The 123,366-nt window shown below is 40.0% G+C and overlaps 3 protein-coding genes across 6 annotated transcripts in view; all 3 read left to right on the top strand.

The window, feature by feature from the left end:
- Positions 1-20,091: 20,091 nt before the first annotated feature.
- gcgrb (glucagon receptor b) lies at positions 20,092-76,589 on the top strand. Its single transcript, XM_008424176.3, has 14 exons — positions 20,092-21,252; positions 60,848-60,988; positions 61,184-61,280; positions 61,387-61,494; positions 64,402-64,490; positions 64,694-64,812; positions 66,132-66,288; positions 67,387-67,546; positions 69,940-70,000; positions 70,265-70,334; positions 71,849-71,937; positions 72,361-72,505; positions 74,294-74,335; positions 74,608-76,589. The coding sequence occupies exons 2-14, from the start codon at positions 60,935-60,937 to the stop codon at positions 75,028-75,030; spliced, it is 1,614 nt and encodes a 537-aa protein (XP_008422398.1). The 5' UTR covers positions 20,092-21,252; positions 60,848-60,934; the 3' UTR covers positions 75,031-76,589.
- A 27,301-nt stretch (positions 76,590-103,890) lies between these two features.
- On the top strand, positions 103,891-109,059 carry LOC103474183 (tubulin beta-4B chain-like). Its single transcript, XM_008425355.3, has 5 exons — positions 103,891-104,153; positions 105,833-105,941; positions 106,024-106,134; positions 106,881-107,125; positions 107,199-109,059. The coding sequence occupies exons 1-5, from the start codon at positions 104,097-104,099 to the stop codon at positions 108,009-108,011; spliced, it is 1,335 nt and encodes a 444-aa protein (XP_008423577.1). The 5' UTR covers positions 103,891-104,096; the 3' UTR covers positions 108,012-109,059.
- A 318-nt stretch (positions 109,060-109,377) lies between these two features.
- The window catches only part of dennd1c (DENN domain containing 1C), a 14,960-nt gene continuing 971 nt past the window's right edge, over positions 109,378-123,366 (top strand). Inside the window, exons 1-23 of one of the 4 annotated variants that reach the window (XM_008426559.3) lie at positions 109,378-109,910; positions 110,345-110,409; positions 113,194-113,237; positions 113,673-113,722; positions 113,802-113,921; positions 114,602-114,671; positions 114,760-114,840; positions 114,936-114,992; positions 115,828-115,881; positions 116,261-116,371; positions 116,617-116,717; positions 117,031-117,076; positions 117,176-117,277; positions 117,403-117,528; positions 117,626-117,727; positions 118,938-119,028; positions 119,591-119,631; positions 119,709-119,759; positions 119,843-119,890; positions 119,976-120,083; positions 120,241-120,314; positions 121,451-121,679; positions 121,756-123,366. The exon at positions 121,756-123,366 is cut by the window's right edge and continues 971 nt beyond it. In XM_008426559.3, coding sequence (XP_008424781.2) covers positions 109,894-109,910; positions 110,345-110,409; positions 113,194-113,237; positions 113,673-113,722; positions 113,802-113,921; positions 114,602-114,671; positions 114,760-114,840; positions 114,936-114,992; positions 115,828-115,881; positions 116,261-116,371; positions 116,617-116,717; positions 117,031-117,076; positions 117,176-117,277; positions 117,403-117,528; positions 117,626-117,727; positions 118,938-119,028; positions 119,591-119,631; positions 119,709-119,759; positions 119,843-119,890; positions 119,976-120,083; positions 120,241-120,314; positions 121,451-121,679; positions 121,756-122,706 — 2,739 coding nt within the window. In that variant the 5' untranslated portion in view covers positions 109,378-109,893 and the 3' untranslated portion in view covers positions 122,707-123,366. Of the gene's footprint in view, positions 110,410-113,193; positions 113,238-113,672; positions 113,723-113,801; positions 113,922-114,601; positions 114,672-114,759; positions 114,841-114,935; positions 114,993-115,827; positions 115,882-116,260; positions 116,372-116,616; positions 116,718-117,030; positions 117,077-117,175; positions 117,278-117,402; positions 117,529-117,625; positions 117,728-118,937; positions 119,029-119,590; positions 119,632-119,708; positions 119,760-119,842; positions 119,891-119,975; positions 120,084-120,240; positions 120,315-121,450; positions 121,680-121,755 lie in introns of all 4 variants that reach the window. The other 3 variants (XM_081605590.1, XM_081605580.1, XM_081605605.1) reach the window with 3 other exon arrangements.

Genomic DNA, 123,366 nt, shown 5'->3' with positions numbered 1-123,366 from the left:
ATGGTGGAGAAACTACTTACCATTACAGGAAAACTGTCATCCTCTGTCATTGGTGGCCATGCTAACTAGCTTTAGCATTCACAGCAGACTGTGCTGTAGTGAAGCAGAGGGCAAGGCGGTTGTGAGCAGCGCATACACAAGCTTGATTTTTTTTCACACATCTGTATTATTTTGTCACAAGATGGTGGCAGTTCCAACATATATTTCTAATAAAAACACACATATATATATATATATATATATATATATATATATATATTGCAGCTTTATTTGTTTCCCACAAGTTAAGTCAGAGGTATGTTCATAAAGGTTGGCAGATTTACTTATTTACGGCACATAAATTTCAACATTGCAGTTGTTAAAAAAAAAAAAAAGTTAAAGATTTTTTTTCTAAATTGATACTTTTGATATTTTATATTTAAATACATGTATGGTTATATTAAAAAAATAATTTCCGATCTAAATCTGCCAGTTGTGAGAAAAATGTAAGGCTGAACTTTTATTTTCTGACTTATCGATATCAATACTCATCTGCATCAATTGAAAAACATGTTCTCTTATATTTCCAGTTTTGAAGATTACTTAAGAAAAATTCTTAGATACAGATCCACTTAAAAAATTTATATTTCTTTAAAAGTGGCTTTTATTTGTTTTAGGTAAAAAAAAAATGCAGTGAAACAATGTTTGCATTAGTTACAGTGAAAGACTCAGCTACCTCAGCAGAGATGAACTCATTTTTTTCCCCTTCTGTTTTATCCGTCTTTACCAGTGGCAGCAATAATAGATGCATTATTTTGTTCTCCTTTATATGCTTCCTTTTATTTTTCTGGCAACTGACATGTAGTTCAACATTTCAATATTTTTTGCTCATTTCTATTGATTATCTTCTAAGCTTTGGATCTAATATAACAATAAAAAACTCCAAACTCGATCACACAAACTCAGACAGGCGCGCCACGTTCCGTCCAACAGAGATGTCGTTTACGGATAAATGTATTTCATTCAAAGCCTGAAGGAAAATCCCGGAAATACAATATTTCATCATGTCACAAATACATTTGCTTATTGAGACAAGTGGATTAAAAGTGCGAATTATTGTAGCTGATCTATATGTCGTATCACTTTAAGATAAAATCAAACATTTTATCATTGCTACGACTTTTGCTGATGTCTGTTCTTATGAATCTCCTTAGCGTGTCATCCATCACCTTGGGAAGAGGAGAAACCTCAGGGAGAAAACTGGAGCAGTGGGTGGATTTCAGAATAAACGTTGTTGCCCGTAGGAAAACATCAAAACGCTGGATCGAGCCTCAACTCGGGGTGTGAGTCAAATATGAAACTGAAACCTGGTGAGAACATTTAGACAGATAATGTTGTAAAGGAAGCTATTTTTGTGCGTTTGTGGTTTTCTGCAGATGTGCGGCTCCCCATCGATACAGGAGACAGAACATTCTATGAAATCTTACTTTGTTGCTTTGGTGCAGAAAATACCAGGAACCAAAATCAAAATGAAATTTTATGTCAACCTGTTGAGTAATATTTCTGAAGGTAGGAAAAGTTGATTGCTTCATGACATATGAATTTATGAAGCAAATGTTTATTAATCAGCTGAGCATCCCTGCTGTGTTCTGTACATTTGTTTCTTTCATGACAAGTCGCACAGGTTTATGAATTTGACACGCCACCCTGGTCCACAAATCATTTTCACATGTCTTTTCAGGCACACCATTTGTGTCTGTAGGCAAAGAATATGTGCTGTAAATCATTTCAAAATATGTTTCTCTGTGACTTTGGTATTTGTAGAGTAATATGTAGTCTGCCTTTCACTGACTTGCACGTCTGTGAAACACTGGCACCATTTGTTCCTCTTACTGGTGGGGAAGCTCTGCTAATGGTTGCTATTGATCTTTGCTAAAAAAACAAAAAAAAAAACTGATTAATTAAACGTTGCTGTTCTATGTTCCCGAAAGCAGCTAGCTGTGCTGCAGAAAAACAAACAAGTAGAGATATGTTGGACTCTGTTTCTGTGCAATATATTTTGCTCCTGATTTATGTTTTAATAGGAAATATTCGGTGGACGGGCTGCTGTGCTCACATCGGTCCGCTGTTTGACATGTCAATGTGCCATCACACACTCCAACACAGCTAAAATAAAACACAGTTTTTGCTAATATTTGGTATGCTGAAAAAGAAAACTTATTTTAGTTTAGATGTGGAAATACATAGTCAGGAGTAACTCTCTACAGAGATGTGTTAAAGCAGGAACAATTGCAGAAAGAGCAATTCAATTCATGAAAAATATAAATAATCAAACACCAAAAGCAGGAAAGACTGGGGAGATTCATCTCTGAAAATGTGTTGTGGCAAAACCCAGCTTTCTAAAATATCCATGATAAAAATGATCACCTGGGTTTGTGTGCATGAGCTGAAGAAGCCAAGCAGCAGGCGCTCAGCGGTGACACTGTGGACCTTTTTACAGCTACAACTTTCATTTTCACTTACAAAGGATGATGGGAGCAAAAAGAAAACAAAGTGATCCAATTTTTACTTGTTTAAGTTGGGAATTATCTGATTGCGTATTGGAAAATTCACAGAGTAATGAGAGTAGCTGTAAAATTCGTTGACAAGTAGGTCATTGTGAAGGCTACATTCTTTGTTTTGTTCGGTTTAACGATGCAGAAGGTTTTTTTTACACATATTTTATGAAACTGTTACTATGTCCTGACAGTTTGATATTAGACTATCTGTAAAAGAAAAGCTATAAAAAAATAATAATAAAAAGAAACATTCTCATTTTATTGTGCCAGGACATAGTAAGAATTTTAACAAATACACAAAAACATATTTTTAATTAAAGTTGCCTACTTCTACTTTAGTATTTTAGGAATCTTGTCAGAAATGTTTCTTGCATCATTTTACTTTAATTTCACAATTGCACACTAGTTTGTGATGGTCTGTTAAAACACTGAGGTTTGTAGTTGTTGGATAGCAAAACGTAAACAACTTCAGGCGGTTTGAATACGTTCGTAAAACATATTCGAGGCTCTGCAGACAGATAAACCGGCTTATTCTTTGCTTTTTGCAGTAAATTGGTAGACAGATGTCTCCAATCTAGCGGCCTATCAAATTATCTCCTTTCAATGTCTGAATCTGTTTTTTGAAGATAATCTTTATCTCATAATGGGTTACTTGCTCTGCTGGAATATTGACAAACAAAAACAACGAACTGAGGTCACAGCGCCTACAATGGCTGCTGGAGAATGTCACAACATTCATTGTGGCAATGTCACTGCAAAATTTAACGTCACAGTGACATTGTGCAAAGAATCCCTGTTAGTCGTTTTCCAATTAGAAAAATGCCTCGGACACAATAAAACCAACATAATGTTCTAAAGTGTCATGAAGGAAATAAAGGAAATGGCCTTGCAATCATATTCTAGAAACGTGTTGACAAAACTCAACCTTGAAATAATGAATGTCTCAGAAGCAGGACGTCTTTATTCCTGCTCGACGACAACCTTGAGAGTAAAACGGCGAATTTTAAATAGGGACAAAGAGGATCTTTTTGGTTTGTTAAAGAAAATATTATAATAATTTTAATCACTGTGGCTTCATGACTCACACAGTATTTTCATGAACACCCATTTTTTCTATCAGTCTTATGAAAAGAACTGTCGCAGCCTGTGAGAGGGATTGTTGCAACCACTGGTTTTAGTTCATGAAATTTTCCTCATGCCCTGGTTGGGCTTAGATTTTATTTGTTTTATATGACAAACTTCTTACACCTCAACCCTGACAGCTGCATTTTTAATTTAATGTTTAAATCTTTTTTATTTATTTTTATTTTTATCTTCCCTGCTAAAAAACAATACAAAGATTTAAGCAAGTGAAGTGTAGTTGACTGATTGACGCCTCCACCTCCATCTGGAAAGCGAGTCTCCCTCGTCTCACCATGTGAGTTCTTTAGAAATTGATCTTTGAATCAGTTTCCCAGGAAACATGTTAAAAAAATAAAAAACGAGAATATTAAGTGTGCAAAGGACAAAACGTTTGAGTTTTCTTGGAATCTGACTGAGAAAATCAGGATTCGAAGCCATTGCTTACAGTAAGAACCTGCTTATGATTAGAATGTGACGACATTGGAAATATATCACAATTAGAAAATAAAGGAGCTTTAATTTTGCCAAAAAAAAGCTAAATAGTATATCTTCAATGTAAACATTTAACATATTATTGGCTTAAATTAACATAAAACATAGGATTTTCTTAGATTCTTTTAATGGAAGTAAGTATGTGTGGGAATAACTGAATTGATTAAAAAAATAAAAAAAAGCTACCATTGGGGTTTCTACAAATGCAGCCGGTCCCACACACATTCACTCATTGGCCTTTTCTTTTCTTGACATTCTCTATTATACACACCCACACACACACGCACACACACACACCATATCTCATCATCTTGCCTAAGGACACCTCGACATGTGGACTGAAAACACGACGGTTCTGCTTTGTAGTTCCACAGAAACCCACATTCCTACATGCAGCAGCAGGAGAACTAAATGTTGGAAATTACTTTTCATTTCTATGTTAACCCAGAACTGATGGCTCATACCGTTCACAAATCCAGTTTATCCAGGTTTTAAAGTGCTAAACCCTGGAGTCAATTTAAAATATATTCTATTTTTTAGCAGTTTTGCTGCGCTGGAAACAGGCGAGTCACTAAACAAGGGTCATTAATCGTCCCTTTGGGCTCTGGCAGCAACATGCCTTCTGGCAGCCTCTGTTACAAGCTGACAGCTTAACGCAGGAGCGTTCCCACCTGGTAGTAAAACCTGAGACACATCCTGTGGTCAAATGTTTTCTCTGCCTAAACAAACGCAAACCACGCCACAGGAGCACCTGAACAACAACAGCGCTCTCTCAAACTTTTATAAAATCACAAATTTGTTAATATATATCAGTCGAACTCTGGCGGAGATAAAGTCACACACTTTGCAGCTTACAGATTAAATATTTGACTTTATTTAGCTTCGATTTTAAACTCTCAAACCCACCGTGTGTTTTTTGACTGAATGCTTGCATGAACAGCGTTTTCAAAGTGAAGGCCAAAAAACACAACAGAGAAACAAATGTCGCCCCGGATCCTTGAGTTAATCTGGTAGAAGTATTCCCAACAAACCAGGATGTGTTCTTTATTTGCAATAAATCTATCTATTAAAAGATTGATTTGATCAATTAATGCTGTCCATGGATCAATATACCAGAGGATGCTGATGTTATGGGGGAGTGCCTCCAGGTTTTCATGGGCCTCACTGATTGTCCAAGGCTAACACATAAAAATCTAAATTATAGCAGAATTTCAGGATTCTTATTAGGTTTTCACCTTGAATTGAAGTTTTTTTTGTTGTTGTTGTTGTTTTGGCCTTGGAGGCAGCAATCCCTCCAAGGCCATCACCGCCTTGCTCTTCTATGAAAGAAGAGCAATCTTTCATAGCTCTTCAAAAATGAAGAGCTATGAAAGATATAAAATAAATAATGAACAAATAGTTACAACCTACCAAAGTTTGCTACACGGACAACTTCTCTTCTGCATGTTGAAATATAAAGCACTATTTTAAGCAATCACTTTGGATGACCAAAATGATTTTCATTTTCCGAAAGCCAGAAACAAGAATGTTTTGACATTTTCATTACTTACTTCAAAGTCAGAAGTTTACATACTCTAACTTTGCCATACTTTTAAACAATCTGTGTTGATTGCACACTCGTATAAATGATACCTTTTCCATTTTCTTGTGTTTTGAGCCTTTTGTTTGTGTTTGTTATTTAGAAGCACTTTGTTTGTGTTGATTTAGTTTTAATCATAGTTTCAGTCAGTGTGCCTGCTTGTATTGCTTTAATTGCTCTGTCACTGGCCAATTAGCTCCTCAGCTCCTAAAACTTTCTCCCCTCCCAACTTTTATTGGTTCTGTTGATTGGACTCACCTGTTTCTGGTCTCCACCAATCACCTTTCAGTTTTAATTACTGCTTTTCACATCCTTCCTACCAGTAACTTTGTTGTTTGTTGCATGGATAAGTCAGCTCTCTGCTTTTCCACTGGGTTTCACTTTGAGAAGGATTCGAAATGATTTACCACTAAAATGTTTGGGGGGCTGGAGGGGAGGGAAGTTTGCTAGAATCATATATTCGTTTTATAGCTGCGGACAAAACGAAGAACCAAAAAACTAAGCCATATGCACTCTGGAGCAATAAACACCACAATTGCCTCACTCTTCCAGCTGAGATGCCTGAATGTTACACATGAGATTGTTGAGTACTACAGTGTACAGGCAGGACCAGAAAAAATACTCGGCAGAAGTTGGGACTGGAGGATCTTTATACTTCATTTCTCTCTGCATGACGGTGCATCTGAATACAAGTTAGAGACTTTCTGTGGGAAAACATTCTCCCCTGCAGCTGAATGTGGTGCAAACATGGGGTCAGATGCAGAACGCCGGCATTTGTGGTTGGTGTTCAACGAGTGGGGTGTGTAGATACTAAAACAGTAATGAACTAACTGGGGATTCAGAGGAAATGCATCGTTATTTTGTGCTCTCTGACTGCTGACGAAGCTCCTGCTTACCCAGAGTCCTAATGCTCTGTGCTTTGTCCCCCATCAAAACCACTGACAAGTACTTTGAGACAAGAATGATCTGTTCGGCATCAGAACATGTGCCTGCATATCAGTGAGTGTGATGGAGGTTTGGGAGAGTGGGTGGGGATGGTTTGAAGTGATGAAGAGAAGACAAAAAAAACCCCACAAAAGCCCTGCAAATGTATTTCATTGTGGGTGGACTTAATAGTTTATTTGTGGGCATTTAGTTGCTTGAAAGGCTGTTTGGAAAACGTTGCTGTCAAACGGTTACGAACTTGAGCTGACGGTGAAATGATCTGTGTCTGTACAGCCGGAATATCCTGTTGGTGCTTCTGACTCTCTCCTTCACTGCACATTGCTGTTTTCTCCACAACACCTGCCAACGGTGCAGGGCTGTTTATCTAACGACAGAGTATAACGAGAGATGTGCTGGGAGAACTTTGGACTTGGATGTTACTTGAAAAAGTTGCTTTGAGGAACAAGAAGATGTTAGAAGTTGTGTGGATGGATGGTTTGAATAAGCATTGATGGTAAAGATGTCAGCATCTTGAACCACTGTATCCTGATGGTCCCCATGGGAACAGAGGACAGAGGGCCATGTCCAAAAGCTACTAAGCCCCTTCGTCAGTGGCGTGGTTTTAAACGGTTCTTTCTCAACCTTGGCCACTGCAGTCACCAGTTAAGCAACAAGCAATAAACATTACATTTTGTCAAATGCCATCGTCAAAATCAAAAAGAAAATATACATAAAATATGTTGAAAAATGTTCCACTCCTAACCTGTGCGGCTGTGAAACTGACTTAAAACGTGAGACCCGTTTCAGTTTTCCACTAAAGACGGACGGCTTTATAAATGCAGGAATTTGATTCGTGGGAAATCCAAAGCATGTGATCTCTGTGCTCTCTCCGGAACGACCCAGCTCTGCTGCTCCACAGGATCAATAGCGCTTTAGACTTTAGTCCGCTCCGGTCAACAAGGCAGACCTACAGAGGTGGATATTATTTACAATAATAAGCATGCCAGTTTAATGACTTCCTTAGTCTATGCGATGCTGCCCCATCAGGGTCAGACTCATCACTCCTACCTTTGCAAAGACGGCGTGAACATAATGACTGCGGTTCATTTGAAGGCCATACGGGCCTTTTAGTGGACTCTTTTCTAAAAGCTACATTTACAACATGTAGATCTTTAAATCCCAAGTGTCGTCGGTGAAGGAAATTAGTTTTTTTGTCTTTAATACATTTAATAGTATGAAAGCCGACTCTTATAATTCAAAGTCACATTTAAGAGGCTGATTGCGTGCATTTATAACCAGCTCCACTGAACGCTTGAACATCAAAGCCATTATTCACTGCATACGTGTGCATTATTTTCGAGCGGCTGTGCATTAGCAAAACGCCAAGCAGAGGCTGTGGAAAGTTTATTAGCTTTAAACGGAGCGTTTCTTGCCTTTATACAGATTTGTTCCATTTCTAAATAGCAGAAAGAGGGAGAAAAAGCAAAAATATTAACAATTGATAACTGTGAGGTCAGAAACACTAAGCTTTAAAACCACTTTAATTTGTTGCACCTTTAGGAAATCACAGTTAACGGCTTCCTTGGACCACAACAATATGGAGGAAAATCTGCTATTTAACACTGAGAGCAAGAAAACAACTAACAGGAAGTATTCTCCTGCATATGTGTTGTTGTTGTTGTTGTTGACTTTGCCCTGAAAAAATCTGATTTTATGGTATAAAAATGTGTGACTGATTAATGAGGCTCTTTGATTTATTTATTTATTTTTGCTTGATACAAACAACTGATCCAGTCTCAAGATTTCTCCCAGCATTGTCTGAAACCCGCTGATCTGGATACCATTTTAAATACTAAAACATACAGTAAATCTGCAGACATCCTGCAGGAGTTTGTGCAGTGTAAGTGTTAACAATTTATCACACGTGATGTTATTTTAATCGCTCTTTGATATTTTCTTTCCTTGTGCTTTTGGGACTCATTAAGTCTTTGTTTGCGATGAGTACTGAAGGACACTTGACTATATATATATATATATATATATATATATATATATATAAAGAAAAACTCACTGAAAGTATTTTCACATATTCATGAATAAATGCATTACCCCACAGAGAGATATGGCATAAAAAAGCATAACTGGCTGAGGTATGTACAAAGCAAGGAACAAAAACACATCAGCCTTAGTCATACTGTTATGTGCATCTGCTGTTGCCATCAGCTTAATGTATTTATATATAAAATTTATTGCCTACATTTGTGCTTCTAAACTAAAAACCTCTCTGTCTAATATGCTCCAATCAGCCTGTCTGACTATTCTCCATGGAAATGTTTTGTTCTGAAGTCTGTTGGAAATTCAAATGAATGCAAAAAAAAAAAAATGAAGTCAAGGTAAAGAAAAGAAATTAATTTAGAAATTAATTGGAAAACACAATACAGTAAAGTCAAGGCGTAAATTCAGGAGAGAAAAGTCTCTCTTCAACCTCACCTACGCCACCAAATCTTAGAATCGCGTGCTTTTGCTGCAGCCAATCAGCATCAGACCGCGCCTCGTGACAGCCAATCATCGAGCAAAGCTCCATCTATAACGCTCTCCATCCATCCTTCAGGCGTCCATCCTCTCGTCGGCCTTCACCGCCAGAGTTCTCTGATCCTCATCTTCAAGCTATTTGCAATTCACAACGTCGGGGTCCGAGCGCCAACATTTTAATTCGTTCACGTCAAATAAAACTTTGTAATCATGACCTTTCCTTTGTGTGAGTCTCTACGGGTTGAACTACCTACGGGGGGAGGGGGGGATGTGATTTTATACAAGAAATGTGCTTAAATGCAGCAAAGGCTGAAGTTGGTTTGACTAAATACACTAACATGTTTTCTCTGTATTCTTTAATGAGAAATGATTAGAAATCGATACAAAAAGAACTCGGGTTTTAACTGGAGAACAGATGACTGCATGATTGTCTAAATCCTTATAGAGAATCACATAACGCTGTAGTTATGGATCAGCCTGAAGGAAAAGCAGAAGTGGAAAATGTTTTCTTCGGCACTTCCAGAAAGAAAACCGTAACAATTTGATCTGCTGTTTGTGAAAATTGACAGAAGCTGCATGTAAGTACATAAATAGAGTCTTTATTACCAAATGTACTGGGTCTCATACCTAAACAACAAACACTTTAACAAGAACCCAGTATTATGGTCTTGACCCATGATATGCAACTGCAACACTAATCACACTAATCTGATCAGACACTGATGTTGGACAAGAAGACCTAACTCACGGTGTTCACTGTAATTTATTTCACTTCAGAAAAAAAAGTCTTCCAACACGCTAGAATTCAGATAGTGTGTGTTTTGCACCACTTTATTTGACACATAATGTCAAAAAAAACGAAATTTAATGATTTGGAGGAGTGACACAATACTGCTGACTATATAGAGTAATGTTCCAAGGTATTTGATGCCAAATGATTCCATTTTATGTTGCTAGATTTTATAGATTTAAAGAGTTTTATATCTTTTTATATGGTTTGTTCTTTCGCTGCGTTGAGTGTTACAATAAAAGAAGGAGCTCCATATCTGAATATTTGACCTCCGCAGTGGTTTAAATTATCCAGGGGCTCAAGCTGCTATGACGTGAATCTGGAGGGGATTTTTCTGCGATGGGCTGGTTACCCTTGTCGCCTCAAGAGGAAAGTGAATTTGAAAACGACGTGAATGATTTGCTGTGGCTTCAGTCACCATATCTTAATGAAACTGTTCACCCGCAGGTACTTTCTGGTTAACGTCTTCGAAAGCGTTCCCCCGCTGCCGTTATTAAACTACTCCAAGAAAAAAAAAAATGCAACAACCCGTAAACGTTTATAAATGTGGATTTTTATATAGATGCACACATATAATGCCCATGAAAATGTTGATTTGTTACCAAGCAAAGATGCCTCTGAAGCCGTGCAAGGTCAGAGGCCGTGCATGTAATAAACTGCGTATTTCATGAAGACCTGCGACACGGGAAACCGAAGGAAGGCAGATTAAAAAACAAAGTCAAGAACTGAAGCTGGTCTCCATCTAACTGGAGATCAGATCTCACCAGGCAATGCTGAGTCAGGCCTCAGATCATTGTCTTCCTCATTACATCTCCAGGTTGGTACAGACAAAAGAATCTGACAGCATTTGAAAGCTTTTCGCCATTCGTATTCAAAGCTTGTAGCAGGCGTTGTGACAGCAACGGACACTCTTCTCCAGGCTCAAGGTTTCGCTGCGTCGCCAGCCGATTTCTTTCCAGGAAGATAATCAGAGTGCTGAGTAAAGCATTTATGTTGATGTCTGACCAGCAGGATGAGCTTTGTGGTTTTAACTTTTCAATTCTATCAATGAAGTGTCAGTGTGTATATGTCAGGACTCTGGGTTTTTGGGTTTGGTTTTGCTTATTCATCTTAACTATCATTATGTTGTAGTTCACTTTATGTTAGCCCTTCGTGGTCATTTTAGTTTTATTATTTGAGTTTATATGTTGTGGTTAGAATTGTCTTGTCATTGCCTTCCTTGTTTTCAGCCCTTCACAGTGTTTCTAGTTAGGTCTATTCTTTAGTTACCTTAGGTTCTGTTATTCTTATTTGTCTGAGTCCATGTCTATCTTTCTTTAGTGATTATAGTTAATTTTTTTTCTTTAATCCTTCTAGTTATTCCTTATTTCAGCCTCCCTGTAGTGTTTCTAGTATTTCTTAGTTATTTCATCATCATGGGTTCAGGTATTCTTACATGTCTGAGTTTATGTATACCTTTCTTTAGTGGTTCCAGTTAAGTTACTAGGTCCTTCTAGCTTTCCCCTGTAGTGTTTCTAGCTTTTCTTATCTGGTTACTTTAGGTTGAGTTCTGTTATGTCTGCATCTACACACATCTCCCTTTAGTCCTTCTAGTTTGGTTATTTCTTTGTTTTGATCTTCTAGTTACTGTAGCTCCATGTTCCTTTTAGTTCTTATTACTGTTAGATCAGCCTTGTTTCTGTTTAGGTTTGTATGTTTTCCCTCATGTCTTTTCCTCTTCTCGTTTATCAGGTTCTCTTTTGCCCAGCAGATCCTCTTAGCTTCCCTGTGCCACCCTCTCCCCTGAGCTAGCTCCTGTCCCAACCACTCACACCTGCAATCAGTCATCTCATCTATCTATAGGCCCTTTGTTCCATTTACTACCTCCTAGTATTTAAGCTCCTGTATTCCAGTCACAACTGGCCAGTCTGTCTTGTTAACCTGCTCGTCTCTATGCTCTTCACTTCCCCTGTGCTCCTTAGAATCTCCTCGTGTCTCAGTCTTGGGTTGTTTTGTGTTCATTTTTTGTAAGTTGAATTCTGATTTCCACTGCGTTTTCACCTGCTGCTTTTGGCTCCGCCACATGACAGCATAGGCTTGAGTTACTTTTTCAAAAATGTGAACGCAGAGGAGCACAAAGTCAACCGTGCAAATGTTTCTGTGCAATTAGGAATAGATGAAGAAGATAATTCTACAAAAATGTGGCAGACGATAAGCATTAGGGTTAGTTGTACACATATTTTATCTTTTTAAATGAGTGGAGTTCTGTTATTATCGCACCTAAACCTGCATGATGATGATTCTGGGCTGCCACAGAGCCGCACCGCACCGCGCGCCCTTATGGATGGAGAGGTTCCCCCCCACCCCCTCTAACTCAGTGAGAAGTCTGAAAATGTCAGGCTTAATTACCAGGCTGACCTAGACGTCCTCATCTAACCCCGTTATTCTTTGTTCAGCCCTTCTCATGTCTCGGCTTTTAAAAGCTCTTTCATGTTACTCCGCAGCCCATCTCACTGTCAGCTGCTCTTCATCACCCACTATCTTCTGCAGTCTTAAACATTCAGCGAGCAGGTCACTCCGGAATGCCGTCAAACTCGTCTGATTATATATATATATATATATATATATATATATATATATATTTCCAACCAATTAAAGTAAAAAATAAAAAAAGACGCAGCCTTCCGGGAGTGACATTTTGTAATACAGGTTTTGTATCGTTATAAGAAAGTCATGCATCTCACAACCTGTAGAGCCTTTTGGTGATGGGTTTTGTGTTATTTGTGAGATGGCTCTCCACCCAGGGCACAATAAACCAAGGGCTACCATTAGCATTAAATATAAAAGAATACATCTGATCCATATTCAATTTGGTGTAATCTTCATTTTACTGTTTTTATTGAACACAGTTGAGAGGTTGCGGTCGTTTCGCACTACCTTCTATTATGTGTTTTTCTTTTTTTATTTGTCTTCTTTTCACCCCCATTTTTGGTGCAGCTGCCTATTTTGCATAAAAGCCCAACGTCTTTGCCAGAAATCCTGAACTTAAAGCTTTTTGCTATTGCTTTTTCATCTCTTATTCTCTTATCATCTTTATGTGCTGCTATACCGCTTTCCTCCCTTTAAACACAGTAACATTTAAAAACCACAGAGTTCGTTGGAGGGAATGCTTCCTGGCAGGAGTCATATGGTGTCGCTGGGTTTTCTTTTTGATGCTGAAAAAAAGCTCGGCGCGTTGATAACCTGACGTGAGATAACTTTTAACCTCCTTATCTGACGTTGCATACCAGCGATCCAGCTATCTAAGAGTGTCTTCAGTCTTTCCCCAAGTTCTGACTGTTTTTCTCGGTTCCGATGCCACATTGTTCTCCGTCTTGCCTGCAACCGCTGAAATATTCAATGCAACGTTGTGCCTACAAACTTAGGAGCGTATTTATGTGCATGATGAATAACCACAGCCTCCATGTTGATGTAGAAATTGAACAATATGCAAATAGGAAGAGCAAAGGGTTGCTTTAATGACCTTTAAAAGAGATCTGTCTAATTTATATATGTGAAACTGCGTGTAAATATATAGAGGGCGAAGAAAAATGACAGTCTGTTGGGCACTTTCTTTTTAATTTAATGTGGTGTTATTTTCCTTTTTTTCTTTACACAAACATCTGGAGATTAACATAAAAAAGAGGCTTTAGACTTTAAAATGCTTTTTTGACCTCTTTGGTATTACTATCGGTTGTGCACCGTTACGGCTGAATACTTTGGAAGTCTACGCAGCAAATCTTTGCACTGGTGCGCCTTTCTTTCGCCTCACTTCATATTCTTGAGCCAAACAAGCGACACGCTCGTTCTTCCCGTTGCTGCACCTTCGAGACGGAAACACCGAGCAGCAGGCATGATCGTGCAGCATGATCGGAGCCTTTTGAAAGGTGACCCCATCCTGCTCTTCCATATGGCTAACATCTGTTCCACCTGAATGACTGCACAAACTGCTGCGAGCTCTACGCTGCCAGGAGTTTTCAGAAAACGCAGCACAACACTGTGTGGAGCTTGTAGGAGTTTCTGTGGATCATGCTGATGCTTTTGTTTTGCTGATTCTGCCCACTGCGCCGCGACGACTGCAGCTTACACCCACCTGGGAGAAAGCAGTTCAAAGACGCCCTCCACCCACATTATCTCACCTTTTTTTTTTTTTTTTTAAATCACATTTTCTCATAGGGGACTCTATATAATCTCTTTCTTCACCATGAAGGAATGTCTTTCAGTATTATTAATCAAGGACCTAAGGTCAGTTTTTTTAGGACAGTTGGAACAAGCACAACATTACCTCTCTTGAGTCAAAAAGGAGAAAAAAGTGATTAATTTATATTCATTTGGAGTCAAACTCAGAGTTATGTGAAGCTTTCGGGTTTTAGGACCTTTACAGGAAGCTGAAGTCATCCATTTCACAAAAAAGAGACAAACTGGTAACATTTCCCGTCTTACAGCAGATTTTCCCAGCTGCAGGCTTTTCATCCTCACAATGAGTCAGTTTTCACAATTTCAGATCATTTTACAGAAAGAAACCTGAGGCGGGAAGGCGAGCAGCTTCAGGATGAATTGATTCACCACATAAATCTATACTTAGCTTTACATTAGTGTTAAGATGTAACGAGTATGCAAAATCAGCCAGAACCCAAAACGCAGCCAAGACCAGAGATCAGATCAAAAAGTTTATTACTAAATAAAGGGAAGGGGGTGGGTTCCACAGGGAGTGGTCACACTGGTGAGTGAGGAAGTGGGGGACCAGCGGGGTCGGGGAGCCAGCTTGGAGGGGGTAGGGTGAAAGGGCAGAGGGGGCCGCAGGGACTCAGGGATGAACTAGATGACAGGGACAAAATCCACAAACCAGAGGCTAGTCGTTAACAGTCCAGGGTCATGCACGGGGGTTTCTCAGGCAAGGTAATCCAATAGACGGCAACCAGGAGGCAGGGTCAGGACCAGGCAGGGTTCAGCAACAGGAGGGCACAATCTTCAGAGCAGAGGGAAAAGGCAAAATCAGTGGTCAAAAACAGGCAGGATCAGAAAACCAGTAGACTACTTGGAACATGGACAAGGCTTGAAAGCTGTGACAGTGGCAACAGACGATCTCGCACTGAGCTGGTGACGAGCAGCTGTTTAAATAGGGAGCAGCACAGAGCAGGTGAGGGTAATGAGTAATCAGCCCACTGAAGGTGGAGCTGAAGGGCTGAAATCATGACATCACCTCCCCCTTAAGGGGCGGCTCTTGACGCCCCTCTGGGCTGGTCCGGATGCTGGCGGTGGAACTTGCGGACAAGGTCCTTGTCCAGGACCAGGCGAGAAGGAACCCAGGACCTCTCCTCAGGGCCATAACCTTTCCAGTCCACAAGATATTGGATGCCACGGCCCCAACGTCGGGAACGCAGTAACCGCCTCACAGTAAAGGCAGGGGCCCCATCAATGAGTCGGGGGGGTGGAGGGGGTCTGGCTGGAGGGCACAACCTGGATGACATCAGTGGTTTGATCTTGGAGACATGGAAGGTGGGGTGTACCCGTAATGAAGGCGGTAGTTTGAGACGTACCGCTACTGGGTTAACAATCTTAGTAACAGGAAATGGGCCCACAAAACGGGGTGCCAACTTGCGGTTCTCTACCTTGATGGGCAGATCCTTTGTAGATAACCACACCCTCTGACCGACCAGGTATCTCGGGGCTTGGGATCTGTGGCGATTGGCATTCCTGGCATAAACCGCAGAAGTCTTGCAGAGAGTAGCTCTGGCCCTTCTCCAAACTCTGAGACAGCGACGTGCTGATAAATGGGCAGCAGGGACCTGGGTGGCTCCCTCCTGAACAGAGAGAATGGGCGGCTGATAGCCATAAACGACATGAAATGGTGACAGACCTGTGGAGCTCGATGGTAATCCATTAATGGCATATTCAACCCAAGTTAAGTTCTGGGACCAGCGACTAGGAGCGTCCATGCAAAGGATGCGCAACTTGGACTCTACTTCCTGATTTATCCTCTCTGTCTGGCCATCCGTCTGAGGGTGAAAACCTGAAGAAAGACTGACCTCAATGCCGAGAAGGGTGCAAAACTCACTCCAAAAACGGGAAATGAATTGTGGTCCTCTATCAGATACAATGTTGCGGGGAATGCCATGAAGTCTGAACACCTCTCGAGCCATCACACTAGCGAGATCAGGTGCTGAAGGTAACTTGTGTAAAGGAATGAGGTGGGTCATCTTGGAGAACCTGTCAACCACAGTGAGGAGTACCGTGTTACCTTGAGAGGGAGGCAGGCCGGTGACAAAATCCATAGAGATGTGGGACCATGGTCGATGAGGAATCGGCAGAGGCCTCAGAAGACCAGCTGGGGGCGTCTGGAGGGCTTAACTCTGGAACAGGTGACACATGCTAAAACAAACTCTCGTGTGTCCTTTCTCAGAGTGGGCCACCAGAATCCTGACTGGACCACAGCCAGAGTCTTTGTAATACCTGGATGACAGAAAAGTTTAGAGCCATGACAGAATTGAAGGACTTTAGGTACCATCTCTTCAGGAACAAACAGAAGACCCTCAGGACATTGAGCTGGAGGTGGTTGTTTTCGATGACTCCTCCTGAGCAAGGTCTCTATTCTGGTTAGAGCTAACCTGGTCTTGGAGGGAAGGATGTAGTCATGGTCAACAGAATCAGAAGAGCAGACAGAGGACAGATGAAGTCTTGAAAGGGCATCTGGTTTGACATTCTTGCTGCCAGGTCGGTAGGCCAGAGTGAAGTCAAATCTGCTAAAAAACAGTGCCCATCTAGCCTGTCGTGGGTTCAGTCTCCTGGCTGACTTGAGGTATTCCAAGTTCTTATGGTCTGTCCACACAGTAAAAGGAAGTGCCGACCCCTCCAGCCAGTGCCTCCATTCTTCCAATGCTAGTTTAATAGCTAACAACTCTCTGTCTCCTACGTCGTAGTTTCTCTCGGAGGCAGAGAGCCGGCGAGAAAAAAAGGCACAAGGATGTAGCCTGGCATCATCTGCAAACCGTTGCGACAGGACGGCTCCAACCCCAGTATCTGAAGCATCAACCTCCACAACAAAAGGGTTAGACGGATCAGGAAAACGCAGAATGGGAGCTGAAGTGAAAAGACTTTTCAGCTTACCAAAAACATGTTCTGCCTCTGAAGACCACTGGAACTGAGTCTTGGTGGAAGTGAGTTGATGAAGAGGGGCAGCCACTGAACTATAACCCTTGATAAAACGGCGATAAAAATTGGCAAATCCAAGAAACCGTTGAAGTTCCTTCCGACTGGATGGTTTGGGCCACTCCAAGACGGCTGCCACCTTTGATGGATCCATGGTAATCCTGCCAGGAGCAATGATAAAACCCAAGAAGGATACAGATGGCTGATGAAAAGCACATTTCTCCGCCTTCACAAATAGATTATTCTGGAGGAGCCTAAGAAGAACCTCACGAACATGCTTGATGTGGGTGGGGAGATCCTTGGAAAAAATCAAAATGTCATCGAGGTATACAAAAACAAATCTGTTTAACATATCCCTTAAGACATCGTTAACCAATGCCTGGAAAACGGCTGGGGCATTGGTGAGCCCAAAGGGCATGACCAGATATTCATAGTGCCCTGAAGGGGTGTTAAAAGCCGTCTTCCACTCATCTCCCTCCCTTATACGGACCAGATGGTAGGCATTGCGCAGATCCAGCTTAGTAAACACAGTACTTCCTTGAAGGAGCTCAAAGGCAGAAGTCATGAGAGGTAGAGGGTACCTGTTCTTGACAGTAATTTCGTTAAGACCTCGATAATCGATGCAGGGCCTAAGAGATCCATCCTTCTTGCCCACAAAAAAGAATCCTGCACCTGCTGGAGAGGAAGACTTTCTTATAAGACCTGCTTTGAGGGCATCGGAAAGGTATTTCTCCATAGCCTCTCTTTCAGGACCAGAAATGGAATACAATCTGCCCCTGGGTGGGGTGGTTCCAGGGCGGAGGTCAATGGCACAGTCGTACTCTCTATGGGGAGGCAGAGAAGTGGCCTTTGATTTGTTAAACACCTCACACAGATCATGGTAAACCTTAGGGACTTTAGACAAATCTGGATAGTCATGGTTGACCTCACAGGGGGAAGCCATGATGGGGGCTTCCTTTAAACAAGAAGTGGAGCAAGATGAACCCCAAGACTGAACCTCACCCGTGAGCCAATTGATGACTGGACTGTGCTTGATTAGCCATGGGCGTCCCAGAATCACGGGGATCTCAGGAGACCTGGTCAGCAGAAACGTGATCCTGTCGTGGTGATTTCCTGAAATCAGTACAGACACAGGCTTAGTGCAGTGGGTTATTTGATCAATCAGATGCCCATCAATAGCAAAAATCTCACGTGGTTTATCTAGAGGTTCCAACTCCAAGGCGAGCGCATGTGCTAGGCTAACATCAATAAAGTCAGCATCAGCCCCAGAATCAATGAAAACAGGAACCTCCCTGCCTTCAGGAGAGTCAGAAAATCTGATGGTGCACTGGTTGTGTGGAGGGTTCTGAGATCTGAGGATAGGGCTCAGCAAAGACCCCCCGGGCTTTACTGAGCCTGTCCTTTTGACGGACAGCAAAGAGCGCGATGGTTTCTCTCTCCACAGTAGAAACACAGGTGATTTCTGAACCTCCTCTCCCTCTCTTCAGCAGAGAGCCTGGTCCTACCCAACTGCATGGGCTCCTCAGTGCCAGCAGGGGGAGTTGTGGAGACCTGTGGCATGCTGCAGGGACTGACCTGGACAGTTGAAACCCTTCTTTGATAATTAGCTGAAGACCTCTCCCTCTTACGTTCACGAAGACGTTGATCAATCCGTGTGGCAAGCCTTTCTAAGGCCTCAAGGGTCCTCGGAGGGTCACGGGCAGCAATCTCATCCTTAATCTCATCTGACAGGCCCTGGTAAAAAACGTCAAACAGGGCTTCATTATTCCAAAGGCAACTGGACTTCAAGGCATGGAAATTGATTATGTAGTCAGTAACAGGTCGAGAGCCCTGTTTGAGAGAAAACAGTCTCCTGGCAGCCTCCCTCTCAGGACGGACTGGATCAAAAACCCTCTTCATTTCTTCAGAAAAATCAAAAAATGAGTCACAGCTGTCGGCATCATTCTCCCATTCAGAAGTTCCCCACTGTTTTGCCTTACCAGATAGTAGAGAGATGGTGTAGGCCACCTTGGCCCGCTCAGAAGGGAAGGCAGAGGGCTGGAGTTCAAAAAGGTCGGCACTGTTCGGGATCCCCATCAAAACGCTCTGGGGGGGGGATCTTAGGTTCATTGTTAGCGTTAGCTGAGGGAGTGACAGCTAGAGGACGTGGCGGTGTAATGGAGGGCCTAGCTTGAGTTTGGGAATCTTTTAGAGATGAAAGTCCCTGTAAAAGCTCCTGGACATTTCTTTCTAGGCCAGTAATGGCATTCTCCACACTAGAACACCAAACCGGATTAGGCTGTGGGTTCATACTGGCGAGATCGTACTGTAACGAGTATGCAAAATCAGCCAGAACCCAAAACGCAGCCAAGACCAGAGATCAGATCAAAAAGTTTATTACTAAATAAAGGGAAGGGGGTGGGTTCCACAGGGAGTGGTCACACTGGTGAGTGAGGAAGTGGGGGACCAGCGGGGTCGGGGAGCCAGCTTGGAGGGGGTAGGGTGAAAGGGCAGAGGGGGCCGCAGGGACTCAGGGATGAACTAGATGACAGGGACAAAATCCACAAACCAGAGGCTAGTCGTTAACAGTCCAGGGTCATGCACGGGGGTTTCTCAGGCAAGGTAATCCAATAGACGGCAACCAGGAGGCAGGGTCAGGACCAGGCAGGGTTCAGCAACAGGAGGGCACAATCTTCAGAGCAGAGGGAAAAGGCAAAATCAGTGGTCAAAAACAGGCAGGATCAGAAAACCAGTAGACTACTTGGAACATGGACAAGGCTTGAAAGCTGTGACAGTGGCAACAGACGATCTCGCACTGAGCTGGTGACGAGCAGCTGTTTAAATAGGGAGCAGCACAGAGCAGGTGAGGGTAATGAGTAATCAGCCCACTGAAGGTGGAGCTGAAGGGCTGAAATCATGACATAAGATGTTTATTATTGATTGATTATTTTCAGATTTTACTAAGAAACTGCTTTTTTTTGGTTATAGTTGTTGATATGAGTAAACATTTATTTTTCTTCAAAGCTTCTGCCCTTATTTCAGCTGGAAAGTAATGTGACTGTTAGTATTATTGGAAGCTAAACTTCAGCGTATTGAGAAATTTGCATCAGATGTTGACCTATTTAAGCATTTTATATGCAACTGTAGTATTATGAGGACTTTATTTACACTTTATGCCTTAATGTCAAACTCAAGCTTACTCTGCTGCCCCCAACCTCACACTGAATTATTTATTGACAGCATGTGAACCCATATTGCATACTATTATGTACAATATCTTGTGTCGCAAGTGGAACCGACCTCACATAAATTATGCATTTTGCATAATGTACGTTCTATTCATTTAGTGGTTTTCAGAGAAATTTAAATTTTTATGCTTTTGGTTTAATGTCATTTAATAATGACTGACTGCACCTTAATTTCATAGTAATTTGTATGACATAAGTCATGTTTGTTGACAGCAGTGCCTCTATTCTATTCTATTCTATTCTATTCTATTCTATTCTATTCTATTCTATTCTATTCTATTCTATTCTCCTGGCAGTAATCTATTCTATGAATGACCTCAAATATGTTTGCTGGTAAAAAAAAAAAAAAGTGAAATAAATAAACAAGTGTCCAAAAACAACGAAAATAATTCACATACTGTGAATTATGAACATTATTTATTTCATCCTACGGAGTCATTTAAGTGCATTATTTTGAAAGAGTAAACCGGAAGTGATCGTGCATCTTTTCAGCGGCTTTGTGCAGATGGTGGAAACACCGACACCTCAGCATTCAGGCGCTCTCAGTCCGACTCAGTCCACTCTCCGGGTCAGCAACAGGAGCGAGAATTAATTTAGAAACGCAAGTCTTAATTAATAAACAGAGCAACAAAACTAAAAATAAAAAATATATATACAATAAGAAGTTGGGCTTTATCTCGTTGGATCAGAGACTATCTGTATCATCACAAGACTTTTTCCTTTCTTTCTTTCTCTCATTCTTTCTTGTACTTGTTCATCCTGAACTGGGTTGGATGCGCTCTGGTTCTGCGGACTCTGCCTGCTGTGATGGACCGGCCCGGGAGCTGAACAGTGGGCTTGGTGGGGCTGCCAGGTGCGCACGACGAGGTCTAAACCCCAAAGGTAAAGAAACAAGCAGCTTTCTTTCTTTTTTTTTTTTTTTTTGTACCTGCTTATTGCGCTCCTAAAATCCGTTCATTCATTCGTCTTTGTCGAGACGCATCGTTTTTTCTGGAAACCTTCTTAAACTTTTGATTCTCTTGAGATGCTGAACTTTTTTTTTTTCACTTTTTTTTTGGCAGTGCTTTAAAAGCTTTTCATGTTTTCATGTAAACAGTACAAATATGAATCATATTTCTGCCTGTACTCTTGGCCCACTGTGGCTGACTCGCTTCTGTAATCGCTGCTGGATGGATGCGCGCATTCTTCTTACACTTTAAGTTCCAACTGGCCTCTTGACAAATATTTCGATAATTTATTGACATCTGAATGTTTAGGGGGTTTTTTTTCTTCCAAGTGATATTTATCTGCGTGCCTTAATGCTAAAGAGACAACCCTGCGTGTTGCAACCAAGCTGTTTTCTCAGATGTGATAACAAATGCTGGACTTTTAACGAGTCCATTGATGCTGTTACGGGTTGCTTGTTAAAACTTTTACTGCTAACATTTGTTTTCCTGCAGGACCTACAGACTTAAAATGAGCTTACAAACATTCATGTGTTTGTGCATGTTTTCAGCCGGCTAAGGTATTTATTTTTCAATTTTCAGCAAACACGAGCTCCTTCCTTTTTTTTTTTTTTTTTTTTTTTTTTCCCAGACGTAATGTCTTGTGACCCATAACTCATTCTTCATCTATCAAGGCAGGCAATCTCTGCCATGCTTCTTTTCTCATCTGAACCGTGCAGAGAAGAGCATGCATCTGTCAGTAGAGTCTGCAGTGTAGGTTATCTTCAGGTCCTCACAGCAGCAGCAGCCACCAACAGTAAAACAAATCAGAAATGTCCCCCTCAGCATCTTCTTAGTTAATCCACAGCCAATAAGAAATAAGGGTTTCCAGCAAGGCTTCTCTGGAGACTCATGAAACTTAAAAAAGGTTCAAAGCAGTCTGCCTTAAATTCTACAAAAAAATAATAATAATACGTTGAGCTGCTCAACAAAATTTTATTAAGTGCTTTGTACTTTTACATTTTTTTTAGCGTTTTCTAAGTAACACAAGCAAAGTCGTCATGTAAATATTACATGTAAAACATATTTAGAACGTTCCACATTTTACCATTTAGGGTATCTTACCCTCAAACAAATACAAAGCAGTACAGTTTTTTGTTTCTTGTCTATTCTTTTTAAATTTGTTGATATAAATCTACATTTGTTCATGTCTCTAAGCTGTGTTTGTGTCACTTGACAACGAAGGATAGAAATTCTCACACAACTGGCTGGATGTCTCAACCATTTTATTTTAAAATGCTACTCATGAAACTGATACATCTTGATGTGGCTTAAGTAAAGGAAGCATAACAACATTTTATTTAATGTGATTTTCATGTGTAAAATTTGGTAAACTTTGGTTTCCAAGCAAACCAAAGCATGCGAAACGTATGGCTGTGCATTCGTTTTTGAACTTTGGAATCACATTGATTTAAAACTTAATGAGCCTTAAAGAGCTGGGGACACATAGCTTTTTACACCAATTTAGCCTAAACTGACTTGTTGCTGGTGTATTCAGTTGACACCTTTTGTATTTAACCCTTTGATTATATGCACACGTTCCTAATTCGTCTCTACTTCCATATCTTCAAACATGCCGTTTACATCCTAGTGCTGGACAATATCATGATATAAGTATTTCATATCAGTTGATATCAGTAATTACTGATTAGTTTTTATTCTAAATATCTAAAGTACTAAAAAAGCTGGTGACATGCACTGTTCTGTTTTATCAATAGTTTTCTCTTGCACTGTTGGACTCATTTTCCTCTTTCTCTCCACCCTGTTGTTTTTTTATTTGTAAGCAATTAAGAGTCACAGTGGTGAAACCTCAAGCTGCTGCTGCTGCACAAGTTATTCAATAAGTTGTTGCTAGGTAACCAAAGAGTGAGCGAGCTAGTTGATGCTCCAGGCCTTGCTTCACTCTCAGTGAGAGGTCGAGTGGCTCAAGCCTTTCCTCTTCCTACATCCCCCAGAATGCTGTGCGGTTCTGGATTGGAGTATATAGAAAGTTCTGTATACTCCAAAGTTCTGTCTATATACATATATATATATACTATGGATTTATTGCTCAGCCCAGCCCAATGTGCTTAAATATACTGCTATTATAATAAATTATCATAGAAATGAAAAAAATCTCATGTATAATTTTAATTTACTGGAGACTTCACATTACCCCGCATATATACATATATGAAATATAGGAGATTATGACTCTAATCACACAAACAAACAAACACCCAATGACTTCTTGCTGGTATAATTTATCAGATTCTTTACTTTAGAGTAAACTTTTACTAGATTAAATGACTGTAAAATCATTGGCTGTCAAACGTTTGTGCAAGCCTCGTGCGGAAGATGACTTCTTTTCCCAAAAAATCTAGACACAGAAACACAAGAACTGCAAATAAACAGAAAGGCAACGGTGAGAAATGACCAGCACTCACGGTCTGTGTACATGTTCACTCTTGCTACCGAGAGTCTTCATCTCTAAGTTAATTTTCTCCTTCAAGCCAGGTACTTGTTCAAGGTCACTTAAAAGCAATCTGCTACGTCTTTCGGCCGTGAATAATTTGATCACCAAAAGTCTCCCTCCGTATTTGTGTTTTCCTTAAATGAAACTCTTCCCCTTCCCTTCAAATCTTCTCGTCTCTGTCTGCTTTCCTTCACAGTAAGCCAAACTCCTCTTCCCCCCCAGGCTCTTTGTTTTCCCTCCAGACATCAGACGTCTCTTTGTAATGGCGTGGGGTCCACGGGATTTTATTTATCTGGTCAGTATGGACCCGCTGAGGGAACATTTGCAAAAGGACAGATATTGATTCAAAGAGGCTGGTCTACAAACATGTAACAGGGTGAAATGAGATAATGACTTTTTTCCATTAACTTCTACCAACTGACCTAAAAGCACAAGGTTTCAGTGGAAGTTTTTCAGTCGATATGGACAACAACAACAGGCTGTTGTGAAATAAAGACAAGGCGAGTCTTAATCGGCTGTCTGACTTTTGATTTATATAATCTTACTTCTGAATGCAGGTTAAATAACTTTTCTGAGCATTTTCTGCCTTTGACTTGTGTCAGACCTGCTTAGTATTTCTCTCTTAATGCAATCCACTGATGAGCGTAATAAAAAAAATGTAATATGTATTCAGTCAAGGATAAAATTTGTCACTAAAACCTCATAAATCCTTTGACTATCTACTACAACCTTGATGTTTTACACAGATGCTCAGATCTTCTAAGGACTCTGGTCAGAATACCTGCTTTCTTTGGGTTGCCAGTTTGTAAAAATACACCAGCAATACTAAGAGCGGTGCCGGGATTTAATTGCGAAGATTAATAAATGTGCTTGTGCTCAAGGTTACTTAATCGGTTTATTCATAGAAATGTGTCCAAGGGGGAATACGAGTTTTACGTTTAGGTGGGGGAAACCTGATTACACCATAAAAAAAGCTATTATAAAGCCTCCTGATGTTACTGCTGCTGTTGACCAGACTGAGTAGGAAGCCTCAACGCATAAAAACAACAGCATGTCAGAATTATAAGAAAACAGCCATCAATTGCACGATAAAACCGTGGGATGACGGCTCTGCCTGACACCCTTCACGATCGGCTGCAGCTACAACAAACCTTAACTTCGCGCACACTTTTCCTTTCCATTTGAAACACCTTGGACTTTCTTATCACTGGAAAATCCGTGGACATGGGATGGTTTTTCATTTAGTACAAAACGAGGATGTTTGACATTGAACTGAACAACACAAGTGGCAAGTGGGGCGATTGTGGTAGGAGCTTGTCCTGTGATCGGTAGCTTACCTGCTTGTGGTGGTCATAGCGCCGGTGCATGGCAGCCTGGTTTGTTTCAGACTGCCCTGGGCAGATGTGGCTACAATGTAGCCTCCACCATCAGCGAGTGAATGAGTGAATGTAGTGTGAAATGCTTGGAGTCCTCTGGACTAGACAAAGCGCTCTACAAGAACCTATAGAAGGAAATTGATTTAACCTGATAGCTTCTTTCTGTCGGGGTAGGCTTAAACTACTCCGCTTGTAGAAATAAAGAAACAAAAACTATTTCCATAAAATCAATGACTGTGTGTGTCCGGGTAATAGGCTGTATTATTTCAGCCACAGAAGCGCAAGGACGGCACTTTGTTGCTTTTTTTCATTCATGCTTGACATTGTAAGCCACACTAGGAGGATGATGTAAACACCCACTGACACGACGGCGCTCACTTGAGCAGCCGGTTTCCGCCGAGTCCCACTGCGTGCTTCTGATCACAGAGCGGAAATAAAGCCGCTTGATAGGAGCGTAATTAATGAATGAAAGTCTTGCATGAAGATTGATATCTCAAACAGTCAGTACGTCGGCTTGCTACCGAAGTCTTTCATTCTCCTCTGCAGCCAGCATGCGCAGCAGAGCAAAGTCATTACTGAAATCCTGCTTCGAGAATAAATGAAGAATAATAAAAGAAAAATGCACACACACACACACACACACGCCCTCCCCCCCCACACACACACACACACCCACCCGCACACACACAACACATGCAATATTTGATAGGTTTGTGGGTAAAAAAATCACAAATTTGATCTTTGCAAAGTTGATCTGTGCTTCTTGCAGAAACTCCACGATTTCTAACAATGCGATGCCATCCCCATAAAAAATGGCATAAATCTAAAAGGCAGATGTGCATATTTAATGCCAATTTTCTTTTGTGGGCTCCTGCATTTGATCTGCTTGTTATTTATTTATTAGTGTTGGTTAAATTACAGGGTGAATGGAAAAAAAAGCCCATGGGCTTGTCTGTATCCTGCACATCCTCATGCATGTACAGTAACGAAGCAGCTGGATGACAGGGATTCCCTGCTGAAGCTCCTGCTTGCCAAAAGTCTCTAACATGAAATAAAGTTATGTACAGTGATGTAAAAAAAAAAGTATTTCCTCCTTTGCAAATGTCTTCTGCTTTGTTTTCTCTTCTTATCTTTTTTGCCCCTTATCAGCAAATTTTTATGTCAAACAAACATAGCCTAAGTAAACACACAACATGGTTTTTAAATAGAAAGAAGTGATTAAAAAGTGAACAACCATCACTTGGTATTAATCTTTTTACATTTGGATTATTTTCAATGTTGGGAATAAAAAGTGAAAGCAGATTAACAGCTTGTACTCTTTGTCTGTTTTTGGATTCATGTATCCATTTTGTTTGGACTCTGGACTTGCAGGCACTGACCAGTTTACTTTAAAAAAGTTATCCAGACCAACCTGGCTTTATGTTAAAAGTATTTACCCCCCTAAAGCTAGTAATAGTTGTGTCACCTTCACAAGTAACAGCTACCTTTATGTGCAGTTTATTAACCTGATCTATGGTTCCTTAATTGACGGAACCATATGGTCTTAAGGCAAACGTGGTTTGGTTCCTTTATTGAACCAAAACCTTTTATATCTACATTAAAGGCAGGTTGTGCAGGTGGTGAAGTGCCAAAGCATTTCCCTGCTTTCACACTATCACCACCAACTCTGACTCTGCCATATTAACATACAACTTCCAAAAACATCTACTTTTATCACATTTGTTCACAGTAATTTCTCAAAAGTCTGGGAGATCACCAAGATGCTTTTTTTTGTTGTTTTTTTCTGGCAGAAGTGATTGAGGCTCTTGTTTTGTTCTTGGTCAGCAGCGGTTTTCACCTTGCAACTCTTCCATGGGCGCCATTTTTGCCCAGTTTCTTAGTCTCTTCTTCTGGTCAGTGAACTTCTTAGATGTGCTAAGCAAAGTCTGCAGTGCTTCAGATATTCTTGGCCACTTTGCTACCTCCCGGAGGGTTTCCTTTAAGCTTCGTGGCCGCTCCATGTTTCGTCCATTGGCAGATTGTGGCTCTTACTGTGACCTTCTGGAGTTCAAAAACACTTAGGCTTTCTCTTTCCATCCTGAGAATTTGTTTCTGTGTTCTCTCTTGAACGTCCTGTGATTGAGGCTGGATTGTGTTGCTAGTTCACGTGTTCGGATAAGTTTTACTTGGTCAAAGCCGTCACTCTACGGATCAGGCATTAAGGAGGCCATTGTGCTGCTACTGAAACCGCCTGTCTGAAAAATGTTTTTAATCGCAAGTCATGACTTAGCAGTCGGTGGGGCATCTCTCCTTCACACGAGGTCCAGGTGGTCTGAAAGCTTTTTGTCTTAGTAAATTAACGCCGTGTTTGATTTTGAACATTCAAGTTTGCCAAAAAGGCAAAAACAGAAGAGTCTGCAAAGGGAGCAAAGACTTTTTCACTGTACGACATGTATGTAGCGGTTTCATATGGAGACTGGAGACTAAACACACACCGTTGTATGTTGAGAACAGGATGGTGTCAGTGTGTATATTTTTTATGCGGGCGTGCCAAAAGATGGTCTGCTCTATCAACACGCTACTTTATTTAATCAACACGAGCCGAGCCCGTTTCCCGACGCAGCCTTTGTTGAAAGAGCTGACTTGTTTTGCTAAAATAAAGTTTCCAAGCATGACATGAACAAACTGAAGGTCCGTGAAAATCCGATGGAAAAAAAAAAACAGCAGCTGCTAAATGGTTGTTGGACATGGTTTACTTTCATAAACTTTAGCTAAAGCTAATATTTTCTTTACAGTTTCTAATAAAAATGCATTAAGTGTGTTTTTCTTTTTCAATATGCTCTTTATCCACTGGGTCTGATTTTATCTAGCTTGTATTACAGACTCACTTGATTTAGATCTGCCGGCATTGTAGGTGGAGCGCCAATTGTACTTTGTTGTTACTTCACTGCCTTGGGGTTTTCTGATTAAGAGGAAGTTTTGATCTTAATAAAATCTTAATACATATGCTTTGCTCATGTTTGATAATTGGCCCAACCCAAGAGGGACAAGCCAAGTTTGCTTTGCCATTGTTTTCGTAAACCTCTGAGACTTTCCTGGAAAAAAAGAATTGGAACCCAATTGCCGAAAAATAAGCCATACACGCTCTGTAATTTTCCCATCAAGAATTATTGATTATATAATATAACTCTCTATATATAAGATAACTTTACATTTTCATCATCTTAAGACTCCTGCTTTGTTCTCTGTTACTTTGCTGTTGTTGCTTCTTTCAACACTGACATTAAAACTAGTATCTTTGAAAAAGTTGTTAGAGAAATGATAAAAGGCACTAAGTATAATTGCATACTCATGTCAGTGTTACAGTGTAGTGAACTGAACTTTATGACACCGATTTGCAGTGACCAGCCTGTCAACCTCCCAGGAACAGTCTGACTGCAAAAGTTCACGGATTATTATTTGCAAGAATTGCTTTTCTTTGACTGACAGTGAAATTGAAAGACCTGAATTAGGCAATCGGCGTCATTATCTGCTCGCGCCGTTTCTCCAGCTAGTCATCGGCTCCTGAATGATCGTTTTTATGTCACCCTGTTCGCTCACGGTAAAGGTTAAAAACCTCTTCTCGTTACTCCTTTATTGTTCTGCTGCATGTCTTACTTTATCCCTTTCCTTTTTGATTGCATTATCTCCTCACTCCACATTAGCCGTCTCTCCATCCTCTACTACACTCAGCCACTCGTCTTGCAAAGCCTCCTCTCAAATTACCTCAATCCTAAACTCCCCACATTTTCTCTGTCTCATCCTTGGAGCATATAATTGAACTTCTCCTTCCTCCGCCCGGTCCACAAAATTCAATAGATGCCGTATGCATATGTGTGTGTGTGTGCGTGTGTGTGAGAGAGTATGTATTCATCGTGTTCTGTATTTAAATATTATAGGCTCATCTCATTTTTTGTGTGCGTGTGTGACTTGGGTCTTAAATTTTATTTGATCATATCAGATTAGTGTTCATCATGTGCTTCAACATAAATGATGTGTGATGAGATTTAATATGACAATATTTGAAGCGTGAGGAGAAAGACTGCACAGAAAAAGAGATAGCCAAGTGCTGAGCAGAGAAACCAAAGTAAATGCTGAAAATGGCATTTTATCCTGATGTTTAACTCTGACTGTGAAGTGGGTTTTGCTATCAAAATGTTCCACAATCCACTAGATGTAAAACTATGGGAGCAAAGTCGTTAGAGAATTAAAGTATATTGCAAACTAAAATTGTACATTCAGGAGCAAACCTTAAAGCTAAAAATAAGCAAATGCTATCACATAATTTGCAGATATATATTCATGAGAAGAGCTGTGACTGTAGGCCAAATTGTGACTAAGCCAGCTTTTAAAAAGTAACTTCAAATCCACAGATCTTGCAGAAGATACATTTCAGCTTTCGTCTAGTTGTGTTTGACTGATAACCCAGTTTAGGTAATTTGATTACATCTGTGATGTTACAGAAGCGCAGTCCGCCTGCTGATTGCTCAGCTGACGGCCCACTTGTTGTTTGTTTGCATGTTAAGTGGATAATATGTGGCAGGTGTGACTTGTCGTTGCTAGGCTGGCCTGCTTGCAATCAAATTAGCCTGGCATATTGTGCTAATACCAGCTGTAAACAGGGCAGAGGAAACACAGGGGAAATAACTGAACTGGACGATAATAGAAAAGAACATGGGTGAGGTTAGCTTAGCGGGAAACCAAGCTAACCTCAGATGAGAAACACTTTCACTGCAAATCAATATTTCTGAACTCATACAGACAGTTTGGTGAATCATGGACGTTGATTTTGTATATTTGCACAAAACTCAATGTCAGTTTCTTTTTGTGTTTTTTTTGTCTTAAAGTTGCATAAACAGTTTATGATAAGTCAGGAGGTATCACACGTGTGATTTTGGCAATTACATCACTTGCAAAACCCTCCTCTGTTAGAAAAGTAGGAATTACTCTTCAATTGAATTTAACCCTTTCATGCATGAATTATGATCCTTTGTGTCAGGATTTTTTTCAATATTTTTAATTTTAAGTCGTAAAAATAAGTAGGAAAAAAAATCTTGTAATTTTTTTTTTTTAGGTGATCAATTGTAATTTTCTCCAAATACAAAGTTGTTATTTGAAAAATACATCAGTAGTATTGGTCTTTAGGGGTTATCTGATGTCACAATGTGTTTTTTTACCGTCTACAGTAGAAGGAGGGACCGGGTCGGTTGACGTGCTGTTTTGTCTGTCGCCCATATTGGATTTAACAAAAATAATTTCTTGCATTTGCAAGAAATTATTTTCCAGTAGTTGATGGTTTATCTTGTGATGCATTAGTGTCCTCTGCAGTAGTCTGTGTGCATTTATAACATAAAAATCCACAAGAAGCACAAGAAAATGGCTTTTAGACAGCTGTCCATTCTAGTGACCGCTATGCATGAAAGGGTTAATGGACCTCAAACAGTTAAAGGCAAACTTGTGGCCAAATAACGAGGAAACGCATATATGAGCGGATTGCATGTAGCGTCGCTGCAAAAGGTTGCATTGTCAAGTAAGCATGCAGACATCCTTTGAGGCAAAAGGAGCACTTTTCCTGCAGCTTGTCGTGTCCCTGTAAATGTTCTTCACTGAGTGCAGTCAATGGACCATTGGACTCAATGGGGGGAAAGCGATTTAAAGCTGGCGAGCAATCCACAGCCTCAGAGCTGATCCATTATACATGAGGAGCTAATTTATAATATGATCCACTGTGCTTTGCCCAAAGGAAACAAAAAAAAAAAAAAACGAAGACGGAAAGAGAGAAGAGTGGGAAGAATGATGAGTTCAGTTGGTACTGAACTCATCTGTACAAACTGATGAGCTTCAGCCTTACTTCTGAGGCTGAAGTGAGTCACCTTCTTCACGGCACAAAGACAACCTGCTCTTGGTTTGTCACGAAAAATCCCCGTCTTACAACCTGCTGTCTGCTGTGTTTTTCCACCTTTTTTTCCCCCCACTGTTATTTTCAGTGCCATCATTTTTAAATCAGATAAGCATATTAAAGAGTTATCTCACTAATTAGCTTGTCAAAATTATTCAAATCCAGCAACATCCAAGACAGAGCTGGACTCTTTAGGAGCATAAAATACAAGAGCAACCGAGGCCTGATAACGTTTGGCTTCCTGGCTTTTGTTGACACACTCGGGCGTTCTTTACCCCACAGAGGCCCGCCTGGAGGCAGACTGGATGTTGATGGCTGTCAGAAACATACGTTTTTACAACCGTGTAAGGCGTCTCACAGTAAACTGCTTTGTATCTGACACCGAGCTGATGAGGCGGAGAGTCGGCGCAGACAGTTGTGAGGACGAGCAAAGTTGTGTGGCAGCCGTCCTGGTGAAGAATATTTGTAGGATTTGTATGGTATCTTAAAAATATTTTCAATCAAGCACCAACTCCAGTGGGCTTATTTTATGTTTTCCACATTGGCGTTAGTGATTTTGTAAAACATACGTATGCCCCCTTAAGTAAAAACTCATGATTCCCATATTTATGAATTTTTGATTTTCCCCCGTAAAGTATTAAATATAACAATCAAATTTAACGCCAACTAACCTGGTACGCTCACACGTCATGAAATTTCTCATTGATTATCCATTTAAAAGTTTATTTCTTTCCTTTTTTGCCAATGAAAATGTCAGAAGGCACAGGAAGGACATATATTCTTTATTCATTATGAAAACATTTTTAGTCCTCAATTTTTTTTGTTTTGTTTTTGAAGTATGAGTCTAGTCAAAAATGGATGGAAAATCAATGACAACTTCAGTATGAATTCAATTTCATTAAAATCCAAAGAACAGGATGCGCCCTGCTCTGGACATCATTTAAAGTGGACGTTGCTTAAAGTCTTGCCAGCTGCACACGGATCATTTTGGTCAAAGCCGCCGGGTCGGCTGAGGGGTTACCCTTTTATCAAAATGCAATTGATAAAAGGGTTCTAAAGCTTTAAATTATACAAAGCTATTCACAGCGGATGCCATGATAAAATATAAACGTAGGAAGTAAGCAATTATACAATTTTATGTTTTAGCAATGCATGGTACTGACCACGAGTAATTGGTGATAAAATAACTCATCATTGAATGCTCATGCAGTCCTGTGTGTGGGCACATGAAGGATTTTTAATCGATTCCATCTTTCCGTGATGCACAAATGATTTCATCAGACGCAGGAAATGAGTGTTCAGCATCGAGATCTTTGAGGCACACTGGTGATGATCGTCTACGCTTTGATGAAATTTGTTTCGACTGGAAACTTGACTTGTGTGGCGCACCGGGTGTTCAGTTTGAACCATTATGCACAAGCCAGGTGAGATTAGGGTAGAATATTTATAATTTAACAGGTGAACAATTAACCTGTAGGGTTACACTTTGAGCTCTACGTTGTTTTTCAACTCCTTATGTTTTAGTCATGCTGTCCCAACCGGCTCCTCTGGTTGGGACAACCATTGCAGTTGTTCAAAGGAACAGCAATGTCCTCAGTCTGTTGCAAGTTTTGAAGGTATTTCAAAGTGATATAAAGCGTTGTTATCCTGGCAGCTGATTGGGTGACCTGTGGTGATGAAGGGACGGATGTAAGAAGCAACCAGAGAAGCAATTCTCGATTGTTGTGGACGGACTTTAAAAAGGTTCAAGAAAATATGACACTAAGAGCATTGTGGTGAACCAGGCAGGATGGATCCATTTTTTTTTTTTGCAGCTGGAAGTTATTTCCGTCAGATCAGGTGATGTTTCCTGGTGGTGACGTGATACCCGGTGTGATCTTCAGCTGCTGTAACTCCTCTGCTTTTCAAGAGTTTCATATGATTTGCTTTTAAATATGGTTTACTGCAAACCTGAATTTTAACGGTCATCCCTGTCGCTAAACCAGGCATTTGCGTCCACTTAGCTGACACTCCTGGGATGTTGTTGTCTTCTTTGAACCCTGTAAAGCTGAGAGATGAAATCCGGTAGAGGATTCTGTTGGGCTTGAACTCCTGATTATTGAGCTGCTTCCCTGTGATTGGCTGTTCCACCGTTTGTGTTGACAGGTGAATAATGTGTATGTGTGTGTGTGTGTGTGTGTGTGTGTGTGTGTGTGTGTGTGTGTGTGTGTGTGTGTGTGTGCGGGTGTGCGTGGGTGTGTGTGCGTGTGTGTGTGCGTGTGCGTGTGTGTGTGTGTGTGTGTGTGTGTGTGTGTGTGTGTGTGCGTGTGCGTGTGTGTGTGTTTTATGAAGCGTCTGTTGTGTGTTTCATTGAGCAATTTGCATATTTATGTACAGAATATCAATTTAATGGTTCAGAGCATCTTCAGACAATCTGTGAAGAAGTGTTACACAATGCCTCATACCTTTAATTTACTCAAAGGATGTTCTGAAGAGGTCATCACCAAAATGTCATTATGCATTAACAATTAGATTAAATTAATATTTTATTCAAAAACACTAAGGGTCTTTGGATATTTTCTCCTTCAGTCAACTGCATTTTTCTACCATTTTATTGGAAAGGTGATCAACTGAACGATGATGCACATTTCAGGTTGTGTTTTATTTTTATTTTTTATTATTCAGGCATAATCTTAAAAAACTGCTCATTATGTGCTTTAATTTTATAGCCTGACATTTTGTCCTTTGTTTCACTTGTGTGAAAAATAAGTATCCTATTCTTTATGCAGTAGGAATAATACTCTTATTCTGTCTTACCCGAGAATCTGAACAGAGTGTAAAGATGTCCAGTCAAGCTGCTTGTAGGATGAACAGTGAAAGCCTGAAACGGACAGATTAGGAATCCAAATCTTGCTGGAATGAGACATTTGCAGATGGTTTGAGACGAAAAAGCATCAGCCAAGTCTTTGTTGGCCTCCTGGCCTCTTGAATTACATTGTCTTGTGTTAGAATATTTCTGAATAATGTGAGAAATGGAAATCATTTATCATTGTGGCAGTCAGTTTCTTTCATTATTTTCTTCCAGTAGATTTACTTCGCTGTCTGTTTCGTGTTGACGGAAAGACATCGCATCTTTGATATAACAATAGTTTATATTTTTAATTCTGACACCAACAAGATGTGAGTACATAGGAACATTGCTTGGTAGCAAGTGTGTATTTTTATTTATTTATTTTTTTTATTTGATTCGTTTAGTTTAATGGGATAACGACAGAAACCAGTGGTCAGATCCCTGACAGGCAAAACAAAGTGCTCATGTTACACTGCCGGGAAACATTTGTCTTGTTTTGCTTTCTTTCTCCTCTAGCAATCTGTCAATATATCTGTCTTCTTATGTAGCAGCTGTTCATTTTGATGCGTGGCAGACAAAATAAATTCTTTCTAAACAAGATCTGGAAATGGAAAAAGGAAGAAGCAACAGTTACCGCCGACCGGGGAGAGAGGCGGGTTTTATTAGATATCTGTTGTGTTTGGGGGAAAAAAAAAAGAGAGAGAAATGTGACACAAATAACAAGGTGGAATATGTGTGAGATAATAACTGAACTAAATCTTTTGGGACTGCAGTCTGAGAGGGAGAGAGAGAAATATTATTTTGTCTCTTGTGCATTTAATCCATCCGGTCTGAGTGCCTGTAGGTATCTGCTGAAAGCCTGAATGTTTCTTTTTGTCTTTGTCACCAAAGTATGACAGAATTGAGGCGTCATCCCCACTCGAGCGGCCGACATGTCCTCAGGTCTGGCTCTCATTTTGTCTGAATTATGTTGCACTTCCAGGTCGGTGGCGAGTATTCAGGGACAGCAACGAGCCGTATTGATCTTAAATAACAAGAAGCGATCTGCTTGCAAACGTGAATTGCTTTGTGGGGTTTTTGTGCACTTGTGATGATTAGTTCACTCACTCAGTTGCATTTTCAACAAAAGTCTCCCCTGCAGCAAGAGAACATTTAACTCTAGGCGCGCAGCTCACTGCAGGCATTTTCCATCATTGCGCTCTGGACTCTAAGGTGGATTAAGAGATCGAATAAGATCTGGAGCTTGGAGGTCTAATTGTTTGTTTTTAACAGCTCAGTAAAACCCACTTATAACAAACGTATTGCTTTAAGTCTAACTTCCATAGTAAAGTTGCAGTTTTGATGCAAACATACAATGTCTTCAAAAGCGTTCGTAGTTTTTTTTTTTTTTTTTTTTAGATTTTGTCACCTTACAACCAAAACCTTTAATGTCTATTTTGGAATAATTCAAGCAAAAATGGTGCATGATTGTAAAGTGTAAGAGGAATGAATGGTTTTCAACATTATTTACAAATAAAACACATGGAAAATGTGGTCTGTATTGCATTCAGTCCCAGTGAGTCAATATTTTTGCAGTGATCACAGCTGTGGCTGTTTCAGGGTATGTTTCTGCCAGCTGTGCACATCTGGAGACTCCATTTCTAGTGCATTCTTTATAGCAGAAGCAACCCAAGATTTGTAGAATGGGATGAAGGGCGTCTTTGAATACTGGTTCTCAAAGTTGGTCAAATATTCTTCATCGGATTTAGTTTTTTTTTGTTGTTTTTTTTTATTATTCTAACACTTGAATTTGCTTTGATCCAGCCAGGTCGAAACCAGCACCTAGTCCTACATTTTGCTTCGTACTGAGGGTCTGGACTCTTAGCTTTTGAGAAACGACTGCCTGCTGTAGACGTGGACTCTGTTGAAGTCTTAAATTTTACCCCATTGCTAACGTTTGTCCATGATGTATGTGACGCGCCAGTTCAGTGCTATGAAGCTTACAATAAATTGCCTGCACCGTAAACAACCATCCTACACTGCAAAGAGAGAAGCGCGGAGATAAAAGGCGTGACTGTTGATGTTAATTCAATATTTGGAAACGTGACCTACACGGACTTCGACTGAACGCCGAAATTGCTAAAACTACAGACAGATTGAAATCTAAAACAATGCAAAAAAAAAAAAAGTGACGTCATCGTTCACAATTTCTCCTTCTGGCTCGGTTGAAAATTCTACCACAGAAATTAAATTCACTTCAATGGGAGAAAGGCCAGATGGAGCGCTGGAGGGAAATGAGAATCGAGCGTAGGGGAGACAGTGACCGGGCTAACTGTGATCCAAACCAAACCATTGTATGATTCATTCACCTTTATCATTTGAGTTCAGGCTAATTCAGAATAGTTTTCTTTTTTTTAATCTGATCTTGGATGTTTCTCTGCCAACAGGAGGCTGCTCAGTGTCAATATTTGCTCACAGCCACTGGTCTGGTCATAGATGCTGACTTTCTGTAGTACAAGGATCAAGATGAAGCTTTGACACGAGACACTGAGGTGTGCTCTGACGTTAAGGGGGAAAGAAGTCATTAAACATCTCACCTCTCGCTCTCGGGTTACTGCGCATGGAGGGTTTGTGTCGTTCCACGCAGAGCGTTAAGTGAAAATCCATTCACCCTTGACAACATGAGGAGAAAGAGACACTGGAGTTATTAAATTATTGTGAGGTCTTGCTGCCAACATTGTTAAGGCTTTCATTTAAAAGCACCTTCTACACCATTCAGATTTATTGGCCTTCCTGATAGAAATGTTCAAAAAGCCTTAAAATAAAATCATCTTTAAATGCAGTGGCATTTTTGTTTTCATTATATCTCTCAAATGCATTTCTCTATCAAAAAGGTTTAGATATTTTCATGCACGCTGGATAAATAACCTTTAATCCGTGCTTTACGGATATTAAGGAGAGTTGGATACTAGTATACTTTGCAGAGTTTCATCAGTTGCATGTATAATTTTTTCATCACTTTGCATTATTGCACCATTTTGTGTTATTTTATCCCATAAGTTTGAGAAAACATGGGGAAGTTTGTGGTTGCAACACAACTAAATGTTGTGAAAAGACATTTTGCAGGACACTCACTGCGTCTGGGATGAGTCGTGATTTATCGGTTTTAAAATGGTTTTTCATATTTTGAATTCTAAAAATATTAAATCATAGTTAAGTAACTCTGCATCATTACCAACACGATCATTATGGAGCCTTAAGACTATACAAGGCTATCCGACTCAAAAATGAGTCTGAAATCTCCGTGGCACAGTGAGGCTTGATAAAAGCTGAAAAGTTTTTTGTCTTTGATGATATGTTGGGTAGAATTAAAACCAATCTTCCACCAGATAAAAAACAAAAACCACCAGCCTCAACTGTACACTTGCTTTTGGAGACTTACTGTTTCCATGTTGGACAAACCTGAACCAGATCCTGAGCTAGTTCACCGTCCTGCAGCACAACTCTTATGACGACGAGCAGATACTTTTAAATGCTAAAGATGGATCGCACAATCGTCATTTGTGTTTAGCAAAATAAATATCTGTAGTCTTGATGCAGTAGAAGAAGCTGACTCTTTACTGGATGAATTTAAACCCGTGGAGGTTTCAGTCCTGATGGTTTTCCAGAGGTGTGTTTGCTGTCACAGTTTTATCTCTGAGCAAATCTGTGTGTCTGGCTCTGCTACACAGTGTCTGTGTGTGACTGCATGGCAGTAAGACAGATAATCATCCTGTGAAGTGGGTCAGCAACATGACTTCATGACCGCCACTGTCTTGTGACCCAGCAATTAACTGTACAGTAGAAATACAATTGAAAATCTAACACACTTACGTAACTGTATGCTTTATTTGGAGAATACGATGCTATTTGTTCAAACTGTAGTTGCAGCTGACTTCTTTCTGTAGGAGGTAAGACGAGGTTTTCTGCATTCAGTGTAGTTTTGAAGTCTTAATAAAATGCGATTGGTATGCAGAATAATTTTTATTCAGAAACTGAACTTGTTGCACAAAAATCTTCATCACATCTCCCATGATAGAGAGATGCAGGCAGGCAAATGTATGTTTTTGTTAGGAGCTGCAGGTACTTTTCAGTCAGAACAAACGTCTTTGGGATTTTTTCGGGTCCTTTCAAATTTCTGCTTTCAGCTGTTTTTTTTCTGTCAGTGCACCGCATCGATTAGCCTATGTGTGTTTATCCTCTTATCCATCTTCACCATAATTTCCTTTCTTTAATACTACATCACTCTTTCATCTTTCTCCAGAGGGAATCTGAGGCTGGCAGAATAGGGCTAAGCTGTCATGTTGATTTTTTTAATGAAACCACTCATCTTTTCTGTTTTCATACTGACATAAAAGCTAAAAGGAAAGTTAATTTTATATGAATTCATTATTTGTTAAGACAGAAAATGAGAACTTTAAGAATAAGACTCTTTGGTCGTAATAACGCAGTTGTAATTTGAAGATTAAATCTGTGTGGAATCAGATATTCTTTTCCCTGACTGAAAAAAGTCTGTCAGGCTACTGAAGAAAAAATGCCAGTTAAACTAAATCTTTTTGTTTGTTGTCACTATGCTTTATTTTTTTTAAGAGTTTCTCCTTATTTCCTTTTTTCTCAATTTCACATCAGCAGGAAGGAAAAGTACAACCAGTCACACCTGTCAGGTCTGTTTTAGTGCCATTAACACTTGTCTTTCCTTGGTCTGGGTTCCATCATCGCGTTTAAAAAAAACACACACTTGGACGAACAGAGACGGCGGCAGATTTGTCTCATCGTCAAGCGTCTGGGCAGGTTTGATCTGTCAGGATTGCTGCTGCCGGCAAAGCAATACTCCTGCTGAGCCCGTCTCCGCGAATCAGCCCTGAAATAAAAGTTCTCTCACACGGACACATCCTCACACATTTATACAGCTACACTATATCCTTGAAGCTGTTTGGTGTCAATATTTGCTTTGTCATGGCTGCCGCCTCTGTAGCACAGACAAAGCTTCATTAATTAAAGAGGGCGAGACTAAGCGTGGACTGGAGACGGTGAGCCAGCTGTGTGCAAACATTACAGAGGGATGAGGGGATTGGAGATCTTACTGTGCATGGAGAGTTGGTTCACAGTGACTGAGTGACTGCACACACACAGACTGTTAAGTGAAAATCCATCACCCTTAAAAACCGATCAGAGGGAGAACACTTAAGTTATTAAATTACTGTGAACTCGTGCTGGTAAAGGTGTTATGGTTGACACTCATGAGCACACGCAGCGACCTCCGTATGTGTTGACAACCCAGGTAATGATGTTTAAAAGGCCCTAAAATAAACTGATTTTCTGTTGCATTACAAACTCTCTTAATCTCTAAAACCACTGGCACGATTCTCTGAAAAAGAGGTTTGGAGGTTTTCCCTCTTCGTCCTTGGGTCGTCACTCAGTCTGGTTTGAATCAGGTCCAGTCGTTTTACACTTTTGAAACATTGTTTTGCAGTGAATAAGCAGATGATCGGTTGCAGGGTTTACATCTATCTTATGCCAGTTGTTTTGGATGGGCAGCAGGATTGTGTATTAAAAATTAAAGATGGATGGATGGGTCATTTTGGACAGATAATTATTTTCTTGCAGCCATTTTTTGACTTACCAAGCTATGAATTAAATTTTTTTCCCATCATAATCTTTTGCATTTTGAAGAGTGTGTTAGAGAGTCAAGCTTCTGTGTCACCTTATGCTTACATAGCAAGGTGTTCCTATTCATATTTTATTTAGCATCATGTGGATTGCTGGAAGCCTATGCTTGGTTCCTGGGGAACACGTGGCATCAGGGTGCTTGGTAGGAAAAAGGGAAGCTGGTGAAGGCAGTGTGAGGCTTTGGGCAATCTTCAGTTTAGAGTCATGGGTGCTGCCATGTGAATTTTCCTTCAACACTGACGCCTAGTTCACATGGTGAAGCTTTCAGGGCGATTCTTGTCCTGATTTCCACCTTCTGACAATCTTAAGAATACCCCCATTATCACATGAAGAGATATTCCTGCCGAGTTATTTGTTTCTTGAGATTTCCCGTCTAACATCTAAATGTTGGTGAGTGAAATCGGTTCAGGCGAGGCGAGTCGCTCCACACACCGTAGGACCAAACCTGCTACGGCTAAGAGTCTTTATCAACAATTTTAAAATCTTGCCTCTTGAACTAGGCATAACCTGAGCAACATTGTAGAAGACATACACATTTTATTTCCTGATGTCTAAATCATCCTTCTAATGCAATGCACATTTAAAGAAAGACCTAATGGTCCAAAATAACTTAAAGAGTGCAACAAAGTTAAGATGTTAACTTTGGCAAGAATTTCCCAAGATTTTCTCCCAGTTAAGCATCTGTGGGTCATTCTAGACAAAAGAGTCAGGTCTGCTGTATGTATGCCATGAGCTACATCTTTCAGAGGCTAAAGTTTAAAGCTTAATTACTCCAGCTTAACCTCTGGGGTTCAAGGGTCAGGCCAGCAAACTCTTATCAGGTGGTCTTAATATTATGCCTGATAAGGGGATATTAAGTTGGCCTATTCCAGCTTTGTGTAAATGTTTATTTGAAAATTTAAATGCGGTGTTTTAAATGTTTGCTCATTTTGTTCGTTTAGATTTAGCCACATTATACGTTTGTGTCTCTGAATGTTTAAGATCTCATTTAGATACCTTGTTGTTATTGATTTCTCTGCAGGGAAAACCCTCTTAGGAATGACTTTTTTAACTTCTGCAGTATTTTGGGTTCACAGCTTCATGAAATGAGGAAGTAATAATAACAAACATCACTTCCATTCTTTCCAAATGTTACACTCGGATCTTCCTGTCAGCTTTATGTCTCGTCTTTAATGAATTATTTAACCCTTTTATTTGTAAGTGCAAAGCACACCGCGCACCGTTTAGAAGCAACAAAGTCACTGCACAGATAATGCTGTGTTTTCATATTTCCTGTGTTACACACGTGGAAACTGTTGTCTGTTTATTGGTCAAGATGTTTATGCATAATGTATTAGTTAATAAATTAATTATTATGAATGAAATTAGCACATGTGAATGGCTGGAGAGACCAGATGATCCAGTTGTTTATCTGGCATTTCATCATCGCACGCGCCTTGCTGGCTTCTCCAAGAGCCTCTGCACACGGCAGCTAATCTCTCCACTGTACAGAAATGTACATTTGAATTTCTAATCGAGTCACTTGAGTCCAATTTTAGAGTAAAAGAGTACTGAAATACCAGCTGCTAGCACTACAGATGGCGTTTTATATATATATATATAATATATATATATATATATATATATATTTTTTTTTTTTTTTTTTTTTTTTTTCTGTTAAATTAGCTGCAATGTTCAAAATGGGATCCAGAGGAATTTAATTTTAGCTCTCTGCATAATAACATGGACAGAAAAAACATGAATTATGTTTTCCTTCTGTTTCCATTTGTCATTAGACAAACTTAGACAAGGAGTCTGTAAGCTTGATCAGATCTAATCTTCTTAGTTTATTTTTATTTCCTGAAGCAGTTTTTCCATCATTCATAAACCACCTCGCCACAGAGCTCATGCACTCAAAGAAGCATGACTTCTTATCACCGTATCACATGACGGGGGCGTGCTGCAAGTTAAAATTATCCTCCAAAAGGGGAGAAAGAAACTTTTCTTGTTCTGGCCACATTGTGTGGAGAATTACTGGACATGTAATGCATGCTTAGTTTCCAGGATCAAACCACCCCGTGTTGCTGGAAAAGATGAAATTGAGCTTAGATGTTGTATTTATATAGCAGAGCTATATAATTCTTCAATCTCAGCTACTTTGTTAGTTACACTCAGCTGCAGATACGCAAACAGAACCATCAGAATTAAAGAACTTGTCTCAATCCCAGTTTTTGCAAAGAAACTGATTACATCTAGAGAAAAAAGTTGGACAGCGAATAGATTGGATTGTTTTAAGAACGTAAAAACATAAAAATCAAATGCAAAAAAAACAAACAAACATGTTTTTTGCTTTCTCTCTCCATTCCCTGGTAATACAAGGCATTTTTTAGCTGTGCATATTTTTTGATCTAGAACTACTACAACCATCATAGAATCTAGTTTGACACCAGTTTAAGTCTGCACACGCCTGTAGCCTGAAGCATAAAACTATGAGAGATAAATAAATCTCTTATGATCTCAGTTGCTGAGATTCACTGCTGTGAAATGTTTACTTCATCACAATATTGTGCATTGTCTTGTTCACATGCTTGTCATCCAATGATGGAACATAGATCTAATAACTAGAATGGATTCCCATTTGTGGTATTGAAACGTCTGACTTTCAGCTCATTTCATTCCCGCAAATGGGAATCTGTTTCAGCTAGCTCGCCATGAACTAGCTAGCTGAACTTGTAGCATGTTGAGGAACTCCAAAATAGTCGTAAAAACACAACTTTTAGATCAACTGGTCAATATAATTTTTCCCTTAGGAGCAGGCGTGTCCCCTGATCCCCTTTGCCCTGATCGCCACCTGCAATTACATAGCAATAGGCAACAGCTGGATTTTAATATGAAGTAGATATTAATGTATTTCCCTTAAACAAACATGTTAGAATTGTTGTTTCTTGAACTAATTAGGAGTAGTAATGGACATAGTTAAGAATATGACCATGTTCTGGACATATTTTCTACACTATGTCCATTAATGGAAAACTCTTGAACTTGAACTCTTAATTTTCAAGCTTCAGGCTACAAGCTAAGCAGCAGGTTTCACCCTCTGTATTCATTTAACCTCTAAAGATCAGAATGAACTGCCTTTTTTTTATTATTATTTTTCCTATTTACATAATCTGCACATTAAAACCTCATTAAACATAATTTTGGCAAAGTGTAAGGGTACAAAGTGCCATTATTACCTTCATATTATTGTAGCAAACTATATACAAAGCACAAAAAAGCCAAGCCTTGTTGAATGTGCTTTGAAGTGTCCCCCCCCCCCCCAGACTTTATGCTAATGTTCAAGCTGAGTGTTTTTATTGGTTTTGGCTTGCTATAATGCTACTAATGCTAATGTTCATTGAAAAACTCTGAAACCAGAATTACAGAGGAACAATTTTTCTCTCAGTTACGATGTTCAAAAAGAAGAATTTACTATCGCAGCAAGAGATAGATGAGTTACAACAAAGCTGCTGCTCAAATCAGGACATCAGGTCAGGGGTCGAGGGGGCATATCCTCATCCTCACCATCTGAGAAAAGGGCACCAAGCCGAGCATGAGGGCAGCTGAGCTGAGAGGCTGTAGCAAAGCTGGAACTCCTGAACTTTTGTCTTTTGCCAAATGTATTAAAAGTTAACAAAACTGACTTTCTTAGGAAAAAAGCTTTAATTTAATATTTATCTTTACTTAAATGGGTTATAAATCAGGGGGCCAAATTTAATGTTGCAATTATTTGACTGGAGGAAGCCTGAAGCAGCAGCATTTCAGTGAACAAAAAACGTTGACTCCCAAAAGCCTCCACACCCCCATTAAAATGTAAAAGTTTGAGATCATAGAATATCATTTCAAACTCTTTCCACCTTTCCATCCATCCTTTATTATGACATGTATTCTATTTAATTAATCAGAAAGACAAGAATATATACATATATATAAACCCAAAAAGCTGGAATAACTGTGCACCTCCTAACAAGTGAAATTCACATTTTGGACATTTGTATATGTTTTTTTTTTTTTACAGCCAAAGTGTTTAGAAAAAACACCAAGTTATTTTTCTTTTTAAAAAAAATTAAGTTCATGTTTTTTAGTGTCTGCAAAATGAACCATTTCAAAACCCTCCCAAATGTTGAGTCACTATCAACAGGCACTGCGCTGTTACCTAGCAACCCCAGCAAAGTCCGGCCTGTCACTTAGCAACTCAAGCAGAACTCCAAGCACATCTTGTCACCTGATCTTATCACTGTATGAGCTGTACAATGGCTGCTGAAAAGGCAAGTGTTTTGTTGTTGACTTGCCATCCAGAAACCTCTTCCTTTTTGGTTGTGCAGGAGGCTCCATTTCTGCTTTTCAATAGTTATGCATCTGTTTGCGAGTGTAAGTGTTGAGTTGGGGCCAGAAGCAGCTTATTTGGACTTAAAGTGACAACAGGCTCTAAAACTGCTCGTTCAGAAAGGAGCTCAAAACAGGCAGAAGTGACCAGACCAGATTTATTCTTAGATCTCATCATCTAAGAATAAATTTGTGCAAAAAAATATATAATGAACGTGTTTTATGCAGCCCATAGACTTAGACTAACATGTTCAAGAAAGCATAATTGATCATCTTTAACAACAACATTTTTGGCACTCAGTCTGTTGGGTAACCACCACATTCTTAGTATTAGGATGATGTGATTAACTACAGCTAGCTACTAGCCAAGCTAGGAGAATCTTCCTACGCTGTACTCATTTTCTCAAAAGATTGTAGCTGAAATAACTCATAAGATTTTACAGAGCTGAAGCCTTTCTAGACCATCTTCTGTCCAGATATCGAAAAGAGACAGAGACCGTTCCTGAGTACGCCCACTCAGTTGCTGTATTGTTTTTCAACTGGGTCACAGCTGGCAAAAATGTTGACCGGTTGAACTGTAAAACTTTGTCAGCACCTAATTTCTTCTTCTCCACACTCAGGTAAGCCCTGCCTCCAGCTTAATGCCGCCTCGAATGAATGTGTGCGTGCCCGTCTGGCCCAGTGGTATTTTGCCGGTCTGAAAGCCTCGGCTCCTTGGCCCCAGGGAGTCCAGCTAAAGCCCCAGACATGAGAGTGGAAGTTCTGCCAGCACGCACTTCCACTTCTGGCCTCGTTGTCTCAGTCACGACAGCAATAACTTTTTTTTTTCTTTACGTTTTCATCCATCAACCAAAAATGCTTTGAAAAATGGTTGTTTTGATTCAAAGCTTCTTTCAGAAAGATGCGCAGACGACAGCTGATTTGGTTCCCCTTATGGCAACGTAGCCTTTTAGCTTCCTTATATCTCAGCTCAGGGTTTAAAAATATAAACTCTTGTCTTTTTTTGTCAAATGTTCAGATAAAAACTTACCGTCGATGTCAGACTCACAAAGGATGAATGCATGGAGCATATATGTTTAAATACAATCTATGATCCTGATCCTGCAAAAAAAATAAAAAATACGATAAAGATGAGATGAGGAGACGGTGTGTAACGACACCTGTAGATTCATTCGGCCATGTTTATATTTATCCTACAATCAGTCACTCTGATGTTAAATATGACAATAAATTGTCACATATTAACCACTGGATTACATCTCAGGTGTACTTGATACATTTCAAGACATTTTCTGAAGACCTTGGCTTTAATCAGCTTTCGATGGTTTTCTTTCATCACTTTCCTTTAGCAAAAGCCTGAGTCATTTTGTGCCAAAAGTGATTTTAGCGGGGAAAAAAACACACCACATCTTTCTTGCCAAAAGATGATTTATGCAAAAACAAATAAATATAAATAAATTACATAACGACTTTATCTATTTTAGAAAGGTGATGAAATGTAGTTTTTCCTGCTTCCTTTTCTTCTTAATCTGCATTGACGTCTTAATCATTTGAGAAAAAAAAAATCTGTTTTTGAAAGAGAATATGATCAAGACTGCAGAATATAGGCCTGTACATTTGTTTTCTTTTTTTTTAAATGCTCAGTTTAGTTGAAAAATGATACTTTTCTACCTTCTGATCAGAAACTGTGAGACAGTTTGTCTGATATTTATGCTCTACACATTACACAGCAAATGACCATAACTTTTCCTAATTGCTGATCTTTGTGTTTTTGGACATTCATCTTTTAAGGTCTTTCCAAATATCATGTTGCAAAGCTATAAAGCTTCAGTGTTAATTGTAAATCTGTGGGTTAACTGGTTGAATTCTTGGACCAATTAACCAATTTTTCTATTGCGAAGAAAATACGAAATAAAGAAAAAAAAAACTTTTTTTTTGCACTTGGATGTCAATTGTTCTACTACAGAATATTTTTCTGATCAAAAAGTGTCACTACTTTCAGAGCTTTTACTTCACTGACAGAATGCAGCAGGTGAATCTGGTTTATGTATTCTGAGATTCCCAGGAAACAGTCAACAGAGATGGAACGATTTAAATATGATTCAGTTGAGCTTCAGAGCGATTTGAGCTTTTCCACTTGAGTCAAACATGTGAAGATGGCTGACAGTCGGGCAGCTGAGTGAGGCGCAGCAGTGGAGACGGTTCAGGACCTCATGTCCATCAGGTTGGATTATCTTTAAATGATGTTGCCTTTACTGCTTATGTCATTGTTAATCTCAGGTTGCGCACCAATTCCCCTGGGAATGGCACGGACGATTTGTAAGTGGCAAAGCCTTCTCGCTTATGAAAACAGTGAATGATCGCGTTCAAGTAGATGCAACATCTGTAATGTGCAAAAAAAAAAATTTTAATCGAGTTAAAACAGAAAAAGAAAAAAATTGAGAAAAGCAGTGGAAATTAGGAAACTGCTTAAAAAATGGAGCAGAAAATAATCAGATTACAAAATGGCATTTTTAAAAAGAAAGTAGAAAACAACATTATTAATACTGCATTTATAATGCATTCTAGCCGATAGGAGTTAAAGTGATATACATTATTTTGTATATTGTGGGGATGGAAAAAGTGGTATTTTTCCATCACCATTGCTGTGACTTTTACTCGTTTATTGCCCAGAACCGTTCAAAAATAAACTGCTAAACTAAAACAAATATTAAAACCTAAGATAAAAGCTTAAAGAAAAGGCCCATGATGCTCCACTGGAGAATGAACATTTCTCTATCAGCTGATGTGTCACACACACAAAATAAAAAGTAGCAGTTCTCCATTTTGGAGTTGGGGGGTTTCTCATTCATTTAGTAACTCGTCGTCTGCAGTAAGCTGCAACGTCTACTCAAAGGTGTGAGCTAATTACTACACCATAGCTGGTTTAATGGCTTCCCAGGTGGCCTTTCTTTTTGCCATGCAGCTCACTGGACATCAGCCAAGTGTAATTTCTTCATGACCAAACGAACCGATGTGGTGATGGCACATGCCGCCGATGAGTTTAACCATTTAGCAGTGGAGGGTAACATGGACTTAACCCTTTATCGTGATATTTTGTGGTACTATTGTGACAAAAATAAAAGTGACAATATAGTTACTACTTCTTTTTTGGCAACTGTATGGCTTACCAGTTGCCACAAATATTCAGTTTTTGCACAACGCTACTCATAACAGGAGAGTTTTACAGGAAGTGTATTCTTCACACACATGGTTCCAGCTCCTTTGCACAATGCCGGCATTAAAACATCGAGGTTTATGGAAGGGAAGGACGCTCAGAACAAACTGTATGATCTTTACTGTAGCCCCTTACGTAGATACTTCTGCTAACGCGATTCACTGCTGTCATGGTAACGCCAACTGCTCACATCAACGTCAAAGAGAACAATTTCAAGGACAGGTTTGAGATCAGAATGAGCGCTGTTAGAGATTTATTTAAATATTGCGTTTAGCTGTGTGAAATCTGCACAGTAAAATGAGTGAAGTGACATGACACGGTTCTCCGACACGGTTCTTCTCCGACTTCCACTAAACACTGCTCTCTCTCTTTTTTTTTTTTTTTTCTTTTTTACAGCCTCAGTGATCCAGAAATTCATCAGGTTTTTTTTCTTTCATTCATTCTAGATAATGACTTTATCTTATCCAAACTGCGTCCTCAAAAAACAGCAGCTAATTCAGACTGATGTTAACATTTTCTGCTGGTTTATTTTTTAGAGTTCACTCGAGGACACTGGCTGCACTTTGAGGCTTATGACTGATGATTCTGTTATTCCATTGCAACTTTCAGAGCTTTTAAACTTGTACCAGCAGCAGCAGCGCCATTTTGCATGTCAGCCACATTGTAAACAAAGAAATTAACTTCACCTTGCTGAATGTATAGTGGGTTTTTTTTTACTCTTTTTTTCAGCGTCCCTCTACTTTGGTCTGATTTAAGTCACACAGTTTTGTGTTTCCCCATCAACTGTCATCTTATCTGTTTTAATGCGTCACAGCCGCAATGAAGGTGCCAAGATTTTCACACCTGCAGGCACGGCATGCATACATGCAGGTACGCATACAGACTGCTGGAGGTGATTGTGGATGCTGACTATTCCTTAGAACTTTCTTGCTATAAGTCAAAAGTTTAATCATAATCGTGAGTGCTATCAGTTTTTTTCCCCTTTGAGTTGCTTCAGACTGTTTCTGTGTTTTAATTGTGGAATTTTACAGTGTTGTGTCGTCACTTTGTGTCCTCCACGGTGGCAAGTGCCGCAGGATTTGGTGATGCATGTTGGCCGATGCGGGATCTGCAAATGCACGACAAGCAGGCTGATCGATTAGTTTGGGTGTGATACAGTAAAACATGCAAACTTGTGACATTTTTACTCAGGCTCACGGGCTTGTTGGAAGAGACTGTATGTCTTTAGTACATCAGGTTTCTCTTCATGGGCTCTCGCATCATCTTCCTTTAGTCCCCCAGTATTTAAATTAATAAAATGTGTAAATTAATATGAGATTCCTCCAGATGATGAATGTCTGAACATTTCTGACCAGAAGTGGATTCATCCTTTCTTGCTGTTTGGCTTTTGCACATTGAATATGATCCACTGAAGCTTTCATTCAATTTTTATTTTAATAATTGTCCTAAATGGTCAAATGGACTGAACTTATAATCATTTTGACCACTCAAAGAGCTTTGCACTGGAGACACATTCATACACCGGTGCACAGATCGGTAGACAGTTTCAGGTTAAGTGCTTTGCCCAGGGGCACATCGACACGAGGCAGGAGGAGGAAACTGGAATTGAACCTGCAACCTTCCGATTACAAGACGACTACTATACCCACAAAAATAGTTTTTGAGTAATTTACTTGGTTTTCAGAAAAACCAACCAAATCATAATCAGTAGCCTCCTTCTGGTCTTTTTTTTATTTTTATTTTTTTATCAAAGGCAAGCAAATGAAATATACAACGATATTCGAAGTTAGAAAGCTCTCCAACTTTGTTTGTACCAAAACCATCTGCGAGTCATTTTTCAGCTTTATGACGATTTAAGTGACTTTGGGTTGAAAACCACAAACCCTGTTTCTCGTGTCATTTTTCTTATATCTCACTCAGATTCAGGAGCATAAACTTCCACATGAGCTCCATTTGGGGAGGGAAATTGTGAAATGTTGTGTTTCTGCTGGAGGCGGGAGCGGAGGGGGAGCGCTAAAGATGGATTTAGTGCTAAAGTAGAATGTAAAGGGAGCAGGATATGGATGGCAGGAGATTTATGGAGCCCAGAGAGGAGGGTTGAGGATTTAGGGTCTCGCCCTGGGCATTCTCCACGGGACACTGAGAATGGTATGTGCTGGCCAGGCCATCTTCCCACATGTGTCCCACCACGCTGCTTCTTACTCTGCTGCTTCTTACTGTTTTGTTTTTTTGTCTTTTTCTCTTTCGCACATTACTTTTACGATCTCATTTGGATACTGCCGCGTTCATCCGAAGCCGCAACTGGCCGCTCGCCTTCCTTGTGCATCGCTCTTCTGATTTAACGGAAACCTACTCCGAATGTCGCAATCGAGTCGCTTGAACCACCTGCCAGTAGTTCACTGATTCCCAAATGCGTTTCCAGCCCAGATGTCTCGTCATTGGAAGTGTTGACAATTTGAGCAGAGTGGTTATTGAAAGTATTTAAGCTATTTCCAAGTGTTAACCATGAAGAAAACACATGGACTGACTTGTTTTCTGTAGCCAGAAAAGACTGAAGAACTTTATTCTTAATAACAAATAGGCATTTTGAATGCTCAACCCTTGTGCGTGCGAGGACTGAGGCAAACGTAGAGGTCTATGGAAAATGATACAGGTTTTACATGTGTGGGGTCGGTTGGACCCCATTTCGACATACAAGGGTTAAGCGTGATATTGGAATTTGAAGAATGGACATCAGTGTAGGATAAAGTGTTGTGATCTACACTTTTAACAGTCCAGAAAAACATTAAGGATGTTTCTTCATCTATTAGTTCCCCTGGTTTCTTACAATTCTGCGGGTTGCAGAAATTCATGCAAAATCAACAAATACCCGCATTTTTTCATGCCAAATCCTGGAGGAACTGATTCACTGACATGAACAACAACGACATGAGGGAGCGAAACTTGTCCCTGCTGGACCCACTGTGTGCTTGAGACTCCTAAGTCAGACAGGAAACAAGATGATAAATAAAAATACCAAGAAAACACAGAGTATTGGACCCTTTCAAAGCCTTGGCTGTTTTTATTTATTTATTTTTTTCAGTTTGTTCGCAATTCATTTCACGTCAGAAAGGCTGAAGGACAGTCAGGCAAACAAGATGGAGAAGGAATGAGGAATTCTTTGAACACAGAAGATGCAGAAAATAATTCAATTGAAGAAAGATGAGGCTGACGTTTGCTTTGTTTTCTGAGAAGCTTCCTCTGAATAAAGCAGATGTTGGCTGTCAAGGGAACAGTTTTGCTTGTTTATAAAAAAAACAACAAAAAAAAAACATCCCGACTACATCTGGACACCATTGTGCAGCATGAGAGCGGTGAGCTGGATGTAAATAAAGGATTAGATTATGTGACTTTAAACCTCTTTTCATCATCTCCTGCTCGTTGGGAGGGACTTTAGATGCTTAGGTCACCGTCGCTTGGGTTTTAAAAAATATGCTGGAGTTTTCTCCATCGGTCCAAACGTGAAGAAATCAAGTGCGCTCGTTTGCACATCTCAGCTTTCAAGGTGTGTCTCCTTTAAGTTCCCGCAATTCTTTGCCGAAGCACGCCACTTTAACTTCCCCAATATGTGTAGTTCTATTAGTATCAGCTTTTGTTTTGATGAACCGGACGGTCCATTCGGAGACATTTTTAAATGAAGTGAAATGGGATGTTACAATCCACTGATATGTCAACTCAGAAGAGAATAAGAAAAAGAAGGAAAGAAGGAACTGAAAGCAAAAAGAGAAAGTTATTCCTCCAATCAGTGCAGTCGTGGTTCTTGACTTAACTGAACCTGAGTGAATCCCTCCTTCTGTCCCCATTTGTTCCACCTTTGGTGAGTGTAGAAAATCAGTTTTGATCGATGTTTCAGTTTGGGGAGGCTTTGTCTGAAAAATTGAAATTTTAGGAATGACTGTCAGGTTAATTGGTCTGTCTAAATTGCCCCTAGGTGTGAGTGTGTGTGTGCATGGTTGTTTGTCCTGTGTGTCTCTGTGTTGCCCTGCGACAGACTGGCGACTTGTCCAGGGTGACCCTGCCTCTCGCCCGGAACGTTAGCTGGAGATTGGCACCAGCACCTCCTGACCCAACTAAGGGACAAGGGTGTAAGAAAATGGATGGAAATTAACACTTTCATGCATAGTGGTCACTACAGTGGACAGCTGTCTAAAAGCCATTTTTATGTTATAAATGCACACAGACCACTGAAGTGGATATTAATGCATCATAAAATACACTGTCAACTACTGGCCATCAGCTGCAAATGCAAGATATTATTTTTGTTAAATCCAATATGGCCGACAGACAAAAAAGCATACCGACCAACCCAGTTTTTACCGTCTACTGTAGACGGTAAAAAAAATATTGTCACATCAGATGACCCCTAAAGACCAATACTACTGATGTGTTTTTCAAATAACAACTTTGTATTTGGAGAAAATTACAATTGATCACCTAAAAAAATAAAACTACAATATTTTTTTTGTTTAACACATTTTTTTCCTACCTTTTTTATGCCTTAAGAAAATAAAAAAATAGGAAAAAAAATCTTGACAAAAAAGATCATAATTCATTCATGAAAGTGTTAAAAGTTTTATTTAAAAAATTATCATAAGTGAAGAATTATTCAACTCAGATTGGACCTGTGTTTTCTATTTTGAAAATACCAAATGAAAAACAATAAATAAAACAGTCCTTTAAGTCATAAATGATAAATGGACTGAACTTATATAGTCAAATAAAACGCAGAAATTCAGATGCCAACATGCAAGAGCAATTATCTACAAGTATTTTCTTACAGAAGCTCACTCGTTTCACCCCTTATCTAACTTTGATACTATCAATGACTTTTTGAGCAATAAATTAACTAAATGGGGGAAAACATAGATTAAAATTTTTATAAAGCAGTTTTTTTAAATGTCACGTGTTTACTGCCACCATTTAACATGTGCGTGTCTGAGAATAGTCCTGACGATAAAGACAACAGAATACATGTCATAAAGTAGCTGTAGGCGGTGGAGAGCTCTGGGTGGTGTGAATATAACTTACTTATGTGAAAGAAATGTTTCACAGTTGTTGCATTTGTGCTGCTTAATTTTTTAGCAGGGCAGTTAAAACCTGCGGCATCACACTACGTTGGTCTGAGAGATGTATTAAAGTAAGAGAAGTTAAATTTTTTACAGTTTTTCTCAGAGTACTTCACATGCTATCTGGTTGACTGATCTTGCATCAAATTTATGCTCGCAGCATCATAAAAATATTAATTTATAAATTCCCGCTGTTATTTTATGTGAGCGATATCGTACAAGTCATTTCTTTAACCTAAAATGATCCACTTTCAGAGCAGAACTGAATAAGTCTTATCCGTAATCTTCTCCAAACACAGGTAGGATCTAAAAATGCAAATCGTAAAGTTTGAATAAAGGGAAATGACATAAGAAAAGTATTCGCACCCTTTCGCATGCTCTCTGTTTTACCTTTTAGTTACACTGTTTTTTGATATCAGCTGAAAAAAATTACTTGAATAAATGAACAAAGTATTTTCCAATGATAATTTATTTTATTAAGAGAGAAAAAATATTCAAACCAACTGTGATTGAACATCTGAGCCAAATTTCAGAAGATACACCAGATGACTGTCTGGCATATGGAATAAGAGAAAAATCGCTTTAATTTCTGTCTCTAAATGTGATATGGATTAAAAAAAAGAAAAAAAAAGATTTAAATAAGCAAAACAGTATGTAATCTAAGAGTGCATCAATAACTCATCCAGGAGAACCAGAGAACCCAGAATAACGTCTCGCCTCAGGTTGGCTTCATTACGTTCATCGCTCAGCATTAAGAAGTAGAAATGGAAAACATGCAATAAAAGGCTTTCCTCACATTTAAAAAAAGCAACTGATCTAAAAGACTTTTGAGAAACTGCTCTGCAGACTTTAGTGTGTTTTTTTAAAGGATGTGAATCTTATTCTACCCAGTATAAAACTAACAGAAAATCAGAAAATGGTGTCACTGTTTCACTTCTGTGTTTTGTTCAGTAGTGGCTGAGTTTCAGTCTTTCTCTGGGAAAATACATAAAATTTATGATAAGGCCAAAATATCAGCTAGCCAAATCGTTCTTCGTACAGTAAAAGTTTGAAAGTCAGTTTTGTTTTTCCATAGGCCGAGGTTGTTTCAGATCACTTTCCTCCACTTCATTACATTACAACATTACAGTTTGAAAACAGCTTCTTGTTTTTTTCGTCTTCTCCTCCTCAGGTTATGTTTGATATTAAGATTTGTTTGATGCTGACAAACCTTTATAAGCAAAAGCTGAAGAAATCTGCAAGCAGGTAAATAATTGTTCGCAGCACTTGGCTGATGTCCAGTCGTGTTTGTTCTGTTTAAACTGTGAAAAGAAATGAAAGTGCATTAAAAACCATTAAAACCGATCAAAGCCTGATTGAATCATCCGGTTAAATTGACCAAAACAATACACAACAGACTGAAACTAAAAAAACAACAACAAAACATTTCTGTTCTCTGGTATAAAGTACAGAAAGAGTAAAAAAAAAAAAAAATCTGTAGAGAGAAATAACATTAGAGTTTAGTGTCATTCGTCATACAGGGCACAGCGGCTTACCGAAGCAGAAACAACATAATTACGCCTCAGCTCAGTCCCATTACAGCCGCTACTCGCGTGTCTCTGTTACCTCCTACGTAGTCTCCACACTTTGCTTAATTACCTTCTCCTTGTCACCCTGGGAAGGCTTGATTGATTTAAACAACAGAGTTTGGAAGCGCTCATTGTGGGTAATGCGTTTACTCCGCAACACTACGCCGTACCCACGGGTGACCGATGTCACGTTAACGGTAATCAATAGCATTTTACATGAACTTCATTACTGGTCATTTGATAGTTTAAGGTCAAAGCTTTAAAAGGGTCCGCAGTCGCACGCTCACTCAACTTCTCTTGGCTCGTCTTCCTAATGTTTCCCCTCCTCCCCCCAAGTTCAGTTTTGATGAAAGTGTGTGAGTGGAGAAAAGAAAGGAACGGTCCCCGGGCAGAAAACACTGGTATGGTCTGGGACGGATGAGAGGAAGCTGTTTAGTTTAATATTGCAGAGATTATTATAGATGAGACTAAGTGGAAAAGAAAAACCAAATCATCTGATCATGTGTCATTAGAGAGAGCAGATTTATGCCATGTAAATGTGGAACAAAGAACCAAACATGGGAATCTGAGCTGATTCAAAAACGACCGCTTCACCCAGCAACCCAAGCTGAGCTCCAGCACGTTTGGTCAGCTGGTTTTACCATTATATGCTCTGTACAATGGCTGAAAAAAGAGACAAGTGTTTTTAATGTTGACTTACCATCCAGAAACCACTTGGTGTATTCTTATTGTGCAGGAGGCTCCACATCTCCTGCACAACCGTTTTCATGTGCAAGTGTAAAGGTTGAGTTGGTGGGCGTGGCCAGCTGAAGTTTGTTTGAATTTAAAGAGACAAGAGCCCCTAAAAAGAAAGGAGCTCAAAACTCACCAGACTAAAATGTTACCATCTAAGAAAGATTTTGTGTAAAAAGTGTAATGAATATGTTTTGTATCATCTACATCCTGTTCAAGGAAGCAGAATCCAAACCTATGAATGTATATTCACCTCCAATGACAACTCAATAAATGTAAAGACGCGTTTTAATAAAAGAATATGGATACCAGTTTGATTTACATGATGGGATCCCGTGAAGTTTTTCTTTATGCAAGAGAGTGACTTCCTGTTTTTTGCTGATGAAAACCTAAAACTTTAGTAGCATGTGTTTGCAGTAGTTATGCTAATAAAAACATGCATGAGGTCTGAAATTCCTCACCTTCACCCTTTCACTGGTGTGCTACGTTTATTTACAATCGTAGTGTGTGTAATGTAAGAAAGCGCTGTTTACACAGACTCAATCAGAACACTGATCCAGTCTGTTTTTCCTTGACTCTACATTATTTAGGAGCATCTTCTGTATGAAGTACTTCTTGTCATGTGCAGAGATTTTTTTTGATCATGCAGAGAGGACAATTAAAAGGCAGAGTCAAATTACATTTAATTCTTCCTGATTCATTTTGTTAATTTGCCGTTAAAAGGAGGAGAAACCAACCTATGATCAAACACAAACGCGGCTCAAAAGGTCTTGGCTGAAGCTGCTCTTATTTCACATCTTTTTAAAAAAAGACAATGTGCACAGACAAGTGATTTTGCTAGTTTGTATAGGAACAAATAAACCACATACTTTTTGAAAGAGTGAAAAGAAAACAACCTTAGTTACCACTTTTGAAATGATGAGAGTTATCCTTTTCTTCAACAAACATTTTATTAGAAAAATTGTCCAAGAAGAGACAAGAAAAGACTTTCAAGTTGAAATTAGAAATCCAGCTCTTATTTCTTGAAAGACAAATTCCTGCACGACTCAGAGGGTTTTAGTTGAGTGCGTCATGCATAAAAAAAACAAAAAAAAAAATTTTTTTTAATTAAAAGAAATAATCAGTAGTAAGTAGGAGTGTGAAACATCTTGTGATTTTTCTAGTTAACTGAGAAAAAAAGTGATTATGTCTCTTTTAGCTCTTTGCACACATTGCAAGCAAGATGCCACATCAGGCATGTTTCACCAGCAAGTTTTGCAAGAGTTCAGGTCAAAATTATATTACTGTGCCTTTAAAAAAAACGTGTGTGCGTGCGTGCGTGCGTGTGAGTGCGTGAATGCAAATGACGTCTACACAGTTTGTTAAAGGAAATAACTGCAGGCGATGTAGCGTTATGAGTGGCTCCCAGCTGCACACAAACTGTACAGAATATAACGTGTGGTAATTTATATAGTCTGAATATCGTAAAGGAAAACAAATGAGCCACGCCGAGTAACTTGGTCACACAACAATTATCAGATATTCTTATTTTTATCTCTCGCTTATTTGTGTCTCTCTCTCTCTCTCTTTTCCTCGCTCCTCACACAGAAAGTTATGGCTTCCGAGTCCTTTTTCTTGCGGCGTTTGCGTTGAAATGTCAGGTAAATTACTTTAATAGTCACTGGAGTTCACTGTGACGTCTCAGAGTCAAACTGTGGAAAATAAAACAAATACTTAAACGGGGGGTTTAACACAAGGTCACAAGAACAAGATGAGACGCAGAGTTTTTAAGGGCAGCGCGTCATTATGACAAGATGCGAAAAAGCACTGAACTTAAAGTTTGAGAATGAAAACTGCCGCAAATTCGGAGAATTTTGTGTTAGGCTTTTCGACTGCAAAAACCGTCCCTTAAAGCTCTAAAGTGCACCGAGATTAAGGTAATCTTCCCAATCCCAAGATACCGCGCCGTGGCTATAAATTAAAGATCAGGAAAGATGCTTTCAGGATTTAATGTCCAGCTTTCAGCCCCAGCTCCTCTGCACTGAATATAAATATGATGGTAAATTACAGTCAGATATCATCATGCCGTGACGTTGTGTTATCTGTGATTGGTTGTGCATAACGTTAAACCTGCCTGTGCGGGTCGATTAGGTTATCGGTTTGAGAGAGTTAGTCGTCCTTTGCTGTGTGTCCTGGTTGCATGAAAACTGACGCGCTAACCTTGGCGGCCTGTTGCATAACCCATACGCACATCTGTACATTAACATGAGCACATTAACCTCTTTATGCTGACTTATCTGGCCAAATCAATTGCTTCTGTGGCCGCGTGTGTCATGAGAATCGGGATATAGGTTTTCATCTCCAAAAGGTTTTAACTGTGGCCGCTGTGCGATTTAATCTTTTTCAAACTAAATGTGTCACCGGTCCTTGAGAGGTATTTCTTGTGATATTTAGAAACTGGAGTAAAACATTCAACAAGATGAGGATGTGTGCTTAAAGAGGATCGAAACAGCTCATGGTATTCTCACTGCTTGTGCAAGCACTTCGGTATGACACCTTTGTCCGTTAATGTTTCACACTGAGATTGCAGTTTGTCCTTGGCTAGCGTGGAAGCTAACGTCCACTCTGGTCCTCTGTGGGAAACAGCACCAACGAAAGTAAATGCCACTTATGGATTGCGTCGTTTGCAAACATCAGCCAATAGCACTGAGTCTACGTAAAGCGGCTTCTCAAGATTCATTGTCCTTTGAATATGAAAATATGTGCAAATAGGTCATTTATTCACGAATAAGATTTATATTTCACAGAAAAATATCCAAACTGATCAATCCACTACAATACAAAATTGTGATTAAATCCCTAATACATGATCTTTCAGGCACATTTAATTAAGGTGTTTGTTAAAAACCTTAATTAAAGGTTAAAAATATATATATATATTTTTAATTATTATATCAACAGAGCAAACTTTTTAATGGACTGACATGCACTGTTCCGATCTGATGATTTCGACACAGACATGTTTATATTTTCAAAAGAGTTGTGTTCATGGCATTTATATGTCTTTTATCCTTTCCAACATAATGAACATTATATGCATGTTTTCAACTATCATACAAATGATTTCAAGTTGTTCTTATAGTCCCTCGATTTCTTTTCCTGAAACCTGCAGAGATCTTCTGGAAATTGAGGGAAAATAATCTTCATATAGAGAAAAGCTTATCAAAACGCTAACAGTGTGATAGTAAGTACCACAATCAGTGTTACTGTCGTGTTCCTTTCAGCTCATGACACAAATGAACAGCAGTGGCTCAATTTGAAGCACCGCTGTATTTACAATAGGAGTTAATATTTCATTATTTCCACCTAAAAACATATTCAGTCCACCGTGGGGAACACCACGAGCAAAGCAGAGGGAGCCGCAGGCATGGCTCATAATCTCAATCACTGCAGCTTAGCGGATAAGAACAGATTATTATTATTATTATTATTATTATTATTATTATTATTATTATTATTATTATTATTATTATTGCTGTTGCCAACAAATCTATGGAAAGAGCAAAACCAACAATGTTTAGTTTGCCTTTCAAACCTGTCATATTTTGAAGCTTATCGTTGGTAATCCTCCTAAACCCTCTTGTTGTCCATCATGTAAAGTTCTACGAATATGGGGAAGGTAATCCAGTGATGGATTTTATATACATGAAGATTTTTTATTTTTTTTTAGGAGTGCTGGATGGAAACAAATTAGCGACTAAATCGTTGCATACATTTAAAGAACCTCCCAAAGATTCAAATTTATTGTCGGATTTTTTTTTTGTAAAAAGAAAGCAAATGCATTTCTCAGAATATTTATTCTTGCTCATATAATCCCTTTGATTTTGTTGTATTTTGCCCCAAAACAACGTATGTTCCTACTCTGCTCTCGTTTGCTGTTCATTTAATAGGAATCCAATGTGTTCATAGAAAAAGAGGATTACAACTGTAGCATCAAATCCCAGCAATTTGTTTTATTGCTTGTTCTGTAGTCCTTAAAAAAAAAAGCAATGCTCTAATCTGTACAGCATGACAGCCTATTGATGTTTTGCTCAGATCCCTGTGAGAAGCCCGGACTCGGCACCGGATGGGATCCTCTGCGTCCGAAGCAAAAATCGACTGGAATAGAATGGAATTTGAAACGTTTTAGCCAAAAATGTTTCCATGCTCAAGGTGTTTTTTGCAGAAACGTTTCAGATTTCGTTTTGTTCTCCAACTGCGTGGGCGAGGACGGTCAACCGGCGTCACATGATCCCAGCCTGGAAACGAAAAAAAAAAAAAAAGCAAACCTGATTAGAGGAGAGAGTGCCTTGCAAAAAAGTGTTTGTGTTATGTGAATCTGTTTACATTTTCCTATGTGAAAAGCTCAACATTGGAGTTTTGTAGCGATATTAGATGAAAATAGTAATAAATTGGAAGAGAGTTATGATTTTCAACAATTATTTTATTTTATTTTATTTTTTTCAATTTAATATCTTAAAAGTGTGCCACACATTTCATTAGCAACCTCACGCCACCTTGATATTTTAACCCGTTCTTTTGAAGCTTTGTAAACATTAATTTTCAAGAATTGCCATATATTATCAAAAAAAAAATTATATACTTTGACATAAACCCTGGCTTTGCGGCCATCTTCCCACCAGCTGCAGCTTCCCCCGTTCCTGCTAGAGAAAAGAACCCAGCATGATGCTGCCACTGCCGTGTTTCGCTGTGAGGATGGTGTGTTCAGGGTAAAATGTTGCTCTATTTCCCTGTCAGCTGGCCAGACTCTGATGTGGATCCTCAGTCATGCAGGACATGGAGACCCTAAGTTCTTCAATAGAGGGCAAATGGATTTATTCTCCCGTTTCATAAAGAGGTTTTGCCTTTCGCTTAAAAATGATTTCACAGTTCTGAACGTTTGTTAGAAGTAGCTATAGGTGAAATGTATTCAGGTTACAAGAGAAGAAGTCTAGTTTTCCTCAGGCTCATCTGATGGAGCGTTCTGCTACATTTTGTTTCCCCATCAGGGCTCCTCGCAGCAGTTGTAGTGGTAAGTTTAAATGGGACGTCTTCTGGTATTCTCCATTTCTTTTTTCCACAAGCAGATTTATGGAGGGACTTATAGCTGTCAGACTAACAGAACCTGGACGCCTGCAGTCACAATGGGCCTCTTGGCTACTTTATTGATTAATGATCTACTTGACCGCCCCGCTAAGTTTGTAGTTGTGCCAAATATGTTCTGTTTGTGGATGATAAGTATTTATTGAGAGTTTTAAAGATTGGGATGTCGTTTTATAGCCTAACCCTGCTTCTCCACATCAGTTTCACTGACCTGTCTGTCTGCTGTGGTCCTCCGTGATGCTATTTGTTTGCTAATAGTCTCCAAGGACGTGTTTTTCAAAGTGGAGGCCGCTGCCCCCTGGGGGCCGCCAGGAGGCGCTGCAGGGCCCTCAGAAAGTTTGTTTCGAACATGATAGAAGAATAAAATCAGTATAACGTATAAAGTTGAAGGAAAAATAACAATAAGACAAAACTAAAACAACAGCATCTACTGACTCTCTAAATCATGCATTTTTAACTATGTTTTTAAAAGAAAATCCAATCTGTTTTTAATTTATTAAAATGTTTACTTTGAAAGAATCTACATTTATTGAAATACTATTTGCCATGTTCACCATCAGCATGATTGTACTAGTGAAACAATTTGAAAATCATGCATCAATTTAATTCCACTTCACAGATCTGCACTACTTTGCCTTGATCCATCACATAATATCGTAATAAAGTATTTTGTATTATGCGGTAATAATACAACAAAATATGCATACATTTTTTAAAAAAGCACAAATACTTCTCCTAGGTACTGCAAAGTGTCTGTTATGATGAACCGATCGTTGCGCGGCATGAGCTGATGTTTTTAAAATCTCTCTCTGTTTTGGAGTATTGACAAGAGATGCTGTGCATGTACGGCAGACCATTAGTGACACGTTATGGATTGCTCATTCTCTGAAAAGCTGTGCGCTGAACTGAAACGAGTCGGGGTGTAAATTGTGCTCGTGGGCATCTTTATTTTTCTAAAGGCCGACACGGAACAGCATGTATTTGACATTAACGCTGCAAAATGTTTGTGCCGTAAACATTTATCTCCAGCCACCTCCACCACACTCTCAGAAAATAAATTCTCTCTCTATTTTATTTTTGTGTGTGTTTGTGTGTATGCGTGCGTGTGCGCGTGTGTGTGTGTGTGTGTCCACGTGTACAGGCCGTGGGGTGGAATAGGGCCGAGCCTCATGTGGGTTTCCTCTCTCTTCTGGTCCCCGCCGACCCCCATCTTCCCAGCATCGGTGGGATGTCCCAGGTGTGTCTCCTCTTGGCCTTGCTTACGCTCTCCAGCTGCACTAAGGTACAGTGTTACTAATACCCTGCCCGTCTTTCACACATAAAATTAAACACAACTTTAATCCCTCCCTAATCCACTCATTGTTGGGTACCGCTGAATGAGACTGAGACGCCGTAGAGAGGAGGGGGGGCGGGGGGGGGTAAAGAAAACAGGGCTGTTGTTGTGCTGCTGGAGCCTCACGAAGCCTCTCCGTCGCAGGTGTCCTTTGCTAACTCTCTGGAGCTTGTGAAGGAGAAGTGGAGCAACTACAAGGACAACTGCGCAAGCCAGATCAATTCCACGCCCCCTGCCACAGGTGAGCGACTGAACTTCATTACGGTAAATTTAATGTCCAACTTACATCCATCCAAAGCAACAATTATGTGCTGTTATATGTGTGAGTGTGTATGTGTGTGTTGCAGGGTTGGTGTGTAACAGAACCTTTGATTTGTATGCCTGCTGGCCTGATGGACGTCCAGGTACTACTGTAAATGTCTCCTGCCCAACGTTCCTGCCATGGCATCGAAAAGGTCAGTAAGGCTGTCAAAAGGAAAAAAGGAGTTAATTCACAGTGAAACTGCATAACATAGCAAGAACAAAAATGTTGGCACTTGTAAAGAATAAGTTTTATATTTTTTTAAAACCTTGCTGCCACCGTTTTCTGTGTGCAGGATGATAAGAGAAACTGCATTGTTATAACTTTCAGTGGTTGCTACAGAGAAATTGTCCTCTGTGTCAGAAGAAGCAGAAATCCGTGGGTAATTAATGGCAGGTTCCAAGACAATGGTTGATTTTATAAGTTATTGTCTAAAACATAAATTCAGGTGCTGAAAGTGAGCAAACCTGAGTTTGAGTCTTCTTCTTGTTCAGGTACCAAAAGATAGGGTGGATCTTTTAAGGCAAATTCACAGAGTTAAAAGATTCTCATTCAAACCAGGAATTATACAAATATTTAGGGATTTTTTTTACCTTTATGCAAATTGCAGCCAAAACATATAGCTTTGTATTAAAAAAAAAAAAGTTGCATTAGATTTAATGGAATTTATAGTATCTGCTGAAAGTTGATTTTGTACTATCTGTCAAGATGTAACTGCACTAACTGTGGTGCAGGTAATTTGGTAAATAAAACAACAACAAAAAAGCAACAACAACATTTATTGATGTTGGACCTCCTACCCCCTCCATTAATTAAACATAGTTAAATCAAAAGTTCTACTTTCCAAAATGTTCTCAGTATCACTTAAAAAGTGATCTCTGTTGCTGTGGTCAGTTTGAACAGCTGCTACTTGTGCTTTCGTTCTTTTACAAGAGGAAATTTAAGACAACATTTTAAACCTCCAACTGGAGATTATCGAGCAACGTCCAGTGAATCATAACGTTGTCTGATGTAAGCACTCTAATCCGTCGCCTGAATGTCTTTCTTTCATGTTTAGCTTTAATGAGTTTTGCATATATACAGCACGTTACAGCACCAAAGTCCAGAACAAAAGAAAACAAAAAAAAAAACATCGGAATATTTTTGAACTGTTAAAATAGGCCAATTAACCATTAATTTTTATTTGGGACTGCAAGAGCTTCTTAAATTTCTAAAAAAGAGAAACAGGATAATTCCTACTTCATGCAGCTCTTGTGAATTTTGCCAAAGGTGCATCTGCTAAACACTGACTTGAAAGGTGGATGAATATTTTGTGCAATCGCTCATTGTATATTTTTATTTAGTTGTCATTATTTTGCTGATATCAGTTTTCATTTGTTTTTGTTTTTTGTTTGTTTTTGTTTTGTTGTCATTTTTTTCAATCTAAAAACTCATCAAGATTAATATATAAAACATATTATGTCCTCTAGTTGTCGCTCAGATTTGTCATCCAGTTACTCACTCCCATGTTTTCTCCAGCTTAAAGCCTACAGGACGGACATAAATCTTTAATTTATAGGTCAAAACATCCAAGGTGGTGAAAACGTTTTCTAGACGCTACATACGTCGTTAAGAGACGGTTTTTATTTGCCGTGCCGTCTGCCTCTTGTCAACTCTTTGTGCAGATTCTTGTACCGTAATAAAATGCTGATCGTTGAAGTTTCAGACGTGTAATTATGATCCGAGCTTTTTTCAGTTAATTAAAATTAAACTCCAAAGATAATTTCCCCTCTGTTATCACATCGTGTTGGAGCTCCGGCTTGTTAAATTGAACTCACTCTCTGGGGTGAAATTTCTAGCTGCGCAGTGCTGCTGTTTTCTCATTATCTCTGCGCCACGCATAACGGTTGAATATGTCAAGATAAGACAAAGTCAGCGTCTGGTTGCTCTGCTTGTTTACAAAGTTGCAACTAGAAATTGCAATTGTGAAAACACATCTTAGTCCTTTATAGAGGAATGATTTGTTTTTTTTTCTAACAGCTAAAAGGCTTTTACTATTATTGACATCCAGCGCAGAATAATGCCTTTGAAAAGATCTCGATTTATATGAACACTCATGAAGGGAAAGGTTAAGTGGCCCATTACATCACAGGAGAAGGACTCTTCCTACCCAACAAAACACCAGTACATGTAAGGTCTTTCTTTTGTTCAACATAGAAATAAAATATTTCAAGTCTTATAGCAAAGATTTTTTTCAAATGTATTTGAAAGGCTTTTCAGTCTGATGCCGTCAGAACTTATTGGCATCAGCTTCTTTGAAAATCACATCAAGGATGCGGCGCTCATCCAGTGTCGTTGATACTGTGGATTCAATGGGGGAGAAGGAGTCACTACAAAAAGCCCAGCTCTTCCTGCGCCCTTGCAGTTTAATTAAATGAAAGAAAGAAATGAATGAATGAAGTGAAACCTGCAATTTGTTGGATGAGAGATAAATGAAATGGATTTTACCACAGCTTAAACCCTGAAGGTCAGATCCTTCTTGGTCTCCCACCAAGTAATAGGAAATTGTGTGATACGCTTTACTCTGTCAAAGCAGCGTAATTCTGCTATTAAAGCACAAGTCATTTTTATATTTATGTTACTGAAGTTGAGAGAGACTCTTAGCATTAATGATGACAGCAGTGTAAAACTGAACAAACTATGATAATAGACTTTTTAACAGGAGTTCATCACCGCAAAGACGGACGTTGTTGCTCCTATCTTGCTTTAGAGGGTTCGTTTGTGATCAGAAAGTCAACAACGTAAAAATAGCCATGCAACAAATCCGCACTCCATCGTGAAATAAGAAGTGTGTTGAAGATCCACAGTGTTTGAACTGACCACTCACTCAACGTGAAAGCAAAACATCATTTTCTTAACAGCATGACGCCAAGTGAGCTAAACATGGCTTCCAGGTGGAGGAGACGTCTCTTCACCACATGATGACATTTTGTTGCAATTCTGAGATGAATATTTTGTCTTTCTTTCTTTCTGAATGGTTGAACCCAACCTCACACGACATGTCCTGTGTCTTTGTGAACAGTTCAGCGGGGTTTGGTGTACAGGGTCTGCAACGAAGACGGCAAGTGGGGACAAAAGAACACCAGCGAATGTGACGACGACCCCGGCGAGGTGCGTGAAACCTTTGGGGATATTTAACTCTGAACGTGTAGCATATGGTCGGGTGATTCTTTAACTCTGACACAATCTAGAAAAGCAGAATGCAAAATCTTCCCATATGTTCACAGAGAGTCCTTTCCTATGTTTTTTTGTTGTGTGTGTTTGTGTGTGTGAGGAGCACGAATGCTTTAAAGGTAACTGTGTTTGCGTTTCAGTCGGGTTTGCAGCAGCAGTATGGCCGCATCCTCAGCAAGCTGCGCATCATGTACACAGTGGGATACTCTCTGTCACTGGGAGCGCTGCTGCTGGCCCTGGCCATTCTCATCAGCTTCAGGTACGAAATGGATAAAACAGAGAGAAACAGGCGCAGGGATGAAGACAAGAGGGAACATGCATTTCTGAAAGAAAGAAAGAAAGAAAGAAAGAAAGAAAGAAAGAAAGAAAGAAAGAAAGAAAGAAAGAAAGAAAGAAAGAAAGAAAGAAAGAAAGAAAGAAAGATAGAGAAACAGGAAACAGAGTTCCAAGGTATAAATCTGGGAAAAAAGAAAGCAATCGAAAAATACATTTAATTAAAATAAAAAAACAACAACCACATGAAATAGATATTGAAGAGGATAAATGGAAATGAAACAATTCAAGAATTAAACCGGTAGAACACGATAAAAAGGCAAAAATAAATTATTGTGAAAAGTAGCTTTCCCTCTACAAATTACTTCTTTTTTCTTTTTTTTTGTTTCACAAGTTTGCCAAGCAACTTTTAACAACAGGCGAAGAAACCTTGAGTAAATAATGTTTTTAAGGGTAAATGGTTTTCCAAACCAGCCGGATGGAACTATGTGGAAAAAGTAATGGCCCCTTATAGCTAACAAGCAGCCGTTCCACTGCTGCCACAAACAAATACCACCAAATGGCATCTTCTTTTATCACTGCAGATAAATTTGAACCCTTTTTGCAGAATTATCTTAATGAGTTAAGGTAATTAATGTTTGAAAGTTTTTATGGAGGACCAAAACTAACATAGTTAAAAATAAAAGCAGGAATACATACTTTTTGTTATTTTCTTTTTCTTATGCATGCGTTTTTGTCAAGGAAACACATGTATACCTTGTGTATTTCTGCCTCATTATGTAAATGAAGTGTGTCTTAAGACTTGCTTAGGGTAAAGATCAATTTAGGCTGTTCATCTGCAAATAAAGTTAATTTGGAGTTTAGTTTCTCTAGATGTAGCTTCTGCATGCTGATCTTCTACAGATGGGGATGTGATACTTGACTTTTAGGACAGACATGTTTTGTTTTAGTTAGTTAGTAATCTTGCTTAAGCTTATAAACCGAACTGAAACAAAAAAATTTAATTTGCAGTATAATTTCCTATTGGACCAAGATGTTTCTAATGACTTTTAATTAACACCTGAAAACACAGTTTGCATTTACCCAGGTTATCTCTACTTGATGTTAAAATGTGACGATCCAAAAACTAGAAGAAAGCTAAGGAGTGAAGAATAATGATGGAGAAGACTAAAAGTTGATGGGGGGAATGAGGGAAAGAGAGAGCGAGAGAGAGAGAGGGAATAAAAGAAGGATACTACAGTGGATTGATTTATAAATGTGACCAATGCAAAAATAGAGATAATCCACTTGGTCAATTCTTCATAGGAAGCTTCACTGCATGAGGAACAACATCCACATGAACCTGTTTGCTTCGTTCATCCTGAGAGCCGTTTCGATTCTGATCAAAGACGCTCTGCTGAGCCTGATGCTGGACCCAAAGAGCGGCAGCGACGCCCAGACACAGGCCTGGGTCAACATACCAGTAAGAACATCAACATCACCAGCTGTCACGCTTTTTTTTTCTTTTTTTTTTTCAAATCAGTGACATTACTAGGACACTTTGAGAAAAGCGGGGATTAATTTCAACTGTTATCTTGTAGCTTAGCTTAGGAACACAAAAATGAACAAATCTCACTCGCTTTCCAACTTTTAAGTAGTGCACGCTGCACTCGTGTTCGGTGCTTCTCCCAAAATCCTAACATAAACCGAACACAGCTTAAATGTTCCTGAAAAGGTGTGTTTCGAATACAGAATATTCAGAAAGGGAGCATAGTGCAGCTGCTGGGAAAAAGTGACTTGTTATATAACTTACAAATTTTCCACAATAAGCGTTGAGCGTTCCCAGCCCATACGTTTTTTAAAATTCGGCAGCCGTCGCACCGGGCCTGTTGCCGAATAAGAAGCCGATTGAATATTGATTTTATGTCGAGACATATTACATCAATTATGGTTCCAAATCAACAGCAATCTGTTTACTCAGCCTTTTCTTCTTTCAAGTTCTTCCCTGATATTTAAATGAAAAAACAAAACAAAAAAAAGCAGTTTTTTTTCACCTGGACTTTAGTGAATATTTGTTTCATTTAAAGTGCAACAGTTCTGTGACTGAACCAATCAACCAAAAATCTGAACATGACTTAATCAAAACAGGAACATATCATCAGGTGTGTAAAACGAACCTGTTTTGAAAAAGCAATCTTAGCTCATGTTTTCTATTTAAGGGAAAACATCGAATAACTTTTGATTTAATGCGATAGCAGTGTTGGCTTTGGCGCAGTTAAACTCCATGCCTGACACTGTCTCTCTAGTGATGACATTTTCAACAGATTCATTGTTTAGGTCCGATGTAGTTTTATCAAGAAAGTGGTCAACACTTTACAACAGTTTTTAACTAAAAAGCTAAAGTCCACTTCAACATATCTACTTGAAAAGCCAATATTTTTACCTCAACAAAGGTTTAAGATAACATTTGCATGTAGAGGTTTTGAATGTTGATGGATTACTCATGGTGCCCTAAAACGTAAGAGTGTCTCGGCTTTTTTTCCCCTGCTCCTCCTCCACGTTTGACCGTGTTGCATTTCAGGCCGTGATGTGGTGCCGAGGCGCCATGGTGATGATGCAGTACAGCGTGATGGCCAACAACTACTGGCTGCTGGTGGAAGGCATCTATCTGCACAGCCTCCTCGTCATCACTGTTTTCAGCGAGAAGAAATACTTCTACATTTACTTGGCTATCGGCTGGGGTCAGAGCCCACATCGTGACACGTTCACACAGCACACATTCTGACAGACAGCGAGACTTTACAGTTTCTATTGTCTGATAGCAAAGCTATCAGGATAGCGGTTAGACTGAAATAAATGTTCTATAATCTATTCTGGATCAATTACAGGCATTGAAAGACTCTGAAACGTTGCATCAGACATTCTCTTAACAAATGCATTAATAAATCGCCCCCTGCACCAGCATTTTTTTTTATTTTTTATTTTTTTACTCTTGCTTGAAATTCCTGAATGAATTCAAATGCAACCAATTAAGGCTTTACTTTGAAAGTTTCGGCTGCCATTAAGTTGCACCTCTGAGCGCCAAGGATAGGAAAACAAGACAGATGATAAAAATATAGGGGTTGTTTTAATGCAAATATAGGGGTGGTTTTTAGTCTGTGAGCTGAGTGAATTAAGTCCTCCTTCTCCACCTGTCCACTTCATTTTCCTCCATTGCCTCAGCTGCCTGCAGCAAATGCAATGTCAGTTAGCATTTAGCTAGATGTGTGGGCTCTTCAGAGTTGTCTGTTTTGTTTAACTTGTTCCCAGCTTTTCAGGTTTATTAGACACCTGCAATGTAGTTGGAATGTTTTCTTATATTTGGGCTCACCTAAATATTGTGACTGTGCAGCTTATTGAAAAAGTTGGACACATAAATACAAACCAGTTAGTCTGCAGCGTTGCGATAGCTTAACCTGCTAGCAAGCCATCACAGCTGTTTCTACTTACTATGATCACACCACTGGTTTTGAAAACGGTCTCTCTGTGTTTTGCGCTTGAATCTGATTTAGAGTTACATGATCTTCACTGCGATGCTGCAGTTCTGAAGCTATAAAATGCCACTATGTGCCTGGAAAATACATAATATCACAGCTAACATTATTACATGACCTTTAATTCTGGCTAATCTGTTACGGGAAGATTACAGCAATGGCTCCGTTTTTGTTATGAATGAATTGTCTTGGTGCTCATGTGAGTATTTATAGAAGGTCCTCTATGATGAGTTCAATGACAGATGTCCTCTATCATGACATGGGCTTTGTTTAAAAAAGCAACAACAAATGAACAGGACTTTTAGTCATAGAAGACATGAAGAAAAACTGACATGTATATAACTTTTTAGCTCCTTGTTCATCTAAATGTCTCTGATCAAACTCAGCAGCAGTGAAACCAAATCAAATGTCTGCTGTGATGATAAACTCTAAGATCAACTAAGGATTTTAAACATCTTGGTATCAAGTGAATAATCCCTCTTGTTTTTTTTTTTATTGTAAAAACACCCAAATCTCATAAGATCCCACAAATAATTCACTTCATCACGACAAAAGCAAGACAGAAAGGTTTATGCTTTTTTTCCTTAAAGCTTTCTGAGACAAAGTAAGAGACTAAGTACATCTGCTCCTTTTGCAAACCATCTATATCTTCAGACCAGATGAAAGAAAAAAACAAAAAGAATGCCGGAGTTGTTGTGAAGCGAGGAAACGTCTTTGCTGACAGATGTCTGAGATCATTTCATGCTCAGTCTTATAACATCTACAAAATGTAAAAAGAAAAAAGAAAAAAAAACATGTGCAAGATTAACGCTCAGAACTGAAATCAGAATAAGAACTCCCACTTAATTCAAGTCCAAGATGTTTATTTCATTCATATGTTAGTGACAGGTCAAAGATGAATTTTTATACCCCAAATGTTCACATTTTATCACATTCACGTAAACTGGAGCTCTGCAGCGATTTAACAGAAACGTCCTCTTTGCTTTACAGTTCAGCCTCTTTTTTTGTCACAGAGATTCTGTATGATTGTACAGTTTATGCATTTCATTTCACTGTTTTCAGGAGCTACACTTATAAGAATTACATTTCCAATCCAGGGACACAACCTAATCCTTTAATTTGTTCATTAGTGCATTAATAATTGATAACTCCCTCAGCTGGTTAAATATTGTGAGTTTTACTGCCAGATTTGCAGTACGACACATTGAAGCTGCATTTTATTGGTTTAATGCAACAGCTGAAATGAAGGACCGATCTAACACTGAGGGGAAATCAGCTCATGGCCATGATAAATTATCTATTTGGTTGACATGATGCAACTGAGTTGTTGTTCTGTGGCCTCAGGCATCTGTGAGCTGGAACTGCTGCAGATCCCCACAGATACCTTGACCCTATTAGAGATCTTTAAAGTACTCATCAAGTAAGATGAAAACCTTGAAGTGTTAATTTTTTTTACATAATGAACCAGTCTAATGCTGCATAGCGACTCGATAAAACTGTTAGAGAATAAATAAATAAATAAATAAATGTTACGTCTGTTCATGACCAGAAAGGCTTCTTTGATTGAGTCGGATCATTTGTGACCTTGCTCTTATTTTCAGGTGCGCCTCTCATATTTGTGTTGCCATGGATCACAGTGAAATATCTGTATGAGAACCTGGAGTAAGTACACGAAACGTGAAAGAGATTTTATTGTTGAAGCTTTCAGTGGCAGATGGTTATTCATATTGTAGAGAATAATAAAAAATGAAAAAAAAACGTTTACAGAATCTCAATAAGCTGCAGTGTATTATATTTGTGTGTGTGTGTGTGTGTGTGTGTGTGTGTGTGTGTGTGTGTGTGTGTGTGTGTGTGTGTGTGTGTGTGTGTGTGTGTGCGTGTGTGTGTGTGTGTGCGTGTGTGTCCATGTGTGTGTGTGTGTTTTAGGTGCTGGGAGAGGAATATTAACATGGGGTATTGGTGGATAATCCGTTCTCCCATATTGTTTGCTTATCTGGTAAGTCTGTGTGTGTCTCTCTGGTTCTCTTTATGTTGTGCCTCCCTCCTTCACCAGTTTACATGTGAACAATTGATGAATCCAGTATTTTAAAACTAAAACTTGCGTGAAAAGCAATGCGGTCAGTAACTAGAGGGAGCCTTTCCTTTCCTTGTGTTATTCTACTCTGAATCCTGCAGCAGTTTCCAAAATAGCAGCATTTGTTCGCTCAATTCACAGTTTCCTCAAATTAAAAGCTGTTGCGTTAGTATTATTAGTCATTTTATTCATTTTAAAAGTTCTTGCAGCGTCACCTCCTCTAACAGCAGCTGACTAAACAGCCTGTGCCTCCTGATGTTTGTGCTAAGACAGTGTGGCCCCAGTTAATCCTCACATACAAGGACAAGGACACTAGGTAACTGTGCAGGGGGAACACAAACATCAGCGTACCTTTTGTGTCGGCCCGAGTGATGAGAGGTCTGAGAGCCACGGCTGTGCTTAAGGAAACTTTGGATTTCTATAAAGCAGCTTGTCAAACTCACAGGGCTTTGAAAGTAACCAGAATTACATCTTTTTGTTTGTCCTTAACCTTGTAGGTGATGCCGCTTACATTCAGACGACTGAGAAATGTTGGGTGAAAACTAATAATCCTCCCACCTGTTCGCTTCCACAAATCTCACCCAGCTCTCCTGAAAAGAAAATAGTATCACTCCTTCTTCTTTGAAGTTGCTTAAAAACCGTCTCTTAATGCACTTTGCATATTTTTAAAAAAAAATTGTTTTTGTCATTTACCAAACAATCTCTTGTTAATGTTTGCAATAACAAGACCCTCTTCTGTTCTGCATGATGAGTCATGCTTCCATTTAGATTTAGTGCAGATATGTGCTTTACAGCCCTATTTACGGAATAAAGCTGAAAACCAGTGGAAAGGCTGACTGCAAAATTTTTAGATTAGTGCCGTCGACACCTGTTGGTTCTCTGAGATTAAATTTGTACTCATAGCAGGAGTCAAGAAATGAGATGCCAGCGCTCACCGTGCAAACATGACCACCACACAATGAATAATGACAGACTGCAAAAACATTCACCTGCACTTTATGAAGAACGTACCTCATCAATAAATGAATGTAAAATAATTGCAGTCGTGAATGTTATTCAAGACTTTCACATGCAGATGTTTGCTTATGTGCAGAGCAGTTCATGCTGATTTACTGCTGATTCCATGCAAGATAAATGTTGGCAAAATTCAAACTCCAAAAACTTGAGTGCTGTATTAATAAGAGTCTACAGAAAATCTTAGAAACTGCGTCTTCAGAATTGGCCATGAACTTGATCACCATGCATATTTCTCAATGTAGTGCTTTTATTTTGGAGGTAAATACCCCTCCATGTTCAGATACTCCTGCCCAAAATGTGCATTTACAAAAATATCTACTGCAGCTTCAAAATGTCAGCCTTGTTTCTCCATGAATTTCTTTCCTCAGTCTCTAAATTGTTCCTCTGAATGTTTTTCTGTGACTCTCGTCATATTTCAGATTAACTTCTTCATCTTCATCCGAATAATTAAAATCCTGATGTCTAAACTCAGGGCTCATCAGATGAGATACACCGACTACAAATTCAGGTGAGACAATGCCCTTTGATTGAAAATGAATCAGTAAATGAAGGTACTTTTGAAAGTTGATAACATGAAAAATTTGGGGTCTTTGTTCTGTGGTACACATTAAGACTATCACAACAGCCCAGGATTGGTAAACAATGATTATTTTACGTTACATTTATTTAATTAAACAGAAGATAGCATTAAAACTGGAAATGGCATTGCAAATGCGCCTTCATTGATCAACCATTGTTTTTTTTGTACAGGTTATTGTAGTTTTCACTTTTTTTTTTTTTTCTAAACTTTACTCTGCAATTTTCCTTTTACACCAAATATTCTGCAGAGGTAGTCTGCTGAAGTGGTTGAATTTTAAATAAGCGTTTACCTTTTTGTTATGTGTCACACTTAAAAAAGTATTCACTGTTTTTTGTTGTTGTTGTTTCGCAGGCTGGCGAAATCCACGCTGACTCTCATCCCGCTGCTCGGCATTCACGCCATCCTCTTCACCTTCGTCATCGATGAGTCCGTCCCGAAGGGCTCCATGCTTCGCCTCATTCGCCTCTTCTGTGACCTCCTGTTCAACTCCTTCCAGGTCTGAACTCACAACCTTTGCTTCTACAATATATTAGCACTACGAATCCCATGCTTTATCTGTTTATACCCTTTATAATAATAACAAACAAGGTTTTATTTTTCTATGCTCTATCTGCACCTTCAAAAGCCAGCCGTCCAATAAACATGCATATGTGGTTGCGCATTCAATTATTTCTCGCTAACAAGCGCATCTTAATACATTTAATTAATTAGCTTATTTTATTTAAGCAATTCAATTAAAAAAATAAAACTTATTGATGACGAACGATAGATTCGGCAGCTCTAAAAATGCAAATACGACGTGACAAATGCAAAAATGTTGCTTTGCTAACCGCTTGCGTAACATAAAAGCCGTCTTGCACAAGGTAAACCACAAAAAGTAAATAAGATTAAAGAAGATGGCGGTTCACGGACTGCTGTAACCAAGCTTTTTAACGGGGAGGAGAGTTGGTAGAATAATGTGATAGGAAAAAGTGCAGCAGGAGAGAACTGCAGCCTTGAGGTGATTTAGAAAAAAAAAAAAATCTGAGTTTGACGCAGATGTAGAAGGCAAGGACTGCAGCTTGAGTCAGAGCTGAGAATGTTGCATTTATTGTGTTCAAGTCTCACTGGACGAGGAGCAGGGAGACACAGAACCAAACGGTCCACAAATAATAAATCACTGCAGATGTCTTCAAGGAAATTTTCAAGCATTTCTTTCTTCCCTGAGCTGACAATCTTAACGGAGATGATTAAATCTTTTACCAACAGGACTTGGTCCTACTCACACTTCCAAAAGTATCAATATTGGTTTTAATGATCATGGTTTCATTGTGCCTGATTGGTCAGCAAACAGCCCTGATTTAATCCCCATAGAGAACCAAAGGAGTATTATCGAGATCCAGCGATGCAGCTACTGATAGCTGCTGTTAAAGTAACATAGGCTTCCTGAACACCTCGGCAGGCCGCCTGAACGCTCCTCTGGAAGAATTCAGAACATTTCTATGTTTAAATTGTCTTGTGTGAAATTAAATGTTTCAGAGAAACTACATTTGAGTTTACGTGGAAGCCACGTTCATCCAAATCAAATAAACAATTGAAACACGTCACTCTGTGCAGCGAATCTATAAAATGAGCATCAATTTTTTTTTTTTCTAAATAAATCGCTAAAATGTATTCAACTTCTGGGTGAGATTCAATTCAGTGAGAGGCATCTGTATTTGTAGCCTCTCCGAACAACTGGGAAGATGGTGCTTCTTCCACTTTTTTATTGCAAAATCTATTTGAGGTTGGAAAAAGCCTTTTACTTTGCCACACTGGCCATAAATTTGCACTTGTGGTTGTACTTTTCAAACTCACATTTCCAGCTTTCACTTGATTTATTCAGGTGAAACAGATCAATTCACCCCTTAAACCGGTGTAACACTTCAATAAACTTCAAAGAGCTGAAAAGCGACGTCTAAATCTGCTTCCCCTCTCTGGTCCAATTTGTTACACAACCACTTGGCACAGCGTTTGTTACGCCTGTGTGACATGAAAACGCTCTGACTGTTTAGGGTCCGATGTTTCTCGACTGATGTCCCACAGCTGATTAAGTCTCGATTAGCGTGATTTAATCATGCCAACACTATGACCCCTTCAATTACTTCCCAGGGCTGGTTGAGTGAAGTTGTGAGTAACGTTACGGCGAGAACGACTAGAAACTACTCACAGCAGCAGATTGAGAAAGCGGGAATATTGCATGTTTTAGTTATTTGTTTCAAATAATAGAAAATTGTTCAGTTTAAACGTCCGACTTTCATTGCAGGGCCTGCTGGTTGCCATACTGTATTGCTTCGTCAATAAAGAGGTGAGGCACTCTTGCTTTCATGCCAGGAACACTCTAGTTTGATCTTTGCCGTTGTTGCAGTGCTTGATATGTGCGCTTGAACCACTTATTGTTTCTTTTGTAAAGCTAAAAGCTATTTCATTTTGATCTTGAATAGAAGTTGTGCCGCAACAATACCCATCTACAAATCTAAGCTTTTACATGCAGTCCTTGGCCGCAGCCGTCCTTCGTCTAACTTAGTGCTCCTTGTCGTCTGCGCCCCTTTGCGCTTCTCCACTCCAATCGCCTCTCAGGTTCAGTCCGAGATGCTGAAAAAGTGGAAGAGGTGGAAGCTGGGGAAGGACATCGACGAGGAATACCGCCACACCCACAGCCAGACGCCGCACGTCAAGAGCGGCAGCATCGCCACCGGGAACCTGACCGACCTTCAGGACAACAACACCAGCGACCCGAGCAATGACTCGCCCCACGCCAGCAGGGCCAACTGCCACCCGCCCCGCTCGGCCGCGCCCGAGGAGAACCGCAGGCTGGTGGTCTCCTACAGCAACGGGACGGACAACGCCAGATCCGCCAAAAACAGACAGGCCCTGCAGTTCACCTTCCCGCCTCAGAGAGGCGCCACCAGCAGCGGCAGCACCACGACGGAGGACATCAGTCTGGAGGATCGGGCGCAGCGCCGCTCGTACCCACAGGAGGGAGACGAAACTAGTGTCTGAAGACGACATTTTGTTTTGGTTTTAGCACAAAACTCTCAGCTTTCTGATGATGGTGCACCGATGGTAACCTAAAGGGGAAAAATATGAAAATATGCACACACAAAAAAAAAGAAACACCGAATTTAGATCACTGCTAAAAGGAATCAAAAGATAAGCTTACCATGTTTAATGTAATATTTATTGCTTATGATTTAACAATTTGAAGTGAGCGTGACTGCGCAGCATGTTTTTTACTGACGTTTTGGACGAGCACATTTCCAACATCAAACCTTCACTGCTGTCATCATGAGGGCTGGTGGGGTTCGGGGGTTTGCTTGCAGCAGCGGACATTTACTCACGGTACACGATGGGGAGCGCAGCAAGCATGGTTCTTATTTTCTCAGAGGTTCTGAGAACAGCCGGACTCAGGTGTTCACTCGAGACAAATGAATTGTTGCACTTGATGCCGGTAGTAAACGCGCATCACGCCGAGGGAGCCGCGCTGAAGAGGGGCGCTTTCATTTTCCAAAAGACTGTGATTGTGTTGAAATGACTGTGATTTGAAATAATCGATGCCAAATAATAACAAAAAATAAATAAATATGATAAACATTTTGCATCAGTTGGGTCCTGCATTGGCAATTTTTCAAGCTTTATGTTACTTTTATACACAAATGGCAACATTCTATCCATTTTTACAAACATTTTTGCTCTAAATGGAAAAGAAATATAAGTAAATTTAAAGTATTTTGTCGCTTGCATATAATTTGATCTTCATGCAGTCCATGTAGTGCTTATGTTAAATTTATTAATTTCTGTGTGCCCAATCAGTGAAAGATTCACTATCACTGCTAAAAGTGTATAAAAAAAAAGACTTTCTTTTATGAAAATGTATTTGGTGTATCTTTTTAAAGTGAATGTAACTCTCAATTGCTACAATTGCACAGCCGTTTTCTATGCACCCACACTTTGTTTTTGTTTTTTTATTGGATCATGTTAAGCAGAACGCATCACCTAGTGAAGATGTTAAATTTGATGAAAAGACTTTCTGGTGAAGGTTTTATATCCAGTTAAACGACATCTGAACCGTAACATTGTGATGTAAATAACACCGATAATTCACTTCTATGTATTTATTTTATTCTGTCTGGAGTTTGAGTCAGGGATCATATTTATTTACAGAAGCAAGATGATGTAAAAATATAGAACCATTTTTATAATGTTGTGCTATAAGAATTGAACCAGCAAGGATTTCCACCCAAAAAAAGGAGGAAACAGTTTGTGTTTTATCCTGAGTGGTTGAATGTGGCGTGTACATTGCAACTATATTAAATAAAGTATTAAACATTAAAATGCTAATGGCAGGAGGGTGAAGGGGCAGATTATTATTTCTAGTGCACATGGTTGAAACTTAACATAGTGTCATTTTTTATATGTTTAATTCCCTCTTTAAACAATAAGCATTTGTCAAGAGGTCGCCAAACTGTACATGGTTTAAAAGATTTAAGAAAAAAAAACTGGTTGTGTCTAATTTCTTTTTGTGAATCCATAAAAAATAAATTCTGTCGGCAAAGAATTGCTCTTTGGATACATATTGAGTTTTTCTAACATTTGCTCAGCACACTGACAGATACTTTTGTCAAGTTTGTCGCAGAAAAAGAAAAACACAATAAGGACAACACATTTCAGAGGACTGGAAAAACTGCACCTGATTCAGGTTAAAGAGATTGATTGGATTTTTGGAAATGAGGTTCTTTGAATCCGCCGTAAGTGTTCAGTAACCCATCAGAGTTACAGCCTCTTACAGACTTCTTTTGTCTCAGCTGAGGTTTATTTTCACAAAGAAAAGATCATATGAGGCACAAACTGAGTGACATCTGTCAGTCTGTGAGGTTATAAATTCATGAGTAAGTTTTTGTTGTTGACCAACTAAAACGTCTGCAGGGTGCGTCAATGATTCATCCAGGAGGTCCCAGAGAGAGAGCGGAAGCACTGCAGGCCTCACTTACCTCAGCAAGGGTCAAAGTTCATGAGTCAAAGGGATTAGATAAAATGGGGGAGTTCCAAGAAAAGAAACACTGCAAACAGAGCAAAAAGAACACAAAGGCCCAAATGTAAAACTTTTCTACTCAAAAAAAAAAATTGTCATGATCCCCAAGAAAACATTTTATGAACTGATGAAACAAAATAAAACTTTTTGATGTGTGTGTTTTTACTTTTCGTATTAAAAAGCAGCCCCTTGATCTACGCTTTGCTTCGCTCAGAGGATCTGGACCCTCGGTAATTGAGAAATGATTGCTTGCTGGAAGCGTAGACTCTGAAGTTTGAAACGATTGAATCTGATTTTACAAAGTCGCTGACGTTTGGCTGCGGTGATTGTAATGTCGGAAGTGGACTGGATGGCTTTGTTCACGTCCTGTTTTCACTGCTGGAGCTCCACCAGGTTTGGAAAGTGTTGAGTAAATGGAACCATATTTTAAGAAATGTTGGTCATATGAACTCAGGTTGTCTTTGTCTCATAATAAAATTAGTTTTCTGATCTGAATCATTCAATTTGGATTAAAAAAGGACAAAAACTGAAGAAAAATGCAACAGGACAAATACGTCTAACTTTGTGAAATAAAACAAAAATTTGGGATGTATCAAGAAACATACACCTCTGCTATTTTATTTATGTTTTTTTTTATTGCAAAAAGGCACTTATTTGTTTGTCTACTGTGTGTTCTGAACCACTGAAAACAAACAAAGCGTGTCAGAATCATCCTGAAGTAAAGAGAAAGCAAAACTTTAGAGTGGCTTGAACAGTAAGCTTTTTACAACAGAAAAAAAGGATTGCAAAAATAAGGTTTTAAACTCACGACAATAAAGTCATAATATTGTGAGAACTGAGACACAAAAAAATCAGTTTTACGACTGCAGTTAAGTGAGGAACGTTGAACATCTTGTGAAGTTAGAATTAGCTGTAAGTCTTACAGATAAGGAAATACTTAACCTGTTAACACATCTGCTGCTGATAATAACATGTTTGTTATGTCTAATCTAAAAATATTACGACTTTATTCTCATATTATTTTTTACTTTATTTTCTCTTAACCTGGCCCTAATACTCGTTACCTTTTGCTTCAGATAGTTATTCTGACCAGGTTCACTGAAGATGTGGAGAAATGGACCGAGGTCACACAGTGTAAGTCACCATTGAACTCTGTGTATATTCCTCATATGCAAAGCTGAAGCAAGTCATTTTGTTCTGGCAGCAAATAAGATACTGACTGCTTGCATCTATGAGGCACAACCCCGCTTTAAGAAATCAAGCAAATAAACTGTGTAAATGTTTAATTTTGCAGACATGTGTGCATCATGTATAGATGATTGGCTGATTATGAAGACTGTTGGGTCACAGCACCATAAAAATTACTTTGATTTGTTTGTTTGTTTTGGTGAAGAAGGTGTTTTGAACTGATGAATTATGTATTAGCTCCGCACACATCTATGTATGCATAGCTACGTTGTGTGTGACTGATCCTGAAATCTCTATGAAAATATCACTTCTACCTGCTTTGCATTTACATATAAGAGAAAACACAAACAGCTGGAGGCAGCAGGAGGAAACCAGCAGGGAAGGCCATGCCGTGTGGATGAACTCTGAGCAAACAGCAGCAAGGACTGATTTTAGTGTGGGACTAGATCAAGTCACATTATAGAGCAACATCATGGACATAATTACTTACTCTGAGCCAATAACCACTCTGATAAAAAGTCAAATCAAGTTTATTTCGATGTCGATGATCTATACAGCGAGTAATTAAAAAGTTACATTTACTGTGATAAATAAATGTAAATATGTCCAAATTGGTGCCACAAACACTTTGAATTTTATTGCAAAACAAAATGTATCACAAAATCATGGAGGGACTGAAAAGATGCTCCATAATATTATTTAATTTGAATAATTTATTGATATTTTAACAGTTTGTGAACGGGTTTTATCAATACACTCTGGCACAACCGGCCGTTTAAGAGCCTTCTTGATCTTGATTTGGCCCAAAACGAAAATTAGTTTGACACCCCTGATCTGAAGATGTGGATCTATGCATACAAAGTAGCTTTTCTAAGCCATGGCTGCTGGAGTAAAACAGTAAGACAGAAACTCAAACTTCTGATTATACTTTATTTCACTTTTCTCCCTGATATGTCCATCATTCATTTAAAGAGCAAAAAAATTAAACATCCCTGTAAAATCTGTACTTTCCTGTACTCCAGTCTTTATGTGTGCAGGTGAATTAAAACCTTTTTGAAATGCAGTTTTAACTTTTGGTAAATGATCTGTATTGCACTTTATGAGGTCCAGAGGAGCCCAAAGCATTTCACACTACAGTCATTCACCCATGCACACACACATTCAGCCATTCACCCATGCACACACACATTCAGCCATTCACCTATGCACTCACACATTCACACACTGATGGCGATGAGCTGCTGGACTGCAGCCACGCATGACCCCGGAGAAGCAAGGAGCCAGAAGTGCATTTCCCTTTTAGCACTTACACAATTGTAATTAAACTATCACAAAGTCAAGAGTTTACAAAAAAAACTTATCCAAGAAACAAAATGTTCATTCCCTTCTCCTCTGGCAGAAGGCTTGCAGAGCATCAGGTGCTGAAGAACAGCTTGTTCCCCGAGGCAGAGAGACTCTTAGCTGGAGCTCAAATGTAGCCTCCAAAACAAACATATCGGCTCAATAATTGTTCATTTGCACAGTTCACACTATCGCTGTTAGTTGTCATTATTAGTCCCCTTTTGTTTTTAGTTTTATGTATGTATGGCTGCTAGCCTAGCATGTGTCTTTACGTGTCTTCTTTGTGTGGGATCTTGAAAACTCAATTGTGTGTTGTATCATACAGAAGAATATTTGACATAATAAAAGAAAAAGAATGTTGGAAAGAAGTAGCTTTCAAGGTGATTTGTTGGTTTTTGCTAATTCAACTGTGGACAAGCAACTTTTTGGAAAGACGCTGAAGCATTTTCATTCAGTGATGGATTTATTGCCAGAGGAAAACATAATTAGAAAGCTGCAAAGAGTGCAAACCTTTCGTTGAAAGTTTGAGCCTGAATACGAGTTCATGCCTCCAACCTGTCTTGACCACATTTTTACCTGAAGTGGAGCCCATTAATTACTAATAAATATTTACTTTCTGTATCGTATGAACGACTCTCAACACAAATACAGGATGACCTCTATATTTTAACAAATGAGAATATATTGAGCAAACACATTCGTTAGCGGTGAGAGGAGTAAAACCCTACAGGATTTTCCTCCATTCCAAACCAGTAATAATCAGAGAAAAATAAATTGCAATCAAAAAACATTTACATTCAAAATGATTGTAAAAAAAAATTCATAGTGTTTTATTAAAAGATTTGTATGGAGAAAATGGAGAGAAGGTGTTTTCCTGTATTTTATGAGGGTGAATTTAATTTAATTTTTGATAGTCAGATATTAAATCTTCAATTTCATGGAAGACGTGAAAGCCGAGATATATTTTTTTTAATTATCTTTATTTTAACTGAGATGGAGCAGCCGTCAATGAGTACCACCTTCAAAAAGCAAACACCAGTGTGATTATTGAATAAATTATTAAGCACGGAGTCTGAGTATATAAAAACTAAATCTAGTTTCACTCAAAGGATCCCTGACCTTCAGCAGCTGGAATTGGAACATTTAAAGCTTGAAATTACAGCCCTGCGTACGTGTCGGACTCCCAAACGGATTCCAGGTTCCGGGTCCCGCCTCTCCGCCTCGGTGAAATACCTGACTTCCTCTCAAGCTCGAACTGAATAGGAAGTTGCATAAATGAGCAGCACAAGTTCGAACATCTAATTTTAGAGCCAGGACAAAGACGCTGTGAGGAGCCCAGTCAAACTGAAATTAATCAAATGCGACAGCTCTATTGTGGAAAGCACTTAAATCCTAAAACAAACGCTAGCCGAGGTTTACGGAGCCACCGACACGAAGGAAAAGGAAAAAACACTGTTCGCATCTGTGCAACCGCAGTGAGAGATTATATATAGGTGGGGTGTCGATATTACATAAACGCCATGACACGCCCTGTGAGCACAATACAAATCAGGTCAGTGATATTAATCAAACATGCCAGAATGGGATTACAACCATTTCCCCTGATTGCAGCGGCCGCAGAGGAAGATTAAATCGGTCTTTGTAATGTGATCGGGTTCCTTTCACTTTAAGGAAATAACAGTTTAGAGCAGGGGTACCCAAACTTTTTCCTGTGAGGGCCACATAACTTTTCCCTTCTCTGGTGGGGGCTGGAGTACCTAAATGTAAAAAATTATTGTTTTCCAGGAAGCACAATCAAATAACCCTCTTTGGGTTCTACACAGAAAAAATCCAGGAAATAACACCATTTCTGAAATAAATACCGGATTTTCCAGACTATAAGCCGCAAAGTGTTTAAAAAAAAAAACAGTAAACATAGCTCGAGATTTTACACAACGATGCAGCAGAGGGGGACGGACACCCAAAATTTGAGTCATAACAGGTCAATTGAATATCACATTTATTACGGTTGAAAAAGAAAAAGTTGCCAAGTTTAGGGTAGTTTCCGAAGGTAACTGTAACAGTAAAAGTGCTGATCCTTCGTGTTGCTACTAGCATATGCTAAATGAAAATGGGCGCCTTCTTCTTCCTTAGATTTCAACGGCATCTTGCATCCATTATTGTTGCACTACTGCCATCTATTGGATCCTAATATCTATACCTCAAATTCTCATAATGATCCCAGTATTTAGAAAACGAAAAATAATCTTTTTCCCCCTCAATGCTATTTAACTGATCAACAACATTATCAAATTTCAATTCCCTATTAAAACCTAATTCCGTTTTAATGGGCGCTTTCTTCTTTTATTTCCAATGTTGATTTCCAATGATTCACTTCATGCTAAAGAGCCCCCTGGTGGTTGAAGAAAAATCCACATATAAGCCACATGGTTCAAAGCTTAGGAAAAAAGTAGCGGCGTATAGTCTGAAAAATACGGTATATGAAAAAACATTGCGGGCCCTGGGGGCCGTAGTTTGGGGACCACTGGTTTAGAGCCATAATCAGCAGACAAACTTCAGACTTTTCTTTTTGTTGTGGTGCACTTCAGATTTGAACATTACGGCAAAAGGAACTTAATCAACAAAGACAGCAAACACTTACTGCCAATGCCGAGCTCCCGCTCTCTGGACAATAAAGATTATTTAAAGAGGATGGCTATCCTGTTGGTCTTGACGAAAGTAAGAAGAAAATGGGGAATTGGACTTTTGACCGAAGTGGTTGTATTCCCAGCCGACAGTTTGGGCGTTAAAGGTCTATTTATGTCACATCAAATTACAGCCTTTTGTCAGAGTTGAAAGAGCTTTTTTTTTTTTTTTTAAATGTAGCATATTTTAGAAAGGTTTAAATACTAATAAGCAATTATTTTTTCCCCATATAGATATAATTTACACCTTGTCAGGGTTTGCACAAACCAGCCAGCTACGCGAGACATTTTCAAAAGGAATTTGTAATTTATTTACAAAAATGTTTGGAAAGAGGATAAATTGGGCCTAAAAAAAAAGATCAACATAACAATATGACATAGTATGAAATATTTAGTTTCCCGTTGGGATCAATAAAGTATCTTTGAATTTGAATTTGAACAGAGTTCAGCTACTAACACAAGGAACTTGAGCACAAACTAGTGGAGTAAAAACGACCTTCTTTTTCTACGTTTCTCTTCGTATGGATGGCTTTTGCATTGCTTCGTGGAGGCGTGGATTGTTGACGTTTTAAATTTAAAAAATTTCTGCCAGTCTCCAACATTTGGCAGTGACATATGTAATTCCAGTGCGACGCTATGAAGCTTACCGGAAATTGTAACAATTTTTGTTATTGGTCTGAACATTGGTCTGTGTCTGTCAGACTTTCGTGACTCCAGTAAATCACAGTGGGATCAATAAATGGAGGAAACACAGAATGGAAAACTTTCCCACTTGTGGCTGGCTCACAGACATATTCCTCTGAGTACACTGGCGACTCATCCAGACGGTCACAAAATAAGCCAGAACAACATCTGAAGCACTGCAGACCCCAGAGTCTCAGCCAAGGACAATGTTTATGCTTCAACAATAAGAAAGAGACTCTACGAAAATGACATCGCATTAGAGATCTCCAAAGCAAAAAGATAAAAATACAAAAGGTTACATACCAACTTACCTAACACCCATTCAAGATTAAAACTAGAAATGCCCGTTTGGATGAGAATTGAAATCTGAGCCAGAAAGAAACAACCAACATGTGCTACAAAAGCAAGAGAGGAAGTGCAGCTGTCTGATATTCAAGCACCTATAGAGATCTCTGTAATACAGAGTGGAGCAGCAGGAGGTACAGGAGAGCTGCAGAATGACAAAACACCAAAGAGCTGGAGAGGGGAAAAAAAGAAGATGGTACTCTAAACAGATCAAGAGTTTTGTAAAATTAATAATTCATCCTTTATAATGGCTTTAAAGGAAGCTTGTGCGTCAGAAACTTGGAGCTTCCACTGTCACGGTGGGAGGGTTTAATTTAAGATTCAAATGGATAGACACACCAAGGTTTATTGTACAACATTAACTCTTGATAAGAATTTGTTTAACCATCAAATGAATGATACGAGGAAGTGAAAGTGTTGATGTTGGACAGGTAAGTTGTGGTAAGAACTTGATCATCATATTCTTGATTGATCCCAACTGGCTATTTGTTGAGCAGGCGGTTCGGTAACGCACAAGACCAGCAAAGATGAACACCAATGGCCTGAAATGAGTTTCCATGGTGAGCATCAGAGGGAAAGTCACAATCAGGAAGTGACCCAAGGGTGACTCTGTAAGGCAGTGGTTCCCAAACTTTTTCTCCTGCCCCCCACCCCCCACAATGGATTCCAAACACTTTCTGCCCCCCCTTTGTGGATTACAATAGGGAGAGTTAGACTTTGGTCTTTTGATTGAAACGATGTGTGACCGGGGAGGGGGGGTATTAGAGAGACTCCCTGTTTGACACCCCCTGTTATACGATGTGTCAGGGGGGTGGGGTAGACAGACTCTAAGAGACTCCTTGTTATACTCTTCCACCCCGTCCCCTCCACCCCCACCCCAGCACACACAGCATGCATCGTTGTTGTTGTTTTTTTGTTTGTTTTTTTCCATTCATCCAACCCGATTCCCCCCCCCCCCCCCATCCAACCCGATCCCCCCCCCCTGCAATGGCACGGCGGCCCCCCTAGGGGGCGCGTCCCACAGTTTGGGAACCTTTGCTGTAAGGTAAGATCTTGGCTGATGTTTTAGGACACAAGGTGGCACAAAGCAAGTACAAGAAATTACCAGGGACATTTCCACTACTTGCATTAAAGCTACATTACTATGGACAGGTTGGACAATCTGGCATTGCTAGAAAGTCCTGCTGGTCCTCCTGAGCTATGGATAGATGAGATTAAACAGAAACAGCGCCACAGAAGCAACTTTACCTTCTAGAAGAATTAGTGGCACTACAAGTGAGTGTCAGAAGAAGACTCGCGTCCTAAAAATTTAAAAGCTAGCAAAGTAAATAAAGACCTGAGACAGTTCTTATTTCTTTCTCTATTTCTCTTTGGTTTTCTTTAGCTATGACATTTAAGTCATTTACCAGTGGCACATAATCTCCTTTCTTACAGGTTAGTTTAATCTAGTTTAGACTTTTAATTCTCAGAAACTAACTACGTTAGTCTCTCTAGTTTAGAGTAGCCTAAACTAGTCCAAACTAAACAACTGGTGTAATCTAGTTTATATATAATTTTCAGGCTGTTAATGTTCAGCATATTGAAAACACATTGTTTCATAAGTCATGTACCTCATAGCTATTTATTTTTTTGCATTAATTATATATATATATATATATATATAAAAAAGCTGCTTAATAACTTCAGTGAAACGTTGAAAGATCTGTTCTCTTATAAAGACGAAGTTAATATCAGTAAATTGGGTCAGTAAATATGAGTGTTTTTTTAATTCACTCATGGAAACAGCTATATGCTTTATTAATGTCTATTTATTCCGAATGTTAAATGTTTTCTCCTAATCCCTGCCAGAAGAAGGTAAACAATCCTTTCTAAGAGATAAACTGAGACCACCATCCCTCTTCGTGTCATGTTATGTACTTTGAGCTATAGACCTAAAATCATAGATTTTTATTTGCAACACTGGAGTTGTGGCTCTGCCTCTCCAGGTGAACGTTTCCCCATCCACTTCGTTCTCTTCGGCGAGTTCATCCCTGATGAGCTCAACATGCTTCAGCGGCAATAGCTCAACAATCTGATTTATTGTACTTATTACCTGATCCCGAGCTGTTTCTGCAGAGTAAGTGATCGATGTCTCATTAATTTGTAATGTCTGCAACAGCTTCAAATGAAGACAGGGACAAATGTGGCTTTCTTTGACATCTGGCTCAGGCTTTCATAAAAGCTAATAACGTGCCAAGCCATCTGTCAGAATGCCGAACCCATTCCCAGAGTGCAACAACTATTTGTCTTAAACACACTCGTTGAAATAGATGGTTTGCACTTTGCGTCACAGATGTGCTTGACGAGAAAGGTCGAAATGAAGAGTAACGGCAGGTTGTGCTTTAGATGAAAACATAAGCTAAGCAAATATCTAAATAAATAAGATAAAACATTTGATGCTTTTCTGGATGTGATAACTACATGTTTCATTCGTCGATCTTTTTTCTCCAAAGCCTGAACTGATGTCCTTCGCTGGTGGCTCAGATGTTGCCATTATTACTTGTTCATATTCCCTTATTACACATTCTTCCATACCGGTTTAGTGGAGCACCCAGGTGGAAGTCAAGAGCTTCCTGATGCTTTTGTGGAAAATTTAGAGCAAATCAAATTGTCACAACCTTTCAATAGTACAAATACAAAGTATTAGTTGGCTGCACCAGCTGCAAAGTGCATAAAGCTGAAAGAAAGTTGATTGTTTTGTGAAAACTTACCAAGTGTTATAACACTTAACAGTGGACAGCTGAAGGGCATTAGTGTAATATTATAGAGCAGTTCATATCTATGCACAAGTTAGAGTTTCCTCTTTAAGAGAATTAAAAGTTGTCATGTTTCTGGCCCGTCTGCCTGCTATGTTTCTCTCCTCTGTACTCCTCATCAAGCTCATCTGGTTCACCTGCATGCTGCTGCGCTGGAGCACAATCAGGCTCATGTCTTCCACCTGTTCACCAGCAGTTATATTCAGCTCTCAGGCAGGCAGACGGTGCCAGATTTTTGAAAGCCACCGAGTGAGTAGATATCCAGCGTTCTTCCTGACCTGACCACGATCACGAACACATTTTTGACCCTTGGATTTTCCTGCCTTGCCTTGCCCACGTCGGATTCTTCACTGGCTTCTGTTTTCTGGTCTCGACCCTGTTTCTGCTTTTTGACCTCTGCCTCCTGCCTCGCCCTTGGATATTGTCTGCCTGAGATTGCCTGCTAGTACTGGACCCTTTTTCCGTGACCTGACCACTGCTCTTCGCCCAACCCTCAGACGTTTGTCTGGTCCTGCCTGTCCTAAACCCTGTGCCTCCTAGTCCTGTCCTTCCCTAGGTGTGCCACTTGTCTCTTCCACTGTGCTACCTGGATCCCTCATCCCCCACACCACCAGGAAGAGGTTCCTGTTCCTTGCTCGTGGTTCCCCGTCCCTATACCTGGTCCTCAATAAAGACCTTATTGATTTTTACTTTGTGTCTGACTGAAATTTCGGGTCCTCAGGTCTGAACATTACAGAAAAATCTGGCCAAACATGGACCCTTCGTCAGCACAAGATTGGCGCAGCAATGTTGAGAGTGCCATCAGTCGCCTTAATACCGGCATGAATGAAATCATTTCCACGCTTCGTAACATGTCTTCTCCTCCTGACCAGGCACAGCCACAGACACCTCCCCAACCAGCCCCTGCAGTTCAGCCCGCTGTGGTCAAGGAGCCTCGTCTGACCCCTCCCGAGCTATTTAAAGGAGACTCTGACCAGTGCCGTGCGTTCCTCACTCAGTGTGAGATACACTTTGAGTTGCAGCCCTCCTCTTTCCCTACTGAACGCTCCAAAGTGGCATTTGTGATCTCACTTCTGTCCGGTAAGGCTAAACAGTGGGGGACAGCAGAATGGCAGAATGAATCAGATTCCTGTTTGACCTATTCTACATTCTCTAAAGAACTGATCAGGGTTTTCGACCCCATCCTCCCTGAGAGGGAGGCAGCTAGGGGGCTACTATCCTTGAAACAGGGGGTAAGAGTGTAGCCTCTTACATCATTGACTTTCACCTGTTATCTGCAGACAGTAGCTGGAACCAAGAGGCATTAATGGATGTGTTTATGCAAGGTCTTAATGAAAATATCAAGGATGAATTGGCCACTCGAGATTACCCTAAGTCCCTCAAGGACCTTGAGGATCTGGCAACCAGGATAGACCTTCGCCTCGCTGAGAGGAGAAGGGAGAGACGTCACAACGAGGTTTCATCGACCCCATTTGGTCACTCAGGTTCTCGGTCCGAAGCCACAAGTTTCTCCTTCCCCTCAGTAGAGTCACCAGATCCTGAGCCGATGCAGTTGGGGAGAACAAGGATCTCCATGGAGGAACGTTGTCGCAGAAGGCAGTTTAATTTATGTTTTTATTGTGGAGGCAAGGGTCACATGGCGGCCAAGTGTCCATTAAAAGTGGCAGGCTCAGTAGAGGATAGGGGAGTTCTACTGAGCCATAACATGTTGTCCATCTCCTCATCATTTTCTTTCTCTGCTAACCTTGTGGTCTCCTCCATTCCCCACCAGGTATCAGTCTTCATTGACTCCGGAGCTGATACAGAGTTCATGGATGAATCTTATGCCAGGGGCCTCAACATCAAGCTCCTCCACACTTCATCAGTCCATAATGTTCTAGCTTTGGATGGACATCATATTAGCCGGTCAAACCTCATCACAGAGAAGGTCAGCCTGACGCTTGGGGGTAATCATCAGGAGGAGATCACTTTTGTTATTATTCACTCACCACAGTTGCCCATCATTTTGGGGGCCTCATGGCTTAACAAGCATAATCCTCACATTGACTGGCAGGCCAAGGAAATTTTGGGCTGGTCAAGGTCTTGCTCTGCTACCTGTTTGCTCTCTGCCTGTACCCCTTCCCTTCCAGACAATGCCATCGAAGAAACTTACCCGGACTTATCCAAAGTGCCACCTGAGTACCACGATCTGAAGGAGGTGTTCAACAAGTCCCGGGCAACAGCCCTCCCCCCCCATAGGCCCTATGATTGTGCCATTGACCTCCTTCCAGGTACATCACCCCCCAAGGGGCGTTTGTATTCACTGTCTGCTCCCGAGAACCAAGCCATGAGGAGGTATGTACAGGATTCTCTCAAGGCGGGTATCATTCGCCCGTCCTCTTCTCCTGCTGGTGCGGGGTTTTTTTTGTTGGCAAGAAGGATGGTTCTCTAAGGCCTTGTATAGATTACAGGGGTCTTAATGGCATTACCGTTAAGAATCGGTATCCCCTTCCCCTCATGAATTCTGCCTTTGACCAGATCCAAGGGGCCAAGTTTTTCACTAAATTAGACCTGCGCAATGCATACCATCTTGTTCGCATCAGGGAGGGAGACGAGTGGAAGACCGCGTTCAACACTCCCACTGGTCATTACGAGTACCTGGTCATGCCCTTTGGGCTATCCAATGCACCAGCAGTCTTCCAAGCTCTGGTCAATGACGTCTTGAGGGACATGGTTGGGCACTTTGTATTTGTTTACCTTGATGACATTCTTATATACTCTCAGGATCTGGATTCCCACAAGTACCATGTTCGGTCGGTTCTTCTTCGCCTTCTCCAGAATCATCTTTTTGTAAAGGCAGAGAAATGTGAGTTCCACACCTCCACCACATCTTTTCTTGGCTACATAATTTCTCCCAACAAGGTGATCATGGATCCCTCTAAGATCTCAGCAGTCTCCGAATGGCCCACTCCCACTGACCGCAAACAGTTACAGAGATTTCTTGGATTTGCAAACTTTTACCGTCGTTTCATCCGTAATTATAGCCAAGTAGCATCTCCTCTTCATGCCATTACCTCATCCAAGGTCCAGTTCATGTGGAGCAAGCAGGCAGAGGAGGCTTTCTCCAGACTCAAGTCTCTGTTCACCTCTGCTCCGGTTCTCCGGTCCCCTGACCCTGCGAGACAATTTATTGTGGAGGTCGACGCCTCCAGCACTGGGGTTGGAGCTGTCCTAAGTCAGAGAACCGCTGATGGTCGTATTCATCCTTGTGCCTTCTTTTCTAGATCCTTATCCAGTGCTGAACGCAACTATGATGTGGGGGACAGGGAGCTTTTGGCCGTCAAGCTGGCCCTTGAGGAATGGAGACATTGGCTGGAGGGGGCCAAAGAACCATTCCTAGTATGGACCGACCACAAGAACCTGGAGTACTTGAAGGCAGCTAGACGACTCAACCCCAGACAAGCAAGGTGGGCTCTGTTTTTTGGACGGTTTAATTTTGCGCTCTCTTACAGGCCGGGGACCAAGAACATAAAACCGGACGCCTTGTCCAGAATTCATGAATCCTCTGAGTTGGGGGCCGCCTATGCAGAGGAGTTTATCCTCCCAGACTCGGTGAGGCTGTCTGTGACCAGGTTGGAGCTGGAGAAGGAGGTCAGGGACGCTACCCGTGATCTTCTGGTTCCAGCCTCGTGCCCTCCCGACAGGCTGTTTGTCCCAGAACAGCTGGTCCCCAAGGTACTCGAGTTCTGCCATAAGTCCCGCCTGTTCTGCCATCCAGGCATCAGCAAGACCTTACAAATTGTCCGGCCTCATTTCTGGTGGGGCTCCATGACCAAGGACGTTAGAGAGTTCATTACAGCCTGTCATCAATGCTGCCAAGCAAAGTCATCTCGTCGCCCGCCCTCAGGGTTACTGCGGCCCCTCCCCATCCCATCCCGCCCTTGGTCGCACATCGCCATGGACTTTGTCACAGGTTTGCCCAGCTCTGATGGTTTCATTGTCTTATTAACTGTCATTGACAGATTCTCTAAGATGGTCCATCTGGTCCCCCTCAAGAAACTCCCCTCTGCTAAGGAGATGGGGGAGATTATGGCACGGGAGGTGTTCCGCCTCCATGGGCTCCCCACTGACATTGTCTCGGACAGAGGACCTCAATTCGTCTCTCGGTTCTGGAAGGAGTTCTGCACCATGCTTGGCATATCTGTCAGTTTGTCGTCTGGGTTCCATCCCCAAACTGATGGACAGACCGAGAGGGCTAACCAAGAGATTGAAACCAAGCTTCGTATCCTTTGTGATTCTGACCCTACCAGGTGGTCACACAACCTACCGTGGGTGGAACATGCCTTGAACGCTCTTCCCTCTAGCTCCACTGGTCTCTCGCCCTTCTACACTGTCCATGGGTTCCAGCCACCGGTGTTCTCTGTTCAAGAGAGGGAGGCTAAGGTCCCCTCCGCTCACGCTGCAGCTATGAGGTGCCATCGGATCTGGAGGAAAGCCAGGAGGGCCATGATCAAAATGTCAGAGGTGCAGTCCAGATCTGCTAATCGGCACCGTGTCCAGGCACCCACCTACTGTGTTGGCCAGAAGGTCTGGTTGTCATCTAAGGATCTCCCCCTACGGGTGGAGAGTCGGAAGTTGGCACCCCGTTTCATTGGTCCCTTCCCCATCTCCAAGGTTGTGAATCCAGTGGCGGTCCGTCTACAGTTGCCCGGTTCAATGAGGATCCACCCCACATTCCATGTGTCTCGGGTTAAACCTTACACCTTACCTCGTCTTGAGCCTGCCCCCAAACCTCTCCCGCCCACTCGCTTCCTGGATGGGGATCCCATCTACACAGTGCGCCGCATCCTCCGGTCCAGGAGAAGGGGACGTGGCGTCCAGTACCTGGTTGATTGGGAGGGATATGGACCAGAGGAACGGTCCTGGATTCCCGGCCGTTTTGTCATCGATAAGTCTCTCCTGAGGGACTTTCATCGCCTCCATCCTGATCAGCCGAAGGGTCCGTCGGGAGCCGGACCTTAGGAGGGGGGTACTGTCATGTTTCTGGCCCGTCTGCCTGCTATGTTTCTCTCCTCTGTACTCCTCATCAAGCTCATCTGGTTCACCTGCATGCTGCTGCGCTGGAGCACAATCAGGCTCATGTCTTCCACCTGTTCACCAGCAGTTATATTCAGCTCTCAGGCAGGCAGACGGTGCCAGATTTTTGAAAGCCACCGAGTGAGTAGATATCCAGCGTTCTTCCTGACCTGACCACGATCACGAACACATTTTTGACCCTTGGATTTTCCTGCCTTGCCTTGCCCACGTCGGATTCTTCACTGGCTTCTGTTTTCTGGTCTCGACCCTGTTTCTGCTTTTTGACCTCTGCCTCGCCCTTGGATATTGTCTGCCTGAGATTGCCTGCTAGTACTGGACCCTTTTTCCGTGACCTGACCACTGCTCTTCGCCCAACCCTCAGACGTTTGTCTGGTCCTGCCTGTCCTAAACCCTGTGCCTCCTAGTCCTGTCCTTCCCTAGGTGTGCCACTTGTCTCTTCCACTGTGCTACCTGGATCCCTCATCCCCCACACCACCAGGAAGAGGTTCCTGTTCCTTGCTCGTGGTTCCCCGTCCCTATACCTGGTCCTCAATAAAGACCTTATTGATTTTTACTTTGTGTCTGACTGAAATTTCGGGTCCTCAGGTCTGAACATTACAAAAGTTTAGATTTGGTCATCAAAACAAAAACACCATGCTAGAGTCCAACTCTAGTAACTGGTTTCTGCATTCTAAGAATTGACTATTACAGTTTACAAAAAGTCCTTCACTTGCTGTCACTTGTATTTTAAATGCATTTTTCAACTACAACTCACTTCATTGCATTTTGCTGTTAAAATAGATAGTGTTACGATTATTTGTTATTTCATATTTTGCTGAAACCTTTAAACTGAATACAGCAAATGAATCAAATCACTTATATTATCATTTTGCATTATGTTTCATTTTTGTACTTTTTCCCACTCTGCTTGCATTTAATCCCAACACACTGCAATGTGTGGCTCTAATTGGCTGCATGGTCATCAATGTAGTCAACTTCTTTGAGCCGGCTCGAACAACACATCAAAACACTGCGCAGCTAATTTATATAGAACTGATTATTAGGTCTGTACAATAATTTAAAAAAAACTGACTTTTTGATGTTACTGCTAAGAGAATAACATTGCTTTTTCCTTTCTCTTTTCTGCATGACTTTCCCGTCAGCATCCATGAGCGTTTTGGCCACTTCATGTCGCCACACAGGGCAGTGGAACTCAAACAAACTTTCTAAGTTTCTTATTTCTGATTGGATCTTAAATACCTGGGACGTGAAACGTTGTAGCTCGCCAAAATTAGCATACAAACAAAATAACACTTTTACTGAAATTGCAAAAAAAAAAAAAGATCCCATTTTAACACATTGTGTAGATCCAGCAGAAACTCGCTTTATGAAATTAGAATAAACACAAATAATCATAGGAGAAAATGAGCATTTTCTTACTATATTGTAAAAATTTGAACTATAATTTGTTTGTTTTTTAGTGTGTCCCCTGAAAATCTCTGCTTTTTGGAACTGCTACTCTTATCTTTGACCCTGTTTGTTGGTTTATGTCAACAATGTCACAGTTTCAGAGAAATGAGGCCTCAGAGACTTTGTGTTTGTTTAGCAACAGATTTGCCAGTCTACCATGTTCTTCAGAGTTCTGTTTAGAGCAGTAAAGTAAATAGTGGAAGTGGCCCATATGTCGTGTGAAAAAATGTGTGTGTGTGTGTGTGGGAGGGGGGGGGGGAGTGAGAGAGTTTGCCTTCTTTCTGGACTTATTTCACAGCACGCTTCTCTATCAGGATGAAAGAAAGAAATCCTATTTGGGATCTGTTCTTCTTGTTCTAGCTGCCCTTTCGCCCATCTGGACTGTTTACCCGACCTCTGAGGCTTATAGATTACAGACCAAGCAACTATACTCTACTTTATCTTGAGACCTGTGTGTAAACTCTCTAACCCAGCCACCAGAGTTTGGTTTTCAGCATGTAGATGCTTTACCTTTGTGAGGGTCCTGCAGGTGAAACAGTCCCCAGTAAACACACACGAGCCAAACCTCAGTTACATTCTATCCAAGAGGATCTAAATGAATCAAGTTCAGAGTCTCTGGAGAGGATCTCCAGGGCAACCCTGCACTTCCTGATGATGCAACACATCCCACTCACTCACCAGTCTATCTCCTCCACAGAGTCCGACCAGAAAGCGCAGACGCTGCTGCCAACCAACTTGCTCATTCTATTGTTTGGACATAAAGAAATATTTCACCTCCCCCAGGGTGTGGTTCTTGTTATTTGTCCAAATCATAGAAAACCGTGAAGCTGTGTCCAATGCAGCTCAGAGCTCTGGAGTCCCAAGGCCGCTCTCTCTCCTACGCATCTCCTCTGTGGGAAACCAGGCTGGTTCTGTTCCACTGAGGAACATCTACCTGCTCCACTCTCTCACTCTGAGTATTTCTTTGATGGCTCGGTGCAAGCCTCGCCCTCTGATGCCAAGATCTCTATGTTGTCAGCAAAGCCCCAGTTCCTTTAGCCTCTGCTGTGAGGACACAATATCGCTGTCTTTTTCTGTCAAGGGCTTCTTGTACTGAGTCCTCAAAGGGAACTGTGTGTTTTGTAGTTGTCTGTCTCTACAGGGATGTTCTGCTTAGGCATCAGGGGACACAACCACTTCCTCATGTTATGAGCCAATCATTCTTTTCATTTTCTGCATGTTGTGTGGAAGAAATCCTTCATAATTACTTTGGCTACAAAGGACAAGGCATTAGTACAATCTGTACACACCGGTAAAGTTTACTAGGCTGCTTAGACGGATCTGTGATTTATTTATAGATCTTTGTTTTGTATTCTAAGTCATACTGACCAGTGACAACAGGACTAGTTGGATCTAGATGAGCTGCTTGTTGGTTTCTTTGTGAGATTGTTGGATCTTGTCACATTTGAGTCAAAATTTTCACCAGATTTATTCACACCTTCGGTTACTGCTTCTGGATATTCCTACTAATGCATATATTTAGTTTTTTTTTTTTTTTTTTTTTTAGAAATGTTGCATATTTATTTTACCTGCAAGCCTTTTAAATCTGGGTTTGCATTTTTTTTTACAGGCAAAAAAAAACACAGTTTGTCATATTCATAAAAACAGAAAAATACAATGAGAAAAAGAACAAGTGACGTTAGATGGAGGCTCTTACAGTTTATGACATCCTGGCACAAAGAAACAGCCATCAGTGACATTTAAGAGCATAAAGAGAGTGCTTCACTTTTTCCACATTTTATGTTACAGCCTAATTCCAAATTATGTTAAATTAATCAATACTTTAGTACAATAACTGTAGTATGAGTATGAGATTTTCACTTTCACTTTTTTGCCTTCTCTAAAATAGATTAGCCCTTATTTGAAGAGAGTATATAGACAATTGTGGTCATGGGATGTTTTACTGAAATGCATGGTGAGTAAGTAATTCTTTAATTGTAATCAGATATAATTACTGATCTAAGTAAGTTGAGCATTTTTCACACAGTTTCACACAACCTTGAAAGAAAATGCTTCTGTGTAATTTTTGACTTGTTTTGAATGCACCTCCCAATGACATAAACAGTTAGTTTGACAAAAAGTGCTATTGAATGATAGTCAGTGTTTTTTATAATGAGAGTTAAATCATTTTTTCTTTTGCAATGCTAACTGCTTATCAATTCATTCAATGTTGACCCTGTGTCTTGAAGTTTCCAAAGTGTGCATTAATCTGAGGTCGTTTGATCAAGAGTCTTTAATAAATGTCACTAATGCTGAAAGAGTTGACCAAACCGAACCTGACGGAAAAGACAGCCAAATCATCAATCCAGTGATAACATGTGTGTTAAACTAACAGAGGGACACACAGGCATGCTTACGTGGGAGACGTGGATTCCTCCAACACACAGCCTTCTCAAATTACAAAAATAGCCCATTAGCATAGTTATGGCCATTAGGAAGGCAACAAAGCACAAAATTAATATTCATTTCACAACCAAGCTGACGGCAAGATAGAGTTTATTGCATGCTAAAATATGCATTTAAGTCATGCTTGTATTTAATATAATCCCAGCCGTTTCTGCTGTTCAGCTCATGCATCCACTGTTCTCTGCCTTAAGTTTCGTTTCAGTTTTTTAGATGTCTCTCGGAAACTGCAAACAAAGGTTTTCGTCTCAACGTCCCTGGGCGCACAGTGTGGCTGCGTCTTATCAAGACGCCGAGAAGACATCAGTAAATGAGAAAACATGCTTTGTCTTCTCAATCGCACACAAGTCTTTCTGTCAACTTTTCAATGGCGAGACTTCAGAGTGGTATTCTTACATTATTCATGCACATGGATGTTAATTATTCAGTGTGTTATCAATAGCCTGAAGTAATAATAAACCCAATGGCTTATAAAAAAAAAAAAAAACACCTCCAAAATAAGCCCTTCAAAACCACATTAAATATTTTATTTTTAAAATAAAAATGTATTCAATACAGGTCCTTTCAGTTTCGTATTTTTAACACACCTGTTACCTTTATGTTTAACAGGTAACATAGCTGTTACCCTTCAAGGTAAATTACTCTTTGATTGTGTTTATATACCAATAATTATGCTTCAGTTATACTATCAGTGAATCTGTAGGGTTCCTGTATCTTTAATTAGCGCTCTCACTGATGACTGTATGTTGAAGCACAGAAGACTTACAGCCGTTTGAAATGTGTTCGTCAGGATTATCCACCGGGATCCATTTATAGAATCCAAACAGATCAATGTGTACATCAACATGCAAAACCTGTCCAGAGAAGTCCATTTTTAACTTTTTTTTAAAGTAGACAAAAGTGTATTATATAGATTTGTTTCATTTTCCAGTTAAACAAATTCTTCAACTGTCCGGGTGTAGTTACGTAAAAATAAACATTCCTGGTGAGGGAAAACTTTTCGGTAACATTTTATTTGAAGTTGTGTGCGTAAGGCTGACATGACACTGTCATACATAACATCTGTCATGAACATGAAGAAGTCTTTATGGATGTCTACTATATGAAGTGTAGTTCGGTAAATAACGACACTTTTAATGTAAAGTTGTTTTAAAAGTTACATTAAAGTCCATTAAAAGTGCCATCTTTGCATTATTTGGTGAATTTATACATTTTACTGCAAAGTTGGGACTTTTAATGGACTTTAATGTAACTTTTAAAGCAACTTTACATTAAAAGTGTCATTATTTACCGAATTACACGTCATGAGAACAGTCAAACATTCATGAAGACTCCTTCATCTTCAGATGTTATCTCGTGTTGGTGATAGTGTCATGTCAGTCTTTTGCACACCCTTTCAAATAAAGTGTTACCAACTTTTCTAATTCTAATTCTACGTTAATTGTTACTTTACAGTCTATATTTATTATTGGTTGGTAGTATTTTTTTGTTTTGTTTTTTTCACAAAAAATACTGTAAACTGAAGTTTGGAATATCTAGTCATACCACAAGTGTTTTTATATATATATATATATATATATATATATATATATATATATATATATATATATATATATATATATATAGCTTTAATTTAATCCCCCAGAAAGCATCTGTATAATAATATTGGAAAGCTATGAGTAAGTATTCAGAGCCTGCAGGTGAATGCTGCGGTGCTGATGTAAAGCAACAACAGCACTGGCAGGACATTAAAAAAATAAAAATAAATAAATTTAAAAAAAACATGGTAAATTTATCAGCTGGGCAAACCTGGTTAGTGATGTGGAAACTGAGTCATGTTGTTAGTGTGTGCAGCAGCTGGAGCCGACTCTCTGAACTCGCCTCAAGTCATCTGTCCGTCAAACTTCCAGATCCTATCTCATGATTTTAAACTTGTCTATGCTTATGTTTGTGTTGATGTCAAGACATTTTCTTTCAACGTACGAAGGGTAGCGTAGGGTCAAAAGATTTTGAATTTGAAAACACTTTTATATGGCTGCGTATGTTTAACATGCCTCTAATGTGCAAAACAGCAGAGGTGACGCCTCAACCAGGAGAGATCGCCCTGCAGAAGACAATTACAAGAACAAGTGGTCTATCTACATTTCAACCACTTTTGGGGACATATATTAAAATATAAACTTGTGTACATTTGTCAAGGAGTGTGATTGTTTGGATTTAAAGGATTTAACAAACATGATCATTTTTAGAAGTTACTATGAAAAATTTGGGAAAAGTAAGTAATTAGTATGGGTTTTTTATGAATCTCCTACTTATTTGTGAAGAATTGTCATTACCATTCAAATGTATTATTTTTTTTCATAAGTGAAAGCATTCAGTAACTAAATCTTTAAAGTGTCTTTACACACATCTTTATTTAGCACTTTGAAATAACTCCTGATTCAAACCGTGAAAGGATTAGAAGAAACACACTTGGTGTGTTTGGTCGCCAGTAAAACGAGAGTCGATGTATTTCACTATGTATTTAAACACACAGTTGTGTGCAATTTGGACAATTCTACAAAACTTTATTTTTGGGTTTGAGGTTCTTTGAAAGAATAAAAATGCACACACCTAGAGCATATTTTTCTAGCATGAAAACCATCCATCCATCCATTTTCTTGACACCCTTGTCCCTCAGTGGGGTCGGGAGGGTTGCTGGTGCCCATCTCCAGCTAACGTTCCGGGCGAGAGGCTGGGTCACCCTGGACAGGTCACCAGTCTGTCGCAGGAATGAAAACCAAAGGAGGATAAAATAAAGCAAATCTCACATTCCTATAAAGGAGGTTTTGTGGCTGTTAGAAGCTTAAAACATTAAAGGCACAAGCACTTCATTATTCTCCATGCACTGAACGCATCATTTCACTTTGACACAAAAACAGTCTGAAAGTATTCTTGTAAAGTGAAACTCCTCAATTGTTAAAAAGGCAGAGATACTGGCAAATGTTCATCATTTTCTTGTATTGTTTTCTTTTGCACAACACAAAATTACAGAATTCTATTAAAAAGGAAGAGAAGCACAACTGCTTCCTATCTGATTCAACGACATGAGAGGATGTTGTGCCTGCTTGTTTTATTTAATGGCATCAATGGACAACAAATTAAATGACTCCTGGCGCTCACTTTGAGTCCTTTTCATGCATTTAAACAAGAGGCAGCAGCAGAACTCTGCTTCAAGAGTTACCGTTCATTCATTTATCCACACCCAAAAGAGAAACAGTTATTCACAACAACAAATCAAACGCGCAAAATGTGGATAAAATTATACAGCCCCATTTGTCTTGTGAACGATTTTCATGGCCCTTTTTTTTCTTCCTTCTCCTGTGATGGTTCATTGTGACTTTTGCACGAGTCCTTTGAAAGTGCTGAGTGTCCTCCTGAGCTGGTCGTTGGGTTTTATGACACGCATTAATGGGCTGGAACAGATCTGCCTTTTCTGGCATAAGGTGACAAAAAAATACAATCTGCTGTAGCGCTCAGCTCACTGTTACGTATTTATTATAAATAACCATGAAATTTATGAGGAGTAAAAAGACTTAGAGAACCGTGTTGGGTTTTAGAGAAAAGAGTCCGAGAAGGGCAGAAGAGGAATGCTAATAACGGTCACCTTGGGAATGTGGGAGGCAAGAATGAGAAATGCGAGAACTTTAACTCTAAATGGAGATGTCAGCTGAGGGGATGTAGGCTTGATGGATCTTTGCCGTGCCCTTTTATATTCTCTATCACTGTAGAAACGATGCTTGGTGTCTGTATGTTGGCTTTCTGCATGTACATCTCTGTACATCAGTACCAGTCTTAAGCTTTAAACCATGCTAATTTGTACTAGCATTGTAAAGAAATATGAATGTTGCTATTATTAAAAGTAGTTTTAATAATGTTGCAAAGCAAATTTAACAGAACTACAAGTCACTGGTCTTAGTATTATTTCACTTTAATACCACAATGAAGTTAAACATCGTGTCACATGATGTCAGAGCGGAACCAGCTGAACTGAAGATGTTTATCGCCCCCGTGTGGTGAACAGGCGTTCCTACAAAAATGATGCAGATAGTCAGCCTGGCAGTGATGGTTGATCATTTGATTGGAGAACTTTTAGAAAATTACATTATTAATTTAAATACACAGAGAAAGAGAGAGCACTCAGCGTGACACTTTTTTTTCTACTTTTATATTATTATTATTATTTTAGCCAACAGAAGCTGGTGGGCAGAAAATGTAAACTGTTCCCGTTCTTATTCTTAGTTTCCAAAGAATACAATACATTTCCAGCTTCTCCACAAGAAAAAAAACAGATGATATCCTGCAACTTATTGATATTTCTGTGCTCCAAGTTAACATGCCTGAGTCAAATATCATGACCAGGCCTGTGGAGAGTTAAAGGACATACTGATGAGGGAAAACGGATGTATTTACACCACAGAATCAATGCAAATGATTTACAATAAAGTGTCGTGCAATACTGAGCTTACATTTATTTTTCAAAAAATGTGTATTGTTGGCAATTTGCTCCAATTTTATCAAGATGCCTTGAAATAATGTGAAAAAGCCTTGATGATGATGATGATGATGATGATGATGATCATGATGATGATGACGACGACGTCGACGACGATGATGATGATGATGATGACGACGACGACGACGACGACGACGACGACGACGATGATGATGATGATGATGATGATGATGATGATGATGATGATGATGATGATGATGATGATGATGATGATGATGATGATGATGATGATGATGATGATGATGATGATGATGATGAAGCATTGACTTTCTTAGCTTTTTACAACATTTGAGCCACATGGCGCCACATCTGTTGAATAAATCAGAAAATGTATCAGGAAAAAAACTGTCAACTTCCACAGCTCTAATTCATCATTTGATACAACGTCCAGATGACTCAAGGCGCCACATTCATCTGTTTAAACAGTGGAAACCATATAGTTGGAATGTCAGGCCATATGTTTCGGGAGGGAACCATTCTGTGTCACAAAGATGAACATGTTCAGGTGCTAAATGTGCTCACTGATCCCAAATTGAAGCAAAAGACCTTGTGGAGATGCTTTCCAAAGCTGCTGAGAGAGCATCGTTATTCACAGGGAAACTACTCCTGGGCTAAAAATTGATTGAAAGGATCGCTTTTTGAAGAAATAGCCGTAGCTCCAAAAACTGCATAAAAACCCAGGTTACAGCTTGTTACTGCGCTGTGAGATGTATTTCTTTTGGAGACATGAGATCCAAAAGCTAAAAATGTTTTGGTCAAAATGGCCATTATATTTGGAGGAGAAATGAGCAAGCCTGAGAACACCGACCCCACTCAGAAATCCTGGTGCAGCATTATCAGGATGTATGCATTACATGCCTACTTTCCAGCTCAAGTCTTTTTCAAGACCTGGTATTATCTGTTTCCTCGTGCACTGGAATTCATTACTTTAGGTTTAATGCCTCTTTGTCCAGAATATCTTCCAAACCATCCCAAAAGTCTTCCTGTGTGGCCAGACACTACACTACCAAACACCAAAGAAGTGTGTTTTATGAGAAAATAAAAACATCATCCAAAAACGTTATTTTGGTTTCATTCTGGCACTTAGAAAATAAACAATGAAAAGCGGCTATTGACGACAGGCTTCAAGAGTTACCCAAGAGTGCAATATTTGCAATGTAAACGCCATTCTCTTCCACCAGAGGGCGGCAGACTCCAATCGGCTGCCTGAATTGGGATGAAACAAAGACAGACACTCATATCTACTGAGGGAGATTTGTGTGTGTGTATTTCTTCGTTTATTTCAAGAACATCAACTTTGTGTTCAACCAAACAAGCCCAAACTTACATTGAGTAACTAAATTGATCCAAGTGAGGTAAGATTTTCATCATATTTCAATAAAAAATACTTCTAATAACATTTTTTGCTTCTTGTGATTTTTATAATGTGAAATGCTGTTGCTTAAAAAGGTTGAGAATCACTGTTCTGTGGTGTGAAAAGTTGGAGCAGCAGCTTATCTGCAGCTGAGAGGGAAAGGTTAGATAAGCTCATCAGCTCTGTCCTGGGCTGCACCTCGACCCAGTGCAGGTGACGGTAGACAGAACAACTCTGGCTAAAATTGCACCAGTGCTAGGTAATGTCTCCCGGTCTGTGCTGTTGCAGAACTGGAAAGCTCCTTCAGAGTCAGACTGCTGCATCCTAGGAGCACAAAGTAGCGTTTTTACAGATCCTTCTCTACTCCAGCTGAATGTCATTATAACCATCACTGCTCCCAAAAACATCAAACTTACTAATCGTCTGCATCCCAACTGTTTGTAGTTTTGTCCCTTTGTCTTTTTTATTTTCTTGTAAGTAATCTGGTGCTGCTTCTTTTGCACATATATGCACATTGCGTAATTCTTTTTCCTAAATCATCCTTCTAAATTGTGCATGTCTTTTAATCTAGTATGCACATTTTAATAACTGTCCAAGTATAGTTGAGTATATACTCAGCTTCCCCACAGTGGGACAACGAAAGATGCTTTCTATTGCACTCTAATTGTATGACAGACTGAGAAATGTTTCAAAACGATATTTCGTGGTCTTGTTATTTTGTTATTTCATGTCAGAAGAACCTGGTCAAGGCAAACATCTATCAAGCTTTGAAATGTGTTAAAAAATTAGCTGCAGACTAGAAAGTATTCAAAGTCAGGAAATCAAAAGTCTCCTGATGTTTTTGCCCTGTTGGCTTCGTTTCAATAGTTTTCAGGCAGTTATTGAACTGTGGGTGTCATGGATTTGGTCCAAGGCCATTTGAGGTAAGGGTAGCGCTCAAGTCTGACACCAACCATGCACTTTCCCTTCGATCCCAATCCTCTCAAGCTACGGCTTTCAAACAGTGGTATGAGTATAGATGTAAAAAAGAAGAAAACGCCGGCTGGCTGCCTTTAGTGGTAATTTTTTTGTTTGCAATATTTTGCGATGTAAATATTAACTTTGAAGCGGTGCTGCAAAGTTTCAAAGTTCAGAAAAGTGAGCTTTTAAAACACACAAAAATGTTTTCTTAGTCCAAAATGTTTCAATAAAAATGCTGTCAAGAAAGATTTAAGTACTTTAGTTAGAAACTGAAGAGGAGGACGAATAAATGCAGGTGGATACTTATGCTTTGTTGCACAACTCTCTGAGTTTCATGTATCTCTAGATACATTTTTGGAATCAAAAGGAAATCAAATGTAATTAAACGTTTGAAAACCAGCTGCCAGGTTATATGTCCAGTAACCAGATTAACTAGTAAGAGAGAAACAAGTTGAAAACATCATGTTTCAGTGGCCTATTTCTAAAGACTTATGCAGCAAGATAGTTCTGTGTTTGAACCCAGGCTGGAGCCTTTCTGCGTGGAGGTGGCATGTTCTCCCCAAGCATGCGTGGTGGATATCCTTCTTGCTTTGTCTCAGTCCAAACAATTCTGGCCAACCTAAATCAGTGTTCAGTATCAGCCACTTTTCCATATCTTGTAGATTAGTGACCTTTCCAGAGACAAGCAGGACAAACGACCATGCTCTCACATAAGGAAAATTTACGGGAAATTTAAAAAGATAAAATCACCCCTCATGCATCCATGGGTGTGAAGAACATGCAAACTCTATGCAGGAAAAGCCAAGTCAGGATCTTCTTGCTGCAGGTGCTGACAAGTTCCCAATTGTGCAGCCCAGAATTGAGGACGCAGGCTCAAAACAAAACGTCGAATGCTGCTTTGTGACTTTTGCTACGGAGCTGTAAATTCCTTCATTTCACAGTTTGTTCTTACATAAATGTACAAAGTTATCACTAGTTCAAGTGTAAAATACATTTGGTGGAATCCATTTCTAAACTTTTTAATCTCTATTTAAGAACAAGTACAAAGTTACTTTTTTTTTAATTACCTTTTTTTTCTCAGACACCTTAATAATCAAACAACCCATCTTACACCTTGTAATGTTTGCACTGAATTGTTTGAAGAGATTAACAGGCATCTGTAACCTCAGACCAGTACCCAAAGATGAACCAGACTTGTGGAAATCTTCTTTATATTTTTCCTGATATTTTTATAGTATTATTTTATTTTCACACTACGTCATACAAGGAAACTGTTTTTCCTAAATGACCTAAGGACAGTAAAACTTTAGTTTGACTTAGATTGTGCTAAAATAAGTCATTTATATAGCACATGCATTAATGTGTTACAACTGCATGCAACTTCTGAAAGGTTACTTTTGTTCTCTCACTCTTAAGTCATGTTTGAAGCTGTCTTTTGAAAACGGTCTACTGCATGAAAATGCGGGCTGAGTGAGGAATGCATGCCATTTCCATATCATCACCCTGACTTCCTTCCAGCTTCTGTTGTCAAACATCCTGTCTCCATGGGCAACAACTCAAACAAATTAACAGGCTAAATATGGAATAATGGAAAGCAGCATTATTTTCAAAGCCAAAGCTAACATTGTGGACACTAAAGAAATTTTGAACACATTATATTTGTGTGTACTTGGAGGTGGGAGAAGGGTTATGCATTCAAATAGAGCGGACATATTTAGACTACTCCACTGTGTCTCAAGCTCTAAACTGGAACGTTATAATCTCCGTATTATGCAATATAGCGCCATTGTTTTTTTTTTTTTTTTTTACATGTTATTCCAACGAAGATTAGTCTCTTCGCTTTCCTGCTCTCTTCCAGCCGGCCGGTTCAGACAGGCCATTTGCACCGGCTGTGCCCAGTTTTCGTTGCCATGGAGATGACGTAATTCTGCAGCACATACAGGCACGGCGCAGCCGCGGTTGGATGGGAAGGGCGAGACAAGGCAGCTTAAAACCCTGTTACAAACCCCTCCGCCATTCAGCCAGGCTCCCTACTCGACAGAACCGAGTCGCAAGAAAAGAAAAAAAGGGGGAAAAAAAAAACCTTTAAGCTTTTTTTTCTTCTTCCCACCTTCCTTCGTTTCTCAATCAGTTTGCATACTCCCCGCACCGCAGCAGCGACAACATGCGTGAGATTGTGCATCTTCAGGCCGGGCAGTGCGGGAACCAGATTGGAGCGAAGGTAGGGAGAGAACAGAAGAGCCAAACGAACCTTTGGGGGGTTTTATCTACCCGTTAACAATGGCAACCGAGTTTTATTGTTTTAAATGTAACTAAATACAAGCTGGCTGCTGCTGGTCGTGACATGACAGCTGGTGAGACAGCCCGCTGTTCCCAGGAAAGACTAAGTAGGTCAAACATAGCGCGCACAGGAGAGCCGTGAAGGCAGCGTACAATAGCATCCTTCAGGATGGGCGGCGGCAATCCGAGACATCCCCGCTGCTGTCACATGAAGCCCGCTGAATGGCCGACTGCTGTACTCGACTGGAGCCGCACCGCAAGCGGAGAACGTGTTTGTGGGAAGATATTCACGTTAGCTTTTAAATTGAAATATGAAATATTGTAATAATTAATATGCGTGGGCGTGCGCGCGCATGTAGCCACAGACGTACAGAGGGGTGTGGCTCAGACACCGAATGCACTGGAACGACATGCAAATAAAACATGTCGCATTCATGCTATTCGCTTGATTTTTTTATTTGGCTTTATCAAATATCAGTCATTCTTCATATTAGTAAGTTCACCATTATATTTAAAAATATGAATGTTTGGACAAGAGTTGAATATAAAGCACAAACCATATAATCAGGGAATTTTGAATGCATCAAGACCATGTGTGAAGGTGAAAAAAATCAAATTCTGGGATGATTTATGTCTGTCAATTTACATCGCAATGGATGAACTAAATGAATAAAAGTACAAAAAAATATGCATATTTTACAAAGATGATTTGTATGAAGAACAATCTTCCATTCATGTTGAGCATTTTCCATCCATCCATCCATTTTCTTGACACACTTGTTCGTTAGTGGGGTCAGGAGGGTTGCTGGTGCCCATCTCCAGCTAACGTTCCGGGCGAGAGGCGGGGTCACCCTGGACAGGTCGCCAGTCTGTCGGAGGTTGAGCATTTTAGGAGACTGAACTCAATAATTGTGTTTTTAAGGCTTAAACAAACCTCTCACATCTGTAAAGGTGAGCTGCTTGGCGGTGAAAACTAATATGCCCATATTCATACTCATAAGCTCAGTCACTCATATGTTCAATGAAGAGAAGAAGTAAAAGACTGAAATGGAGGGAAAAAGTGGTTTTCACCAGGAAACCCATATAGTTTTGTGTTCTTGTTATCTCAGGGAGAGACAAGGACAGCTTTGGGAAAGTGGCATATTTCTATTTGTTAAAAAAACATTTTCTCTTTTGCTCGAGATTTGTGTGTTTGGCTCCACCCTTCGAATGGCAGTGTTATTGTCACTGTCATCATGAACAATCAGAGCAAACTCAGAAATCTGGCTCATAATCAAGATGATTTGTTTAGGCTTACAGATCACTTGGATCTTTTTTAAAAAAGAGAAATTAGTTTCTTGATAATCAGACAAAAATCTTTAATTTTGAAGCCTTTGTGTTGCATAATTATTATTCTATATATTTTTAGTTTTTGTGCTTGTTATAAACACTGATTCTTGTACATGCAACCTGCAGTATTGAATATAGATTCAAGTTATTAGAGCAGATGTAAACCCCCTGTTTCTTTAAGCATGGTGGGATGTGCAGTAATTTATTACACCCTGTGCATTCAGGATTTATATTTTTTATTAACATGTTAATTTCATTGTAACTAATCTCTCATGCCCCATGTGTTTGAAGTTCTGGGAGGTGATCAGCGATGAGCACGGCATTGATCCGACTGGAACCTACCACGGGGACAGCGATCTGCAGCTGGATCGGATCAACGTCTACTACAATGAGGCTTCAGGTTTGATTATGTGATTTGTCTCAGTATTTAAACTCTATTTAGAAATTTTACTCGGAAAAAACAAATAACTTATCTGTTCCAGGTGGAAAGTACGTGCCAAGGGCCATCTTGGTAGATCTGGAGCCTGGCACGATGGACTCCGTCCGCTCTGGCCCTTTCGGACAGATCTTCAGGCCAGACAACTTTGTCTTTGGTACGTAACTCGGAGCGTGCACTTTAATTTACTCTATCAAATCCAAACTATTTGGTTTTTCTCTGTTATGCTTAATAATGCATAACAAAGCAAGACAGAATTTCTATGGGATTAGTATGAAAAATTATTAAACTGGGAGATAATTGAAATCCCAACTAGATAAAAGCACAGATAAAATATAAAGTGGAGGTGTGTAGCAATTAGCAAAACATTGATCTTACAAGATGTTATGCAATATTTGCTTCACAGAAGCAAGACTCAACTTTTGAGAAAACAAAAATATCCCACTTTTTCTTTTGGTTTTCATTTGGGGACTAATTGTTACAGTTTTCAAAATAAAGTCTCCCACATACTCTGTGTGGCCGGAGTCGTGCGGACACTGTTCGCAGGCGGTTCAGATTTCATAGTCGAGCGTTTCAATTACCCACATTTCTCATGACAAATTCCTTCATTTCCCACAATCTGAATCGATGCTAGCAAGTTTGATGAGCTACTTGGTCATCTAGCCCCGTTTCTTCTCCACCAGGGCAGACGCCACACACCTGTGATGTGCGTCCTTGTTGCCGGTTGCGCCGACTCTCAACTTTCAGTGTTTTCAACTCGGTGTCAGGCACACAAAACAGATCAATGCCACCATCATTTGAGAAAGCATTGCTTTGTTTTTTTCCAGAAAACATTGTGGTGTTTTAATATTGCAAAGTATGTTGTCATAGCAACAGTTCAGCACCATAATCCTGCCATTACAGGCCAGAGTGGAGCAGGCAACAACTGGGCAAAAGGCCACTACACAGAGGGAGCCGAGTTGGTGGACTCGGTCCTGGACGTTGTGAGGAAGGAGGCCGAGAGCTGCGACTGCCTTCAGGGCTTCCAACTCACACACTCCCTGGGCGGGGGCACCGGCTCCGGCATGGGGACCCTGCTCATCAGCAAAATCCGGGAGGAGTACCCCGACCGTATCATGAACACCTTCAGTGTGGTTCCTTCTCCCAAGGTACGATGATCGTGTCGGTTTGCTTCTTGGTATGCTTTAGTTTTCACCCTGAATTTGAGCGTTGCTTGCGCAGGTGTCGGACACCGTTGTGGAGCCCTACAACGCCACCCTCTCTGTGCACCAGCTGGTTGAGAACACTGATGAGACCTACTGCATTGACAACGAGGCCCTATACGACATCTGCTTCCGCACCCTCAAACTCACCACACCCACTTACGGAGACCTCAACCACCTGGTCTCTGCCACCATGAGCGGGGTGACGACTTGCCTGCGCTTCCCTGGTCAGCTCAACGCCGACCTCCGCAAGCTAGCGGTCAACATGGTACCCTTCCCTCGTCTGCACTTCTTCATGCCCGGCTTCGCGCCACTCACCAGCAGGGGCAGCCAGCAGTACAGAGCTCTCTCCGTGCCCGAACTCACTCAGCAGATGTTCGACGCCAAGAACATGATGGCAGCCTGCGACCCCCGCCACGGCCGCTACCTGACCGTGGCCGCCGTCTTCCGAGGGCGCATGTCCATGAAGGAGGTGGACGAGCAGATGCTGAACGTGCAGAACAAAAACAGCAGCTACTTCGTGGAGTGGATCCCCAACAACGTCAAGACGGCCGTGTGCGACATCCCACCCCGCGGGCTCAAGATGGCCGCCACCTTCATCGGCAACAGCACGGCCATCCAGGAGCTGTTCAAGCGCATCTCCGAGCAGTTCACCGCCATGTTCCGGCGCAAGGCCTTCCTCCACTGGTACACCGGAGAGGGCATGGATGAGATGGAGTTCACCGAGGCCGAGAGCAACATGAACGACTTGGTGTCCGAGTACCAGCAGTACCAGGACGCCACGGCCGAGGAGGGAGAGTTTGAGGAGGAAGGAGAGGAAGAAGTCGCCTAAGGCTAACAGTCACTCATATTTCTCATTGGCACTCATCCATCCTTTTAGCCAAGTCCTACTCTGCTCTTTTCTTTTTAGTTTTTGCTTTCCCTTCCTGTCTTGTCCTTTCCCTGCTCTCTTATTCATGTCATCTCTTCCCTGCCTCTTCTGTTTCTGGTTCTTCACCTTTTTCCTTCTTCCGGCAGAGTAGGATTCACACACTAAAAACATAGCTGACCTTTGTAGCGGTATCAAAGGCTGCATTCACACAGCAGGTCTTGATGCTCAATGCAGATTTTTTTTTGCTGAAATACAATTTTTTTGTGTGGCCGTTCATACCAATTAAATGTAATGAGACTTGTTTGTGAACGTGTATGACCCCCAAAGCGAGCCGACTGGAGGAACGTTGACGTCACGCAGCAGCGCACAGTTTACTGAAGTAACAGTGTATTTATTGATCTTAAAGTAATGGGAACCAACTGTATCGTAACAAGACACCAATAAAAAGAAAGTACAGCTAACAGCGATGGCCTTTGGCGGATCATCGATTGCTTAGTCTGTAGCGAAGTCTGTTTGGATGTTTAGTCGGAACCAGGAGTGGTGGGATTGTGATGTGATGCGCTTTCTTGATACAGACTTATGTCATAGTCATAATTTTCAGCCATTGTTTGCATCCAAATTGACTGCATCTGCTGCAGAGTTACAACGTATGTCTCAATGATGTGAATGTAGGATTAAACTCGACATGACCGTTCAGACTGCAGATCCTTTGAAACAATCGGATACATGTGGAGGTGGCCCAGATTGGCTTTTTGGAGGTTGAAAAGATCGGAACTGGGCCGTTCAGACAGCTGCGAAAAAGTCGGACACGGGTCACACATGGGCGAAAAACAGCGGATTTGGGTCACATTTGCCTGCTGTGTGAATTTAGCCAAAGACGTGTGCAAGTGTTTTTTTTGTCAGTAGCATTTTGTTCATTGTCATCATCACCAGATAATCTTTCACACTGAGCCCAGTTTGATCACTTGTCTGATTTGGCATTGGTTGAAATAAATATATTATTAAACAAGTCTTTGTCTGTGGGATCATTTCTGTAGCTTGAGGTTCAGCTTGAAGGTATTCTTCATCAAATGTTTTTCATTTATTGTTAGATTGCCTTTTTTTAAATTCCCTTTCAGTTTTCATCTCGGATGACAAAAAAAACTTGTCAAAATGGAGACCAATACTTTTCAGATGCCTTTGAGTGACACAAGGGGGCAGCAACGGGTCTGTGTGTAAAGTGCCTTTCTGATCAGGATGTGGATTTCTTTTGGCTCTTTGCAGCCGGTGTACATGCAGTGTTTATCTAACTTTTATTTATTTGACTAGGTGTCATTTATTTGACACCTAGTCAACTGTTCTCAATAATGACGCATTAACTAACATAAGGGTGCATGACTGCACAAATCAAGTAAAACCGGATTCTCGCTGACGGATCCACTGATGTCAGAGCTGTAAAACTGCATCAAGCCTGCATACTCTGAGCTGTTCTGTTATTTAGAGATTCACCAAACAAACAGCAGCAGGTATTGGCTAAGTAGGTCATTTTAATTTTGAGGAAGATGTCATCTTTTGACCTTATGAGCACTTTTAAATTTAAACACTAAATAACAAATTACGAGAAGTCCACATCTGAGAGGCTGTCTCATAACGCGCGTCATTTACACATTGACAAGAACATATTCAGATAGATCAGGAAGTGTTTTGTCACTCTGGCGCTGACTGAGCAGACTGCTGCTTCTGCTGGCGGTCTGCCCTCATCTGTAACGGTGCCTCATCAGAGCAATGGCACTCGTCTAGCAGAGCCCCGAGGGCCTTCATCTCCTCCAGGACAAACACATGGAAACAGTCGCATTCAGGCAGGATGGGCTCCAGACTGAAGTAAGTTAGTCGGCTTATGATTTATTTTTGTCGACCTCCATCATTTTCTCTCTGCCTCTCACTCAGTTCTTGTGGTTTCTATTAACTTCCTCTCACAAAACTGCACAGGAAGTTTAATGCAGCAACTCTTCTGCCCTTGTATTTGCTGCCACAGACATAACAGTGGACTTATTCTAATGCCTGTATTAAGCAGATTTTATTTACTAAATTTGACATGCATTTATCTGTATATGAAGCCTATCATCAGCAGTAAAACCTGTCTTTGAATGTAATAACACTGATATTTTATATTGCTCACAGTCAGATTCAAATTGGAGTAAATGTCTTAACAACTTTTTTGTATTATTACAATTAATTTCTGAATTAATGTGAACACACACGTCAAACTCTTAACAGAAATCTCACATGCTTGGTGTTCATGTGCTTCCTGTCAGACAAAACCCCGAGCGAACTTTCAACTGGTTCTTTGAAGCGACATGCCCTGTAGCCAGAGACAAAGGTGAGGACAGCTGTGGCTTCTGGATCGGCACACACACCCAGACAGAACGGTTCACACATGTTTGGCTCCAATCTAATAAGCACTGCTTATGTTCATCATCTTCCATATCAGATCGTTAAAGTACGCTGAGAACAAAGAAGACTGTGGGTTTGTGGTCTCTGCTTCTAAATATGTGACTTTAAATCTCATGTAACATCTGCGTCGATTTGGTGAAGCTTCAAACTTTATAAAAAAGTCTCAGATTTGTTTTACTAGTAGAAGGCATGGGTAAAATTTGACCATTTGATTTGGTCTGCTTTTATTGTTTCGGGCTCTACATTGTGATTTCATTCACAAAATTCCCTTTGTAATACTTATATACATATAAACTGACACTGATGTTTTGTCTACTACAATGAAGTTACTCATCAGATGTTTTTTTCTGTCACTCTTTGTATCTCGGACTTGTTTTATTTCGACATGACTCAATGGATTGCACAAACTGGATTGCACAGTCTGTGAGTCATGACTCAGTCATTACACCGGCGTTTTGACAGCGGACTTGAACATCAATTAATATTGGTACATGTGAATTGGAGAAAAAAATGAAATATCTAAACTTTTTAAGTGTGAAGCTGTTTGTGCTGTTCTGACAGTCACACATTCTTCCTGTCATGTGATCAGAAGAAAACCACAAAGCCTTTTTAGTCACAAGTAAACCCAAGGAGAGCATCCTGTTAACTCTCTGTGAGAGCTGACAGCTGACCCGATCAGATTTCACATTCAAGATTATTTAATCATTTTTAAACATTTTTTTTTGTCTAGTAAAATTACTAATGTGTTTTTTTTGGCCACAATTAACTATTGATATGATTAAGTATTATTTCAATAATTCAGAAATTAGAAAATTGAAACTTTTATAATGATTCATTAGACTCAAGATAACATATTTCAAATGTCTATTTGTTATAAATCTAATCACGATAACTTACAGCTAATGATAGTCCAAAATGACAAAGTTAGTCCGGTAGAAACACAGAAATGTTTAATTGGGAAATGTGAAGTGATGGATCATGGCAGTCAGGGGGGAGACCTGACTGTTGATCAGCTGACAGTCCTTGACACCCTGTAGAGTTAAGCAGGAGGAAAGCGCGGTGGAAACAGATGCACAAGCAGAAGGTTAAAAACAGCATCAGCAGGGTTCAGAGGAAAAGCCCATTCAAGAGTTTTGGGGGAGTTTCTCGAGGTTTGGACCACAGTGCTTCACATCAGACACACATATCCATGGGAAGGAAGATGCCTTTCTTATGTGATGTCAGTCCTGAACCAGGGCTAATGAAAAAAGACAACTCTGTAGCTCAGTGGTCCAAAACCTTTTTTTAATGAAAGTAAATGAAAGCGTATCTTGCTTTTCAATTAGAAAAAAGGAGAGCCAGAATTCTTGAGGTCCACTGTGACGTTTCCACAGTCGGTGAGGATTCAGGGAGTTATTGCCTTTTGTTTGTGTTGGTTCACAGCTGCTTACCTAGAAATATTGGAGCAGTTTGTGCTTCTGTTTGCTGACAGTCTTTACAGAAATGCTCATTTTATTTTCCAGCAGGACTTAGTATGTCATCAATGTGCTTGGCATGATTTCTTTCATGAGCATCACTGATTATTGGGTTGTAAACCTGGCTGACGTAAACCCCAATGGATGATCTCTGGAATATTGGCAATATATTTTGTAGCACCGTTCACATATAGGGGACAGAGTTTAAAACATAAACTGATGACAGAAATTTTCTGACAACGGGAAGGAAATCTGAATAGCCATAGATAAGCTAATTAAACATGATTAAAATAAATCTCTTAACTGTTGTGTTTGGTTGCAGTAATAGTTTGAGTCCTGATTCAAAGGAAAAATCTGACTAAATGCTGCCTCACCTCATTTGGTTCTGGTTCCTGGAAACGAGGAGTAAACAGGTCATTGACAACCTGAAGGGTTTTTTATATCGTTCATATCTGACTAGCAACTCTGAAGTGCATTTATGACCAAGACCATTCAGTGACTTGTAGACCATCGACAATATTTCTATTATTTTACAATAAGGGAGACAGTGCAGTCACTGAAGGACTGGTGTGGTATGATCCGTGTTCCTGGTGTTGGTCAGGACTCTGGCAGCAGCATTTTGGATAAGGTGCACCAACTTGCTAATTTTTTGTTTGTTGTAAAAACAAGCATAAAATAACAGCGTACAGAAGTTATTTTGGGTCCTGTTTTTACAGGACATCCCTTATTCTGGTGATGTTTTAAGGCGGTATAGTTGGTTGATTTATTATTAGGCTTGGTTAATTCTTCTAGATTCAGCATGAAAACAACTATTTTTATTTTTTTTACTCTCTGTGGTCTGTAGCTCCACAGAATCTAGATCAGTTTTGGTTTTGACCTCACGCTTTTTAAAAGAAGGCGATGAGAGATACCAGACCTAACAATGCAAACAAGACCAGTGTTGATGCAACCCAGGAACATCTCAGTAGGGGAATTGTCTCCATGCTACTCTGCATTGATGCAGTAATTAATGGAAAAGGAGCCCTTCCTAAATACTGGGGGCATATTCTCTACAGTACATCACACATATGTTTTGTAGTTGAAAGAATAATACAAGTTCTAAAATAATATATATAACTGTATCTATGCAATGTTTGTGTCTGAACTGAATTAGTTTGTTTTTTTTGCTGAAAATTAAACTTATTGAAATGCATTTGTGTGATGTAGTTTGTTCATTCATTTTCATAACTTTTTTTTTTTTTGCTTTAATTTTGCAGATCCTGGAGTAAAGTTTCAGTTTCCAGAAGACTTCAGGGACGAGGTAGCCTCTGCTGCTCCAGGGAATACGTTGTTGGGAATATATTTTTGAAATGATCACAGTAGCTCGACTTTACTCTTCGAACACTGGACATATTTTGTGTGGCTGTTTAAGGACTGACCTTATTTAAATTGAACTTTAACAAACAATTCTTGTTCAAATTTAGGCTAAAACAGAAACCAAAAGTCAGGCTTTTTAAATCCTGACTTTTATTGATGTGTGAACATTCTTTTTTACCTTTCACTTTCTTTTCTTATTACATCCTCTAACTGTTTACAGTGGAGACAATAATGCTTACGTTGCTCAGCGTGTAACACCTTAAACCTGAAGTAGTTTCCAAAGTCGACGTGAGGCGCATGAAGCTCTTGTACTTTAACATAACCGTTTTTGTTTGTGTCTCTCGCTCCTTATTTTGCTCATTAATTGCTTATTTTCCAGGAATCCAGTCAAACTTTGCCCAGGTTCTGCTTCCCGTACGACATCCAAAGGTGAGTATAAACTGGGTTTTTGCTGGTCACACCTCCCTGTCTGGTTAACTTGATCTAATTACCTCGCTCGTCTGTTCAGACAGAGGGATGTGGTGGCTGTGCAGCACTTTACTTTTGTTCTGACTGATCTGGAGGGATGCCAGCGCTTTGGTTTCTGTCGCCTCACCAACAGCACACAGACATGCCTTTGCATCCTCAGGTATGCTTTTGTCTGCATGTTTAACCTTCATTTTGTGCTCCATCTGTGTCTGTTGGACACACACACACACACACAAAACATGTTCTTTGAAAGATTGCCATGGAAATATTAAATTTTCTTTGTATTCCATTATTGACTTTGTACCTCACCGTAAGTAACAAATATAAATACATTTTCTGAATTTTAACCACTCAAATTTCTCTCTTGTTCTTCAGGAAAAAAAAAAACATTAAAAGGTTTATGTCTTTTCCGATCCTATAAATTCTAGTTAAATGGGGAAGTATTGCCTTAATCAGGGAGATTTTTTTTTTTTTTTTTTATGCAGAGGTTTTAGTAAATAAATTATTCCACCTGGGTCCATTGGACTGACCAAAGAGGCTTAAAATTACACATTTCTTATGGATGTCATTGTCTTTAAGATTCATAGATCATTAGGATTTTTTTATTGCTGAAATCTTAGTGTCTTAGTGCAATTTGTCATTTTTTGTTGGGGCTTTCTTGCGGTTAGAGACAGGTGGGGGTAAAACTGAAAGCATAACTGTGATCAATTAAAATGTTGTGTTAAAGAAAAAAGGTCATTATTTCATTACATATTTTACAAATTACTAGATACATTCACAAGGGAATCGATTCTTTCCTTTAAAAAAACAATGATTTCATCCCGTACTGATTTCAAACAGTTATCTCCCGTGGTTCGAGGTGTTCTACAAACTTCTCAACAATCTGGCCGACTACCTCTCTAAAGGACAGGTGAGTTTTCCAGTTCCTAACCTGTAATCTCTACTCTCTCCACACTGTTGCACGAGCATCGCGTGAACATGACCCACCTCTTCGACAGATCAACGAGATCAAAGCGCTCCTGGCCACGCTCTACAAGCAGACCATCCCGCTGGCTCCCGGATCCGTCACCCTGCAGATGGTAAATCTCTTAACTAGCCAACGAGAACCCGGGGAGTCACACTTGAGTTTGAACGTGCTCTGTCAGTGGTTTGCGTGTTGTGTTTCTTTCCTGAGGGAGAGCAGCTTTTGGTGAGCACTGAGGTGTCCCGTTCTGTCGGACTCACAGAGGGGGTGAGTGAGTGCCACAGGAGTCCATGTGGCCCAGAGGCAGATCCAGCCGGGCCTGTTCAGACTAACGCTGGCTGTCTGTGCTTGATGACTTCAGCTTTTTTTTGTGTGAACTAAAACTCTGTTGACTCACCCCTCTGAGAGATGACATGTCTATGCTGATCCTAACACAGTTAACACGAGCTAGCTTTCATTATAATCTACAGTCTGTTTAAAAACCCATGACTAATGCCTCATCATGGAAATGGTTTGTCTGAGAATTTACTTCATCTGGCTCCAAGCTACAGCTTGTTGTATCATCTTTGTTTTTGTGTTTGGGTTTCATTCCAAAGTGACAAAGCCATCTCCAGCAGCTGCGCATTTCTAATTCAATTCACCTACAAATTAACCCCCTGATTTTAAATAACTCTTGTGTTTGGCATCTGTGTCACGGCATGCAATGAAATGTTGATGTAGTTTTGATTGCAGCATAAATACGGTTTCTTCAGTCTGAATGCAGACTTTGCATCCAATGATGGGAAGTTTAACAAGATGCATATGGTGCACTGTTAGGCTTTGACAGGAACAGATGGGGTTAATGGTTCAAAAACAGATATTTGACTTGAAGCTGTGAAAGAGAAAATTGCTCAAAAGCAGCGCAGTCTACATGTAAAAGCACAATCATTGGGCTGATAATTTTGGAATAAAAATGGACAATGTTGCAGCCTTTTATTCACATATGCACCAAGATGTTAGACTACATCCACGATGCTGTAAAAAAGTACATCCTCTCTATTTTCTTCCCTTTTTCTTACTGTGGCTTTACGGTTGTTTTTTGTTGTCGTTTTTTTCTGGACAGATTCCATATTTTATCGCTCCAGATCCAAAGAGTCTTCCTTCTATTCCTGAAAATGTGAGTATGGTAGCTTAAGTTAATTAGCTATGACAGAGCTTGAGCTGTTTTGCAAAACCTTTTGGATTTTAGATGTGCAAATCTGATAGAGACGTACTCCAAAAGTCCTGGCGCTTCTGCAAGTCTCAACTCGGCGAGGCTAAAGATAAATATATTAATGTATATCCCACTTTTGTGACACTCATTCATGAGCAGTTTTGAACTGTTTCTGTTTCTTCCAGTTCAGGGTTTTGCACTACTTTGTGTTGGGCTGTCTCATAAAATCCCAAAGAAATCCATCAAAGTTTGCGATTGTAATTTGACCAAATGTCAGAAATTTCTAGGGGCATAAAATTCCAGAACAAAACACAAACACACCCTGTCTCTTTGGCTTCGCTAGAGAAACCTGACTGAACTGATAGTAGCAGTAGATGTCGGGAATCTCCTTCAGCTCTATGCCAGCATGCTGTTCGAGAGGCGGATCCTCATCTTCGCCAGCAAACTCAGCACCGTAAGACGCACGTTTTCATTTCCCCTTTTTGTTGCACGGTATTAACACATCTACAGCAGCCTGATCATACTCATACCTCAAACAACACTTATTTTTGAAGTGCGATTTTACCATTTCTAAACATTGAGTTAAAATGTCCTTGCTTCATTTTGTGACAAATACAACTCTCTGAACTTGTTGATCACATGTGAAGTAGATAAGCATGCATGTGTACGTTGAAGTTCTCCTCCATTTTGTGTGTGCAGCTAACGTCTTGCGTACACGCTCTGAGTGCTGTTTTGTACCCGATGTACTGGCAGCACATCTTCATCCCTGTCCTGCCACCACATCTACTCGACTACTGCTGGTGAGAAGTCCAGTCAGTCTGTCCGTCCGTCCATCCACCCTAACCCCAACACTAACACACCAATCCGCCTACACGTAAACTGCGAAAACACAAAATCTTAAGTGACAGAATTTGCCAGTGGATCTAATATGTTTAAAACAAGATCCTGCGTCTTGCTAAAAAGCTTCTTGCAATTAGTTTTGTGTTATTTCAATCTTCCTAAAATATTTGCTGTAGAAGCTAAACAGAAAATATTTGGCGTGGTTTTGTGTTTTTGCAGTGTGGCTATTTACCTGATGATGGAATAACGTGATTTCCTTTTTTGCGGTTCCAGTGCGCCCATGCCTTATCTGATTGGAGTCCACACCAGTCTTTCGGAGGTAACCGAGTCGCTCACATCCCCCCACCAGCTTTATTCGCAAGTTGATCAAGTTTATTCTTACTGCCTGTCTTCTCGACAACATATTTCCGTCCATTAGCAGGTGAGGAGTCGAGGGCTGGAGGAAGTGGTTATTCTGAATGTTGATACAAACACTCTGGAAACCCCCTTTGATGACCTTAAGAAGATACCTGCAGATGTGGTAAAAACACATTTATTCAGGTCTTTGTAATTTCAGCGAGTTGCTTTGTGTTAGTTGAGCATGCCAGCTGTTCCATGGATAACATCAGGCAGATATCAGCAGGTTTCCTGCATTTATGTGCTCAGATGTCCGGCCTGAAAGTCTGCTTAAAGCGACAGGCAGTGTCTCCTGGCTGTGGTGTTTCTCGAGCTTTCCTGAGGGCTCAAGCTCTGCTGTTCGGAGGCTACAGGGACGCCCTGCAGGGCGACAAGGTCTGTAACTTGATTAGTTAACACCAATGTTCTCCTTGCAATTGCAGAATGTATTTGTTGTGCTTGCTGCTCATTCTATATGCGTCTCTCTTCACAGGAAGGTGACATTTATTTCTGTGAAGAGGTTTTTTTGGATCACAAGTCTACCAGCATGAAGCAATTCCTGCAAAGCGCCATTCATTTGCAATCCTTCAAGCAGGTACACAGCGACCTCTGCTGGGCATGTTTCCTGAGGCTTAAAGTGAAAAATACAATAAAAACTTCGCAGTCGGTTAATTGATGAGACTGTGTGTCTCTGATTCAGGAGTTAATGGAAATTTGTTCCTTTAAATGTGAGCTAATCTAAAATCTATTAAGTTTTAGAAATACTGTATGCACCGTGCTCACTACAGTGGATAATAAGAGTGCTTGTTTGGATTTCGATCGCATATAAGGCAGAAAAGTGAACTCTATGGCGTCATCCCAAACAGTGCCACCTACTGGACATCCAGTGGAATTTCACAAAATATGTCTGGAGACTCATTTGACAAGTAGCAGAGCATCCCAGGAACCCAATTCATGACAGACTTGTAGAATAAAATAAATAAATAAATAAAAATAGTTATAGAATTAAATTACCCATTATCAACTAAGGTCCTCAATAATTATTAAAAGTTTTAAGAATGATGTAATTGAGAGGAAATTGCATTTAACGATGTCTTTACTGGTATGACTATGTTATGCTTGATAATTTACAAAAAACTTATTTTTACTATTAGACTGCACCTTCTAGTAACCAAAACAGTATTAAGATTACTTCAATGGATAAATCTAGGGAGAGAGGGCTAAGAAGATGGAAATCATTTAATTTAAAGAAAAGGGTATGATACATTTCCACTTTGAATTATTTTATACTTTTAATCAATATAAAATATGATAATTATAAATTAATTTGTCACATACTTATTTCAAAGTCTAGGCACATATTTTGCACCTGAGTGAATATGATGGAAAAACTCATTGAAGTGCTTGTTTAAAAGGATTTGATGTTTCTTTTCACTTATAGTTAAACTCAGCATTAGTCCTGCCTAAAGCATATTTAGATGTTAAATAATTTAATTCAACCAAGTACTTATGCCTCTTGTCATCACCCTAATCTTTAGATTCCTTGAAAAATTCTCACTTTGGTCCATTCCAGGACATTAATGTTACTTCCAATCTGAAGAAACATGGTGGTCAAGTTAAACGATTGCTTTAAATCCAAAGTCCTAAATGGGTCTAAATGAATAATTTTGGACTAAACTGTTAGAAATAAATACTGAGGCAAATTTTCATAATCCATGCAAGCTAGCAAGGTTAATTGTTAAAAATGATTCATATACTGATGTTTATGTTGGTTTCAAAGCTGTTTCTCCACTTGTTTGTTTCAGTTCATTGATGGTCGCCTGGATGCTCTTAACAAAGGGAAAGAACTCGATGACCTTTTTGAGGAAGAGATAGCAAAGTGTGAAACAACAGCAGGTGTGTATCTGTATGTCTTGAGGATGTCACAGGACAGACTTTTTCTTTTCTTTTTTTTTTTTGTCATTTTAGGAATATCCTATCACGATCACCTTTCACAAAATCAATACAATGTGTCTGCTTTTGCGGTAAAATAGGACACTACATTTTATAATTTTTAAATTACTCATCAGTGACACTCTGGATGCTGGACTGTCTATTTTTCGACAGCTATTTTAACCATTTGACTTGATGTAGTCAACAGTTTTTGTAAACCTAAGTTATGCTCCTTCTGCTGAATTGCAATGTTGGCGCTAGCATCTCTGCCTGATATGACTTAATATATTTGGACTATCTGGTGTTTAAAATGGCAAAACCAAACACAGAACAGCAGCTACAGGGATTAGGAGCTATAGACAGATTAATCAGGGACTCCAAAACCTATAATTTAAAGAAGAAGTCACGAATGGGACAACAAGTCAATACTAGACATCAGATTGGGAATTCCCTTTTATGTGAATATATATTTTTCATATTGTTGAATTAAAACGCTTTCTTTTGGATTTTTTTTTCTTTTTTGTAGGAAGAGGCACATCTTATCAGCAGTTAGTTGGCAATTTAAAGGTAAGTTCATTTGACTACATCTGTTTTCCTTATTGGCCTGGAAAGTCCTAACATTAATGTCTTTGTACTTCTAACAGAAAGGGGGCGGCGCTCTAATTCTAAACATGAAGACCAAAGCAAACATGAAGGTGAGTCCAGATGTGACTGGGGTTTATGGAGGACAGCTCTGTTTTGCAGGTGCCGCCTAACTTTTCATTGTTGTCTCTTACAGACTAAAGGTCTCACCAAATCCGGTTTGAAAAACCTGCTGATTCACAAGGTAGGCTCGTGTTCATGTAGGTAAACGCTTTGATTCACCCGAATGCTGCTGGCTTCTCTTACTTACTTCACCGTGTGTCATGCAGGTCCACCATGAGGACCGCAGCCTCCAGAGGGGCGGGTCGATGTCGCACCGCCGTGTCCAGTCTGACAGCTTACAGAGCCGCCTGCCGATCACACAACACTTTGGAAAAGTAAGACTGTAGTTTTTGTTTTGGTTTTGTTTTTCCAGCAAACAAATCTACATGTGAATCAAGTTAAATGTGTAAGACGGACTGTCCCGTTTGTGCCGTCTTCCAACTGTTTTTGTTATATTTTCTTTTTTCTGGTCTTGGTCTTCTACTCCATTAGTCACGACCTCGCCGACCTGCTCAGAAAATCAGAGACAAGGAAATCACAAAAGATGCAGAAGATCTCTGGGACAGGTGGGAAATCCACTTATACACCATTAGTCTCCTCAAACTTGGCTCCAGCCAAGAGCCAAACCTATAACTAAAAGGTCTGCTTTATTTTGTCAAAAGTGGAAGATAGGTTTCATTTATTTTTTTTATTGTGTTACGACTGGCTCAATGTCATAACAAAAACGGGAGACCATGCAGGGGTTAAAGTGTAGAAAAATGAATATTTAACAAAAACAACAATGGATTGTGGATATCAGTGGTGTAATGCAAATGCTTGGATGTGTTGTATGAGTGCATATGGAAGTGTTGAAGTGCCAAAACAAAGACAAACTCAAATGTGCAAAAAGGAGGGGAGCCGAGGCCTGGCAACAGAACACCATAAGCGGCAGAGTGGACGCTGAAGGCGACCCAGAAGATGGAGACAGCCAGGTTTAAGTACTCTGCACTCCCAATCGACCTGATCAGCAGCACCTGTAAAGGGGAGGAGCACAAGGACAGACAAAAGCAACACCTGCAGCCCAGCCCTTAAGGCCCAGGGCCGTAACAATTGCAAAATGAATATGAAAGCCTGTTGCAGCCATGTTTAAATTACATTTTTAAAATAATTATTTTTGCTGGTTTTCATCAAGTTCCTGCTCTGTAGAACATAAATACAATTTAATACCAGTGTTTGTGATATTATTTAGAAAGGTCAGGGCATTAGAAGAACCTTAGGTTATATTTTTAAGAGATGGTTTTTCTTTTCTTCAAATAAACAACATATGCGGATGTAGCGAACATGCATTGATCAAAGAGATCCAACAAAATGGGCCAAAAGTAAAATAACATGACATGGCCAAATGAAGACCAAACTGCTGACGTCTCTGACGTTTGCAAAGGGAAACTAGTTTTTTTATCTCTTCCCTTTTTCAAGGTTTTGTTTCCACTTTATGTTTCCAACACACGACAGTCTGTTGCTCTGTTAAACGAAGCCACACGTAAAATAACCTAGAATACTGTCTCTGGAAATCAAGAGTAAAAAAAAACCAACTGATTCATTCATTTACTAAATAATTTCTCAATGCATTAGATGAAGCATTTGACACTATGCATATTTAATATTATAATATCACTATTTCTAATTTCTATTTAGTTTTATTGATGCTATTTGTTATTCTCAGTGAGGAGAACTCGAGGCTCGCTGGACAGCCTGACTCCGAGATTCTGAAGGAAGAAGAAGACGAAGACGAAGACGAAGTCGATTCACCGTTATGCGACTCAGAAGAGATGGATCTCCTGGGGGAAATCTTTGACACTCTTAGCTCGCGCAGCTCCCACGACCGAGGCCTGTTGTATGGCACTCGCAGCCTGGATTTGTTTGGACCAGACAGCCATGACTACATCATTAAGGTAAATCACTAAGGAAACGATCAGCACTCCCAAACATCCGCTTGGAAATCAGTTCTAATTCTCTTTTATGTGGTAGCGTGTTCCAGGCAACCCCAGCCAGGAGAGCCTGTCTCTGTCCATCAGCGGCAGCGGCAGCTTGCACAGCTGGAATCTGGAGACCACAGAGGAGCTTTCGGATCGGACGGAGGACTCGGACTGGCACGGCCTGGACAGCAGCTTGCCGGAGGAGGAGGGAGCAGAATGTCTCCTGGTGGCAAGTGAGGTCGCCGAGCACGAAGTGAAACAAAGGGAGGTTAGAGAAAAACAGAGAGAACCTGATGGAGAAATAAATGAGAAGCAGGAAATAACCAACAGCGATAACTTTAAGGAAGTGAAGATGGAAGAGGAGCGGAGTAAAGAAGACATAGCAAGCTTTGGGGAAAACTCGCAAGAAACGACTGAAGGAAAAGAAGATGAGAGAATGAAGGATGACAGGAAAGATGAGGGAACTCAGAGCGAGGAGGTAGCTGTGTTACAAGAGGAAGAAGGGAAAACGAATAACGTGCAGGAAAATGAGACAAAAGAAGAAATGAAAGAAACACAGAAGGATACAAATAATGATTCTACAGAAACATTGAACTTAAAGTGTGTGAACAGAGAAGACCCGCCGTTGAATTCGGTGGGAGAGCTGCAGAATGACGCTACAGTCCCACCAGAGCCCAATGACGTTACCGCCGAGTCTAAACCGCCTCCATCTGAGGAGAAAGAGAGAGATAAAACCCCAAAGAAGGAGGAGCAGGGGGCCCGCGTGACCTCGCCTCCTCCCAAAGTGCTTTCTGCCGTAGCGCGCTTCCAGTGTCAGCCATACGGCCAGCAGGGATTTCAGCTCAGGTCCGTTTCTAAGAACTCTGCCGAGCCTGCGTTGCGATGCAGGGAAAAAGTACAGACTCCGTGTGACTTGGACGCAAACAGAAACGCAGAGGCGTCCGAGGAGGAAGACCGCCCTCCGGTCAAAGTGTCTGAACTGAAGAAGAGATTTGAAGCTTGATGGTAACATCTGTTTTCACTAGTTTAGGTGGAAACCCAAACATCCCCATCAACACTTTCCAGCTCAATGGGATTCCAAGATGCTCCAAAGGCAGAAGGGATATCTATATATATATATATATATCAATAACGCCAGGTTTCATGCAAACAAATACCCAAAGTATCTCTTTGCTAAGCTAAGAGGCAGGTCCATTAGCTTTATTGATGAAGGAAATAGGAAAAGGTAAATATTTTTGGTTTTAGAAATGGCTCAGGATCAAACTAAAGCATCATCATTAACTCAAAAAGAAAAAAAAAGTTATTTATGGCATTCATCGAACCGTTAAACTCTCAGCTTGGAAGTTGCTGGTTTCAGTGGTTGCTAGGATCTCCGTCCCCATTGCTTCTGTTTTCCATTTCTTTTTTAAATTGCTTGAACTGTTTTGACATTTAGGGGAAAGAAAATTCCATCACCTCATCCTTTCCAAGCAACATAAATTGAAACTTAACTGATGTTTCAAAGTCATGAACCAGACAGGCTAAAGCAGTGGTTCTCCATCCTGTTCCTCAGCACTCATTGTCCTCCAGGAATTTGAGTATTCCCTGTTCCCGCATCCATCCTAATCTGCTCAATCTGGGATTGGGTTTCTGTGGGCAGCAGCCTAAACAGGGAAGCACAAGG

The sequence above is a fragment of the Poecilia reticulata genome, chromosome 1 (assembly GCF_904066995.2).
Source record: "Poecilia reticulata chromosome 1, P_reticulata-male-v2, whole genome shotgun sequence".
NCBI lineage: Eukaryota > Metazoa > Chordata > Actinopteri > Cyprinodontiformes > Poeciliidae > Poecilia > Poecilia reticulata.
Note: the sequence above shows the minus strand (reverse complement) of the source record. Positions and strands in the feature narration are given on the sequence as shown.

What these genes read in the sequence shown, in the direction of transcription:
- gcgrb (XM_008424176.3), top strand. Translation starts at nt 60,935, where the DNA reads ATGTCCCAGGTGTGTCTCCTCTTGGCCTTGCTTACGCTCTCCAGCTGC. An exon ending in TTCCACGCCCCCTGCCACAG is followed by an intron (nt 61,281 to 61,386) that starts GTGAGCGACTGA and finishes TGTGTGTTGCAG; the next exon opens with GGTTGGTGTGTAACAGAACC. An exon ending in TCCTGTTCAACTCCTTCCAG is followed by an intron (nt 72,506 to 74,293) that starts GTCTGAACTCAC and finishes CTTTCATTGCAG; the next exon opens with GGCCTGCTGGTTGCCATACT.
- LOC103474183 (XM_008425355.3), top strand. Translation starts at nt 104,097, where the DNA reads ATGCGTGAGATTGTGCATCTTCAGGCCGGGCAGTGCGGGAACCAGATT. An exon ending in GCCAGACAACTTTGTCTTTG is followed by an intron (nt 106,135 to 106,880) that starts GTACGTAACTCG and finishes CTGCCATTACAG; the next exon opens with GCCAGAGTGGAGCAGGCAAC. An exon ending in GTGTGGTTCCTTCTCCCAAG is followed by an intron (nt 107,126 to 107,198) that starts GTACGATGATCG and finishes TTGCTTGCGCAG; the next exon opens with GTGTCGGACACCGTTGTGGA.